Raw genomic sequence first — 144,179 nt, 5'->3', positions numbered from 1 at the left:
TTTCAAAGGAAAACAAGGTGATGGAGTCATGTGGCCAACAGCCAATTGTTCAAGTTGTGGTTTTTTGCGAAGTTGAACATATTTTGCTGTCATAGCTTACATTATAATGGTGTGGGAAAAAACATGAGAAAAATGCAACATTTGTGTTGATCAGCAATAGCTTTTGTCTTAATGTGTGTGACTTAAATTTTGAGGTTTTATAATTCAGTGCCTTTTTTCCATGGTGTCTTTAATACTTGCTGAATTCTCTAGAGAGTTAAGCTAGAGGAAAAGGGATGAGTGAAACAAGGCTTTAAGTGAGTAAATGTTTCAGAAGGGAAAACAGAAAACATTTCTGTCTGGGCTAGGAGACAAAGTGAAAAGCTGGAGCTGTGTCAGGGAGAAGATACTGGAACACACTTGTAACTGAAACTGGAGGAGTCAGATGAGTGGATTTGCACTGAGCAGTGGCAATCTTTCTCTGGTTCAAAATCTAGCAGACAGTGGAAAATGTGTAAATTTAGTAGTGGACAGAAAGGTATTGCAGGTTATAAAGGGAAAGGCCAAATTTCTGCTTTCTGGGATGACGTTATGACTAGGCAAAAAAAATTGATTGGATTTGTAAGATTATGAAGGTTTAAGATGATATAATGGATTTTTTTTTGTCCTAAAGACATGAGGAAGATTCAGCAGAATCTTGGGTAAAGGAAATAACATATGGATGTTAATTCAGTGAGAGTGGGAAGCAAAGTTATAGACAAGGGAAGAACAAGATTTGGGATAAATAAAAGTAAAATTTGGACCTGAGAAGAATGCCGTTGGAACTACAGAAATGCAACACAGGGCATTTTACCCAGAGGAAGATCTTTTTTGTTGAAGCATTCCAAAATATTCTAAAACATCAGTGAAAGCTGTGATGTATCCCGCAGCTGACAAGGCAGACAAATAAAACAAAGCCAGTAAGTGAGCTGAGGGAGACAAATCTGTGCAATATCCAAATGATAGTTGCATTCAAAGTCAAAGCTAGCAACAAGAAGCCCTTGAAGGGAGAGATATGAAGAGGGGAAGTATGGTTAGTCATTGAGCTTTGAGATGCTTCTGAGAAAATGTGGGAAAGTTATAAAGAAAAAATGGGACACTTAGAGAAACAGGCTTAAAACTGAAGAAAAGGGTCTAGATAGACTGCTTACAGGGAAGGACTAATAGATTAATAGCAGGCCAATAGCAGAAGAGCTAAGAAAAGGATCCAAACCTAGAGTCTGCAGAAGAAGAATCCAAATGCTGTATTTACTTAAGTAAAAACAAAGAGAAAAAACAATAACTTGTTCTGCAGAACTTCCACATTCCCCTACAATTTCCATCACATGCAAAGTCAAGGGAAATACTCTTTTTTTTAAAGTTTGGAAATCAGCTGTACTTAATGTGGGGGAGGAGTTCATCTGGTCAGATCATGGAAAAGTCTTGGCAGACCTCTCATGGGATTGCTTCTGCTTCTTGCAAAGGAACATATTTAGGGAATTTTCAGTTTTGTATGTGGTGAGGTGAGCTTTTAAAGTCAAAAGTATTTTACCTTTTCCTTGGTTGTTACAGCCAGCCTTCCTGCAGAAGTCTGAGCTCTTTATTTTGAGGAGCTTTGATTTTTATAGAAACTACTCAGGAAGGCTTTAAAAGAATTCTGAGCTACTGTGGATGAATTATATTATGTGTCTTTTTTTGTTGTTGTTCATTTACATCTTCTGGAGACTTATTAGTGTCTTATAAAGGGCTGAGGATAATCTGTATTTCTTGTAAAATAATTTTTATTTCTTACCTCTCTTTGTAGTAAGCTTAATTTGTCAGACCAAGTTGCGATTTTTAGCTGATGTTCTTTCTCTGGTGGTGTCTGTATTGAGAACTTTGCACTGACAGTCAGAAGGTGAAAACAACTTATAGACTCAATTTCAGGATGTTTGAAAGAAATAGGCTATATGAATTAATATATTTAATCAGTGATGTCAGAAGACTTTGACAAAGATTTACTTAATTCAGGACTTTTTGATGTATCTAAATTTGAACGGAAATTTTTATCAAACTGGAAGTAATTACAGAGCAGCAATAATTCTGCTAATGTTGATAGCAACTCATTTGGTGGTAAATCATGAAGATCTCTCTAAATCTTTAAAGCTGTAAAGCTTTCACTAATAAACAGCAGTTGTCCAAAACAAATGCTCTTTTTATTTGTTATGCTGTTTTTATTTGTTGTATCTAGAGTAAGGCAAACTTACTGGGGTATAAACTTGTAGGAATTGCCCTACTGAGGAGGAGCTAGACTGATACATTTCATCTGTTTGATTGAGAGGAAAGTGGGTCTAGGGGCCAAATTCTCTCCTGTTTTATCTAGTGTGAAAGAAATACTTATTTGAAGTTCGGACACTGAATGTTGACCTGGGATTCCAACAACATTTGTGGATCAATTACAGACTTCCTGTGCTGTTGTAGCAAGTCATTTAAGCGATACTTTCCTTCAGTTTCTCCTGTATGTAATGCTTTGCTGAAGCATTGTGAAGGTGGAATCCACTACTACTTTGTCAGCTGCATTGATTCTGCAGTGGGGGCCATATTATCACATAAATGAGTTGTCAGAAATATAATTATATAAAATTATATAAATGTAATTATATGTTATCTAATTATATTTTCCTGAAGAACTTCACAAAGGCGAACTCCTAGTTTCAGAAATTAAACTTGTATCATTTAACTGGCATACATGAGATTGACAGCCAGTAGGGAACTGAGTTGGGATGAAACCAGTTTGTGCATTCCTTAGAGAAATGTACATTTCTTCTAATTCAAAAGAAATGTGAATCATAGTGTCTGTGAATTCAGCATGTGTCAAATGTAGAAATTTATTTTAGAGTATATGCTCTTAATTAAAAATGCTTTAATGAAGGATGCCTTAGGATATTTCTTGGCTTTTATTTTCTCAAGCAGGAGTATTGATTGAGTATTGATTGACTGACTATTCTCCACCATCAAAGTAAATCCTGTCTTAGAGTTACGTCACAGTGACTGGGCATCTAGAAAAGGTGGAGACAGCAGGCACGTTTCTATAGATAAGGACACATTACTTAGGCCTTCCTAACATATTGCTGACATTAATTTGTAATTTCCAAGGGTGAAGCTGTATGAATTTTATTAGCCAAATGATTGTAGTAACACATAGGAAAACTTACTCCATTTTCCTTATTACTGTTTGTATGTGAAAAATATTCTTTGCTCTTGTACTTTATTTCTTCATTTTCTGTAATGATGTGTGGTCATACTTTTGAAGACTGAATATTTTTTTTTGTTTCAGAGCTCTATAGTTAAATATTTAACCAAACTTTAAATCAAATTGTGATTTGTATCAGTAAGAATCACTGATAGTGTTAAGTTGCAAAGAAAATGTGTTGTAGGCTTGTAAGGTAAGTTTGTGATGAAATAACATCCTAGTGGCTTATTAAGATGTTACAGAATAATTTGCTAATTCCCTGTTCATAGAATCACAGAATTATAGAATGGTTTGGGTTGGATTGATGAGGTATCCTGAATTACTTCCAGCTCCAGTGTTGTATTCTTTTACCAATTATTGCAATTGTGAATCAGCTATCAGATGTATAGCTATGTGCTATAAATGTTTAAAATAATACTTCATCCAGGGATTCATTTAAAGAGTACACTTACTTCTCATAATGCTTAAGAGTGGACTTAAACTTCAGTATTAGTCATTAGATGGAATTTTGTTTCATTGCAAATAGTGGCATTGGACTGACGTCTTTAAGCCTAAGAAAGTTTCGTGCTGGGACTCACAGAAATAGGTCCCAGGGTTGCTATATCCACTGCATGGAAGCATTTCTATAAAAGGAGGACTCTTTTTCTAGCATGTAAAATGTTATGGAATTGCAGAGAAGAGATTTTGAGGTCTGCTGTTCTATTCTTCTGCCATAAGGTAGAATAAATTATGTCTTAGTCATTTCTGACACTCTTGTCTAATGTATTCTTTCCTTCTTCTGCTCCTTTTAGTAATTAGCAATGTGGCAATCACTCCAGTAAATCACAGGTACTGTCTCTTGCTAGGTACTGGATGGATGTAGAATTTAAACCAAAAACTTTCTTTAGGCATTTGCAGCCCAAATGTCAAAAATAGTTTTGGAGAAGTAGCAAAAGAGAAAGGGTCATTTAGGAAGGTTCAGCAACAAGGAAAGGTGCTGAGCTCTGTGCACATCTCAAATTTCTGTTACCTCTTTTCATGGCCATTTTTTAGTATTTTATAATAAGGTATGTGGATGAGATAAGCCTAAATAGAGATATTAGGCATAGAATCTGTATTTCTTATTCATACCTGAGAACTTGGCTTTAGGGGAAATACCATCTTCAGTGGCAAAGCAGGACAAAGACAATTGACAGGTGGCCTAATGAACATCTCTCCCTATCAGTGTTGGAAGAACTGGATTATAACTTGTCCAGCTGTGGATTGGAAGGACACAGTTTTACTTAATTCTCAGTATAGAAACAGGCAGGTGCCTGGATGGAATCAGATGACTGTTTAAGTCCACCAGACTCTGCTAGCTTCCAAATGTTTTTGTGGAAAGCGTGGGTGTAGTTCAGTATTTGGTACCTTAAAAGCGCTGGCTTCAGTGAAATAGGTACCATATAGTCTTTAGGAGGCAGACCTGTCAAAATATTTAATCAGATTGCAGGGGATGGGGGAAATGCGGTCTGAAGGTTACAGGAGCGGGTGGGATTCCAGGATTTCAGATGTATCCGGACATGTATTATTGCGACAGGATACTAAGATAGCAAAAGTGTTTGGTTATAAGCCAAGTTTAAATCAGCATCATAGAGCTGAAAACCTTTGTTATAAAGCTAAATTTACTACTAATAAGCATATTTAGAAGAACATATTGAAAGATTGAAAATTCAGTTATATTAGCAACAGCGTGTCTCTAAAAATGTCTCTAACACAGGTCTGCCCAAAAATGTTTAGATTCAATGAATGGCCATATTATGGTTATTATAGATTTGAGGAATACTTTTTTTGTTGTACTTTCTTGCTGGTATATGTAGTTCATATGTGCCTTCTGCGGATTTAGGATTGCTTGCATTCTTAAAATCCTAACCTTAAGAAATAAAAGTATGAACTACTTGTACCCTTATATTATGTAGAAAAGTTACGAAAAGTTCATTGTTAGGCAAGGCCTTGTGGTTAACTGAGCATTATATATGACTCTTGAACAGTTTTGTTGCTTTCAACGCTACATGAGCTATCTGCCTGGCTGACTTGCCAGTTGCTATCAGCTGTCTTTGTCCTTATCTGAACACACAGGATGAGAATTTGAGCAGTGTTTGACAAGCAGAAACACTCTTCTGGTGTTTCTGGTTAGGATAACTTTTTTTTCCTAATGAGATTAATGTTCTCAACTACTTTCAAAGGAAATGCCTTTTTTTTTCAGTAGAAATAGAAGCCTAATACTATATGAAGAACAGTGACAGGAGAGATCTCATGGAGTTAAAAATGAAGTGATGGAAAATCTTATAATTTTTTTGACTGGTTGGAAAGTGATTACTTAGTTACTGGAATTAAGGAAAAAAGTTGTAGTGAAAGAACTCTGGTTCCACTTCAGAAAGTTGTGGGGAGGTGGAAGGGCAGAGTGTGGCAGCACCTTAACGTACTTCCTAGGGTACTGAAGCAAAGTGCTGTTACAGGAATAAGAGCAGAACTGGAAGTGTGTTAGGATGGATTAACTGTGCTTATTGTATTGCTGTCCATGAGCTCAGGCAGGAGTAGATTGCTAGATACTTGGTTAAAACCAGCTCTGCTGCCATTTTGCAGTCAAGGGAATCACCACAGCAATCTAAACTGTCTCGTGTTCTCTTGAGTTCTAAAACCTGCAACTACTAATTCAGGGAAACATATGAAATCCTGTTTACTGAACTTGAGGTATGTAACTGGCTCTTTTCCAAGACATTTCCTAGGTATCCTACAGACTGGATATGTTAATTGCTTTCTTCTGTTGCTGCTGTGTTGTGTTCTGTGCTTCCTGTAACCACATTCAGGCCTGGGGGATGGTCTGCTATATTTCTCTGTTGTTTGGGTTTTCTTTCTGTATCACCTCTGTACTCTTTTTCTCTCTGTTATTTCTAGATGTAAAGACTGACCAAAGAGCATTGAATTAAGGACTTTAACAAGAAAAAGCAGAGCTGTCTAACTGGAGAGCAAAAGGCCTAGTTTGGAACTACAGAAATTTCCCAAGCTATTTCCCAAGCAGCATAAAAAGAAACTTGTTTGATGACAGGGTTTTTTTGTACACTAGAAAGATGGTGTTTAATTTGGAAATATGTAAAGAATGCCCAATGAAGGATAAATCAGTATTCTGTAGAATAGGTTTTAATGAATTCATACAGATTCAGCAGGATTTACTTTCCAAACAGAAACTGCAATATAAGCTTTTAGTTTTCCTTTTGCAGAGGTTGTTTGGCTGGAATCTCATTTCTAACAAATCTTATGTTGTTTATACCTACAGATTTTTATCTTCTGTCCATATACCAGCTGTCAGGAGAACACCAAGCCCACAAATTACTGATTAGATATACAGGTCAAAGGACACAAGCTGCTACCATTTGGAAAGCTCAGCTCCCTTTCCAAAGAGTTTGCACCATTTGAACTGTACCAGTTTTACTTTCACTAATGATATATTATATAGCTTGTTTGGCAGTGTGGAGTTTATCATAAATACCTCTTTTGTTCAGTTCTGAAGTCAGGTTAACAAATGTAATTAGAGTTACTTGTCACCAGAGGTCATGTTTTTCAATAAAGAAAGAGATGCAATGCCTTACAAATTTTCATCAAGAAACTATTTAAATCAGCTGCCCATAAGAAGCAACAGTGTGATCATGCTGTCTCAAAAAAGCTTTTCATCAAAGGTTAGAGATAATTTTTGGCATTCAAGAAGAGAGTGGTTTTTGCAAAGAAGCTGAGCAGGCCACATTGTCTTTACAATCTGTCTGCCAATTTGCTTGGGTGTTGTTTTTGGTTTGTGGTGGGTTTTGGGGGTTTTACATTTACTTATTTATTTTCTATCTCACCATTAATAGCTTCGGCTTTCAGGCAGCAGCATCTGTGCACAGAGCACTGTGTCAGGAAATCCTTTGTAGATATTGTGATAGATAATGCATTTTTCATACTATGCAAACACAGTTTAGTCTCCGTCAGCCAAAGCTTCAAAATGGGGAGCCTGTAGCTTGCCTCTCAAATCTTTTGGCACCTGTATAAGGATGGTGTGTTTTTTGGGGACTTTGAACACTCCACACTTACAAGTCTGGGCATGTGATCATGAAGATCTTCAAAAATCATTATCTTTTTTGAAGAACATCACAAGTTGTGTGATTTTTTTTTTTTTTATTTTTAAAAATTTTTAAATTATCCTCTTGATCCATTATTTTGGATGTGCTATTTAGATCCAGCTCCAAACCCCAGACAAGTCGATGTTGGTGCAAATCAGTCTGTCCACTTCAGAAGGTCAGAACTCAAGCGCACATCAGGAAGAAAGACTTGTGCTGCCATACAGTGTACAACTGCACAAATAGGTCCCAAATCTGCAAAGCTTATGAACTGGCTCATTTTGAGAGCTCCATTTAGGGCAGATGTGTGACTCATCACTCAGATAAGCGCCATGTTTAACAAGGCTTCATTGCATCTGAATTCTGCAGAGATAATGCAGATATTTTTCACCGTCAGGTATTCCATTCTTCTGCACAGTCATAACCTAACCTCGGTGGCGGTATTTAACATGCAGGGTTGAGCGATTGTCAAAGCTGCCACAAGATCACTCTGTTTATGGTTTCACATAGTTCTTTTTCAATCTCCAAGCCATCAGTCTTTATCCAAGACACTTCATTTCTAAATAAACCATAGGCTTCAATGGCATTTAGTAGCAGCAACTTCTAGGCAAATTTGTCAAGGGCTGCTCGTTTTATAATTTAAAGTCTTTGTGCATTTCTTTCATTCCTTACACTAGGCTTTTTGTTCTCTGAATCAGTTGATGTAGAATTGAAACTAACGTTCAAAAACTAGTACAAATAATTTGGAACAATGTGCTTTGCAGTCAGTGCAACTCATTTTTGAGGTGGAGATAAATTCTGAATCATTCAAAGTTAAATGACTTATGATGTGTTTTATGAGCTCAAATCTACAAACGCTCGATAGGGTTCATTGTTTGAGAGATGCAGTCCATACAGAGGATGTGATCACAGAGGCTTTAATGAAGAACCTCTTAGTCCTTGAGGAAACTTGTAAGTGGGCCAGACTAGGCACTTTCTGTTTGCGAAGTGAAGAGGCAATATTTTCCAACCAGTAATAGTGCAAAAATGCTATTTAAAAAATGAAATCATTGTAGAGAAGGAAACTGGACAAGGTAAGATAGTCCTGGTCTAACTGGACCTGTTTTTGGAAAAGATAACCGAGCACATCATTCTTTGCATCTCCCACCTTGCTTTCCATGTGTCATCTCTTTTCTTCAGATAATAAAATATATCAATGAACTGTTCTTTATGGGACACTTCATTACTGAAACTAGGGCTAGAGTAGAAAAGCAATTTTGGTGACCACTGTGGGGTCAGAAGGTTTAGTGGGACAATAAAACCCAAAAGTCAGAAAACTTATTTCTTCCAAAATATGTTTTATGGGTTCTTAAAATATACTCTATTTTTAATGACCTTTTCACAAGACCTGTTCAGGGTCAAATCCCTACACTACCTAATTTAACTAAAAATTTTCTGTTTATTGCACATATCCAGTCATCCTCTAAGAGCCAAGCTGTAAAGTAAAGCTGTCTTTCATTTTTTAGCCTGTATGTGTAAGAAATTCCCAAATTGAAAAATCAGCTTGATCAAATCATGGTACTCTTCCACCTTTTCTTGGGGTGGAAGAAAGTTTGAAAGGCTTTGTTCAGGCTACCATTTGCAAGATTAGATCATGGTTAGTTACACTTTGAATGACTGTTATGTTTAATTGTTTACAGATAGCTGAAAACCTGGGGAGGCAAGGAAGGCTAATGTGTTTGTGCAATCCTAAATCTTTTTTTTTTTTTATTTCTCTCAATAAAATTAAAGAAATGGAGAACAGAGAGGGTTTGGATATGTGGGTAACTAGCAATCGCCATGTTACAGATAACTTCCCTTGTTATGGAAGATGGGTACTTTGAGATCTGGTGCATTTTTCATAATGAACGCAACAATTTAATTATACGGGCAAAAATCACACAATCATAGAATGGTTTGGGTCGGAAGGGACCTTTAGAGGCCATCTAGTCCAACCCCCCTGCAGTGAGCAGGGACATCTTCAACTAGATCGGGTTGCTCAGAGCCCCGTCCAGCCTGACCTTGAATGTTTCCATGGATGGGGCATTGACCACCTCTCTGGGTAACCTGCTCCAGTATGTCAGCACCTTCATTGTAAACTTTTTTTTCCTTATATCCAGTCTAAATCTACCCTCCTTTAGTTTAAAACCATCACCCCTTGTCCTGTCACAACAGGCCTTGGTAAAGAAGTTGCCCCCATCCTTCCTATAGTCACCCCTTAAGTACTGAAAGGCCGCAGTAAGGTCTCCCCGCAGCCTTCCCTTCTCCAGGCTGAACAATCCCAACTCTCTCAGCCTGTCCTCAGAGGAGAGGGGCTCCAGCCCTCAGAGCAGCTCTGTGGAAAGGGACCTGGGGGTCCTGGTGGGGGGAAGCTCAACAGGAGCAAAGAGTGTGCTGCTGCGGCCAAGAAGGCCAACAGGATGATGGGGTGCATCGCCAGCAGAGATAAAGAGGTCATTATCCCACTCTACTCAGCGCTTGTCAGGCCACACCTGGAGCACTGTGTGCAGTTCTGGTCCCTGCTATACAAAAAGGATGTGGACAGGCTGGAAGGGGTCCAGAGAAGGGCCACCAAGATGATCAGAGGACTGGGAAGCTGCCATACGAGGACAGGCTGGGAGAGCTGGGTTTGTTCAGCCTTGAGAAAAAGAGGCTCAGAGGGGATCTCATCCCCAGGTACCAGTACTTGAGGGGCAGCTACAAAGGAGATGGAGACTCCCATTTTACAGGGAGTCACATGGAGAGGACAAGGGGGAATGGACACAAGTTGCTCCTGGGGAGATTCCGACTGGACATGAGAGGGAAATTTTTCACAGTGAGGACAGTCACCATTGGAATAATCTCCCCAGGGCAGGGGTTGACTCGGCCACGTTGGACACTTTCAAGAGTTGTCTGGACAGGGTGCTGGGCCATCTTTTTCTAGACTGTGCTCTGCCTAGAGAGGTTGATCCCTGAGGTCCCTTCCAACCTGTGGTTCTGTGAAATGTCGACTTTTTATAAAATAAATATTTTTCCTTAGTGTTAGCAAATTTTGTTTTTTCTGATTGAACAAGAAATGCTTTCCTGCATTGTATCTAATGGTAAAAGTATATCTGTAATTTATTTGTATCTCAAATTTTGCCATTCAACTTAATTTAAGCCTACACATAAAATATGTTGTTTTGTCTAATTTGCAGTACTTTTAAAATTTAAAGGTCTCTTCCTGCTCTTAAAATTATTTATTACCATTGATAAAGCACTTAGTGCTAGCATTTAGATTAAAAGTCTTTTTTGAGGTATGTTTGCCTTGGCATTCTTTTTTTTTTTTTTAAATGAGCATTGAACACAGGTTTTCAAGGGAAATTATATGGGTATGTAGGGGCAGGAATTGAAAGGGAAAAATAGATATTCTAGAAAATCTCTGCTGATGCTTTTTTTTTCTCCTCTGTCTGCAGTGGCAGTATATACCACATGAATAGTACTAGTGTAGCATATAGTTGGATACCAGTGCTTTGACTAATGGATCTTGATATGTATGAAGTCAATGAAATATATACAGTATGGTCTGCATATACTGGTTTGAAATTCAGTTCAGATTTTGATCATATCTTTGCTGACACTGGGTAGCTACTTTTCATCAAGATGGTTGCATAAGGAAGGAAAACACCAAAACTTTTGTGCCCTCCTCCCCCTCCTTCCCTGCTGTTACTGCTTTAACATAAAAAACAAGAAGTAGATGGTAATTGTCTTTCCAAATATGGAAATGCAACATACTTTGAAGCACTTGCTTGAGAGCTGAAGAGGAAAAATCAATCAGGAAATGAGAAAGTTGCAATTTCTAGTACTCCATTAGCTTCTGTGTAACTAGATCTCATCAAATAAATCTTACCAGCAGAACAAGCACATTAAAAAACAGAAAATCTCACAAATTACTGAAGTTAAGTTGCAGTTTCCCAGTATCTCATGTATCAACAGTTTAACCATAGCTGAATGAAACAGTCAATATGTTAAGTTCCAGTGCATGTGACTGGACAGGTTTCTATTGATTTCAGTGGAGTTTAGGTCAGGCTTTAGTAACCAAAAAGATCAGAATTGGTCAGCTGAAAAGGAATGATGTTGTAGACCATATTTTCTCACTCATTTTCCTATTGGAGAGAGGGGGAGAGAACAGAGGATGGATTAAAAAAACAGGGGATGCATTGTGCTTTGGAATTTCTGGTATGCTGCTTTAATTCGGTGTAACATTCAATTAAGGATGATGTCTTGTATTGCTGTAGGATAAACAGAAGGATTGATTTTTTTTAAATTTCACTCATTAATAGCATCCACGCGTATTAGAAGAATATAAGATAAATACAGTAAAAGCATTAACAGAGAAGTTGAGGAGAATCACAAATCCATACCTTTGGTATTATTTTTGTGGTGTTAAGCTTTATTGCAGGGATGGAGTTTAGAAAATAGTTACCACCTCAGTTCCTGCTTCTTTTCCTTACACAGAGAATTGTTTACTGGTGTCCTGGTTTCAGCTGGGATAGAGTTAAATTTCTTCACAGTAGCTAGTACGGCGCTGTGTTTTGGAGTTTTGCTGGAAACAGCAGTGATAATGCGGAGATGTTTTAGTTGTTGCTAAGTAGCACTTACACTGGTCAAGGACTTCTTCAGCTCCACGTGCTCTGCCGGGTGCACAAGGAGCTGGGAGGGGACACAGCCGGGACAGCTGACCCCAACTGACCCACGGGATATTCCACACCACATGGCGCCATGCTCAGCATATAGAGCTGGGGGAAGAAGAAGGAAGGGGGGGATATCGGGAGTGATGGCATTTGTCTTCCCAAGTCACAGTTACACGTGATGGAGCCCTGCTTTCCTGGGGATGGCTGAGCACCCGCCTGCCCATGGGAAGGAGTAAATGAATTCCTTGTTTTGCTTTGCTTCCGCGCGCAGCTTTTGCTTTCCCCATTAAACTGTCTTTATCTCAACCCATGGGTTACCTCACTTTTACTCTTCCGATTCTCTCCCCCGTCCCACCAGGGGAGAGTGAGCGAGTGGCTGCGTGGGGCTTGGTTGCTGCCTGGGGCTAAACCAGGACAACTGGTCAGCTGGAAGAAATGATGGTTAAATGTTGTTAATATCTCCCAGACAGTCATCATCTTTCCTCTTAATTTTTTTTTCTCCTGGTGGTACAGAGGAATCCTTATTTTCTTGGCTTAAATTTGTTCTAAATATCTGTCTAGAAAGCTGATGTAAAATTACTCCCACCTCCGTACTGCATTTTTATTGCAGGATGCATATTGCTTGTCGTAAAGATTATATAGTGAGCTAAGTTTACTCTTGTTTCCACTGATCTCAGCGGGATTATTCTATTAATACATGTGGAATTGCTTTTGAGTTAAGGAACAATCTTCTTCCTATGTTCACAAATAATTTATTTAGGTGGTCAATCTAAATCATGCTACTCGGAAGACTGACATCTGCTATGTTATATCATTAATAATATAATGGATGTTAAATAAAATATTGTTTCTGTCAGGCAGAAACAATTTGTTTAGTGTTTAGTGTTGTTTGTTTTCTGTTGAAGTACTTCATAATTTTGTTTCTACTCATTTTCTATTCATAGCATTTTAATGATATGGACTTCCCTCCTGGCATGCATTAGTGTGGTAGCACCTACAAATCTAATAAAATATCCATTCTGATAATAAATTTCAGTCTGACACAAAGCTGCTGGAATAAAAATAATCTAGATCAGTCAAAATATCACTCAAATTTATGTTTTCTATGAGATGGCAGTCTCGGGCTTTTAGATTTAGTGTGAAATCTAATGCAGTTTAAGCTGGAGGAACAGCCCTGGGAGAACAAATGCTAATTTAAGACTCATTCCTCTGAACTTCTCACAGCCAGCATTCAGGCTTACAGGGCCTGCTCTTGGCTCCAGTGGAAAGACGGAGAATATTTCCACCCGGTTGCTGGGCAATAGATGGTTGGCACTGCTCTGAGGGGTAGTCAGTGAAGATTTGGAAAAGTTTCAGGTAGGGGAAGATGCTGCACGTAGGTCTTTTTCATTGTGATCAGTAGGCTCTTCCATGACCCACTTCTAAGCACACAGTGGCTAAGCTTTCATTTCCTTTGGTGACTGTGCTCAGGGTGAGCCTTTCTGCAGCTGCGTGGCCTTAACCACAGGCATCAACGCTGTCCCTGGCTGCGCTAGTCCACTCTGCTTCAGAGATTTCCTGCCTGCTGAGGCCAGCTGGCTAATGCCGGGGTGAAACCAGAGGACGTGCGAGCACCTGGCCCGCTGGGGTGTTGCACGAGCTCAGTGTCGGCACCAGCAGGTAGCACAGCAGCAGCCCATGGGTCGGCTTGGGCCTCTCGGTACTGCTCTGAGAGAGTTTAGTTCTGCCTCTCTGAAAGACTGCAGTTCGAGTGAGGTGTGCCAACGTGCAAATTGTAAACACAGCTCACTTCAGATTATCTGGATCTGGTTATATGTGTGCTGTAGGCAGCTGACTCTGAAGTGGCTTTCTGTCCCATCTTGCTGGCTGGGCTGAATTCACGTACTGCAGATGCTTTCCAGGACTGCATGCAAGCACGGGGCCCAGGGCTCGCCTTCCCTTTTGGGTGCTGAGGGACTAAAATAATAAGTATTAAAGAACTTAACTTCTAAGGCCCTAAATCCTTTATTGAATCTCACTTTTGCATTTGCTGTAAGAAGGTAAACAAGTGCAACAGAGAAAGGAGGAAAGGTGTTGGTGAGGGTGACAGGGAGCAGCTGGGCATTTTTACCCATGAGGTGCTGTCAAGAAAAGCCTGTTAGGTATCTTGCTTGAGGCTAGCACAGTCAGATTTTTTTCTGTTGTATTGACAGATTCCTTTTAATATTTTGATACATAATTAAAAGCTGACATTTTCTTTGAAGAAAGAATGTAGAGGAAAGTTGGATCTATAAATTTACTTTGACTCCTTCTTGTTTTTGTCAGGGCATGACTTGACATTCAGCTGAATGTTAATGTGTATTTCTAGATGACTGCCTGAGAAAAAGTATTTCACTTGCATTTGATTTGAAAATGGTGATGCTTCTTTTCAAATTATATTGTTTGATTACTTTCATTCTCCTTGCTGAGAAGAGAAAGGGAAACTATACTCCCGCGCCACCTCATTGTGTATGTATGTACATGTATTTCTTAACGTGTGTGTGTGCATATATATACGCACACACACAAAGAGAGAGTTATTGTTAGCCACTACTGTTCCAGTACTGTAGAAAAATGAGTCTTTTAGCACTCTTTTCATGGTGGTTGTGATCCAGTACCACCATGTAAATGTGTCCTTGGGCTTGAATTCTCTGCGTTTTTACATCCCCTCTGAATGTCACCTTTATTTTATCTTCAGAAATGTACATGGAAATGTGAATATAGGAAGACTGTATGTCAAAAGCTCTGTGAACAGCAGCACATTTATTTTGAATTCCAGAATTAATATGGTTTGACTTTTAATTAGTTAAATAGAAACTATTGAGTAAAAAGTAGGATATAGTGTAATTTTTAAAACAATTCCAACCTCTAGAGTTATGAGGTGTACTTCCAACTTTATATTCATTAAAACCATTGCTATATGTCAGGAACCAGTTATCTTAAACAAAACACCAGCAGTACACCATGAGCTGAACATGCTTTAGAAGTACATAATATATGGTTATTCTGATTTTTCTAAATGGAAATATTTTTACAGGTGTGAAAGTATCTATACCTGCTTTAAAGTCAGTCTGATTCTTGTGAACGCTGGAGAGATAGTGGACCTGAGTTCTTTGAGGTTGCTGATGACTTTATTTAAATTCTGTAAGTTTGTACCTATGTACAAACCTGAACAATGATGGTGAGGTTGTAGGCGGCTTTCTCCCCGCTATTCTCAGTGACCTATTTCTTTTAGGCCTTCCGGTTACTGGAACAACTTGTCATGTGTTCATATGTGTGTTTGATTAAAATTAATAGAAAATTACTGTCAATGCAAAATCAAGCTGGTATATCAAGAACAGTTGGAAACATTTTTCCTGTCTCAGTCAAACTAAAGTTATGTGAATTGTATTCTACCTTTACACCTCTTCTGAGAATTTATTTATTTGGGGAATACAGTTTACTGAGAAACAGAAGAATAAAGTTTTAATTTGTTTCTTCTTACAAGCAAAACTGCAGTTTGCTGTGCTAATTAGAGCAGCTGGATTACACAGCCTGCCTTAAATCCCAGGAGAAATCAGGAAAAGAGGTTGGCTTTAAGTATTTCTTACTGTCTCTAAGGTTTTGAATTAAAACCTCATTTGGTTAATGAGAAAAGCTTACAGATTCAGTTTTTATTTGGGAGGAGGAGTGACAGGGAATTCTTCCATATTCATATTTCACTCAGAGCATGGTCTTTTGATTTAGAAAAACTATCACAATCTAATAAACTGTGGCCAACAGTACTTTTAAATTCATTGGAGAAGTCTGAGGTCTCTGATAGATGCCTGAATACTGAGGGGAATAGAGTATAGAGAAGCTGTAGGAACAGTAAAAGACGTGTTGTTTCTCTCTCAGGTCTTTTAAGAGATACGATTTTTACCCAAGGTAACTGCATTAAAAGACTTCACTTTGGAAGATGTATTTGAGTGTCCTGTTTGATGCTAGATGTACTAGGCCTTCTCTTTTTCTGCATTATTTTGCAGCCTAAGCTCAAATCGTAACTGCTCTGATCTTTTTTTCTCTTTTTAAATCTGTTTTAGATATTTGATAGAGGTCTGCTGGGTCTGAGTGGGACCTTAGTTACACTAGGCCTTGAAAACTAATTGTGTAAGTCTGGCTTGGTGATAAAAATTACACTGTTATTGCTTCTGAGTTTTTACCTGAAACTTTTAATTATGAATAGCTGATTGCAATGTAAACGTCTGGACACTAATACTTGTCAACCTCAAACACTAGAAAACCTTTAATGTGCTGACAAAAACGGGCTAAAAACAGCCTTTGAAATACTGTGAAAAGAATTTACTTAACTAGTGAAGAGAAAAATGTCAGTTTGTCTTGAATCATGAAAAATGAAAATTAATGAGAGTGGCTACATATGTAAATGTATTGCTTCAGAGAATTGTGGCAGAGATCTGCTCTCTTCATCTGTAGTAAGGAGAAAAAATGAAAGAATTTTTTTTCAGTGAGCCATTAGGGAAGCATATCTAATGGCAATTAATGGATAGAATAGGAAGAGTACTTTTATGCCTGGGGAAAATTTACCTTCATCAGCCAGGTTGTTCTAGCTTGTAACCTCCTATTCCAAACTACAAGGCTTAACTATATGAGCAAAATAAATTTACCTAGCAGCAGTGTTATCTATAATAAAACTAGACACGTGCCTTAAGAAGAAGTGACTGTACAACCTAACCCCCTGTATTCCACTGTAAGCATTTGGATATCAATTTCATTCGTCATAAAGGGCATGGTAATAACATGTCTGAATCTTGTGTGAATGATAATTTTTTATTGTAACTCACCTAATTTCTAATTGCTTTTAATCTTGTGGCTATGATTACTGAAGTTGAGGTTGCATTTCATTTGCAACTAAATACCAAGTTAATGATAGAAAGATCATATTTAGTTTAAATATAGCTACAGAGTTTTGAAAAATCAAAATGTGCTAATCTCTTTAATCACCTACAAATTTTTTTAGAAGTGATGAAGGCTAAAGTGAGAAATTATTCCAAAGTAGTGCAAGGAAATCAAAGGCCAGAAGCCACAGCATGTGAACTGGACTAAAAGAAACCTATGATACTGTCACTTTGGGGTGCAGTAATAAAACTGCTTCTAGTTGTGGGTTGATCAGGTTGCAGAGATACTCTTACTGGTACCAAGCAAGGTTGCACAGAACATAAAAGAAGCTACAAAGAAGATGGAGGTTCTCTTTTTACAGGGAGTTACATGGAGAGGACAAGGGGGAATGGACACAAGTTGCTCCTGGGGAGATTCCGATTGGACACGAGAGGGAAATTTTTCACAGTGAGGACAGTCACCATTGGAATAATCTCCCCAGGGCAGGGGTTGACTCGGCCACGTTGGACACTTTTAAGAGTCTCCTGGACAGGGTGCTGGGCCATCTTGTCTAGACTGTGCTCTGCCTAGAGAGGTTGGACTAGATGATCCCTGAGGTCCCTTCCAACCTGTGATTCTGTGATAAAAGCAGGAGTGCTGCTGCCTGAGTGTGCCACTCTGCCTGTCAGAAACAGGGAGTGTTACCAGTGCTGCATTATATTAGAACTATATTGTTTCCACAGACAAGTAGTATTCTGTTCTCTGCTGTAATGAGATTCCTATTGCTGGCCTAAATCTGCACAGTGGGAAGCCTTCCAAGAAATAAAATAACTGACATCTCAGAAATGAACTTGTAAGACCTTTCAGGGATCCATGAAGGATATTGGCTTATTTGGGTGGAAGGAGAACCTCACCCTTGTGCTCTCCATACAGGTCTGACTATTGGCTCTTTGCAAAATGATATTTCTTTGTCTGAAATACTTGCGTTCTGTTGAAGGCTAGGGAAGGCACAGTACACTTGGTTTGACATGCCAGAAAAGCCAAAAGTACAGAAGAATCCTGTCTGGGATCTTTTTATGCATGTCCTGGTTTCAGCTGGGATAGAGTTAAATTTCTTCGTAGTAACTAGTACGGGGCTGTGTTTTGGATTTGTGCTGGAAACAGCGGTGATAACGTGGAGATGTTTTAGTTGTTGCTAAGTAGCGCTTACACTGGTCAAGGACTTCTTCAGCTCCCCGTGCTCTGCCGGGTGCACAAGGAGCTGGGAGGGGACACAGCCCGGACAGCTGACCCCAACTGACCAACGGGATATTCCACACCATATGGCATCATGCTCAGTATATAGAGCTGGGGTAGGAGAGTGAAGGGGGGGACATTTGGAGTGATGGCATTTGTCTTCCCAAGTCACAGTTACACGTGATGGAGCCCTGCTTTCCTGGGGATGGCTGAGCACCTGCCTGCCCATGGGAAGGAGTGAGTGAATTCCTTGTTTTGCTTTGCTTCTGCGCGCAGCTTTTGCTTTCCCCATTAAACTGTCTTTATCTCAGCCCAAGAGTTTCCTCAGTTTTCCAGTTCTCTCCCCCGTCCCACCAGGGGGGAGTGAGTGAGTGGCTGCGTGGGGCTTGGTTGCTGCCTGGGGCTAAACCACGACAATGCAGTATTCCTGGAAGTACATATGGAAGCTTTTACTTTTAAATATTAAAGTATTTGAAATGTGAATAAAGGATGCTACAGTAAATTTTAGATATTGACTCCTTACTATAACTACTGTAATTTACTGTAACTACTTATATTTAATATGTGGTTTCATGTTCTTAAAATGGTGTTTTTTTGCCAAATGTGATGATTTTCTGTACATAAGTTATTGTACACAAGGACCATAAAACAGATACAGTGTAACCAGTATCAATCCTTTCCAGATGGTGAGGATTGTTTCTCAAAAATTTTCTCAAAGCTATCTGTATTTTATACTATAATCATACTTTCAATATTCAGGCAGAAAGCATGTTTAAGATTTGTTCCCATCTGTCAGTGGAATATTAGTTTTGAAATCTGTTTGTGACAATTTGGCTGTTAGGGATGGCTATTTTACTGCTAATGTGTCTATTTTGGGCTTGTGGACAAAGCTTGCATAGGTTTTTAACTGTTTTGCAGTCCTCTGACAGTTGACCAAACAAGTGCAAGCACATTAGGATCCAGGTGCCCCGGGTACCCTTTGCATCCTCCTATAAATGGCTGAACTATAATGCTATTTGCTATTAAATGTCCTATACCCTACATATCCAGTAAACGTGGCACTGTGTTTAGGCTTAGTCTTTAATTTTAATAAACTATTTCTTAATCTCTCTCACTTACAGTTCCTGAATTAGTGTTTTGGAGAGGTTTTAGCAATTTTAATTTTTTTTTTAATCCCAATGAATGATACCTATCGTGTTGTCGTTATCTACTTTCCTCCAGAATACTGAATTCCACCACACTTTTTTAGACAATGTTTTATAACTAGTACCTGCTTCAGCCCAAATGTACCTGAAGGGTTTTCTGCTCGAAAAACATCTAGCTTTGCACATGTGCCCTTTACGTTCAGATACACAGTACCTGAGCTTAAAGTAGCTTGCACAGAACGGATGAAAAGTCATTATTTCTTCAGTGAGTATTCTCTAATTAAGCAATTGCTGCTGTGTGCACCTGTTCTTACTGAGTCCCCTCAGATTACAAAGTTTTTTGTTAGTTTATTACTTCTGCTCTGGGTTTAAGCTTCTGCTTTTTTTTTTTCTTTCTCTTTTCTTAGGAAGAGCTTTCCTAAAATTAGAACTAATTCCTACCTGTGAGTTTCAACACCCTTTCCTAAATTTTCTTTTGTAAATGAGAAGAAATAAAATATAGATCGGAACCATGATGAATATTATAGAGGTCTGAGCATCTGGAATTTAAATTTGAAGTGGGAATTAATAGCCTTAATAAAAAGTCATAGTGACCAACAGTTATAAACTAATGAATGGACAGAAAGACTTTTTTGCCTAATATGTAAAGAAAGTGTCTGAAATTAAAAACCACCACCTGGATCACTTCACAAGCAACCCAGTGTTAAATGAAGCATATATTCAAAATTTTAGTGCAAAATCAAATTTTGCAATTCATTGACACCCAATACCGTTAATATTAAAAATTATTTAAGAAGGAAAGGATAATATAGATATATATGAATAAAATAATGTTCACAGTTACACTTATGTATAGAGTTGAATGAATTATTGGGTATTATGCTTCAGGTTATAATCTATGAGCCAGCTGTGGCCCAGAAAATTTTTCTCCATGTTACATTGTGATTTTCATAGCCTCCTTATATTTCAAATATTCAGTATAATTCTGTGTTAATGACAGAATTGTAACTAGATAAGTAATTGGGATAATGTGCAATTAAAGTTCTTCATGTTTTGAAGATCCACACACGCATAGAGAAGATAAAAGAAACACTAACTGTATTTTGTCACAAATGTGAAATTAAGGAACGTTATTGCCCTGAACACGCAGAACTGTAGAGTTCAACAACCATTATGCCTAAATGCAAGCAAGTATGTAACGTGCAGGCGTAAGGGATGAGCCCTAAGTGGCTGTACTGTGTACCTGGAAAACTGCCTCAGCGTCAGAGACGAAGTGCTGGGTGATTAATGTCTCAACCACTCCAAGAAGTAAAAGCAGTGGGAGGTGCTAGAAGTACCTGGATGGTGGCCATAAATAGGGGCCACCCTATAACTCCTAACTAGGGGCGCTGGCTCGCTCTCGTGGGCTCTCTGTACACTGAGTACGCCCGTTGGCAGCTCTGACACTGGATCCAGGACTGGTGAGCGCGCTCGCTCTCCCCCTCTCACCCCAAAGCTCTTAAGTAACGCAAAGCCTACCTTCATTTCCCGTAAAGCTGCATAGCTTAGGTAGATACAGTTGTGAGAGAGCCAGCGTGTACAGAATACTTGTTCTATAGAAACCTCCCATTAATGTTGATGTTCATGTACAGACCTTGAGTGATAATTCACCTTAATCCACACCAAGGGGGTTTGCGAATCTTAGTCATTCCCCGCAACTTTTCCGGTGGGGTGTGGCAGCAGGCCAGGGGTGAATCAAATTGAAATGCATTTATGACTTTTACAGTCTCTGAGATGAGCCTGGTGTAAGGTTAATGCTAATCATTCACATCATTGGCTTAAGGGCTGCAAGGAACCAAAAACAAAGCTTTAAACAAATTAGCACTAAGTTGGCCTAGTTTAGAAACTTTTTTTCATGGTTTTGTTAGTCGTAAAAGCAAACAGAGTTTTACCAGGAGTTGTAAAGAAACGTTTTATTGGATTCCTGCCAGAGAGAGGCTGGTGATCAAATATAGCAGCAGCTTTGCATTTCTGTCAAACAAAGCTAGAAGACTTTTAAATCATTAGAAAGTGATTACAGAAGAGTGATGAAAGTAGGTAAAAATAACCTCTATTCCACCCGATGAGGTCCTGAAATTTGATAGTTCTTGTTCCCAGAATATTGTGCATGCAGTGAAACCACTGCTAGTAAAACATGAGCTTCTAAAGTGGAAGATACTATGGAAGTGCTTTGATTTATAATTAATACAGTGCAAATGCACTAGCATGCAAATTCTTTCAGACTACTTTTAAAGAGCTAGAGAACTACAGAAGGTAGTGAATTTGATCTTGGAAAAGCTGAACACTTTCCATCTTTCCATTGCCCTTGCAGGTTAATGGATGCAGATATCACAATATTTTCTTTTTTTTTTTTTTCTTTTTTTTACTTCGCCCTGTAATATAGAATTATGCTTATATCAGCTGATAGAAGGATTCTCACATTGACAAGCAGTTCTTCTAAAGGCTTGATATAGAAAGTGTTGTTATTTTCTAGCTGCAGAAGTAGACATACAGGAAATATCAGTTTGTTCCAGGAGGGTTTCTGATATGAAGTATTTGGAAATTTCTGCTGGTGCAACATTACTGTGCATCTATTTTTAGGTAGGCAGTGACAAAATGGAAAACTTGCAACTTTAAATATTGGCACTTTCATTTTAAAATCAGAAGTTACCAAGAAAGTTTAGTTACCAAGAAAGTTTTACCAAAAATTCAAAAGGCTTAGAACTTCAATTCCAGAATTTGTCACCATGTAGAAGTGTCACTGAAGCTGGTGCAAAATGCAGTATTGTAATATGCATTCTGTGAAATGGAGCACCCTAAATTATTGAATTTACTAACATTTATCAGAGCAGAATAACTTAAAAATCAGGAGCAAAACCTTAAAGATAATGTGAAACTTTGCTTGCTTTTGTACTATTATAATGTCTTGAGTCAGTCATGGATTATGAATTATGATGCTGGAGACGGGCGGTGCAGATGAATACTGGTTCTAAGCTTTGGCTAGTAAGAGCTAATTGAGATACTGAAAATTCAGAGAAAGTAAGGCTGAAGACTCTATTGGAAGAAATCTTAATGTTCCTATTCATTGTGGTGTTGCTTAGGGTTTAAGAATTCCACCAAAATTTCCTGTGTGGTTTAATCACTAGAGCCGTATGAAAAAGGCTACCGATGTCCAGGAAACTTGTGCATCATTCAGTGTGTTTGTAAATACTGGCCTTCAACACTTAGAAAAACTACACCTGGCATGCCACCCACTTTTCCTATTTTGTGATGCTGGTCTGTTTACAACAATTCCACTCCCAACTGTGGACATCACGTCTTAATTGGTTCAGTTTGCATACTTAGTCCTGCTAAGTCCCTATTCATTTGTAAGGCAGAGGCCATCATATGGACAATAATCATATCCAGGGGCCTTTTGATATACTCAAGCTGAATTTATTCTTAAATGGCTAGAGTACGAAATACCCGTAACTTGTGCACGGAGACATGAATGGCTACTTGGTATGCATTCTCTATTTGCATTCTTCTCATGCTATTTGAACTGCTTCCAGGCCACATAAAATGTTGTGCAGAGGCCTATATTAATATTGTCTAGTTGAAAGTGGTTCACGTTTCTGGCCTACTGTAATTTGTACAAAAGGTAAGAAACCTGCTGGAAAAACTGGGAAAGGAAATATTAAAAAAGTTGCATGAAGAAATCTCATAGAACATACTTTGGAACTGCATTTTACTGATTAAGATGTTGTGTGTTTATTTTTTATTACCCACTAGTCATGTACTTACTGTGCATCTGATCTAGTGGCATGCTGTGTTCCACTAGTCTTTGCAGGTGCTTGTCGTATCTCAAGCTCAGGTTCTAAATTAGTCTTTCTTCTAAAGCAGTATTTGGAAGTGCTGAAATGAGCACTTGGGGGGAGGGTGGTGGGGTGGATTTGGTAGTAAAAAGCATCAAGTGATTGATTTTTCTGGTGTATAAATGGAGTCATTTCTCAAAGGGAGCCTGTAACTGGGTAGTTGATGTGTAAGGACTCCATGCAGTCATCAGTTAAAGAAATTAACTAAGCCTTTGTCTTTAGGATGCTGGTATGACTGAAAACACCACATTTAAATTTACAGTATCTGTAAAAGTTGCATACATTTTAAGCACCTGAAATATTTTATAACAAGTTTGCAACCCAAGGGTCTGGTTAGTGGGTTTTTAATAGGTCCTGTGTCATCTCTTCAAGAATCCTTGTCATGAAAGCAGTGTTCAAGTGGCACTTGTTGGCAGCCTATGCTAGCTGCAGCTTTTCTTGGTTGAAACCTATCAAGTTTTCTAATTGTCTGGTAAGAAGCAGGAGGCATCTAACTACTTGTTCGGTGGTTTTGTTACACGTATGTACACATGCGCACACACCACACCCCCACACCCCCAGTAATCTGCTGTGCTCTCTTGCTTGATTTTTTTGCCTTTTTCATATTGTATACCCATGTAAAACTTTGTCTGTATAAATAGCATTTGTGTAGTTAGCAAATATGGTACAGTGGCAAACTGATCACAGTTTATTTACTTGGTCATTGTGTGGATTACTGTGCAGTAATTCAGTATCTGGTTCTGAAAGCCTTAGGTCACTAGAAGTCTGTTACTAAGGAAAAGCTTCATGTATCAGAAAGGTACTGTGTACATGTTATTGGAATACGTGTTTGTTTTTTTTTTCATGGAGCTGTTTCAGTTTTTAATGGAATTAATTACAAAAGTGCATGTGCTTTAGTATTGTTAGGACATCTGCTTTTGGCTGATCAACCAAAATTTTTAAATTTCGTTTTAACATTTAAGTTCAACAAGACATGTCAGGTCTTTAATTGCTTTTAACCAGGCAGCAATATGTTTAATACACGTCTAGGAGAATTTGTTCCTTTCTAGTATTTTATTGCACAGGTACATAGTTTTACTTGTGCTTGATAGGAGTACAAAGGCAGAATGACTTACTGACGGTGTTTTATAATCAGTATTTCCATGTTGTGCTGGTATTTAGCTGTTTTATGCTATACTGATTTTTTTTTTTAATGTAACCACAATGTGATTTTGCCCAGTTGTAAATATTCTGCTTAGAATTTCCTATGATGTATCATTTACCCCTATAAAGAAGTCATTGAAGGGGCTCAAAAGAGTAGAATCGTAGAATCATTAAGTTTGGAGAAAAACCTCTAAGATCATCAAGTCCAAGACCACCCTGGCCTTCTAAACCATGTCGCCAAGTGCCATGTCTACACGTTTCTTGAACACCTCCAGGGATGGTGATTCCACCACCTCTCTGGGCAGCCTGTCCCAATGCCTGACCACTCTGTCAGTGAAGAATTTTTTTCTAATATCCAATCTAAACCTCCCCTGGTGCAATTTCCCCTGGCCATTTCCTCTCATCCTATCACTCGTTACTTGGGAGAAGAGACCAACACCCACCTCACTACAACCTCCTTTCAGGTAGTTGTAGAGAGTGATAAGGTCTCCCCTCAGCCTCCTCTTCTCCAGGCTAAACAACCCCAGCTCCCTCAGCCGCTCCTCATAAGACTTGTTCTCTAGACCCTTCACCAGCTTCGTTGCCCTTCTCTGGACACTGCTCTGCTGGGGGTAGAGAAACTTGGGAGTGTAGTTGAGCTTGGGAAGAAGGGAGGGGTGGGGCGAAGGTGTTTTAAGTTTTGGTTTTATTTCTTATTTGATTTGCAATAAATTAAATTATTTTCCCCAGGTCAAATCTGTTTTGCCTGTGACAGTAATTGGTGAGTGATCTCTCCCTGTCCTTATCTTGACCTGCAGGCCATACTTTCTCCCCCTGTCCAGTCGAGGAGGGGGAGTGATAGAACAACTTTGGTGGGCACCTGGCATCCAGCCAGCGTCATTCCACAAAATAAGGTAAAGTATATGATCTTTATATTTAATCTAGCAAGTTCTATCCACATAGGTGAATTATAATTGTCTTGAATGTCATATAATTAAGAGAAAAAATATATATTCCATCCCTTACACCACATCTTTCACTATTAGATCATTGCTGTGCAACAAGAGATTAACCAGATGAAGTTCCCTAACAATATTTACAGCTTTTAGTTATCTTAGAAAGTATTTGCCTATACACTAAGTAATTAGTGACAAGAAAATTTTGAAGTATTTTCTGTTATATATATCACCAGGTAGCAGAAGAGAAAAACAAAATACTGAACTCCTCAGATAGAATGTTGCATTAGGAAAGTGCAAATTTTAATACCCATAAATTTAACATATTTCAAGGGATTTGCTTGTTCACTTAATATGCACAGAAGAATGTTAATTTAGCATTTATCAGACTTCAAGGTCGTTATTCTAATGAGAAACTCAGATGTGTGACAGAGTCTACTGAGCAGGGAAACAAGTAGACTTAAATAATTACATGTTGTTGGGGAGATCAATGGAAATAGAAGCTTTACACCAAACTTTGGTATGGAGTAAGGTACATGAAGGTAAACCTGATGTAATTAAATGATCAGTAGATTTATTTGTCATTTTTATGTAAGGATAGTTCTGAGGTCACTGGTTTTCAAGAGTATACTACTTTTGAAAACAACTGCTAACTTTTCTCTCTTCTGTTAATGTTGAAGTTTTATGGTGTTTAATGGCTCACGTTAAAGATATGTAATCATGAAATAAGATCTGTTAAGCGTGTAATATGCAAGAGCTACATTAAGGATGAGAGAATGCAAATCTTTCAGAAATTCTCTTTATTATGTGATCTCCTCCACTCAGTCTTTGGCTTATGTGTCCTTTTCTCACTGGTGAGTCTTTACTAAAATGGAATTGTTTGCTTTTATAAGTGGGCAGAGATCCTGAGATGCTCTGCAGTGGTGGAAATTGTTGGGTGCCTAGCAAAAGTGTAGTGCACACTCCTTCTCTATACTTATCAAATCTGAGAATTCTATTAAAACCTAAATTTCAGCTGGGATTGCACATGATTTTCATTCAGACCCACTGTGACACTTTTAAACTTTTAAAAAAATTGCTTCTTCCAAGGCAAAAAGGTTCCCTTCGGAGAAATTTTGGTGTTATGTGTTAATTCAGTATTACACGCACACACAAATACAAACCATGAGGAAGTGTATTCACAAGAATTACTCCTCACAAAAGTGCAATGGAGACTAGATACATTACTTGGAAGTCGGTTTGGGCATTCCATTTTCATTGCATTGTAAATCAGGTGTTTTTCAAAATGTTAGCTATAAAATACAAACTTACAATGTGTAAATAACACTTGCTGGATACTGATTAGGCTTTCAACTTTTGTATTCTGTACAGAAACTCTTAATATATGTGATAATTACATGTATGTGTAAATTGTGTATACACTGATATCTGATTACACTCATTGGGTTTTAAAATATGTAACTAAAAGACAGTAAATCAGTAAATATTTAAAAATATAATGCTGGATTTTAAAACATGGCATCATTAATCTTACAGTGTCTCATGTAAATCTCATACAGTATTTGTTAAACATGCAGTGTCATCCTCACACCCAAAAATGTGGAATTTCTCCCTGCCTCCCCATCAACGGTGTGTAAAACCAGTTGTCCACTGTGGGAAGATCTGAGAAGTGAACTAGGGACAGGCATAGAGACACTTTTAGCCAGTTATTATGAGACTTCATGGAACATTAGCTGCCTAGCTTGCTCAAGACCTTTGTATAAAATCCCAGTAGGCAGCTACAAGCATTACCGGGTGCCCAAATACCTTTGTTAATCCTGTCATTAGGCAGTGGCCAGATGCACACGCTGTGCAGGCTCTACAACTGGATTTCGTTGCTTTAACTATAACTTAATTCTGGTTAAATCACAAATTATGTAGATTTGTTAGGTGTAACAGTAGAATTAGTAGCATTGGAGTCAGTGTAAAATAGTACGGTGCTTGTCTGCCATGGATAAATAAGTCGGATATTGATTGAGGAGCAAGAGTCTAATAATTATAAATTTTTGCACCTGAAGCCTGGTCATGGATCATCCTGGTCATTATTAGCCAATGTTACCTGGTCATTACTAGCCAATAAGAGGTGGATAAAGTTTACTTTCAGTGCCAAATCTCAGAGAAAGTTCGATTTTGGAGGTGGCGTTGGTATATGTAGATGTTTGAAAGTTGGGTGGAAGTGGTCCTCAGGTAAACAGCAAGGAGGTGAGGAAGAATTTCATTTGTGCCTATTGGCTGATCTGAACGTGCGTTATTAGTACATACTTTGGCATTAAGAAGTCCTTAGAACTTAGAGCGGTACTAGATCATGTAGTCTAGAAGCACTAGTGGTATCGAATGAGGGAAGACAGGGAAGACTGAGTCAGGTGCTCTTCTTCTAGGGAATTTTGTTCACCAAGTTGTTTTTGAAAGTTTTGCTGGTGGCTGTAGGGAGTGGTGCTTCTGCAACACTGGACTACCATAGTTCTTGATGCAGTCTTTCACAGTTCATCTTTTATGCACAAAGGTAAAGCAGCTATGGGAAACCGTAGGTCTTTTTCAGATATATAAAGTGTATATGTATCTCTAATAAGGACTCTTTTGTAAAATATTGAGCAAAAGAAAGGAGAATGGATAGTCTGAAAACCAGTATTATCATATGCAACCTCTGGTTTATAGCTGTTGTCAAGTTTTAACCCCAACAGTATTATTCTAGAATGATATATTCGTAAAGAAATATATTCCAGTACATTTTATGTAGGGAAATGTTGTGTTAATAGGTGAAGAAATTTGGCAGAAAATAAGCCCCCTTGTGATCCAGCTGGTCCTCAGATGTCAGTGGGGCTGGGGGTGGCTGGGCTTTCAGTGCTGTTAGTCCGCGAGGGATTCGCCAATAGGACGATTGCTATTAGTCTAGTCGTGCCCAATAGCGCTTCACGGCCAGGTTCACTAATAGTGTGGTTTATTGAAGCAACAGAAATGCAGGTTCTTGTTGGATTGCCAGTGATAAACACACTGTCTGCAGAGCACATGCATGTATAAAGTGCTAAAACACAAAACACAAAATAACAAGCTTGTTCTCTAAATTTCCCGGGGAATCACTCTGTGTAACCAAGTGTTCGAGTCCTACCCAATAGGCGTCCCAATGGGGGAGAAGAGGTGGTCAGCCTGTCGACTGATCCGAGTAGTCCGTGGTAGTATCTTCCCTAATGTCCCTCTCTCAGGGTCATTTTTATACTATTTGATGTTTTAGGTGGAGCTTGGGTGACTCTAGTCATACATACTTTCATTATTGATTAGTGTAGAAATTCCTTGCTTCGATTTAATATTATAGACTAAGGAAATTCAGAGTGCATGCTCAGTGAACGGTGGTCGTACCTTGGAGGTGGGTAACTTTGGGATAGAGGTGTGTATTTTAGTACTATAATGAGGTTATAATGAGCAATGTTCACCCACAGGGCATCATGTCCAGGCATGGTTCCATGGTTCCATCCAGCCCCCATATCTGCAGTGATTTATGGATGAGTTTGGCCATGAAGCTTCACTCCCTCCTCCAGTTACCTGCCTTAGATTAGGACACTGAGCTCCCCCAGTGTTCCGAACATATCAGATTGCAGGTGGTTTTGCTTAGGGGACAATCACTGAACCAATTTCCGGCATGCCAACTGCATTCCGCTCTGGAAGTTAACTTTTATGAAATGTGGGTATAACTTTAGTCTGAATAATTTCAACCTCAGTAATCTCACCCCCAGTAATCATTCCACAGGAAATTAAATCACTTTGAAGTTGTAAAAGATCTTTCTGATGTGCAGCAAATATAGTGCATTGTCTATGCAGCCTGCTATACAATCCCACAAATTTGCATCCTTTTACTTTCTCAATACCAGTTAATGTTTTTTCTTTGGAGTATGCAAACGTTGCATGATGAAGGACTTGGGAGATGTATGCAGAAGTGGAATAAATAACCTCTAGGTAACAGAGCACACTACATAACCCATTGGTTTAAAAGCGGTTTACAAATTTTAAAAGCAGAGTTATGGAGTGTTCAATGCAATGTAAGTAGTAAAAATGTAAAAGTGCATGTAACACCTTAGGTACCGAGAGCTGAATATCATAAATATCACCTAGGAAAAAAATTAAGTTCAAATAGTCACTGATGATGGTAGGAAATGTCTTAGATGAACAGTTATGTCTGAAATGGACAAAGTACATGAGATACCTGATTGCAGGATGGTAATAAAGAGGTCAGAGGCTGAGGAGAGAAGTTAATTGCATTTGAATCCTTATATTGCTGCGTTAGTAGGTCATTAGGAACAACTGAGAATAGCAGCTTAAGAAAGGAGTATTTTATGGGACAGGTAGGGATATTTCCTTCTTAATTAATTAATTTGTTTGTAAAATTATACTGGAAACACAGCAAAACATAATATCTATATCTAAGCTGCAGAAGCCTTTGCCTGATTCTGCTTGTGTTATGCCAGTGTAAAACAGGATTGAGCTTGCCACAGTGGTCAGGTGAGAAACCCGACCTGGGAAATGTTCCTTGAACGGCTCAACTGTGCCTAACTATTGCATTACAAAGTGGCTTATTCTGAACTTCAGAGGAAAAGAGGCTGAATGCAGGACTATAACACCAAAGCTTCCAGTATGAGATTCCTCAGTAAAGAACACTTCTGTTTTTAAGAAACTGAAGAAAGGCAGGTTGTGTAGTTAGGCCTTGATCTTGCCTCACTATTTTTCTGTCTTCCTCATCTGGCTTGCACCCCGTGTCACAGGCAATGTTCTTAATGTACAAAAGTAATTATAAAGGAAAGTCAAAAGCAAGTGTTTGACATTTTCTTTTATTTATTGCTGAGGTGGTTTAGCTTTCTGATTTGTAAATCAATCTTTATGTATGAGTGAAAGAATAAAATACAGTAGAACCTTTCATGGAAACACATGATAGGTGGCCTCAAAGACTTTTAGAGAGCAAGCTAGTTTCTAAACATTTTTTTTAATGGATCACAACAGCTTCTTTGAATATTTTTTCAGTTTTGTTACCTTGCTAAAAATGGATTTTTTTTCTTTTTTTTTTCTCTCTCCCTTGATGCTGGTGTCACTTGGTGGTGATGTCTTAAAAACCCATGGGCTGCACCAAAGCAAAACTACTGAGAGTGGGTGGAGAATCAGAGTTTGAGATTCTATAATATTTAAATAAACTATGCTCCTGGGTGGAGGGCTTACATTTGGTTGCCCATTAAGTGTAGCAACACATTACTTTGGGCTCCTTCAATTTTAAAGATTCCTGCTTCATTGAGAGTAATAAGCCACAGGCTATAACTTACAAAGCAGAGTGATTTAACTCTTTCATCTTTATGTAATTCTGAGTCTTATCATTCATGGGCAAAGCATCTCTGATTAAAGCATTTTATAGCACCATGTGACAGTAGAGTTAGGCCTGAGATCTTGCTCTTGAGTTTCATTGATTAGGAATCAAGAGTGTTTCAATAGTGAAAATAGTTGAGATCAGCTAAAAGCATACATGACTAGCTCTGTTGCCCTAAAAAAAGGAAATAATTAAACACTCAGTGGGCTAGACTGCTACAATAAGTGATAGAGCATTCACATATTCAGAATGTATTAGAACCGCTGTGTTTGTCATTAAGCCAGCATATTCTGTAGCTTTGCTTTGCTTTGAAATTTAAAGCACTGATGGGTGACAGCAATGATTACTTTTCCTCTTTGGCCAGCAGTTCTTTGTGAATCTCCAGTTATTGGATTGTGTTACAGAACAGTGAAACCTTCCCACCCTACTAGTAAATTGGTGTAATTTTCAAAGAACACAGATGGGAAGTTAAAGTAATTAGCAACCTGCCTGCTTTGGCCTTGTGATCAAAATTTTCTGAGGTAATAAGAGAAAAAGTAACCACAGCTACTGTAGTCCATCCAATTAACATAGTTTTAATTAAAGCACAATTATTTGTAAACCTTTTTTTTCACATGTTATGCATCCTGGTTCTATTCATGCCTGATAATCAACACTGGACAAATCTTGCTAAGTAATGCATGCCACTTACGGACCATTAAGAAAGTAACTTTAAACTGTACCATAGAAGATTTTAGACACTGTTGTATTTGACAGGTAACTCGAGTGCCCTTTCGTACTGCTGTACTTGGTTTCTCTCCCCACAGATCTACATGTCTACCTTGTCTCAGTTCTATCAGTATTTTGTGTCAGTAGGAAAACCTTATTCACCTCAAAAAGTGAAATGATACTACTTCTGTTTCTAGAGACAGAATGGAGAAACCTCACAAAACAAACCATCTTTTTTTATGTCCTTGAGGTCTGAATCCTGTACTAACCTGGAAATTAATATTTATGATTTCTGGGAAATTCTGTATGACTCAAGCTCTAAGGCAGAAATAAAATAGAAAAACCAGGTGTACTCAAATTATTACAGCATTGATTGAATATCAATAAAAATCTAATAGAATAACATGTAGCTTTTAAGGAGAAAATGGAGAAAAATGTGAATTACTGTAATAGTCCAAGGCAACAGCTAATTTTTAACAATGATTTTGTTCAACTTGAATAATGTCTGATTTTAATTTCTCTCATTTTGATGCATGTGATATTCTAACTACACAGCATCAATGAAAGCGGATCTACTTGTGTGACTTCTCCTTAAGGTGCTGTCAGTAAAGCTGGCTATTGTGGAGCTGCTAAATGTGTCGGGTAGTTGTTACCACACCACAAGTTTTAGTGAAATGAGTGAACTAGAAAGTCAAATTATATTGTGAAGTTCCTCATTAAAAGGGTAGCAAAGCTAATGGTCCCCATTGATTCAGTTTTATTTCAGATGCTTCAATGAGTACTTGGATAATAAATAGTTTCTGAAACTTAAGAAAATTCTTATATTTTAAAAAATTTAATGTTAGATACCCTTTTGTGTGTGTATAGACTTTGAGTGGCATTACAAGTATATTAGGTGAAGACAATTCATTGGAGTCTTATCTATGATATTTGGAACTCTTCTCATACTGGAATATTCAGAGATTAAATATGAGGGAAAAACCCCCAATTTTTCTATTTGACTATGCTAGGAAGTTGCTCATCTCTCAAACTACATAGTGTGTTATTCTACCTTTAGTAACAGAAGGGAGAAAGCTAAAGTTTTTCAAGAAAGCCCTGTGGTAATTTATTTGGATCACCATTTTTTAATCAACCCATTGCAAGGTTTTTGAAATTATCTTGTCCCCTGCCCTGATGTTTCATTGGAAGTTGTAGGAGGCTTACCTAATTGAAGGTGAGGATAAGAAACTTGGAAAACTAGAGGAAAAGAAGACAGCTAACAGTACACATTCTCCCCCCGAAGGGCTTTTCCTCCAAAGTCAGTAGAGAGGAACTCCGAATAGATGGGATGAGAACTTACTATAGCTAACCCTTAGCATTGGTAAGTGCATCAGCTGTACTGGGCTGTCTGTTTGTTTGCCCTTGTAATCCTGAGTAGGTGATGGAGGCTTTTCTGCCTTTTAAAAAAATTTTTTATATATTTCTGTGAAAAACACTCTCTGCCACAGCAGTGGTGTTGGAAATAGGCAGCGAACATGGTAAATATGCTGCATATTGCTTATATGGGGATAAAATTAAAGTCTTATGGAAACCAATTAATTTAAACCACATGTAGATCCCTATCACTGTTTTTATTGACAAAGTGTTCCAAATCCTGGGCTCAGTCAGGATATTTAGCTATTTACAGCTTCCTTGCTGCTTTCGTAGCTATGTAATTCACAGAATGGATGTTATTTTGGGAATGGGAGACCTGATTTCTATTCCTGTCTCTGTTACTGCTCTGGTATGTGAACCTACTCAAGTTGGCTTACTTCTCCAGATGCACTGGTACGTCTACATTGCACATGCAGGAAGAAACACCAACTCTGAATCAAACCCCTTAAGGACCAGAAGCAATAGAGCTATGCCAGTGCAACTCTGCATGGGTGAAGTCTTTTAAGGATGAAGTAGACTCAGTGCCAAACATAGGTGAAATTTATAAGCTTTTGTTGATTATAAAAGAATAAGCATGATGAGATTAACTTGTTACAAGAATTGACAGCTTTTCAGTCCAGTAATTATTTTTTGAAGCTGCACGTGTATACATGTATTGTCTGTTTAGGCCTGTTGTAGTTTAAGTGCAGCCGACAACCAAGCCCCACGCAGCCGCTCACTCACTCTCCCCCGGTGGGACGGGGGAGAGAATCAGAAGAGGAAAAGTGAGGAAACTCATGAGTTGAGATAAAGGCAGTTTAATGGGGAAAGCAAAAGCCACGCACACAAGCAAAGCAAAGCAAAACAAGGAATTCACTCACTCCTTCCCATGGGCAGGCAGGTGCTCAGCCATCCCCAGGAAAGTGGGGCTTCATCACACGTAATGGTGACTTGGGGAAACAAATGGCATCGCTCTGAACATCCGCCCATTTCCTTCTTCCCCCAGCTCTATATGCTGAGCATGACGTGGTATGGCGTGCAATATCCCTCAGATCAGTTGGGTTCAGCTGTCCTGGCCGTGTCCCCTCCCAGCTCCTTGTGCACCCCCAGCCCCTCGCTGTTGGGGTGGGGTGAGGGGCAGAAAAGGCCTTGGCTCTGTGCAAGCCCCGCTCAGCAGGAATGAAAATGTGTCTGTATTATCAACACTGTTTTCAGCAGAAATCCAAAACACAGCCCATACTAGCTACTATGAAGAAAATTAATTCTATCCCAGCCAAAACCAGCACACCTCTGATCAATGAATAAAATGTTTTGGATATACTAGAAATTAAGTCTTGGAAGCCCTTTGCCCCTTTTCTGCTGTGTGACACTGAGCAAGTTGCTTTTCCTTTGTTTTCCCTGACAAGTCTGCTTGTCCTGTCTATTTGTGTTGCAAATGTTTGGCCTGGATTGTCTCACAGAATATGATTTTGCAGAACCCAAAGCAATAAATTCCTGATCCTAAATATAAACTAATTTGTGTAACTTTTATTTGTCTGTAGCTTCTATTTTGTGGTTCACAGTCTATTTTAGTTACAATTGATTTTTTTCTCAACAATTTTGCACGGTGGGGCTTTCAAATACCAATATTAATAAATAATGTCTTCTGATAAAAATCCTGAGAAAGACTAACGCAATATCTTCAGTAATCCTTGTTACATTCAAGTCAGATAGGCATCTTTTCTGTGGAGTAAGAAAGAATCTACTTCCCTTCTTTAAGAGGTAAGAATGTGGGTGAAAAGCCCAAGCATCTTTGATCATATTTCTCTTCTACATCTGTCTTATGTGACTTCAGGACAAAATGATCTCACATAGTCTTACTAGTTTCAATATATAAAAAAAAAACCTGTCAGATTATACTACTCTCTCACTCAACATGCAGAACAGAAAAGTCAGTATTAGCCGTAACACATCAGTCCTCTTAAAAGGCAGTGGTTGTGTTTAACTCATTGGTCTTACACGGTCCTGCAATGAATAACCTTGTATTATTTTTAACTATGTCCTTAAGAAGAGCCCACTTTTTATGTCTTTAAAGGGCTTTGGATCTATCAATTAGCTAAATATGGCCTTTTTATTGTTATAAATCAATAAATCTGTTGCTCTGGCACATTTTCAAATGTTATCCTTGAAATGGTTGCTTATTCACTGAACAGCCTGTTCATAGCAGATCAGAATGTTGCCAAATTGCTTTAGGTTTACTTTGCATTGATAGGTCCCAATTTCATAAACATAATAGATCTTCAGAATTAAACATGACTTCCTCAAACTATTCTCCCTGATTTCCTAATACCTTAGCTGAATCTCTGCAGAGAGTGATGTGCCTTATGTTTCAGTAAAAATGAATGGGGATTTAATTAGAAGGAAATAGGCAATACTACAGTAAAGCCAGGGATATTTATTGTTGTTAAGTAAATGATATAGGTATTCATCATGTATGTGTAGATAAAATAAATCTAATTAAAGGAAGAATGTAATTTCCTACATCAGTTTCTAGGAAATCTGTCTGTGAAAGTAAACGTTACCTTGCTTTGGTATACCATGTGGTAGCGCTTGCTTCAATGTAAGGTTCTGTGTGGTAGTATTTTTGTTTCTGTAGTTCTGTAACACAGAAGTAAGCTTCTTGAAATAGCTCTTTTCATATTTCTTGGACACCAAAAAAACTCAGAGCTGTGAAAATGATGAAGACAATTACCTGCTTCTTCCTGCTTCAGTTCTCAAAAGTAATTGAAGAACAGTGGTACTTTTGAGTTGTCATTGAGCTTTGCAAATTATCTTCTGAATTTTTAACGCATCATGTGTGTTAAAATTATGATTTTGATTATGATGCATTATACACATCAAAAAATAAAATAGCAACTTTTCCACTAGGCAGCTTGGGAATTGTTCAGATAACTACAGTTCTTTCTGGATTTTGACATAGGCAAAAGGACACAACTTTAACATGCTTTGTGAGGAGTATTTGTTCTTGGTAGCAATAGTATCTTGCTAGCTATGTTTAAATTGAGTATTTAACGGTGAATTTCTTTTCCCAAAACTCTGAACTAGAACATCAGCTTAACTGAAAAAAATGGTGCCTCCATGAGCAAGTAACAGGAAACTCAATAATGCATGTGACTGGCTAGCCAGGGCTTTCAACTTCCAGGAACGTGTCTGTAAGTATTTCTAGATCTGTATTAGTTTGTAGCTGGATGGAAGGCTGCTTCCTGAAAAATGTGTAATGCAGACACTGATGGCAGCCCTTTGTGTTTAGCAACAACGTGTTCTGGTAGGTTCTGATGTGTTCAGCTTATTAAAGTAGATAGCCTTATACCCATATTTAGTATGTTATTTGTTTACTGCATTCTGATTTGTGATAGCCTAAAGCTTTCATGATAGTATTTTATTCCATAAATAATAAATGAATATATATGAATATAAATAAATAAAATTGAGAAAAGCTTCCTGTTCAGACAGTGAATGCCTTTTCTGAACTGTGATAAGGTAAACAGTGAAACCCTCTATTTAGTGAAACTCTGCAAAACAGACCGAAATTATGGACTTCAACAGAATGAACCAAAAAAATTAGCACTTGGGTTATAATTTCTGTTGTACCAAATCTTGCAACAGTACCACAGTCCAGTCTTGGGCTAGATTTTCAAGCTAGAGCTTCTCAGGCAGTCTGTTTCTAAAGCAATGCCTCTTTGTAAATAAAAGTTCAATGTAATTTTATTAGTGATTATTCTGAAGTGTGCTCGTTTACCTCTGGATGTTTATGAATGTTGCACTTCATTCAGGGTTAGATATTTTTTTTTTCTCCTTTTGTTTTTCTAATTGCACAGATCATTAAGAGTAGAAAAGGTGTTCTCATGGAAAAACTGGGTTGGAGTTGGATGTATGTGTGGAGCTCTACTCTTTCCAAGTTTTTTGTGATTGCCCTCAAATGTAAACTTAACTAGGGAAGTGCAAACCAGAGGTGACTGTCGTGAGCCATGTAACTGCTTACTGCTGGAACTACTGCTACTTAGTACTACTTTACTGTCTTAGAACCTGTCCATGTTTTTACATTAAAAGCGATGACATATTAAGCTCTAGTCATACAGCAGGTGTTCTTCTGTCTTCCATGCCAGACAGATTTGTGGTGTAAAAAAGCATAGTATGCTTATTCTTTTTTTCTGTCCATGAAGCTGAGCTGATTTTATGATTTTTTTTTGTGCGAACACCAAATATAAGAAGTTGAGCTGCAGGTGGGAATATTATATAAATTGCTCCTGCTTCTGTGTAATTAATGTACCTATGATTTTACAGAAATAAAATGGGACTTCTGCCCAGTGCTGCAAGCAGAATACTACACACTTGGATTTTAAAGTAAATGACAATTGCTGGGTGTTGTAGTGTAAATTTCAATTTGTGTTTTTGTGACTTCATCTAAACTGCCAATTTCTACATTCAATGCAGGATGACAGAAGTTACATGAATGTCCAGTCCTTGGTTTGAAAATGGAGGTAACTTCATTTGGACTACTTAACTGAGAGAAGAGCATAGGATTTCCAAACACTGATGGATGGGCTTATGAGCAAATTTAGCAGGATTATCTGAAAGTGTATTTTGGCATTTGTAGTTGCTGCAATGTTATAGTTCCTTGTCACTAGTAATTTCACTGAAGGTGAGAAGGAATATTTGTGGTTAGAAAATTAAATCTTTTCCTTATTTTCTTTCTGAATTACTTTGTCACTCAAAGTGGTGGGGAGCGGGAGGAGAAGAGTTAGTAAATGTTAATTTATGGATATATGCTTTTTATAGAATGGCGAAATCATACCTGATATGACTCAGTGAATAGTATTAAGTCTGGGGTTTGCCCCTATTGTTTCGAGTTCATTGATATTAATTATTGGGGTTACATAAGCAATGGCATAGTACAAAGGGTTGCCATTACCATGAAGAGAGCAGCTCTTCGTTCATACTGTGGCTTGTTAAAGCTAATCCAACCTGACACCACCTTGTGTCAGGTTTAATTACTCTCTATTTTAGCAGCAATTGTGAGCAAAGCCCCTAGGTTAAAATCCAGAACAACTTAATGTTTTATGTTGCAAATAAATGCTGAGAGATTCTATAACATTTCAGAATCTGTTTGTAATTGAGCAAAACACAAGATTGTTTACATTAAAGTACTTACATGTTGGTTGTGCCTTAGACATGGATGTGGTTTGGGCTGGAAGAAGCAGGGGGTGCATCCAAAGCAACAACAGCTGACAGCCTGCACAATGTCAGACCTGGGAGTCCAGCAGAACACAGCTCCAACTTATTCCTGTGTCACTGAAACATACCCAAGGGGAAATGTTACCTCCAAAGCACTTTTCTCCCATCTTTTTAATGGGGATTGGCAGATAAGGAAGATTTTCTTCAAGAGTAGAGGTGGGCAGTCTCGGAATGAATTTCATTAAGTATAACTTCAGTGGAAGTTTTAGTTGATAGAGCTTTGCTAGCTTTGATTGTGGTGATTTTAATAAAGACAGCGATTAGGTTCTCTCCGTGTCTGTTTCGCTTTAAAAAGCTAACCTGAAAAGTGTGGCTATGTAAGATGTTGGTTTTGGGCAATCAAGAGGTTTACTTTCCATTACTTAGAAGTATTTAGTTCAGATTCTGACTTTCAGTGTTTTTACTTATGAGAAGATAAGCGATATATGCAAACCCCAGCCCCTTCTGGGTCTGCTGCTTTAGCAGTGTATGCGGAGGCCAAAATTTCTCTTGCTTACATAGGAAATTTGCTTTGACATCTATTAGATAATATAATGGAGAAGAAAATTGGGCAGCTGTTACAGATGAAATTAAGATAGATCCAAATTAACTGCAGGGTTAGAAATTCAAGTTTGGTTTTTTTTTTGTGGGAGATTTCTGTCTCTTGAATGGAAAGAAAAACTAAAATCTTCTTAAGAAACAAGGTCAATGGGGAAAAAATAGTTTTCAATTGCTCCAGGAAGATACCAAGGAATTTCCTAGTAATTTTCTACTGATTCCTACTTCAGTTTTTCAGTTACACAGTTTTGTTTTTTACATTAGTGACAGACTCTCTACAGAAATTACTAGTATTAATGACAGGATGTTAAGTTTCCAGCAACTAGCAAGACATAACAGTGGTCTTTCAGAGAGCAGCATCCCCAAGACAGGAACTCTCTTGTTGTCAACCAAATTAAATTAAGCTTGAATTTTTACGTGTTACTTGAGGCATCTCAGCAGGTTGGTTCAGCACCTTACTCTAAACTAACCCAGAGAGAACAATTAGACATCTCTCATAAGAGAAAATGTGCAATTTAGGAGGCATGTCTTATTTGCTTCACTCAATAATTCAATCATTTGTACACTATTGTCCAACAATTTCAGATTTCTAGGCCTCTGCTACAGTTCAGTGTAATAATATTATTAGCTGTTTTGTTGTCAATACACAGAACTAATTTTGTGAACTTACACTTAAAATGTTTTATTCTATATTTCACTCTACTGGGTTTCTTGGTTCAGTATTTTTATCTTGTAGTTTACCATAGAAATAACTTTAAGTGGTAGAACATCTGCTATAATAAATACATGAGGGTAATCTTCAGTGAAGAAATGTACAACAGAAAAAGGAAGATAATGGAAGTCACATCTGGACATGAAAAGGAGACACAAATCTAGAACACACTGTGAACAGTTTTTAAATCTTGTAATAGATAGCAGTACGATGTATTTAACTTGCTGTTGAGCAACTATTCATCTATTCCATAATATCTCCCAGAAGCTGAAATGTGAAGTATGCTTTGGGAAAATGTAAAGGAATAATATGACAAAGGAGGCAATACTTCAGAACAGTCTTGCAGCTGTGGGGTATGTGAGAACTAGTAGTAGTGTGAAGTTAGGTGCAAGATTCAGACGTTCCTGATTCTTTTGTATGCATGCCTCTGTGCCTAGTTACCTAGGAAGCTAACCCTAGAAAACATTTGATTTTACTCTGTTGAAGTTATTTTGTTCTTTTATTGCTGCTCAGCTTAAAACGTAATAGTTTAACCAAATCAGGATACAATTTTGGCCTTTTTTCTTTCTTTAACTTATTTGGAAAATAATGAACTAAAAATGTCTTCCGCCTTGTAGGAAATATTTATTACTAAGAAAACCTGTTTCTGAAATACACTCAAATGTACACAACAAATAATTTCTGTAATGGGCCCAACTAGCTTTGCTTTGATGTAGTATTTTTCCCTTAAGGAAAATAATGAAAAGACTACTGTATACATATTCATTGAAGCTATCTGAATATGTAGTTCCTCTGTGAATTGCCTGTACTTTAAGATTTCTAAGCTCACAGCTTTGTGTCAGAAAAAGCAGAGATTTCTCTCTGTCTTAACCCACATGTTTTCTTAAACCGCAGGTGAATATGTCCTGAGAGGTACTTTGCTGGACTGATGTTTCTGTGTTAAACTATTTACAAAAAGAAAAAAAAAAAAAAAGAACATCTCAAGGGTGACTGCTGGCGTTGAACAGGGATGGTAGGCATAAACCGTTACAAGAAGTTGGTGCTGCAGAGCAAGTAAAGCGTTCCATTTTATTTAATTTTACATCTTTGGATTGTACAATGAAAGTGAATGATTAAAGCGTGAAGATGATTCAGTTCGTTGTTTCGGGTTTGTGTATGTTAGAGTATTCAGGATTTTATGCAAGGTTAGGCAGAAGTGACTTGATATATAGTTTTGAGTAGTTTGATGTCTGTAACAAGGAGATACTGTAGTCACCATATTTCAATTAGGTATGAAAGAAGGATGTTTGAAATGGATTTTTTTTTTTTTTTAATTAGACCTCATCAAAGACAAAAAGCAGTCAGGCAGCAGTAGTAGTTCTATACAGTTCATGACTTTAAAGCCTCCAGATTTAGATCACTTGTGTCACAGATTTATTTTTCTCGGTGGCTTAGTCTAAAACAAGTATACCCAGATTTTTAAGACTTATTAGGCACTCAGTGCTTACAGGAACTGAATAGTTAATATATTTTTAAATATTATTTCTTCTTTATAAGGATATTGTGAGATAAATGTATTAAATACAGCAATGTACTTGGAACTTATGCTATTTTTAAGTATCTAACGTATTGTCATGGGTTAGCCCCAGTCCACAACTAAGCCCCATGCAGCCACTCGCTCACTCACCCCCATGAAATGTCTGTAAGATGTCCACAAAATGTCCACTAAGTTCATTCAGTCCATGACTTTGGGCTCCGTCTCTTATGGTGGTCACTCAGGACAGGAGAGGTGGTGTGTTGTGTGGAGTTACTGGGCACCAAAGCCAGCTCAGATTGGGTCGCTGCTGCACTTGCACTGCTTCTTGTAAGGCTTGTCCTACGTGTGTTGATGTCGTTCTTCCCACAGTAATTCCCATAACATGCAACTCAAATCATGGGTTACAACAATTTAAAGGTAGAACCATTACAATCTCTACCTCTGGTCCCTTTGGGCCAGGTTATAGGTTTTAACATCGCAATGAACTCCTCCCCTTGCTCCCAGCCTGGCTAGCAACAAGGGGTTTCTGCTATAGTAATTCTTATAACATGCAACACAAATCCTGGGTTACAACAATTAAAAGGTATTTCCAATCTCCACCCCTGGTCCCTTTAGACCAGACCATAGGGTTTAATATTGTAATGACGATCTCCCCTTGCCCCTGCTCTGGCTGGGAGTTATCCACAGACTGCAGTCCCTTAGGGGTGTACCTGCTCCAAGTGGAGCCTTTTCTAGGAGCCACAGTCTCTCCAGGAGTGTACCTGCTCCAGCAGAGACTTATCCATGGCCACAGTCACTTCAGAAGTAAATCTGCTCCAACATGACCTTGTCTGTCCAGGGGTGTACCTGCTCTGTCGTGGGCTTATCCATGGCCACATGCTTTGAGGTGCTCCAGCATGACCTCATGCACAGCCACAGATACTCCAAGGTGTATCTGCTGCAGCATGGGCTTATCCACAGCCACAGATGCTTCCAAGTGTACCTTCTCCAGTGTGGACTTATCCTTGGGTCACAATCCCTTCAGAGGCATACCTGCTGGGGCACACACATAACCACGGCCACAGATGATTTGAGATACACCTGCTTTGGCATGGCCTTATCTACGGCCACAGATGCTTCGGGGTGTCCTGCTCCCTCGTGGCCTCATGCACAGGTCACAGTCCCTTCGACTCACGTTCACACTAGCATAGAATAGAATCATAGAATCATTAAGGTTGGAAAGGACCTCTAGGATTGTCAAGTTCAACTGTGAATCCAACAATACCGTCTCCTGGACTCCAGCCTGTCCAGTGCAGCAGCACAGAAACGGCAGCGATGCCCTTGGCCATCTGCCAGCGCAGGCACATCGCCACTGCTGTTATCAGAGTGTTTCCAGGCACAGCAGGGTAGGATGATAAGCAGTACAGCAGGACGGACAGCGAGCAGCGAAAGCAAAAAGCAGCCGCTAATGAGCACTAGACTCTAATATACAGTAAGAAAAGCAAGGCCCACGGCAAGCACAGAAGCTGCCCAATTAATAGCTAAACAGCAATAACAGCGATAAATTTGATCTAGCACATTCCAATCAAACCTGTCATTATCTCAAACCCTTCAAGCCCTACATTGGGTGCCAAAAAAGGACTGTCATGGTTTAACCCCAGCTGGCAACTAAGCCCCACCCAGCCACTTGCTCATTCCCCCACAGTGGGATGGGTGAGAGAATTGGAAGTGTAAAAGTAAGAAAACTCTTGGGTTGAGATAAAGACAGTTAATAGGGAAAGCAAAAGCCACGCACACAAGCAAAGCAAAACAAGGAATTCACTCACTCCTTCCCATGGGCAGGCAGGTGCTCAGCCACCCCCAGGAAAGCAGGGCTCCATCACGTGTAACTGTGACTTGGGAAGACAAACACCATTGCTCTGAACACACCCCCTTCCTCCTTCTTCCCCCAGCTCTATATGCTGAGCATGGCGCCACATGGTATGGAATATCCCTTGGGTCAGTTGGGGTCAGCTGTCCCAGCTGTGACCCCTCCCAGCTCCTTGTGCACCCAGCAGAGCACGGGGAGCTGAAGTCCATGACTCTGTGTAAGCACTACTCAGCAACAACTAAAACATCTCCACATTATCAAGACTGTTTTCAGCACAAATCCAAAACACAGCCCCGTACTAGCTACTATGAAGAAAATTAACTCCATCCCAGCTGAAATTAGGACAGTATCTAACATAGTCTAGTAAGCTAAATACCGATCATATGTAGATGTTCTCATCTTGCAGAAATTACTTGGGTAAAACTTACTATAACGTGAATTATCTTTGTAAATAAGATGAGGTTTTACGTGATGATGCAAATACCAATAGCAGAGAGTCCAATTGACTTGAGTGAACTTTGATGCAGGTCCATTAAAATTTGTCAGGAACAAGTTTCATAGTACAGGTTCTGCAAGTTAATTTTCGTTCTCGTGTTTCTTGTTTTGAGTGATGTTGTTACTTTAATTATGATTGTTCAGGTGCTAAAGAAGTTCCACAGCATCTGAACTGAAGTATTTGACTGTCATATGTATGCAACTATACTGATTGTGACCATTTCTATTCAGGTCAAAGGAGTTTTAATTTCGGAAGCGGTAAATATTGCTAGTATTAAAGGCAGCCCCCGTCTCTTTACAAGCTCTGGAGTGGCGTGACAGCTAACTTGCTATTACTTTTTCTATGTTAGCAGAGTCAGCAAGTGTTTATTCCCTTCAATGCTGCTTTATTAAATCCTCTTGCCTATTCCCTCTATCAGTTGCACCTACCAAAGAAAGAATAAAGTATGTTTAGATTACAGTCGTACTCCAGGATATTGCTGTGCTGTCCTGTACACTGTGTTCCTGGTCGAGTTGGTGTGGCGCTCTGCAAATGCTGTGCAGTTCCACTGAAACAGGCTATTTTGTACCACCACCAGATTTATCCACTAGAGTTCTCCATTTTGTGGTTTGTAGCACTTCTGATGGCTCTACAGAGACTGTCTTGACCATGTTATAGAGATTGTATTTTGGAAATGGTATCTGTGTGAGAAAATAATTGTAATTGAATTAAAAAAGCTTGCAGGAATTGGAAAGAAATATTGCAAAAGTTCATTGTGAAGTTGAAATTGAAGTTGAGAGGCACTGATCTCTTCTCTCTGCTGACTGATAACAGGACCCGAGGGGATGGCAGGGAGATGTGCCAGGGGAGGGTCAGGCTGGGTATTAGGAGAAGGTTCTTCACCCAGAGGGTGGTGGAGCGCTGGAACAGGCTCCCCAGGGAGGTGTCACGGCATCAAGCCTGGTGATATTCAAGAAGCACATGGACATCGCCCTCAGACACATGGTGTGAGTTTGGGGCTGTCCTGTGCAGGGACAGGAGTTGGACTCGATGATCCTCGTAGGTCCCTTCCACCTCAGGACATTCTATAATTCTATGACATATATTTCAATAAATACTATGCATGATGTTTCAAGGCATAAGTACTGAGAATTTGTGACAAATTATATATTTCTGAACATTTTTTTTGTAATTGAGCGTCCATGATGATTGCTATAGCTCTGTATGCCATGGCTATGAACATAAATTGAGGCAGGATCTCATTTATGCAAAACTAAGAATCCAACTCCTCCCAATGAGTTCAAATGATTTTTAACTATAGACACAGAAAAACGCATTCAATGGTTTCATTATCAGTGTTTCAGTAAGTACTAGAAATAATTTTATTTCCAAATTAAATCTATGGAAATGAACAAAGCTTATAAAATGAAGAAATATAATTCATTACATTTAAAGTGAATTTCTTTAACTCTTGTAAGGGCAAGCAAGATAAAATGTCTGAGTAAGTTTAATCTTAGATTTATCAAGGCCAATAGAATTAGGATTCTTTACATTATAATGTTAATACAGCCAAAATTTAAATAGTTATCTTAAACATTTATTAGGACTGCTGTATCTATTAATTAAAATCCACTAATTTTAAGCGCCAACAAGGTAATATAAGAAAATGTGGAAATTTCTAGCTAAGAAAAAGATGATTCTAAAATTCCCTTAATCATTCCCTTAATGTGTAGAGGAAAGTGCAAATTAAATTTTGATCTAAAACAATAGTAATTACAACAACCTCCATTTTCATTCACCAATACCAGCTACAGAGTATTAATTCCTCTTGAAACCTGAGGAAATAGAGAATTATCGCTCATAAACGTAAACCCACTCATTTTAACAGAGTCATAACAATTTGCAGTTTATCCTGTTTACTGGATTCCAGTGAAAATGCATGTTTAGTAAGCGTACTTTGTTTTGTTGTGATGTTCAGCAATACAGTTCCTTTCTCTAGAAGTTTTGGGAATCGGGTATGTCTGTTTTCAATGACAAACCTTGTCATACTGAGAGGATTGGAATAAAACTGGATTCCCAAGTAGTCCAAAATTGCAAAATGCACCCTCCATGGACACACCTTAGGTGTTTCTTTTATACACTTTATTCCTTAACAGGACGGATCACATCTGTAGTGAAGTCACCTAGGAAGTCCTCTTGACAGGAGAGCTGTCCTTTTATTTTGAATGTTCATTCAGACATATTTTGACCACAGACCGAGAACCTGAAAAAAGAACGTGCCTGAACTGCCTGAGCTTTAAAAGCAATCTGGACGTGAATACGCATCGCTGTGTGGAGGCTCATGATCCTGCCTAACGAGCAGCCAATACACAAGAATGACGTGGCACACTTTCTCTGTGGCACCTCTGATCTGATAATTTCCTATCACATTGCCTCCTCGTTTACTGGTGTCTGATGATGCAAACCCCATGTAAGTGGCAAAGGTAGAATAAAATAAGAAAATGTCTTCCATAGCCTCACCTTCTTTTTGCTGTCCCAGGTTAAATCAATGAAAACCTTATATTTTTAAGCTATTTAAAAATAGCTTTCTGTTTGGGTTACTATCTCAAAGAGTTTATAAGCTCTGTTCTGTTCCATTTGTTACCTAGCACAGTGTCCTGTTTGGACGGCTGTGGCTCCTAAACAGTACAGCAATGGAAATACATCATGTTAATCTTATTCTACCACTACCAATAAGCATTAATTAAAGCTGTATTTTGCTTAATATCTGCTTGGATTACTTAGTAATAGCGAGCTATGCTCAATGGTAGCCGTTTGTAGTACCCATCTTTCAATCCACTCTGAGGCGGAACACTATTAGAGTAAGATTCGTAATAGTTCAAGAGTACATTTGATTTCTTAGCAGGAAAAATAATCTCTCATTTCAATAAAAAGTTTTTTTTCTCCAGAATGGATTTAGTTGTCCACACTTACTGAAAGGAAATAATAGTTTTTAATTGTGGTTAATGAGTGGAATGCATTTTTTAAACTGATGGCTTTGTTTGTGATAGCAGTGTTCTATGTTTTGTATTTTTACAATAATTTTATGATGAAAATAGCATATTATCTATAAAATGTAATGGATGAGATAATAGCTAAATATGAATTCTGCTTTGTCAAATTTTACTTTAGGGTTCTTTTTGACACTTTTCATTAGCACCTTTTCTGTGTTTTCTCTCCGCTTAATAAAAAGAGTAAAACTTAATAACCTGACCCTTTCTAACTAATGCTATATTATTAATACGTTATCATTTATGTGCACGGCATCTCAGGTGTTGGAGAGATACCCTAGTAGTCTAGGAATTGGTCAAGTGTTTCTGGCCAAGCAGACCCTTGGAATTACATATGTTTAGCTTTTATTTTTAATGACCAATATTATTTGAGTATCAAAAAAATTATTGAGTAGTAAAGCTCCCAAATTGTCCATTGGGATCCACATTTTACATATATGACATTATTTTCGTGCTTTACTGAGGAAAGTGGCTGAGCTGCGAAAGTGTGCTAGTATAACTTGTCTTGTTGAATCAGTCCTTTGGGATCTAGAAGTAAAATTATTCGAGCATCAGGACAGGACACTCCTTATCTTGCAGATTTGTAAAATAGTCCTGATTAGGACTGCCTCGCACTAATGTAATGCAAATAAAATAATTAACATTATTTTTTTAAGGATGAGGCCAAATAACTATAGCATTGAAGACAGATGTTCTCTTTCTGGTGTCTAATATAATTTTTCTTGTCACAGAAAAAAATAGTTATTTACACACCTCTTTTCCTCAGCCAATAGGTTCCACTTAAAAAGTAGCCTATATTTTGATTAGTATTATTTAAAACTTCACTTGCTAATTAAGTAAATCTTTTAGCTCATTCCTTCTGACTTAAAACCAAGGTTATGGTACCATTGATTTGTAACCATGTTAATTTTTTTAAGTGTATGGAAATGGCTTATATTGGTCATTTTTCTGTTAGAAGACCCAAATTTGAAAGATTCCAAAACCTGTGCTTAATTGGAACATAGAGAAAATCGGCTACATTTTGTGATTCATAGGCAGTAAGTCTAGGCAGACCCTAGAGTCTAAGTAATGAAATAGTTATAACATTTTTATATAGTGCACCAATTCCAATATTCAACTATAATAAAAATTTGCATTCTCAAGTTTGAAATACGTTCCTCCTTCAGGTGTTACATACAAAGTGCTCCTCTGCAGTTCATGCATATGTTCTAAAACTTCCCTCCCCCATTTTTTCCCATGTCTTTCATAGTCCCGACTTTGCCAGTGTTAAAGTACTTCAGCACCTTTAGACATTCCAGATAGAGCTTGATTGTTTTCTTTAAAATGCTTTCCCAGTAATAAAGAACTTGACAAGGTGACAAGGTCTGATAAAGATAACTCATTTGGGAACATGTGGGTGTTGATTGTCTGTCAGTACAGTGGTTTCTATACCTAGTGTGAAGGTACCTGCAGTACCAGTTGTATTATTATCACTCATTTGTATGTAGCTTGACTGTTACTGCTGTTACTGTCACAGTCCCAAGATTTATGATATTGCTGAGACAATTTAGCAGGAGGTGAAGGCCTTATTTACCAAGAGCTTAGTAATGTTTAACAAAGCGGCCTAGTCAACATAGGAAGAAAATTAAGATATCTTTAATTTTGTAATGCTGTTTTCCAGTTGCTGTATTACAGAATATGCTCACTACAGTATATAGTACATTTGCAGTGGATTTGGAAAAAAAAAAAAAAAAAGGAGGGCAGTTTTTATCTACCGAGGCACTGAGACTTTGGGGAGCAGAGTGCAAAAACCACCAGCTCAGTGTTTTATGTCAGTGTTGTTATGAGCGTTCCAGAGCTCGGTTCCTTGTTTCGGAAGGAAATAATTGTTTGGAAATGAGGAACATAATCCGGGATCATCACTGCAGATAATCTCTCAGTACGTGCAGTTTTCTTTCCTTGCGTTCAGCAGCTAGTGCTGGTAAACTTCCTGAAAAGGCTTAAAGAAAAGTTGATCTTCATTAGCCAGGGGGCCGGTGCAGTGCAGTCACATGAGCACAATAAAGAAATAGAAATCAGAGAATACTGCAATAACTTTCAGCAATAATAATTTTGTAGTTGTGTTGGTTGGTATTAGGTGAAATACTCAACCCAAAGTTGCTTTCAATTTGATGGTATCCTTTAAACTGAAGTTAAGATTTTATTCATGAATCTCTAATGCTACTGTAAATGTCAACGAAACTGAAAGTTTCTAAGTTTGGAGTGATAATTTTCAGGGGACTAAAAGTATTTTTTTTTTCTCATGTTACATGGTGCATGTCCTTATTGCATTGAGTCTTTTGTTTCAAGTTTGAGGAGGATTTACAGTGGATATTTAGCACATACCTCCCTGTGTATTTTTGTTGCAGTCTTTCAACAGCCGTTTGGAAGGGAAAATCCTTTCAGTTTTGGGGAAAGGGTTAAAGAGCAACTCCCTGCTGGTGTTCCAGGACAAATGTTCTTAAGGGCATGGACAGTTATAAGAATTTCAAATGATAGGTTTTACTATTCAGCATCATACCTTTGTCTGTCCTGAAGCTGCAGCCAATGTCTGAACTGTGAGAAGGAAGGTGTAAATGGTTATGATGACTTTGGGGAAGAACAAAGGAGAAGACTTTAAAATATATGCAATAGTGCATGAAGATTTACAGTGGACTGTTACACGTCGTTGTTTCCAAGACATTAATTTAATTGGTTCTTTTCAGGTGTAAATAAAAGTGTGGCCTTCTATTAAATGTAGGATAGCCTCATATCACCTACTCGTGCATAAAACCACTCCAACTTCTCGTGTAGATGGCGTACCTTCATGTCAGCTTGTTAATTCTTTAGGAAGTTTGTCTTGCATCTAGACACTTTTATATGTGGTGCAAGTTACCCAAAATGTATCATCCTCAGCCTGTTGTTTGTGTATCTTCTCACAGGCATTCTTTTGAAATGTATATAAAGGGATGCAGGAAAAATTCATTTTGGTGGAATTGTTAAGCAGTGGTTACCACCAGAGCTGCATGTTTGTATCAAGCAGTGTATCAAACAGAATGCTACCACAGTCTCTTTTCTCCCCACAGTAATTTGTTTTAAGGGCATGATCATGTTTTCATGGAAATGTTCGCATTTTTACTACTGACATAAAGAAAAAGCCCTTGGTTTTTTTCTTTTCTTAAGACAAATCTGAGTGTATCAACTTATGAATGATTCTTTTGGATAATTGACTGCTGAGAGTCTCACAGGCAATGGATCCAGAGAGTGGTAGGTATTGGTTCTGTGCTCTGTAAGATCAGTCGTAATGCCACCATGGTGGTGCTGGATCAAGAAAGAAGGTCTGTGTTCAGCAAAATGCTTAATTCCCTTAACGTTAAATGTCCTTAAACTTAATCGGAATCTAAGTGAGAAGTCAGATCTCTTATCCGTGAACTAAATTTTTGTGTCTGTTGGCATTAATATAAGGTTTTCTTTAACTAAACAGCTTATTGATGTTTAAGTAGAATTTTAAATAATCCTTAAAATGATCATATTAACAAGTTTACCGAAATTATACAGTTTTTTTTTTCTGTGCACATCTGTGTCAGTTGCAAATGTAATAGACTCAGGGCTTTAATGATGCAAATTAAATTTTCCGGTGAGAGAAATGCCGATATAGGCCAAGAATTAATTCTGGATCCAAAGGGAGAAGAGCAAACTATTAATTCATTGTATCTGGCAGAGGCAATTCAGTAGTTTCCTTTTAGTTACTTGGTCTTAAATAACAAAGGAAACTGGCCCTTCCCATGTATGTTGAGCGTGAACTACAATTGCTGGAATCCTCATGTCCCAAACTGAACTGGTTGTGTATTGTTTGCTTTATTCTTCCTTCTATTCTGTCATCCTGTTTGCATAAACCTCTAAGGTCAGCTGCTTAAAGGAGCACTGAAATCCTCATTTAGTTAGCTGCCTAAGTTTAGGCCTGAGTATACAAGTGGTGTCTTGAAAATCAGGTGCTTAACATTGGTTCGGGATTACTACAATAGGAACTGTATGGCACATTGATAGTGCAGAGAATAACTAGGAGGTAGAAACCTTTTAAGCCCCGGCCAAGTATTTTCTTGCATGCTAAGACGTCTGGTAAACAATTTTTTTCATAGTTATATGGCACTGTGTTCAAAAAATGGAATACCTGCAGCATACTTTTACTGGAATAGAATCGGTGATGCAAGGCAGGGGTCCAAAGCTGCCAGGCCTTCACCCCCGCACCGTCCTGAGGCCCCGGCAGCTGGGGATGCCACCAGGCTCTCGAGGTTGGCTGCTGAAGGCACGTGGGCAGAGTGCGGGGGCCGATGTTGCTGCAGCCAGGCACAGCCCACGGAAATGGTGACTTTGTCAGATGTGGTTCAGGAAAAGTAGTTGTGTGTCTTCATTGCAGAGTTCATCTAAATGTAGCTAAGAAGAATTGAATACCTTAACTATCAGTTGTGTTTTGCTTGCTGGTTCTGTACGTGCAAGTGGAAGAAGTGTGGGTAGCTAAGGAATTGTACTGATGCAAAGCTTTTTAACAAATGTAGGTATTTTAGGATTATCTGTCAGGCTAGCTTTGTGAATGTAACTTTGGAAACAGTTCACACTCTGAAATTAACTTCAACCTAAAATATCATCAAAGTGAATGTTCTTTTTTTTTATTAAGCTTCTATTTTATTATTTGAATTTCTGCATCAGAAAACTAACTTTGAAGTTTATTGATTCCCCTGATAATACATTTTTTATATAGTATTGAAAATATTTTCTAGCCATACCAGAATTAGGTATTGATTTTTAGTATTTCTGATTTCTTTTCACAGTGACTTTACAACACATTTGTCCTGGTTTTCTAATACAGAAGAATTATCACACAATATTGCCATGAGGAGTCATATGCTGGCTGGCAATTTCCTGGAATAATTATCAATGTCTGAAGGAATTGCAAAACATGATTTATTTGTATAAAATGTATCTGGAGATAAAAACTTCAAATTATCTCTTAAATCCAACCTCTCACATGGGAATTTTTTGTTCCTGAAGCGCAAGGTCTTATATGCAAGTCCTGATGTAGAATTACAGTGCAAGGTCTGAATTCTCCTTGGAGAATTTCTGTTCTCCTCTGTAGTTACGCATCGTGAGAGAGCTGGAGTTCCTGATATTGATGTGGAAATGTTAACATCCTGGTGATGACAACTCTGCCAAAGCAGTCCGTGATATTTTGGCTGAATCTGGCAAGAACTGGGAAATTTCAAACCAAATTGCTAACCTTTGTGAGGGCAACCCTTTTTTTTAGTGACCCAAAGGTGAGCCTTTGGTCAGAATTAGGGACAGAATGAATTGAAAGCCTTACTTTTCCATGTTCTCCTACACTGTTGGGACTTTGATATTGTGGGTCTCTAGTCATATTTTAAGACCTCTCAAATTAGTTTTCCACAACAATTTTAAGTTCACTGAATTAACACTTGCTTCTTTAAAAACAAGAAAAAAAGAAAAGAAAAATGTTTAAATTTTTCAAGCAGTTCTTACAGAAACTTACACTGATATTTGTCTTGGTTAGTCATATAGAAGTGATAAGAATGGTAAAGTCTTTTTTTCATTTCCCTAATACTTTGAGTATGAAAACAGTACTTTGAATAAGTACATAGTATGGATATCTTGTGTGAAACTAGTATCGGTATCGTAAGAATGTTGCATAGAAACCAAATGAGAATAGACTGCTTCTGTGAAGTAGCCACAGGTATCAACAACTACTTGGAGAGCATTTTCTTCAAAGTAGCAGGTTTTTTTTAGAGATTTTAATTAAAAAGAAATAATTGGAGCAGTATCTCCAAATCTAGTTGTCTTTGGTATAAAAGGGGTTAAGTTTTAAAATTTCATGCTTTTGTTTACTTTCCATTTTCTCAAGGAAAAGTAACTTAGGCTTTTTGGGTCTTTTTGGTCCTCTCCCATGTGCTGGACAAAGTACCTGGCTGCTTGGGTAGTAATGCTTTTAGGTTTAGGTTGTATACAAAGTCTGAGAAATCCTGCCTTATCTATCATGAAATGCTTTTGTGTAAGAGTCAACCTATGGGAGGAGATAAATGCACTATATAACCAACAGTACACAAAATGCTAGTTTAGGTAAAACACGTGCTGATAACTGACTAAGCCTTCCTGTGTGTGCTAATCCTAATTTATGTTAAATCGTAATTAAGACGGTTTTGTTTATTGCTTGTAGCCATGAGCACCTGGAAGGCTGACTAATCTCATCCATGTGTTGGGGACAATGCAGCTGCTCTCGTTAACTCACAATGCAGAAATTTTGTATTTGTGAGTTGTTTTCATTGGTATTTTTTCAGGCATTTATAGAGGGCCTTTTCTTCTATTGTATCAGGAACTGGAACAGAAGCAGCATCCTAAATAAAACAGATGAAGAGATTTTGGAGCAGGAGGCCAAAATCTAAATAGGCTAGCTGCATTTCCATCCAAACTATAAAGTGGAGAGCATTTCTGATTTACCCACGCAAAAATAGATTCACAGTTTTTATTGTAGCTGCACTTCTTTTTTGTGTTACACGTATAATTAGGCTTAACTGCCATTTTCAGGATTCTGAAGTGTGTTAGTCAGAAGGCCATAGGTGGTACCATAGCAGAGAGATCATAGAGGATGAGGAGAAAAAAAGGGGCAGCATATGTTGAGTCTCAGGAGAATAAATCCATGAACAGCTATTCCCAATTTATGTAAAATTTCAAGTTTCCAATTGCATCGTCTTCCTCATTACAGGCTAAGACTAGGTTCTCACATAAATGTTGCTGTACGTGTAAATGTTTTGGACCTGTACTTAATATTCACATAACTAGATATATCGTGGATTGTGCCATCAATTGGCAAGAGTTGTTTTCCATTTCTTGTATAGCATGTCTTCTTAAAACATAAGTAGGAGCGCTCAGGTCAGTATAAAGTCTTACTGTGAAAGATTTCTCCCTTTAGGAAAATTATTTCCCTGCAAGAGTATTCATTCTAATGACTTCAAATGATCCCTTTCAAAAATCACACAAGAACAGTAGTGTTTTACATTTTCTATTGTTAAATCTTTGAGCTGTCTAGGCATTTCCTACTTTTAAAAGTTTTCTACCCACATAACCAAGTCTACTGTTTCTCCAAGAGAAATGTCTTCTAATATTACGTTGTCTGTCTTGTCATGATGGAAAATATGCAAACTACTGTTAAGTGACAATTATTTTCTCTGAACTTTCTTGAAGTCAGCCCACGTAGAGATCATTTGCAGGATCTGATGTGGAAATTTGGACCTACTTCTGCATTCATTACATACTGAAAAGCATTGTTGGTTGAATTTGTTAGGAGGTTGTGGTACAACAGGAATAAAGAATTAGGGACTAAAAGTGGAACCACACAAGTCCACACACAATTCAAATGTCAGTATATCTGCTTTGCAAACATTCTGACTCTTCTCATGTTTGTTACCTTGTGGTATTTGCAATTGCATGGATTTTTTTTGCCAGATAAAATTAGAATTGATTCTTGTAAGAAGGCAAAATTAGAAATTAAAAAATTCAAAGTGAACATATCCTTGTTACAGACTCTAAAATAAATGCCCGTTCTGTAATAACGTCATGTGAATGCTTCTTACAGACAGCAGAGAGCAGCAGTGTGATGACCTGAATCAGAAGGAATGATGTTAAGGAATACTGAAAGTAACTAAAAAGTTAAATACTTCAAAAAATCAATTATTGCTTTTATACTGGTACATTTTTTTTGAGAGACTTTTGCAAAAGAAGTTAAAAGATTGGGAAAAAAAGTTACATTAACAATAAAATAACCCTCATGGAAAAACATTGTCAAGAAAGATGTTTACATACAGTAAAAAAAGTGAAAGCAGAGGGTGGGTAACTGAGTGCCTAAGGAAAATGAAGGGTGGATTAGTGTCTGAGCTGTGTATGGAGCTGTCAGAAACGGTGATGTAGTGTAATTAAGAGCAGAAGACAAACATTAGCTCACAGACTATATTTTAAAGAAGAATTTTACTTGAATGATACTGAATAGTCTTGAAAATTGATGAATTCAATGAAATTAATTTTCAGAAATTATTAACTATGTCTACTAGCAATTTACAAATCAGTATTTTTGTTCTTAGGAGTTCATAGGTACAGATCAAACTGCATTAAAATATTCAGGGTATAAGTCATCATGTAAAATATGAAATATTGTTTCTGAGGACTTGAAAAGACCTTCTTTCATGTATTTCACTTCCTCATTTGATATTTTATTAAAGCAAAACCAAAATTTGCAATTTTGTTTTTCATCAGTGACTGTGTTTTACCCGCCATTATCTTCCCTAGTAAAAGCACGATTTAGACTTTAGTGGGTAATGAGCAGATATAAATACCTATGAGTCAGATAAATTATGCTGTATCCTTTCATTCCAGAGAAACTGCTACAGTGAAGGATGTAAGCAGATGCTGTTGCCCTGGCGATTGCTCATCTGAGTCTGGATTGCACCGGGTCTGCATTCCTTACTTCTCCTTAGATGTTTGTGTTTATGTATATAACTCATGTAGACAAAGGCTACAAATTACATGCAGCCAAATAATTAGTACACATACAGTATATATGTGATGTGTTGATAATGGCATACGGTTTATAAGGAATATGAGTAAGAGATTGCACCAGAATAGTATCTTATAGCTGTTAAAGGAAATCCTAGAAATATAACCATGACATAGGATACTGGTTTGGTCATCTCTCTGTAGTGTTAAATCAGCTTGAAATTTCATGCCTCTGTGTTTAGTTCTGTATTAAGTCTGCCAAGCGATTCTGAGTGCCTGAGTTTGTGTGCCCCATCTGAAATACAAGAGCCAGCAACTGGCATTTTCTGATAATTGAATTACTGAGGTGTCTATGGGGAAGTTTTTATCTTTTTTTTTCCTTTGCTACTGTAGGCTACAAGACCTGATCTGAAGTGCACTGAATTAAAAATAAAAGCTGATACGTTCCACAAATTATCCTCAGAGCTCTGAAAAAATACTGTTAATCTCACAACTTTTATTCTTTGAATAAATTAAAAATCCTACATTTTAGAAGTAGGTGGTCCCTTAGCTATTGTAAGTTATTTGTATTTCTGAATTGGTGTTTTACAGAGGTTTTGATAATACAGATTATTCGTAATGTGTTTGACTCTCACTTTTGAGTTTCACGTACTTCTCAATGTACTGCATGTTTCTAAGATTCTCCCTTTCTTTGCAGAGCCTTAACATCTCTCGAGCCTGAGAAGGCATTCTAGAATAAGCTGTTATGCAGCAAGTTGCTTTTCAAAAAGATGGAATCTTGAAACTTTTTACTTTAATATTATGTAATTTCATGCTTTTACGCCAATTGTTTGAACTTGTATTTTCCACACATTAGTTGGTAATACAGAAATCTTAAACTATGTGTGGAAAATCTATATTTAAATAATTTTGGCTCTGCCCTCTACACTCTCAAATCCTGCAATCACTGCATCAGCAGAGTATATTGAACATAATCCTTTTAATGCATTCACTGCACACATATGTCAACACCTCCATCTACCAGCTGGCTGAAGTCAGTATGACTTCTCTGATATGGGTTTTCATAAAATAAGAATTATTTACTAATTTTGTCTATTCGTAGACCTGATTTGACTGATAGGCTTAAGTGATTTAAGGTTCGTAACAGTGCACTTTCTGAGCAGTTTGTTGTATGACACCTTTTCTGTTCAAATGTTTGTGACTGCATTAAGGGGAAAACAACTTGCTAGTTGGTGCACGGTTAGTAATAGAAATGTTTCAATGTTCCTAACACCGCAATAGCTTTTTATTGCAAGGAGTGATTTTGGTGATGTTGAACCTTAAGGTAACATTAAGTTCTTTTACAGTGTTTTGAAAGGCAAAGTAAAAATACCTAAAAGTGAAAACGCAAAATCAAATTTGGTAAGTGGAAAACAAAATCTACACCAAAGCAAAAGCCTCTTTTCCAGAGTATTTGTCAGGTTTCCCATGATATAGGAGAATTGAAGGATACTGTGAATGCTTGGGTAACTTTGGGAAAGACCATGTTACTTTGGCTGTTAAGAAATATGCACGGAGTTGAGTTGTGCCTCAATATATCCGAAAGCAGGGGAGAGAGAATGTATAATTAGTTATACCTAATTTGTCACAGCCATTGTTTAAAGTGATTTTGCTATAGTAAATATTGCCTAATATCAGCATTCCTTCTCTAATACAAATCTTCTGTAATTTAACTCAGTTTACAGGATAATTATTCCAATAGAAGCATCTGTGGTGCAGACTTGGTAGAGCATTATAATCATAAAGAAATCAAGATAGACTTTTTAAGTGTTCTTAGTTCCATTTGAATCAAAGAAAATGCTTAAAGCAGTCTGTAGATAGATTTTTTTTTTGGTCTGTATTTCTAGCTGTAACATCTCTTTCTAAAGCAGAAGCAGAGAAAGAAACTAAGAAGTGAGGGGGAAAATGCCTAACAAAATGATATGACAGTATCTTTCCTATTTTGTCAGTAGCAGTTTCTTTCTGGTTGATGGCATGTTCCTGATCATCAAGTTCTCAAATTTTATTTTATGTTTGAATGTGTTGACTGATTTTTCTCCAAAATCATCTCTGTGGTAGGTGTTAGCTGATTGGTTTTTAATTTCGAAAAGAGTTAAGCTGCTTTTCAGGAGACAGCTACTGAAGCTGCTTTTATCTTGCACTACAAAGGAGTATGACAATACCCAAAGTGTGGCAGGTAGCTGAGAATGGCTCTGGTGTGACAATGACCTGATTCTGATGCTGAATAATTTGTGTTCTGCAATGGGGAACTCAAGATAATGAGTGAATCCCAAAACAAGAATTAGACCCTGGTTTATAACTTAATGCCACGAGAGTGTCTCTACAAACAGTAGGAAGTTAATGCCAGCCATATATAACTTGATTTTTTTTTCTATTCATTCCTTACTCAAAATCTTCATTGTTCACCTAGGAATCTTGTGTTCGGTTGCAAAATTAAAACTTACTTCAGTTGCAATGAATATGTGAATGGTAATTTACATCTTTAGTTTGTAAATCATTTAAGGATGGGAAAGAAAAAAGAGAGATTGAATCATACTGTGGTGGGTTGACCTTGACTAGCTGTCAGGTGCCCACCAAAGTGCTCTGTCAACTCAACAGGACAGGGGGAGAGAAAATATGGTAACAGACTCGTGGATCAAGATAAGCACAGGGAGAGATCCCTCACCACTGTCACAGGCAAAACAGACTCAATTTGGGGAAATTAATTTAATCTATTAATCTATTGCCAATGAACACCACAGTAGGATAATGAGAAATAAGAACAAGTCTAAAACCACACCCCCACCCCCACCTTCTTCCCGGGCTCAACTTCACCGATGATTTCTCTAACCTCCTCCCCCTGGAGCAGCGCAGGGGGACGGGGAATGGGGGTTGTGGTCAGGTCATCACACACTGTCTCTGACACTCCTTCCTCCTCACACCCTTCCCCTGCTTCTCCAGCGTGGGTCCTTCCCACAGGCTGCAGCTCTTCAAGAACTGACCCAGCGTGGGTCCCTTCCCTGGGGTGCTCCTGCGTGGATCCCTTCCATGGAGTCACAGGTCCTGGCAGAAGGTCTCCTCCAGCGTGGGATCCTCTCTCCACAGGTCCTGCCAGGAGCTCACTCCATTGTGGGTTGTCCATGGGGTCACAGCCTCCTTTGGGGCACATCCACCTGTTCTACCATGGACCTCCCTGGGCTGCAGGGTCACAGCCTGCCTCACCATGGTCTTCACCAAGGGCTGCAGGGGAATCTCTGCTCTGGCACCTGGAGCACCTTTTCCCCCTCCTAATTCACCAACCTTGGTGTCTGCAGGGCTGTTCCTCTCACATAGTCTCACCCCTCTCTCCCAGCTGCTGTTGCACAGCAGTTTTTCCCCTTCTTAAATGTTACCCTAGAGGTGCTACCAGTATCACTCATGGGCTCAGCCTTATCCAGCAGTGGGTCTGCCTTGGAGCCGGCTGGTGTTGGCTCTGTCAGACATGGGGGAAGTTTCTGGCATCTTCTTACAGAAGCCACCCCTGCAGCCCTCTGCTGCCAAAACCTTGCCATGCAATCCCAATACACATACCCCAAAATTTTTCTCAAACCTACAGTTAAGTAGGTGTGCTCAGAACTTTAGATTGAATGAACAAACACTTTCTGGCACAAATACTTTTTCTTTGCAAAACTGGTAAACCGGACTTTAGGATAAATTTTGGTATCAGGTTTTTGACACAGCGCTGTAAGTGCCCCAAAATCACTTTGATATTGCCCAATGATCAAATAGTCTAGTTTGTGAACAAATAATGCTGCTTTTCTTTGTGAATGTCTCAAACATTGCATACAAATGGTATAATAATTTCATCAGTTAAAGACTGAAGTATTAGAAAAAGCCTGTGTACTTTCCCTGGAATGCAAGGGCTTCCTCATTTCTGTTGAGACCTCACAGTGAAACTGTAATGTAGTGAGTAACCCAGACAATGAAAGAACAATGGCTTGTTAAGGTAGGCCTTGTGAAAATGACACTGGCAACAGAAGCCAAGTCAAGCTAATGAGTTTTTTTTATTAAGTAAAGCTTATTGGCTTTTCCTACCTGTTGGCTTTTAGATGATTATATAAATTATCATATTTTGGCCACTACAGTACTGGTTTCTGCTGTGGACCCAGAAGTAGCTTTGATGCATCAGAACTAATACTTTCCATTAAGTATTCTGTTTTTACCTTCTTCCTGCCTGCATGAGACAGCACTTGCTTCGTAAATGGAAAAGCTTATTAAAGACAATGGGAGCTTTGGCACCAGCATGATTATCGGTGTAGTGCATTATGAAGAGTAAGGCACACAGAATTTGTAGAGCTAATTTAAGACCTATTCTGCCTTTTCTAATTATGTGTCTGTGTGTGCTCTTCTTGAAATCATTGAGAGATTTTAATACAAATGCATTGTGGTGTGAAGCCTTATTCTTAACTGTGCTAAAGCACTCAGGTCTTATCATCAATTTATGATGTTTGTCTACTTTACTGCTAATGATGCTGCTGAACTGTAGGCAATGATAAACAAGGTTATCAGGCAGAATACATTAACATAAACATTGTAATATCATGCTCTTTCTACTTCTTCAAATGGACTTACTATTTAAATGAAATTTTAACTCTTGCAAGTAATATGGAAGTTTTATTGTGTTCTTTTAGTAATATTATGCCACTATTAGACTTTCAAAAGTTTCAAAGAATCATCAAAAGTTTTTGTGTTAAACTGAAAAATTAAAAGGCAAGTAAAAAAGTTTGACTCGACCAATATGAGTAGAAAAGTAGAGCATCTTGATTAAATGAGAAGACAACTTTGATCCTGTTGGGAGAGGGGCAGAAATCAGTGTGCAACTTGAGATTTTTTGAAATGTATGAGAAAAGGATCTGAGTTCCATTCTAGTTCACAGCAAATCACATTAAGATGAAAAATAGTAATTAAGATTAGAATTGGAATAAGCAAACTATGGGTTAGGAAGAGATTAATGTTTGCACCTCAAAATAGGCCCTGCTCTTCATTTTTGTTTAGCAAGTAACCTTCGCTTTATGGATGAGAGAGACCTAGATGCAAATACATGAATGTTTGGGAGTGGTATCTTCAACCTCTACTGTTTCTCCTTTCCCAGAGAATACTTCAATCTGCTTTGTTTAGTTTCCTTTCTATTTCTATTCTATTTAACTTTCTATGACAATGGAAATGTGTGCCACAGTAGTGGCTGTATTACCGCTCTTTTGCCCTTACTTGATCTTATGGTATGTACCTTGTCTCAAGTTACTGAAGACTTTTCTTCCTACAAGTAAATTAACAGAACTGTCCATTGGAAAGGAAATCTGTTCCCTGGCACCAGTGACAGTTCCTTGATAGCAGTAGAATGTTGAGCTTGTTGAGTCATCAGATTGGCTTAATCTGCATAGTAGCTTTTAATTTGTAACTTTTTATTACAACTTTGAAATGGGGATTTCTTAGGATATTTTGGCCAGATATGTCAAGCCTTAACCACTAATGAGTAATTTCACTAGGTAGCAGTTTGTCAGTTTGGCTTTTACTCTAGCAGCTCTGTCAAATTAACTTCAGATACAAGATCGGATGTAAGTCTTGATGAGCTTGTTCATGCTCAACAGATCTGGAAAACTTGGTGCTTTTTCAGACGTAGGAGCTACATTGTTGTAACCCACTAAATAGAATACATGACTTCAGAAAAAAACTCTGTTTTATATGGAACTGTGTTAGATTCCAGGAATACAGTTGCCTGGAAGGGAAGGGATCTTTTCAGTTGGATCTTCTCCTGCTGTATGATGTATGTGAGGATGTCTGCTTTTTTGCGAGTCATTCCAGATTTACTTCACATTGCTTTATACCTCCTGAACTTAGGACCTAAGTAAATGCACAAGCTTAGTTTTACAAATTATTACAGGCTTCTGAAGATTAAGTATGGACTGTTGGCTTGCAAAGTGGTTATTCAGAAAGTGAACACCAGTGTGATGACAAGTTTACAGATAAACCAGAACGCAGTAACAGCTGGGTGGACTATATGCTTCTGTGTCTACTTCTCTGTCTTCCTGTGATAACTGGGGTGTCTTAGGTCAGCTCTGATGAAAAGTTTCCTTTTTTACAGGTGGGGAAAGGTGCACATAAGGAAACCTGTCCGTGAGGAGTTAACATAACCATAGCAGAATTAACATGGGAGCATATGGACAATTTTCAAAAGCTGAACCCTTGGCCATAGAGAGATATAGAAAACCCAAGCACAGACAAAGCAGATTAAAAGCTAGGAAAAGTGAAGAGTCTTTTGACTAGTTTTTGAAATAGATACCTAGAGGCAAAAAATATGTATCCTGAGATAATATTATGATTGTCTTTTTTTTTAACTCATGAATTTTTCATTGGAGAAATGGTTCACTATTTTCCCCCTAGATTTTTAGTGATATAGATGAGATGATCAGACATGACTATGGTAGGGTGCTTTTGAATGAGAGTAGGGGGACTAATCCTATAAAAACAACCTCCTAGGATCCAATTTTCTGAACAACCCTGAAAATTAAATATCAGGACCATAATTACATATTCAGAACTTCTCCATAAGTATCCAAAAAGGCATTTCATTGTCCTTCTAGTTTCTACCTGAAACATTTCTCATGTAGGCGAAGTGTAGTAGAAACATGGAAGCAGAAAATGTAGTTAAATCAACTGTTCTTACTTAAAAAGTGGTGACAGACCTAGTTAATTGCTAGGCCCATGATATGGGTGTTTAAACCAAGAGGTGCTTCCTGCTGATCAAGGGCTAAGAGGAAGAGATTGGAATACAAGAAAGGGTGTCACAAGCTGCTGGGAATCAGTGAAGCTGCCTGGAATCTGCACATACATGTGAAGTGTAGAGAAGTAGGATCAGAACTAAATAAGCCCACGGGATGCAGGCCAGCTTCCATTGTGGGCTGTAAGGTGGGGAAGGGTACTAATGAGGAGAGTATCTCCCTGCCCATGTCACTCATGTGATTTTTTTCAGGAACTGTAGAGTCATGCTTACTTGGTACATAGCTGTCTGATTTTCTTGTTGGATACATGCTCATTTGTGTAGTGGATTCTTCTGTAATATATGTTAGAAAGGGCTGAAACATTTTAATTGTCTCCTGGATTTTTTTTGTCAGAAATTATGTTGATTAATATTGTTCATAAAAGGGCAAGATCATAGGCAGAGCTGTCTCTGAAAATCACTGAAGAATTTCTCAGTGGTATCATTAAAAGAAAAATATTTTATGCAAACATATTTACCTTTGCAGATAATTATTCAGATTGTGGGAGTTACATTACTGCCTTTTTAAGGACACTTGCCCTCTCTGTCATACTGGCCATTTCCATTTCACTCTATCAGAGTTGGTAGACATGCTCCATGCTAAAAAGCAGTATCTAGCTTTAAATTCTAGTTCCCTTAGTTGATTATATGACAGAACTTGATCAGCAACTAGATTCTAAACTGACATTAAGATAAAATGAGCACAATACTGGTCACATTTATGTTCAGCTCACAAAGCTGTTCTCTATTCAGTTAAAGATAGAAAATAGATGGCAAAAAACCAACGTTGTGAGCAGGACTATTGTCTTTTGCTATTCATGGACTGCCTAAGTAACCAGTAAACAGTTTAACATATGTCTTACCTTTACATAACTCAAAGACAGTAGAGTTCTGTGTGCTAAAGTTACAAACTCAGTGATGCAGCATTTCAAATTGGTAAACTGATTCACTACAAGCATGTTATCCGAATTTGGTAAAACCAGTAAAACTGACAAGTAAAATTAATCCCTTCTGTGATTCTCTTTGACACAATGAACTGTATTGTGAACCACATTTGGCACAGTATCTGGAAACAGAGCCTGGTAGGCCCTATTGAATTAATGGATACCAATTAAAGCCTTTAGAGATTAAGAATATCTTCCTGTTCAATAGTGTTTGTTTTCTTCATTTTCAAAGCTCATGATATTGTTTTCTGTCCTGAAAATAATAAGGATGTTCCTAGTGGAACACACACTCACATAGCTTCAAACCCAAATAATTTTACCAATCTGTCTTTGCTTTTTTTTAACATGTTCTTAGTCATATATTTGGCATATTTCATGGCAGTACATCTTTTTCTTTCTTTTTGTGTCATCTGTGCACTCTTTGTCTTGTAAGAATTAAAAGAGCCCTCTGGCTAGAATCTTAGGTGATCTTTATTTCTATTTCATTATATCAGTTAAAGAAAACAAAAATTATTCTGAAAATGTAACTGAACTTAAGCAAAAAGAAATCTGATTATGCTAGGCAGTAAATGAGCATGGACCACTTAAATTTTATTTTAAATGAGTTAAATTTTTTAATATAAGACTGTTTCAGGTACAGTAGGCTACAAAAGAGATCAAGTTTTGCAAGGCATAATTTGTTATCTATTATAATACCTTTCACTGTGTAGCAGGTCAAAATGAGTTCTGTAGTTTAAAATTAGTTTTTTTGATATTAACAGCTTAATGGCTGTGGAATTTCTATCAGGATCATGATAATTTTTTAAGCTTTAAGCAAGCTATAAAAAGAGTTCCATGGCAATACAAAAAGCTGCTCAAATTATTAAAAATTATTTTTTGCCACTAGCAGAGAAGCAACGAAGAATTCACGAGCTATCAGAAAAGCAGAACATTTGTACAAGGTACAAGGTATTCTAAAAAGCAGGTTGCGTTCATTATGTATTTCATCAGTAAGCACTGTTGGTACACTTCTGCATTTCAGCGCCAAGTGAAGTTCAATGCCAGTAGAAGGTCATCGGAGAATGAGTGGATTCCAGCACTACTATTACTTTATGAGCTATTGCTCATTTTACTGCTTCCACATTGGGAGAGATAAATTTTATAATCCTGAAGTTATTTGGATTAGCTGCTTAGAACCTTTTTGTAAATTATAATACTCTAAAGCACCTCATTTTTACGTATTTCAGCTAAGAAGAACTTATCGAACAAAAACACTGCATACTGTACAAGTGCCAAAGTCGCTCATGGGAGGTTTGAATACCTCTGAATGGCGTGGTGCCAGCGACATCTTGAGCTGACTGTGCTGTCTTAAAGTAACAATCTAGAAACACTTTTTAAGCTTAAAAAAAAATAAAATCTCGACTATATAAAGCTCTTGCTATTTATAAGCAAAATACCGAGAAGATAGTTTAAGTGCAGTGGGCCAACAGGCATAAGATGATGAAATTGCCTGCATAACTCTTTTCTGAGTTAATGTAAGGATTAAATGAGTGATAAAGACCCAACTGCGTACACTTAGAACATGTCTTCTCTGGGTCTAGTTGCATCTTTAGCTGACTTTGTTTTTAAACAGGAGTAATAATCCTGCCTGGTAGGCAAGGTGCATGGGGATTGTTGGTTATGAGGTATTATGTCGATGAGAGTTATAGAAACAATTTATGTACTGAGAGTAAAATTGGTACCATTCTAACTACATTATTTTGTATCCGGTGTTTATAGGGTATCAGTTAGGCCCAGTGGCACTGGCGATGAGTCGGTAGATCCTAACAGTTGTAAGTGCAGGATAAACATTTATTAGCAAAGGAAGAGAAACTTTTTAAACTAGAAGCATATAGGCCCCAAATGGAAAGTTATGGACTGCACAAAATTTTCTGAATAATTTCTGTGGAAAATGAATAAGGCTTGGAGTTCTGTTGACCTCCAGTTGCCAACCAGTGCAGCAAAATTAAAGGAGATTTGCTAAGGCTTTTTTTTCTTCTTACAAATTCAAACCAGATCATGTGAATTTCTGGTTTGTTTTTTTTTTTTACTATAAAGCTGTAGAACAGTCCCAAAGAGATACAGCCCTGCTTTCCTTTTCAAGCTTGGAATTACATAGGCTTCATTTACATTATCATAGACTTATTCTCATAGAAATCTCATCCTGTATACATGACAAGATCTCCATTCAATGGCAGAGGTGCAGTTTTTGACAGATAACAGATTAGGTATTAATTAGCTGGGCACCAGAACTGCTATTGATCTCAGCTAAAGCTATTTCTGGCAGCTGGATTCAACTAAAGGAGCCATCTCCTAGGTCCCTGTGATGGGCACCTGTCCAAGAGTATACATTGGCCTCTTAATACATTTCACAGAGAGAAAAGCCCTCATTGAGAAGCTCAATAATTTATCTTAGGGAATATATGTGTATGCTAAAAATAAGTTACCATGTTGTAAAGAAAGAGTGTAGTCTCTATGAAGGATTATGCTGCTGATGGTAAGTGCTAAACAGAGGGTTTTTTTTATATACTTCTTTTGATACTTTTTTTTGGCAATGCCAAATTCAGGCATTCAGAAGGTATCAGATTTTAAAAAAAATAAATTTAAGACATTACATTGGTAGAACTTTATCCTTGATTTTTTATGCTGGATGATTTGTCTCTTTCAAGTGTAGAGATGGGAATTTTTTTCTTAATGAAAGCTTAAATCCAAAGGAGATAACCTCATTCCAGCTGCTAGGATTTTCAAACATGTGCAGGTAATAATTAAACTCCTTATGGTAAAGTGGCACAGTCAGTTGCCACCAGACAACTAATAGAAATTCTAGTGTGGTCAAGGACAACAAAAGTGTTACAAATAATTATGCCTGAGGACATTTAGTATTAGAAGGCCTGATTAAACACCCACTCAAGCTCACAGGAGTCATAAGATGGGACTAAAAGACTATGACTGTTGTTGGACAACTGCTAATCATTTTTCTTTCAACAACTTCAGTGGAGTTGTTCTGAAACAAAACTCATGAAAGGGACTCTGTTCTCTAGTATTATTAGCAAAGGAGAATTACATGAAAAATAGATTAAGAAACATGTTAAATAGTTCTCAGCAAAGGATTTATCCAGTGCTTAGAATGACATTACTTCCACTTACGACCTCTAGATAGTATAATAATGGAAACGACATCATGACTTTGAGGAGACAAATGACTGAAAAATAGGAAAACCAAGTTACTTCTGGCCCTACACTATCAGATTTTTGACTTGAGATCACATGAAAAGGAAGAAAACAAACAGATGGAAGCGAAGGAGCATTTGCAGTTATACCTTAGTCTAACTAAGTAACATTTGTTTCTTTATTCCCTGTAATTCCAAAGTAAGATTATTCTTCAGGTGGCAAGGGTTGTCCATAGCTTTCTATAGAATTATCATTGCTAGATTTTTCTTTAAAGTAAATTCAATGGAATCATTAAATTTGTGCATTTGAATTTGATGTTCTCAAACTTAAAAAGCTGAGGAACAGCAGTACATCTTCTTGAAACCAACAGTTCAGTCCCTCATCTCAGCGTACCCTTTTGGCTAGTTTAGGAACTTTCCACTCCGTATTGTGCTTTTTGTGAACTACTTCTTTTTGTTTTAAAGTGTCTCATGGTTCATGCATTTATCAGGCTTTTGGCCACGCCACTGTAAATATCAATTGGTAGCACAATACCTAAATACATGCTATGTTTTCTGACTCTAGTCTTAAATGTCTTACTGTTGCACCTCCCAACAGAGATCTTGCGTACTTTTCTTGGTCCTTTCTAAGACAAAAGCCCTCGTTAATGTCAAATTAAAATGGGCTGCAGAGTTTTGCTTTTTATTATTTGTCAGATATTTCTTGACAGCCTGGAACTTGCACTAAATTCTGACCTTTCATGCTCTGACGGCCTCAAACTGGAAGTTTGTTAAAGGGTGTTAGCACAGCTTGCATATTAACATCTACGTTAAACTGACTTTTAAAAAAACATTTCAATAGCATTTGGCACAAAATGACTTTTTAATGGTGACAATTGTGTGCTCTTATCATTGTGTTGCTGTACGCTTCTATGGGAGAACTTATCTTGGTCCGCATGTCTCTGGGACACAGGGCTCTACCCACCCTGGGGACAGTGATGCACAGACATCAATATGATGGATACAAAATGTCCGTCTATTTGGCTGCGTCACACGCTTATATAGCTCTTGCGCTTCCTGTTCCTGCCACTCCTATGGGGAGGAGTCTATCTTTCCGTCACAGCCTGTGATCTGTCGGTCGCCGATCCCTGTCTATTCCCCTACATCATTGGAATTATTGTTCCTAGTCGTATCATTTGGCATATCATCTGACAATGTTTCTTGAATTCTCTCTGGAAAAAGCTATGGGTTCAATTATACCTGCACATTATTTTTCAGGAATATTTAGTGAAGTCAAACACTTCGCTGAAGTAATCTTTTAGTGTATTCAGGTTACATATACCTTTCACGGGGCTATAGCTGCACACAGGAAAATGTGATGGACAGAATTGTACAATTTCTACAATATGTATTTCAGTGTTAGAAAGGAAGCTCATCCTTCTTGACTAACACCTGTCTACTGTGAACTGTCATGTACTACAACAGGAAAGAAATATTTCCTCTTTCTGTTTATGAACTAGCTTGATCTTGGTCAGCACAGGTTGAGTACAAAGGGCTACTGCTCTGCCTGTTTCTTCTCTGGGATGTGGCTATGGCAAACAGTAAGAAGTAATTCGTGGATACGTGGACAGTACAGAAAAATAAATGCAAAGATTAGTTTTCTTGGAACACGGTATCACCTACTTCAACCCTTGCAGCAGCATATAGCAACAGCACCATCTTTGCACGATTCTTGACTTGGCAAAATGCTCATAGTCTATCTGGGAGTATATTACCGTGTTTAGAATGCCAACAGTTTAACTGTGATGAATTTTAAAGTTTAAGAATCAGTTCAGATAAAATACCTCTACATCCTGTGCGGCTGTTTTCTCTTGAGGCAGTCATCATAGTTCTCAGATTCTTGCAAAATTTGAACTTCCTGTCTTTTTCTCGGACAAATTAGCAGTGATTACAACTGAGGAAAGGCTGCAAACCATGACACGGTAATTATTCTAAGAGATAAATAAGAAGCAGAACAGAAAAATATTACTGAAGAAAGAAGACAGGAAGCTACATTACAACTAAAAGCAAAAATGCTGAAACTTGCATCCATACGTGGCTCTATTTTTGTGTGTTGTGTTACGCTATAGAAAATGTAGTCATCTCACCAAATATCCATCATCTTTTTTTTACCCCACAAGGTCACAGTCATAAGAATTTGAGCCAGGAGGGATTCTGAGAGCTTGTCTTATTCCAACTGTTCCATCATCTTTTCCTGAATCAGAATTGACTGTGTCTAAAGCATTGTCTCAAAGATTTTCTAACCTGTTCCTGGAAACTTGCAATGATGAGTATTGCATAGTGTCCCTAGGCGATTTGTATCAATGTTCACTGCCCCAAATGTTAGAAAATGTGGCAAAATCAAATATAAATCCCCCTTGTTGTACTTTAATCCCCTTATGTCTACTCTGTACTTAATGGACACAAAGAACAGCTTATTGACTTTTTATTTGCAGTAGCAAATATGGAAAATTATTCTGGTGTTTTCCTCAAGTCTTCTTTATGAAGTTAGTCCTTAAAAGAAGTGACCAATCCAAAGAGAAGTTAATTCAAAGTGATTGAGGATGTTCAGCCAGTTAACTTCAGGGCTTTGTCTGATGCTGAATGAAGGGAATAGGAAAGTGATCTTGAGTCACAGAAACCGTATTTTTACCACATAAAGTGCCAATGCCCTCATTCCTGCTGCAGCCAGACATGCAGATCGCTGGGCAGCACTGAGCTGGCTGAGCTTCTCAAATACATTAACAGCGTTAGCTGTACCACGTCCCAGCCCCTGGCCAGCTGGACGGAGGGGATAGAACATTCACGCCATCCAGGATACCCAGATGGTGTTCTTTACTTTTTATTCCCTGTGCTTTTGCTATCTGCTTATCTAGTTTCATGGCCATGTTTGCCATCTATTTATTTGTGTATATAAAATTAAATTTCCTTGTTTTCTCCTCCCCTTTTTATTTCATCTAGTTTTTCACATAGTGGCATCTGTGGAACGCTGTGACTTTCATTACATGTTTAACATGCAAATTGAGCAGAAGGCAGCAAAAAGCCAAGACAAACTTAAAAAAAGAAGTCCTACAGTTTTTGTTAAAAATTCCTACAGTTTACTTTGCAGTTTGACAGCATGGGTTAGTGTTCTTAGTAGCGTTTCACATTCTAGGAAAGCACATACCTATGCTCGCACATAAAAATAAGAAAACAATTTAAATATGTAGGAGAATACAAGCAAGTTAGAATTCGCTCCTTTGTTCATTCATGCAGTACCTAAATCTCTCTTAGAAACTTAATATTGCAATATTAAGAATAATCCTTCAAGATCAAAGGAGAGAAGTTGAAGTTATTTTGAAAATATTCAAGATTTATTTTTAATTTTCAGTGAAAAGCTTATTTTCAGTAAGTTTTATGTGTTCTCTAATGCACTTTATCAGGGAGACAGCAGGAGTGGGTTTTTTGAAATGTCTGATCCAGCCTGATGATCTAATTCTATCTGTAATGACAAGCTGAATATGTGCTTGAAGCTTCTTGAGATACATGTTACAGTTATTGAAATTATTACTTCATTTCTGTTGTCTCAGAGCACTCTGGGCAGCTACTGGCAATCAAAGGGAAGGCTCTGTTCCTCTTCAGTGCCATGTTTAAACCCAGATAGGCCTTTACTGCTTTATGTTCACCTGTCTATGATAAAACAGCAGCATCAGCCATATTTGATCAAGATTGTTTTAGGCTATCAATTTATATATATGTGTATATATATATATATATATAATATGCATATTCACACACATGCATGCACATTTATATTGCACCAGAGCAAAATGTATATTTATATATATATACTGCACTTGATAACCTAACCACATGACTTGAGGTGCTCCTGAATATGATAGCCTGTGTGAGTGGAGGTGGTTACTGTGCATCTTATTATTTCTGCTTGAGTGTCGTCTCAGTGCTGTACCCCACGTTATGCTGTGCAGGCACTCTGAACTTGGCTGAAAGTCTGTTGACATTAATGGGCCAAATGGAGTGACTTTTTACTGCATTCCCTTCCTTACCCTTTAATACACTCAATTTCAGTACCTTATTTTAGCATTCCTTTGTCATGGTCTGCAAAGCTCAGAGTTTAGTTTTATGTGCACCATTGGAAGCAGAAAGACAAAACACTCGAAAGTTATCAGAAAGAAATTGCATCTTGTAAATGTGTTTTGGGGTAATTCTGCTGGCCTTTCTCTCCAGATAATCTTGGGTGTTCATGAAACATGCGTATCTATAAATACTCCTTTTCATTTTTAAATTTCAGTTCTTTATACTTGCATTTGCAATTACTGGGCAACTCCAGATCCTCCATGCTGGCACAGCCTAGATTGACTAGGGCACCTCTATCCAACAGGAACAGAAACCCTCTCTGTTGGCACACAGAGAATGAAGTGGTGTGTTAGAAACATTACTTGCATAATTATGCTTCAGTTTATGCTGGAGAAAAAGCAGGCATTTCCAGCTTAATTGCTGCCCTTGTCTTTGAGAGGTCTGTTTCTTCCAAATTCTTTTTCTCTTAAGAAAGTCAGCTACAACGTAATTAGGAGCACAAAAAACCCTAGCAATGAAAATGTAAGTGTTGGAGGATTTGCAGGCAGCAAAAGTACTTCATGAAGGTACGCAGCACAAAAACATTATACTTTCCCCTCCTGTGATCCAAATTCAGTAATTTGCTAGGACAACCCAGTGGTGTAAGTAACTGTTTCTTGTCCTTTCAGATTAGAAAATGAAATTCAGAGTTTAAGTGAGTAACTGGTTTACAGGTCATGAATGATGCTTCGCAGACATGGACGCTATCCACAGTTTGTTTCAGTACCAATAGAAAACTCTGATTTTACTCCTTTTTCAGTCACGGGACTTTGTCTAAGCCTATGGCATTCAACAGAAGAACAAATCCTGTGTAAGGCTAGAGATATAATACAGTAAATATGGCTTGATTTTTATTAAAACATTGGTAGACTGTTTATAAAGTGCATTGCTTTATTCAGGCTGCTAGAATCGTGCTGAAATCCTTAAAGCATTCAGATAGTGCAGTAATTGCACAAATCTGATGCCAAGATTACAAAACTTTGATAAAAGCTGTAGCTTTGTTTTTGCTGTAGATATATCATGTTCATTGCTGCAGTGAATCAAAACAAAGACTTCTGTAATACTTTTCCATGTTATATTTAAATCTTGTGCTCAAAGTCCAATGAGTCACATCAGCAGCAGAGATAGTAAGAAAATTTGTATTTGTATCTGGATAATCATCCCTTTAGGTTTATAAATGGTTCTCCTTTTTAAGAGCTGCTAAGTATGCAGCAGTTTCCTGAGCTGTATGGACTTCCTCATTAGGCTGATGAACTTCAAAGCTTTTGGGGTGCTTTCCAAGTATGAAGGGAGGATGCACAATGCATTTCAACTGAACTTAAGGGTAAAAAGAACAATTTTTGGAACATAATGTTCCAAATCATTCACTTCTTTTTCAACTGAAAAAATATGTGATTTTTCCTCTAGCAAGCCATTCCTTCTTCCTGCCACTTGTCCTCTGTAAAATTAAGTTTTACTTGAGTGAAGGCCTTTACTGACCTCATGTGTACCAGCTTTTCCTCTGTGAGGTCAGAGTAGGTACATAGCTCATGAATGAATTCTGGCCACATTTTACTGCAGTGAGGTATTAGGCAGTATTTCCTCAATTCTTTAATTTTCATGTCTCTAAGTTCTGTTTTACGATGGTTTAACCATAGTCTGTCCAAGTCTTACTGGGTATGTTTAACTTAGACTGGATATATGTTTGGTTTTATTAGAGATAACTTGCAAAATGTGTTCCTTAGAAAGCCTCTTATTTTCTGTTTTAATAAATCTCAGCCTGAAGGCAGATTATTTTATTGATTTTAGTACTAAGCAAATAAACTGTGAATTCTACTTGGAATCTTGAGTCTGGGAATAAGGCTTAGCTCTCTGGCAAAAAGGTCTACTGAATGAGTTGTAATGCAGCCATCTTAAAGTCATTTCAGGTTTGAGTCCAAATACAACATAGGACCTTGCACAGTATATTTCCACGTGGTAAAATTCTGTGCTGTGGTGAAGACAACTTAATTTTTTTTTTTAATGACTTATAAGAAACTGTGAGAGTAATATTTTAAGATAAGGATTGAAACTGATCACCTTCTGAAGCTTGATGTTTCTTTTCTTATGTATTAGATCATAGAAAAGGTTGCATAACCAGAAGTGGAAGGACCCACATTATACTTGGGTGCTGTTGGGGACTCTTATAGAAGGTTTGTAAAAGGGCAGAGTCCCCTAGTGTACCTGTGTGGTTTTTTTCTTCCATTTCTATATGTTTAGTAAGAGATTTGTATAAATAAAGATTAAAGGGTTGGATACTAACCTGCTTTGTGGAGGTAACAGATGCGTTCTGCTTTGAAACAAGGAGTACTTGCCAGCGAGGCTAGATTCCCGGAGGTCAGCTCCGCATAACGTGCTGCTGCTGCACTTGGTACTTGTCCATACCTGTAGGCTGGTCCCTGAGGGTGCCTGTCCCTTATAATCTAAACCATGGGACAACCTATTTACCAGATCTCCCTTCTAATCCTTTAACATTAGCTGTGGCATATGTATGGAGGGAGAAGAGGAGGAGGGCTGCAAACAAGAGTCACTGCATAGTGCTTGTTATGCATTAGAATGAAGACTAGGACTATTTCCTTAGAGGGACTGTATTCTTATGAGATTTTCAGGTGCTAAAGGTATTAAGAATGCCCCTGATTTTATGAATCAGGCTGTTAAATTTTTAGTCTAGACTTCCCATCTGAAAGAAACTACAGCTTTTGAAGTCAGTGGTATGATGTGACACTGCATTTCTTGACTTTGGGTTACATACTCCCATGCAATGTGATGTACTTGGGCAGTCCTTAACCCTGCACGATAGGGAATCCTGACTTCAAGAACTGAAAAGCTAACATGAATTGAAGTTTGAAAATTAAATTTTTGCAGGCTGTAGAAGCTGGCATTTTTTATTAATTTACTTTTTTACCCCCGAGAAGGGAGAAACAGGAAAAATGTATTTCATAAATGTGCATGACTGCTTACAGTTCTGGCAGTGGAGCAGAGAGCCTACTGTCCCTCAGGTAAAATAATTTGCTTTCTTTGTGCCTATGGACATATTAAAAATGTACCATTTTGCAAGACGACAGTGCAGTGCATTACAGATGATATCCCATGTAGTTTGGTGAAAACATTTTACGTGATATGACATGACTTTATAGAGCTCAACGGAGTATCAGGACTGCATAATAATATGTCAGTGGCTTTAAGCTGCAGGAGAAATCATCCTCTATTGAAGCTGTAGCTATTTTAATCAAAGCACTATGATTTTTAGGGAAGCCAAGTTTTAGGTGTGCTTGCCTGAGACACAGAAAGGCCAAGATGACAGAGAAGTGGTGGTCAGATGAAGTTGTGCATGGGAAAGCCACTGATGTATGAGGAACTAATTTTATTACTTATTCTTCTGCTCAGTGTTACTTTTCCTTTTCAACTGCTTGTGCTGCAGTTTTTCTGAACTGTTCCAGACTGAACTTGATGCTTATCACAAATCTAGTAGCTGTAACCATGAATAGCATGACTGTTATGCTTTTCGTGGATACAGAACCAAGAAGTAATAATTTCATAAACTTTACTGAGAAGAAGTGGATCATGAAGAAAAGCTGTGGATTGTCCAAATGGTGTGATGTGGGCATTAGCGGAGCAGTTACTATCAGGTTTTCTGTAGGACAGGTGTTTATGCTGAATAAGTGATTCATTATCAGCTGAACAATCAGTGCTGCTGGTATTACTCGTGCTGTATAGCACATAGGAAATCACTGATGATTTGCCTCTTGTGCGGATCAAATTAATTGGCATTCCAAAGGGAAGATAAAGATTTTCCACATTTCCATACTATGTGTTCTGCTTAAAAAGAAAGTTGAGCTGAGATATTCTGATCATCATCTTCAGTTATTCCTAATTTTCTCAAATCAAGGAAATTCTTTTGGGACATTTTAATCTAGCACATAGAAGCAATAAAAGATTTAATGGCTGGACAAATTCAAGTAGGAAGTAGGGCCCAAATCTTTAAGAGTGACTGTATGAACAATTTACAAAGTTCTGTATCACCTGAAATCATTAAATGGGTCATCTTTTAAAGCAAAGCCTATAATTTATCTATAAATCCCTATCTTTTTTTTTCATGCAGTTCATTTAATAAACACAATTACAGTGCTTGTTTTATCGGACCATTTTTTCTTGTACTTCTTCCATTTTAAAGCAGGAAGTAAAAGTTGTTCTTAATTTATGCAAAGTTGGTTTGGCATGTTACATGTGACATCTTGTGGCAGTGCTTTTTGGGATTTGTGGTTCCAGTGAGTGATTTATGGAATAAAATAATAGATGTATTTTTATTACTACTTTCATTCGTGATTTTGACTAATTCACAGTGACTGGAATTCCCTTTAATCCTCCCGTATTGAGAAGTCTGATTTGCTGATTTCAGTCCTTCCTGCCCACTTTCTCCTACCCCATCCCCAATGAAGTAGCTTTAGAGAACATAGGAGAGCTTACCTATATAGGGTTTTTTTATGACATTGACACAGGTTACACTGAAATAATTTCCATGTAGCAACAAGTTTTGCCCTACTAAGAATGGTTTTGAGTTACTGCTGTTGGAGATATCTCCTCCTGAAGGGTATGCAAAATTCTATGTTCACATTAACTAAAGAGAAACAGCAGGAGTATCTTTGTAATCACACAGCTCTGCTAGTCCTGATAACAAGAAGTAGGATTTTTCACAGAGGAAACAAAGCTGAGTGAATGGCATACATGTTTCCTCTGTGAATTCCTTTCAGTTTAAGTTGCAGGAAAATGTGTAAGTAAGCACAGACGGTCTGTGTTTGAAACCCTCACAAGAATGTATTACCATTTTGAAAATTCCTTCCTTCCATCTACTCGTGACTGTGCTGTGCCCGTCGGTGGGAATCTTGTGTGTGTCTGTAGATACTAGATACAAAACTGGTGTAACACTCTGAGAGAGGGAAATTGGAATTAAATACCTGGATCAGTACAGTGTCCTATTTGATTCATGAAACTCTACAGTCTACAATTTTTACTTCCTTACTTTTGTTAGGAGCTGATTTTAATTAACAAATTTAGCAATTATATAAACTGAAATGATGCATACGGAGAAGAGAACACCAGTGTTCTCAGTTCATGGGAGCGCTCTCTGTATTACTTGCAGAACTGGAGCTCATTATGTTGTTTACCTCTGGAAATCATCCTTTCTGTATTCCTTTTTCTCAAGCGGCAGCTTCTCTATGACTGTGTTGCCTGGAGTATTAAGATATGAAAAGGTAATCCTGTAACAGTTGGGATTCAGTAGCTCTGCAGAAAAAGGAGGAAAAATACCCCCAACCTACAATGCTCAGAGAAAAGCCCAACCCTATAATTAAGATAACACTTCATTTGACAACTGAACAGGAGCCAAACCTTCAGTCATTTTGGAGCTGGTATATTTCCACCAATTATTTTAAATCTCTTCAGTTGCCAGATATTGTTGCTCTTCTGCTGTCTGGCAGGACACCAGTGATGCTGATCTGTGATCCAACCAAATGGGAAGAATAAATTACAGCAGTGTAACTGGTACATTCTCAATCCACCAGAATTAACCACAAATGGAAATCAGACCATCATGAGACCATGACTCTGTCTGCAGAGGAGACCATGTTTAAGGTGTACTCTTCAATGAATGAGAATGTGGAAGGGCTCCATGATGATAATTCTGCTTCTCATATTTTAAAGAGAATTATCTTTAAAAAGTTATAAAATCTGTGTTGTATTCATTCTGTAAGTGCGTACCTTGAGTTCTCCAACTCAGAGAGCAAGGTCTTCTGACCAAATTCCCAGTTTGTGCTGAATTTTTACATATTGCTGCCATTTGTTGTTGAACATACAAGACCAGGTGTATCAAATTGTTTTGAGTTGAAAGCGCACAGATTTTTCTGCAGCTGAATTAGTATCCTTGTAACCTGGATATATGCTTGCCAACTGTTGGTGGTTCTTAAGTAAGCTTGTGTCCCAGGATATGAATTTCCTTGAAACAGCTCTTGGATTTGCTGATGTTAATCTCAGCCCTCTTAAAAACACCAACCAAGCAACCAACCAACCAACAAAAAAAAACTAAACCACAAACCCCCTAAATTCCTCCCTCTTAATAGCAAGGAAATCTCCCAGGAAATAAACCTCTGCTTGTCTCCCAGGGTGATGCTCGTGAGAGAAAGAGAATAGAAGGGAGGCTGAGAACCCTTCAAGTGCTGTGGTGAAGCTCCATTGTATATGACAAACTTTCACTTCTCAATACTGTCATGCTGTTTGTTTTTGTTGTTTGATACATAGTTTCATTAGAAATTGTTCAGATACACTTTTGAAATTGATGTGATAAAGCTTCTTAAAAATAATCAGTGTCAGATGTTTTCTGTAATGGATTGCAAACTGATTTCCTTGTCCATTGTTCTCCTTCCTTTGCTAGTAACGAAAGTGCCACAGACGCAGTGAGCTAGTTGGCTGTTTTCCTTACTGCGAATCATAAATATGAAGTCCTTAACATAAGCACATCCTGTTCTAATTTGTGAAGTTGTTTTCTAGAGAAAAATGAAGTGCATGTTTTTAAGCAACATAACAATAAAAGCAGATGGAAATCTTATTATCTGCAGATTTGTAAAGGGAGTCCTATGTAGGAGCCTAATACAATTTCATGTAAAAGCACAATATTTTGGTTTTTTTATTTAAATTAAAGTGTTTGGTATGCCCAGAAGAAAACATTTCATTATAGCTTTGTCCTTTGCAGTCAAATAACTCCTCTCATCTAAGTTTGTGCATTTAGGTAGTGTACTCTGATTTTTTTAAATTTTTTTTTTTTATTTTTGGAGACATTGAGTCAATCTTTTGATAATAAATGTTCTTACAAAGAAAAATTGAAAGTATCTTATTTTAAAACTTGATTTTTAGATATATGAATCATAATTTTCTTACAGATGGATGCTGAGAAAGTTGAGGTTGGTGTAATTGGGAATAAATACAGTGCTAAATCATGTATGGAAAGGCTTGTTGCTTAAATGTACGATCTTGCTGTCCTTTCCTGCGTCCTTATTTAGAGTGGCATTGCCTTTCAAACTAAATACATAAAGTAGCACTCACTATAAAAACAAGTTTTCACAGCTCTGCTTTAGGGTACTGGAAGTTTTATTTATGTTATATCTCAAAATCTTACATCTGAGGCTGGAGCCCTGCCATCTGTGGTTAACTGTGCATTAAGGAGACGGCTGCCAATACAAGTGTGCACGAGGGCAAGTAAGATAAGTTGGAAATCATCTGCTAGAAATAAGGTAGAAGAGGTAGAAGCACATCTCTGATATAACTAGAGCTTGTTCTTTAATATTTCCCTGCTTTAAGCCTTCTGTAGCTCTCAAAGGACTTTTTCCCACATTCCCTTCCTCCAGCCAAGTAATTGCCTAATAGATTTCCATTTTAGCTTTGCATTATTTTGGAGTTAGTTCACAGACTGAGGAGTGAAAAAAATACCTTCTAGCATTGGATATATCCTGATATGCAGAGAAGATAAATAGTATGGTTTTACATCTCTCTGAAGGTCAGGCGCAACTGCACTCAAGTCAAGGCGATCGTGGCTGAAAGACACGGTAAGGACTGCCGCTCTGCAGACAGGCCAACGCGTGCAAGTCTGTTAGTTTTAACTCTACAAGAACTTCCAGGCCTCTCATTTCAGTGAGACATGCAGAGTGTGGTGTCATCCTATTATCTGGCTGAAACGTGAATCATGATTTGTTGCACGACCGAGCACTGTTTGTCATGAGATTCTGGTGAGAAATTGATGGCTAATGAAGTTTGAAAAACCACCGGGGTTAGATGTTTTTGAGTGCCGGGTCATGGTGTTTCACTGAGGAGAGGATTTGCATTACCTTAATGTGTACGTATATAGATTAGGATGGCATGTGCTTGTTTTAGATCCCTGTTCAAAATATGAAGTGCAGAAATGCTTTGAGATGTTTAAATCCATTCTGCATATTCTCTACCACATGGTAACTATTTTTATGACTTGTTTCTATTTTATTAGTATTTTCAGCAAAACCTCTGGCTGCTGGTAGAAACATTCTAAGTTCATAAAACTGATACAGGTAACAGGAGACAAAAAGGCCACCAGCGTGAACTGACAGAAGTTGTTTAAACACAATACGTAGTTACCCATCATAGTCATATGATATTTGTGCTCAAATAAAATTTTAGTACACACACAGTTAATTCCATGCATTCACGAAACAGGGTGAGCTGAGAAATCAAACAAAACATGGCTATGATTTCCAACGGTGTTGGTATTTTTGTATACATACATTGTTTCTTGATTTCTTCCTCACAGGTGTTAGAAATTGGCTGGTAGAAACCAATAAGGAAGAAATACTCTGAGAGCTTAAAGAAAAATAAATCACTGATAAGCAGTGGAACCTGTAGCATAGGAGAATGCTTAAAGAAGTTCTGCACATTGATGGGTTTGAAATTAACGATAACAACATATCAAACAGCTAGATAGTGGTATTGACGGAGAACTGTAAATGTAGGCGTTGGGAAAAGAGGAAACGCTTTGAGCTTAAAATGATCCATTTGTTTTCCAACCAAAATTATTAACATTTTCTGGGCGGGAGGGAGATGGGAAAGGACTTTTTAGTTTTACCTGCAGATTCATTTTTCAAATGAGAAAGGGTAGGTTTCATTAGAAACAATCTCCTTGTGTTTCTGAAGATGAGGAAAAGGCAAATTCTGGTTGACATTCATTTAGGTTTGCTTTTCTTATATGTGCAGCAGTCACCTGAACAGAGTTCTGGGAACGTGTATGGAAAATACATAAGTTTGTGACTCCCATGCATTGAATTACTGCATGACCTCTCCTTTACTTTTCCTGCTCTGCTGCAAAATATATTGAACATCTGAGGATTTCTTTTTTGCACCCAAATTTACATGTCAATAAAACAGTATTATACACAGAGGAGTAACTAAGGAACACAGAAGTTAATTAATCTTAAGATTACACAGGACTGAAATGTAATTTTAGAAACCGCTCTGAGTTTCCTGGGTAATTCTGTTATCCTGGGAAGAACAAAGAAGTCCTGGTACTTTTCTGCTTTAGCATCTGATATCAATGAGGAGTAAGTTGTTTACTCTTGTTGAGCAGCTAATTCCCAGCCATACAGGCAAGCTCGCTCTTGGCAAAGTGCTGCCACTATTCCGTGCTGCCTGCTCTTAGTGAAAAGGAACAGGGTAGCTGTACGTATTCTCCTTCCTGTGATGATCAGGGCAGCAGCCGTGGCATCTCAGGGGCAACCGTTTCTGTGCTGGGAAGCAGAAGTGGGGTTTTCGTGTCATGCTGAACCCCTGCTGTGTTCCTGAGGCACCATGGGGGATGTGTGGTGTGTCCCCAAAGGCCAGGACTGTGGGAACACTTTAAACACCTCCTCTTCCATGTTACAGGCAGTGGGATCTTCATTCCTCTGTGAATGAATAATGACTGTGATACCTGCTTAGACAAGGTGTATTCTACCATCGGTGCGTACAGAGAACCTGCTCTAGTGGGTGATTCAGAAGAGGTTCTTAATTTGTGCCTCCCAGTTGCCCGCAGGACAACTAGATTTGGTTCCTTAAACTTATGTGGTAGAAAACAAAAAGTTGCATTGTTCCTCCCTGAGAATAGAATGTGAGAGCCAGCAATTATAATTGCTTGCTCTAAAAGGGACAATCCTATCAAGTCCATCGCATTAGTTTAATTGGTAGTGAATTTCAGGTGTACAACTTATGTAAAAGGAATGCGAGGAACACAAAGGCACAGCACGCTTTTTTGAAAAAAAACCTTTACTACTTCTGTGTAGAATAAATGGTGCCCCCTATTAAAAATAGCTGAAGAGTGAACAGGAATGAGATGAAGACTTTTTGCCAACTTGTTGGAAGCAAGCACACTAATTATAAACTATGATAACTTCTGTTTTTTAAAACTGCATCTTTTTAAGGAACAAATGTAACCAAAAGCACAGGCTTGTCATGTGGGAGGAGTTGTTTTCTTTTAGCTGAGAACTCTTATTTCCAAGGCTGTACATCAAGGGAGTTTTTGCTTCAAAGCTGTCTATGCTGCAGAATAGTAACATCTAATGAAACTGATAGTTAAAACCTCAACTCTCACACCATAAGTGAGTTGATATAATAGCACCTGCAACTATTGCACATCTCCTTTGATTTATTTCACTTTTGATCTTTACCACCTGCTGGACCAGCATAGCTTTGTTCATCCTGTTTCTTGCTGAGATGTTTTTAAATTAACCAATAAACCAAACAAAAATACATTAACAGTCTATGCTTATCTTTACATGAGCATTATTTGGGCTCAATAAGAAAGGACAAGAATAATAACTGATCAGCTATCCAGGAAAAAACAAGCCTCACACAGAAGAAAGAGATCAAGGCTACATTTTAAAATAAAACAAATTCCTGTCATTTAAAGATTGCAATTTATTATGCAGCATTATGTGCTACAAATTTCCCTGTACTTAAAGACCTGACAATGTTCTTACTTTAACGCAGTTGCTGCTCTCGGGCAAGTAGTATTTTAAAATCTTGTTGTTTTCTAGGTTTGAAAGTAGATGATGATATGAAAAATCCACAGGTTTATGTCCTAGTTATTCATTTGGAAATGAAGTGAATGGTGGAATGTTTACTGTTTTGTATGCTGCAAAACAATTTCTCTAACCAATTCTTATAGAATATTCTTCTAAATAGTATTTTTATTAAATTTTCTTCCACTGGGAAGCAGAGGTGCTCTGACAATCAGTTTTGCTCCTGTTGCGGTAAATCTGGAGGAACACCCTCTTCCACAGTGCGCACGTGTGTGTGCGTGTGTGTGTGTGAATGGTGGAAGGAAGGCTTATCTCCACAGTGATAATAGGCCTTTGCTCCTAACAAACACAGCTGTTTTTTACCACAAGAAGGTATTTGTCCTGTTGAGGAAAACAAGGCTTAAATTAGTTTCTGGAATACTGACTTCCAAAGAGAGAAACTTATGCATTTGGAGTATTAGTTTGACAGGAGTCAGTTAATATTCTTTTAAAGAGAAGCCATGTGAGTCAGTAGTAGAACAGAAGCCAGAGTGTTTTTTAATTATAATTATTTTCACTAATCTTCCAAGCCCTGAACTTACTGTATTCCCAGAGAGTTTGTGACACTTCTGTTTTCTTTCTTTCATTCCCATGTTCTCATCCCTAGTAAGATGCATTTATTTGAGTTTTCATAAATAAAAGAAAAAGGAAAAAAATACCCAGACCCAAAATCCAAAACAATCAAACCCTTGAGAATGAAAGCTGGTTTTGCAGAGCTTTTAGAATTACATTGGTAGTATTTATGTAAATCACATATGTTATCCATTTACTGGATTAACATAACAATACAGAAAATCCTCCAGGGTGCTAGTGTATTATGAACACATCTGCTATCTGAGACAGTCACTAGATACAGAAGTGAGTTTGGTTTGTGGAGTCGTACACTGAAGATTAGCAGAGTCCTACCAGTTGAATGCAATGCAACATGTTTCACTCTGTTTCCCTTTATAAATCTTCAGGTAATTACGGAAGAGTTTCTCACAGTCAGAAGACACCAGCTGCTTCTCGGCTGGGCCGCCTGGTCAGGAAGGTAGCAGCTGGAACACTTCAGCAGCAGATCTCAGCCCAGGCGGGTGCTCAGCCTACCCCCAGCTAGGGGGAAGATTTTTATTTTCTTAGGGTATTAGGCAAAGGGCTGCTAAGATGATTAAGGGACAGGAGCACCTCATATACGAGGAAAGGCTGAGAGAGCTGGGGCTGTTTATCCTGGAGAAGTAAAGGCTCAGGGAGATCTCATGAATATGTGGAAATATCTGAAGGGAGGGTGTAAAGAAAACGGAGCAGACTCTTTTCAGCAGTGTCCAGTGACAGGGCAAGAGGCAATGGGCACAAACTGGAAAACAGGAACATGAAAAATTATTTTTATTAATGGGCATGACTGAGCACTGAAGGGTACTTGAAATTATGTGTTTAAAATGTCACTGTGAGAATAAAGTACCTTATTATTAAGGCAATGAGGCAATGGTCCACTAGCAACATTGTTGATACTCTTCAGTTTCCCTTATCCAGGGAACCCCACTTCTATGCTGTGCAGCAGTATGGTGTGTAGGCAAGATGAGATTATCCAGCCTGACTCGGGAACCCTGTGGTCAGCTTATCACAGGAGGCATCTGACCGCTGATTAAGCAGGCCTCTTAGCAGGGCTGAGTAGACTGTGAAGAGAACTTAGGTCACGTATCTACCCTGCAAGATTTATTCAAGATTCTCCTAATTTAAATGAACAGGAGCAGGTGCTTAAATGTTGCAGGTTGTGATAACATTCACTGTTACTCAAAGTAGGTCCGGTCCAGTCCAGTGAAAATGGATTTAAAAAAAAACTTCTTAGCAACCTGAGAATTTGATATGGCAATAATTGTTGTTTATACAACAATCTGAGAAATGAGTTAGAAATTTGATATCTAACCATTAAGTAGTCATAACAGGAATTGTTTCAATTATGTAGGGATATGTTTAGTCAAGTAAAAGCATTTCTTTAGAAATACCAGCTGCTTGATCTGTTCCACTATCAAATTATTTTTCAGTTTGGAAAATCGTATGCTATTTTTCCATAAGTATGTATTGTTTCAGAAACAGATTAAAGGGAGTCGGTTCATTGACTATAAACACCTCATTTATTTGAAGTAATTATGTGAAAAATTTCTTCCAGGAAGAATATTTGATATAAAATGAGTCAGTAGTATGTCCTAATGTGTCTGCATAAATGAGTCTTTGTCTCAGTAATTTAGAGCCTGTAAAGCCATAATCTTAATAAACTTCACAAATTACTTTGCTAGTGACTGTTAAACTGGAAGCGTTATCCACTCTAGAGGGAAATAATTGTTTTCATACTTGTTTATTTCTGACTATCACAGTAACTGTAAGGTATTGTTTTTGATGTGATCCATTATACAGTTGTATTTAATAAGAGAGATGAGCCATTTTGTGTTATAATTTCATAACTTTGGAAACCAGATATTCAGTCATCAAACATTATTAAATGAATTCACTCAGAAACATTCAAATAATTACCAGAAAGAAATGAAGAATATAGTTGGTTCATTCTTGGTTTTTGAAAGTTATTCCCTGCTAAGCGAGGTTCTCTACCATTCCCAAATAGGACCTTACTATGTGCATAGCCTATTGAACAAATGAGCTCCCATGCTCATTCAGCAGATCACTTATGCATTGGTCTAATATTAAGTTTATTAACAGGCCTTTTTAAATCACTGTGATAAAAGTGCAACTTTCATTCTTTCTACTTGTGGGGGCAGTGTACTGAAAAGCAGATCTGAATCATGAGTTGGTGGCTTTTGCCTTTCCTTCCTACCCAGAGCTTTCTACTTCTGTATTGCCCTAAATTATTGCCTAGTTTGCAAAACCAACTAGAAACTCTGTTTCCCCTGTATATCCATCTGCAACTTTCAGTTTTGTAGGCTTGTTTTCCAGCTGACTGACTCTGGAAAGCTTTATGAACATAAGTCATGTTTAAAAAATGGGCTTAATTTTTTAAAATTATGAATATGGTTAACATATAAGTTTGTAAATGCAATTAATTGTTTTCATAAATATGACTAAGAATTCTGTAATATAGACAAGAGTCAATGAAGCATTTCCTAAGACAATTTCAAAATGTGTATATCAACTGTTTTGGCATAAAGAGTGGTTTAAGGAAAAACGGTAATTGGGTACGTTTCTGATGAGTTTCTGAAGGTGTTCATGTGAAGCCCTGTGTTTTTATTTTCATCAGTGATTTTTGCAGTGTGTACAAAGACTGCATATTAAATTTGACATTTAGAGATGGTGAGAATTGAAATTATGTTGGTTTCAGTACAGTGATAGCATTTTCTGAACTGTATGCAGAGTAAAGCCCATTGAGAAAGTCTTTTAGATCTGTGTCTGGGATCTAAAAATGCAGGAATACACCATGGTATGGAATAGATTATTCTGAAAACTGATGAATCTGAAAAGTATTTCATGGTCATAGTAGGTAAGGAATTCATTGTGAGTTGAACTCTAGGATCAAGTGCTAGAATGAAGTTTATGTAATTCTTGTATAGGTAAATAGGGGAAGGGGAAGTAAACCCAAAGTTTTTTTGAGAGAAAATTTCAGCATTTTTTCCTCTGATGTTCCCACTTGTTAAGGATTTGATAGTAAGTAAAGAGACAAAAAAAAAATACCTGAAAAAGAAGAACTTGCAGAAAGATTTTAAGTTCTCAATTTCTAAAGCTTATCAGAAAGTGGATTAAAATTAAGATTTATTACGGTGCATAAGAAACTTGATGAAAAAAATGCTTAGCTCTAAAGGGCTCTTTAATTCTGCAAGAAAAGATGCATTCAAATGGGAAATTTGACTTTTGAAATAGCTTTGAGGGTGATAAACATTTGGAAGAAACTAACAAAGGACAAAATGGATTCTTCATTCCTTGTGGTATGTAAGACAAAACTGAATGCCTTTCCAGATGATAACCTTAAACAAAGTTAAGCAATTAGGCTGAATGCAGAGGTAGCTAAGCTTGTCATATTCTGGAACTCATTCTAAGTGTTTTAGGGATTCCTGTGGATTTGAATTTGACAAGGCTATAAATTTGGCTGTAGTTCATGAAGCCTAAACTCCTTCACAAGTGCTTTAATTAGCTGGAACAAAGGGAAGAGAGATCAGAAAGACAAGCAAGGATGGGACAGTGGAACAAAGGATGATCTTGATGAGAGCTGTATCAGCACATGGAGATTCTAAAAAAGCAATTTTGGAATTACATTGCACTGTTTAGAGTTTAACTGTATGAGCTTCATGAAGAGAAAAACAATTCCATCTAACCCAGCCTTTTGCCAGTGTAGTCTTGTTCTCCAAATTACTGCATGTTTTCTAGTCCTTTGTCTTGTTTTGTAATGGATCGTAAAAATGAAGGATGTCCAGATAATCATTGGTACCTCATCTATTACAGTATCATTGGGCTGAAAATTACCCTTCAGTGGTGTGTGATTGTACTATTAAATGGAGAGGCTTTGTATTATAGTGAAAGTTAATTATTAGTAAGGCTGTGAGAGAATTGCCACAGTAAATTTCTAAAATACCCTGTGCTGCAATTGAACATTTTCAAATATCTCAGTATTTCTGTGCGAAAGGGATCATTAATTCTCCATCTATAGAATAAGTGGACTGCTTGGGACTGAAAAATCCAGAAGCTATCTGTGATGAGAAGTGATTTCAGGTTTTACCTCCAAGTTTACCTTTCAGGGCCAAGGATTTGGTGTGTAGGGTCACTGAGGATTCTTTAAGCCAGTGGTCTATATCCGGAATGTGACATTGAAGACTTGGAACAGGTAAGTTTGCATTTAATTCTCTGGGTATGTGAAATAAAATAACGCTTTTGATCAGAATGACTCATGGGAAGGGCTGCAGCCACAATCTGTGAAGGGAAGATCAGCCTTTTCCTTCCCAAGAGTTCTTAATGTAATTCAGGCTCTTGGACATTAGGGCTCTTAGACTGTATGCCATGGAAATGTTACTGGCTTGGACCAGAATCTGGGATTAATGGTAGAACTGATGAGAACTGGTGCATGTAATATTTTGTTCCTGAGTTTTTCACTGGCTTGCCTGTCACCACAGTGGTTTGCCAAAACGTTGTTTCTCTTGTTCTGCATATCATTAGAGGTAAAGAGTATTTTTTGAAAGCTAGCTTGGTTAGAAGATGCAAACAGCTACAATTAGATCAAATCCTGTGTCTGCATTTAATTCAGTAAACCTCCCCCCATTTAAAGTTTCTCAAACATTTTGTGGCAAATTATGTTTTATGGCAAAATCCCCCCCCTTTTTTTTTACATTGAAAATGTCTTTAAGATGGTTTATTTTTACTTTTTCTGTACAAAGCTTTTTTCATCTTTCTCTGAATATGACTTGAGTATTTGTAACATCCTTATGAAAGTGAGGTTATTTATAAAATATTATGCATATGAGATGATAATCGTTTCAAATGTTAAATAGGTAGTATTTTAAGTCCATATTAGAACACTTTGCAAAGCTGTTAAGGCCAGCTGATTCAGGTGTTGTACTGAACTTGTCTTCTTTTTCTGATTCTTTTAATCTGCAGCTACAGGTAGAATATACCAGGAGCTGTTGGAAATCGATATTCTTTTATTATAATAAAAAATACATCAGACAAAATTGTAACCCCCAAAATTGATAAGTGAAAAAATCGTAATTTGAAAACATTTTTTTTCAAAATTCCTCTTTAATAATATCTCCAGAAACCAGCCCAGAAATATATAAAACACATAATCCTAGCTTTTAGAAGCATTGCCTAACTGAGATTGCAGCTAACGAATTGTGAGGCCATTTCAGGGGAGATTATTTTGTGAATATAGACTAGCACTAAACTTGAAAAAAAAGAAAAGCAGATATAATAAAATGTTGCATGAACTTATTATTCAGTTTCCAAGTGTCATAAAGAAGTCATAGTCCTGCTGGTTAAAACCGCTGGGTGACTATGGGTTTGATGTAAAAGTTGTTTCTCTTCTGTTGGTTTCTCCAGCATCATTTTTTTTGCTGAGATCTTTTACTGACTTGGATCAACTTTATCTACTGAAGTTTTCTTTACTCCAGCTATCTTTTAAAGTAAACAGATGGGTTTTTTTGACACCTTAATCTATTAGCTTCCTTATCTTGTTAATTTTTACAGATTGTGGTCATGGCTGGTTTATAAGTCTGAGAGTTGTCTTAAAAGCAAAACCTTCTGTATAAGGGTATTGTGAATGCGAAACTTAGCAGGCACGGTCTCTGAATAGGATCGGAAATGTGGGATTGTGTGCAAGGTAGTTACTTTTCAAACCCCTTTTGTCATCATTTGAGGGCCAAAAAAGATGAAGGTGGGGAATTCCATTATTGCTGTATTTTATTCTTAAATAGTGTTTATCTTTACTATGAAGACTCAAGGGAAAGGTTGAAACCATGCTATTTATTTATCAAATTAATTTTATATAGAAGTAACAAAAAACACCCCCAGTATTTTATCATAATGGATATAAAGAATCTTAAGACCATGCTGCATGTGTGTGATGTCTTTTTTGGTAAAGACTAAAGCACCAGAAACTAAGGCGATATGGAAGCCTAAACAGATTGTGGTTTTCATTTTTTAAGCACATGAACAGGTAGAATCCTTTAAATACTTGTAAAGTCAGTGATCAGAGTTGCAGCTGTGAGGAGCAGCTGTGGTATTTTAACAGCTTATTACCATCTCATGGAGGCATGATACCTGTCTGAGTGCTCCTCATCTGTTACATTTCCAAGCCAGGCAGGTCAGCTGCCTTCGCTGCTGCCAATTTGTGTGTACTGTCTAAGGTCAGAATCCCAAACAGGCCTTAAACTGCATCATTCTGTTACTAGTTATTAGGGGGTGTGATTTCTGTATGGGATTATTCATATACTGTGAGAACAAGTTTCCCCTGAGAAGTGGACACGAAATATTTATGCTAGGGCTTCTGAACTGTATTCTCGTGAACAGATACTCAAGAGAGCATATCCTAATGTAAAGTGGGATTCCCAAACTGTCAAGTATCCAGCCACAAGGCAGGCTGGAATAAGATTTCTCTGGAGCTCCCAAACCTGGGATAGGTGACACCACAGTTATGGACTCGAGAGCACAGACCAGGCTAATGGCATTACCAGTAAATTATTGGTCAAGATTAATTTTTTCTCCATTTACTTTGTTTTGGGGTAATTAAAAAAGAAAAAAAAATCCAGTAAACTGTTTATTTTCACACAGCTCCTGGCATCTCGGAGCCTGAGAAAGGATTTTTTTTTTTACACCTTTTTTTGACATTTAGATTTTTATTATTTTTCCACATCAGCCATATTGATAATAACCTGTATTTTGGTTTTCACTGTGAAATTCTAATTCGAAGTCCTCAAAGAGCTACAGCAAACCTACTAGCAGGTGAAAGAGTAGTTTTCAATGTTGAAGAGTGCAGTTGGCACCCACTTTGCATTTAGAGCCAATGACAAAAGACACACAGTTCTCACTTAAATCACAGTTTTTGGAGGAGAATTTTTATGAGGTGAAGTGAGGCATAAGCTTCCATATTCTTCTGTCAAATTTTGAAAATAAGACTTAAACTTCCCATTTAATTAGGTGTAATCTTGTCCTTTACGTTTATGACAGGTACAGATATATTTGTGGCATTTATAGGCAGACTATTTCCTGCCATAGTCTAATGTCACAGAATAGTTGATGTGTAAATTAATTACAATGACAGATACTTTGTTTCTTGTTACTTTATTAGTAAAGGAATATATGATTCCAAAGGTTGTTCTACACTTGAGAAATATGCAGTACAAAATGCTGAAGCAGTCCTGACATCTAAGTGAGAATGTGAATATTTAGCCTGGCATATGGTGATAGGAAGATGGTGATATGTTTTGACAGATATTGTAATTTAACTGTTAAAGTAAACACACTGTCAGACAAAAATGGTATGGTTGATGAAAAGTATGTACTGTATTCTATTCCTATAGTTTCTCCATTTGAAGAACATATAAACATTTATGACATTGGTTATCTGGAACATCTGTAGACTCTGAGTGAGAACCAATGACACTATCTCACATTGCAGTGATGCATTTTCCAAAATTAATTATTTTATTCCCAGAAAGAATACTGCAGCATTCCACGGTGGATACTTACCAATCTGAGTATTACTCATAAGTGAATTCTGAAGATTACCACAAAAGAATAAAAAAGACACAATCACAGAAAGATCTTCCAGGTCCAAGAGCAAGCAAAAATGTTTGGTCCCTTCTTTTCTCTCCCTTTGGTTATAGGCAAAGGAGGTTATGGGCAGTCCACAGGAGGGCCAAAAGCACTCAAACCTTCAAAAGAAGTTAATTATATATGTAACTGCAAAAGTCCTGGAAAATGTCTCATAAGAGTCAAACCACCCAGGTGCTCAAGTCTTTTCAATACCACACAACACTGTGGAATAAATCCTGGGTCTACCTCCAGGAGAAGTGCTGTATGGGTCTGCTGCAAGTGCACCCTTTCAAAGGTAGAGCCAGGGGTCTCAGAAGCCGTGCCATGGGACGTGCATGTGCAGGGCAGAGGCTATGCTGCCTTGAAGTGCTGTGGTTGGTTCTTGCTTGGATGTCTCTGCTTAGCCCTCTGTGTTTGTTGTTGGACTTCGGGAGCTTCATGGATAAATACCTTTCATATGCAGACATGTTATTAAATGGTACAAATTACTTCTTGGCTTTATTAAGTGTGTTGATTTATTCAAACTGAGGATCTGACTCATAACATCTGTTCTGTTGATCTCTGTTATTCCCTGCATTACAATATTCCTATTTATTTTGTAAAAAAATTTGGAATAGTTTGTAAGGAAACACAGGAAGCCAAACTTGTGTTAGATGCAACATTTTTCCTTAGAGAAGCTAGATATTGGCATGTACAATGGCCAGATGCTACTGTACTTTCACAGATACTTTGCTTTTCTGCCAGGAAAAAGATCTGAATACATTAAACGATATATTAAATGTAGCATAATACAGCTTCCTTTTATTTGGTTCCTTTTTGCTGTACAGTTAAATGTGCGTTATTGTAGAAATGAGATAATTAGAACTCTGCTGGTCTCAAATTTAGATTTGACCCAAGGCTTATCTCATTTTCTGTTACCAAATGTAACTAGACTGCAATATATTTTGAAAGTTTCAGAGGACCTCTCTGTCAGTAGCTGCACCTCTCTGCCCAGTATATCTCAGTATGTTTTTTCATTACATCAGAGAATTATCTGGAAGCTTAAATAATTGTGGCTCCACCATTTTCCAGACCTGAGTTTGATCTATTTAGTTTCTTTTTGTGTAGGAGCTTTTTCATAACTTTGAGCATCCTTTCCTGTTCTCTGTAGGTTTTTTTCTTTTCTGATGTTTCACTTCACTAAAGGAAAGAAGAGGGATAGAACCACCCACAGTATTTAGGTTGTGAGCTTATTGTGGATTTATTGAGTAGTCAGTAATGGTTTCATTACTGACTTCAATGGTGTAACTGTTTCTGAGAACCCTTTAAAATGAAATTTCTAGGAGTTTTTAAAATAAATCTGGTGGGTTTCCCCCTCCCTAAACTTCATGTCTGATCTGTCCCTCTAAAAAAATCGGAAGATTTTTCATTTTCCATGGAAAGGAAGGTGTTAAAAGTCTCTGGAAAGGTAAATATGGCAAGGTTACCAGAGTTCAGCAGTGCTTACTGCAAATGAGTATCAGCACTTCAAGATCTCAGGTTGCCTATTTCTTCCTTAATTACTAGTTAATGAAGGCCATGTTCTTGAACTAAAATGTAGGAGGAAAACATCAAATATGACTCAGAAAGTCTCTGGCTTTTCCAAGCTTTTAAATTTCTCTAACTAGAATAGATGAAGTGACTGCAACAATAAGGATTGCTCCTTTGGAAACCATCTAATGTCATGTTTTTGCCAAAGAGTCTTCAAGAAATCCGGAAAGATCAGCACTGGTAAAGCACAGGTTTGCAATTGTGCAGAATATTTGTATGAAATTCATGTAAGTTTTAATCTTTAAAAGTGCATGATATCATTATTGCACACTATGCTTCTGCGCTGTGTTATATAGAAAAGGTTCTCTGCATCACTGCACTGTTTGCAGCATGCGAATACAGAGGGCTCATTTTAATAAGAGACTGACACAATATTTGGCTAGGTTCATTGCAGTTATTTCTATTTTAAAAAATATATTTATTTATAACTATATTTTAAAAACCCAAAACCAAAACAGAACAGAGCCAGGATCAGCCAGCCTAAACTCCAGGCCCCTGAGCCTAGCGTCTGCTATTGGGTAGTTACCTGTGAGCGCCCAGGGCCAAACAATAGAAACGTGTATTTGCGGGAATGCAGGGCAAACAAATACTTGTCCCTTTGCATCTACCCACAATTTATAAATGAATTCAAGTTTTCGTGACTCAGGTGTTACTAGCATGGAAGATGTCTCAAATCATTTGCTGAAATACAGGAAGGTATAGTTGGCTTGTGTTTACTGGGTGGTGCAATCCTTTTATTTTAGTTAGATGCATTATTTTGCTTTGGAAAAATTATAATGATTCTGGTTCTTAGCTTCCAAAGAAGCTAAATCACTTACAGAAAGCAAAATCTTAATCCTGGCTATTTTTTAATTAACATATAATTCTCAACATCTTAGAAACTTCTTTTCACTATTACTGTATGCAGGGTAAAGCAATAGGAAATCCTGACTGACAGGCTAAAGGTTAAGGTGTATGTGTAATCCCTGAAATGCAGAACTATTTGGCAATACTGAAAAAGGCTGCTTGATACAAGGCATTAACAAAATGCATTGTGAAAGCTTGGCACCCAAATTAACGTGACTGCCAATGTCAAACCAAAAACTTTGCTAGCAAAACAGTTTGTCCAGTACTAAGCAGGCACCATCATGGCAGATTGAATGAACATTCATACAGGGGTACCATCTGTTCATAATGGCTTTTGAAGAATAGCAGATGAAAATGCACTGAAGACATGAAAGTGCAAGAGTGAACATCAATGGGAACAGGACACAGTGCTTACAAAGCAGTGATGGGATAGGCCAGCTAATACAGGGAATAAAACTGAAGTCACTGGTGCAGAGGAGAATGTATAAGCGTACTCATGAAAAACAAAATAGTCTTGGGGCAGCGAGAGAGAACCATCATGAATAATTATGACTACCAGTTATTGCATAGCTGTTTTCCTTGACTGAGAAATATTAGAATGCTAGAATATGGAGGGAGCATCCTCTCTTCCACTCTAGAGAGGTGGTCTCATAGAGGATGGGTCTGTCATGGTCTTAGATACTTGGCCAAATTTATTTGAATCGTTTTCTGCAAAACTCACACTTCTTGCTCTGGTGGTCTCTGTTTCAGTCCTGGGAGTGTCAGCCAAATTTGCCATCATACAAAGTGAATTATTTTTCATTTTAAGTCACGTAGCCTCTGGTCTTTCTGATCATGCTAATCAAAGGAATGATGTATGAATATAGAATTCTCTAGATTCTACAGAATTCTCTATTCCATATGAATATTGAATAATATTCCATAGTCCCTGGTGGGAATGTGTTACAGGTCAATTTTTATGCCTTAGCACAGAGATGAGCCAACATCAGCACTGCAATACCCAATTTTCAAGTTATCTTTCTGTGGGAATAAATTCCAAAGTTGAAAGTCAAGTAATTTGTATGTTGCAAGGATGGACTCCTATGAAAGGGTGGCTTCTGGGTGGTGGGGCCAGCTTGGAGGAAGTACTAAGCAAAGGCTATAGCTGAACTTCTTTCCTCTCTGGAACACAGGTGCCTAGGCCATTTGACATTTCGGTTGCTGGGTATGGCACCATCTGGGTGATCACTTGCGGGGCTCCCCCCACCTTGGCCGTTATCCGTGATTTCTGTCTAAATCAATGGCCTCGTCACCAATTCCTTATTCTTGGGGTCATGGGACCCTTGCTCTCCCTTCTTTAATTTGGACCGTAAAATTTTTTCTTGGTCCAATGCACCTGACAGAGCCGTGTGGAGTTGCTGAGTGATATTACGTTCAGCTGTTAGGTGGGTCAGTAAAATTTTTATTTGTTCTTGCAAGGCTTTGACCGTTTGCCATCAGTTAGTTTAGTCGGGTGCTTCTCCTCTGGAGCTGCCACAGGAGCTCTTTCCAACACAACATGCACCATGGCCTTTCCGTTTCCTGGCTGCACCTTTTGTTCCTTAGTAAGTGTGGTAATTCATTCTGCCACCGTTTCTGGATTATGCCAGTTCCTATGAGCCCAGGTCATTCCTGGTGGAGAGGGGCATGCATTACACACTTTCAGTTTTTCAGTAACAGGGGAGCACTACTCAGATCTCTCCCGGCTTATTGCTGAGAGATCACTTCCCGGCTCTCCCTGCCTGCTCTTGCTAGGTGGAGGGCCAGTCGCCCCTTACGGACCTTCCAACACAACAGCTTTCAACTTCTCAACAATAGGAAAGCAGCTAAGCTCTTGCTTTCCTGGGCAGCCAGAGCTTATCACTGCTCCAACCTCTGCAGCTTATTGCTGAGACGTTACTTCCCAACTCCCCCTGTCTGTATTTACTGGGTAGAGAGTCAGTATCCCTTACCAGCTTCCCTGGACAGGGAGCCGGTATCCTCAAGGACCTTTCAACACCAAGGGTATCCTGTCCACGATGCCAGTTTAAATGTTATGTCCCACCAGAGAAGAAGGGAGAAATGACTCAGGTTTGCTGATCCTCATGGTGTGAATTAAGGTGAAACAACACTCAAGGTCCATGCACACACATTGCCATTAAGGTGAAATGACACTCAAGGTCCATACGCAGTCTTTACTTTCACTGTGTAAAATTGTAATTGCATCGACAGGGACCCAAGAATATTTTAAATTTTACTTCTTAGCTTAAGTCTTGTGTTACCCAATTAGTTCAAGTCTTGTGTTACTTATTAAGAAAGGGAGAAACGATGAACAGAAGAAGGAAAGGGGCAAGGGGGAGAAAGGGAGAGAGAGAGAGATCACCGATCTGGGTTCCAGCGTTGGTCCAGCCAATGGAGGGGTGTCTGGTTGGTGGGCGTGCTAGTTCAAAAAAGTCCCCCCAGTGGCACTTGCTTTCCCCCTTTTATGTCTGCTGGTCGCTACAGACTACCTCCCGAGGCCTTTGCGACTTGCAAGTGTTTGAGACATTCATCGGAAGGGCTCAAGGAATCTCCACCCCCGTCCCCTTATCGAGTTCTGTCTGGTGCCGATTGGTTAGCGTCCTCCCTAGCTATGTACATTAGCACGCATTCTCCTTACAAGAGTGGGGGCAAGTTTTCTTAGTCCTGAATCGAGACGATGGTCATGACTGTCAAATTATGTTTTGCAAAGTTCACATGGTTCAAACAGTTCTTTGTTCCAGGGCTTACAAGTCAGCCTTGGTGTTAAATTGTTAGCTCTTTCCGTTGGTCTCCTACACCGGTCATCATAATGGCAGCCTTGTGCCCAGCAGCTCTGCTTTGAGGGAGTCTGAGTGTGCTTCTGCCCCCCCAGCTGCAGCTAGATGTGCTTTATAGGAGAAACAGCTATGGATACATCTGAGGGGCAGGCAGGGGTGCAAGTCCTGTTGGTGGCTGTAGGGGTAGGTGCTTTGAGTATGCGTACAGTAGTGGGTTTTTGAAAGATTTAGTTGCAGTTTTACCACACTTGATATTCCAGTAGAGTCTAGGCAAATGTTGATAGCCTGATTATTCCAGCTGGGGAGGGGTTAGGCAGTTACTTAAGAAGGAGCTCTTTTATCAGGAGTGGGCAATAGGACATCAATTTTAAGTGTATTAATGTATTTACTTCTGTTTTGTGTATCTGAATATCAAATCTGTATGTCTCTCATACTTCCAGTTTATTTGTATCCTTTACCTAAGACAGTGATTTAGATACATTTTTTTCCAGAAAAAAAAACCAAACAATTGAGGGTTTTTATTATTCAAAGCTATTAATAGTTTATGAAGAATATAAATAACATCATCTAACCCACTTTTCATATAAATCTTTTTTTCTTGTAATTTTTTTAAGTGGTTCTTTATTTGTGACCTAATATTTCTGTAAATCTGGACAGTAGCTTCAGCTAAGGAACTGAAATTAGCTTATTTTAATTACAAAGCCTATGAGAAATAAAAATTGTAGAAGTAACATTAAATGAGCTTAGTTTATATCTTTTATGTTTCTGTTGTAGAAGGAAGTGCACACAATGAAACCAGATTTTGTATCACTCATTTTAGTCATGTGTGGAAATGCCCTTTGTTTCTGAGTGACAAATGTTGCTGAAATTCTTCTGTAGAAAGGTATGAGCACATAGCAATGAATCTTTCTGCTATGCACACCGGTGCACTTTTTGACGTGCAACTGTCAATTCAAGGATATACATTCCTGATGCTGTGTGATATGTATTACACCTCTTTGATCCAGGAGAGTGCTGTGGCCACGAGGAACTTTATAGTATGTACTCATTAAATGCACATAATATGATAATATTGCAATTGTCAAATCCGTTGCCATTTATGTGGTGTTGCAAGTTTTTGAGAACTACAGTACTAGACTCAGATGAGTCTGATGCAGCATTTATTTAGTCTGATGCTCTGAAGATTCTTTTCTATCCCGTTATGAACTGCAAATGATGATTTAAAATGTCACAATATATCACAGATATATACAGTATCAATGCCCTTTATAACAGTTAAGATACTTTCAATTGCAAGGTGGGGCAGGACCCCCATATTCCTTACCGTTCTTGTAAAAAGTAGTTGCTAAGATCAAACCAGGTAGGCTGCTTTGTTTTGTACAAGTTCTGGATATTTTCTTCACAGAAATTTCCCATGATTCCCAGAGGTTCCTGAATATCCTTAGAGCTTTTTAGAATAATCTCCTATTGATGACATGTCTAACTTAATGACTTTGTGATGTTCTTGACCTGTCCAGTTCTTCTAATACGTGCTTTGTCCTTAACTAATTTCTTTTACTTAGGCATGTGTTTCAAAATTGTTTATACAGTGTTCCTTCACTGCAGAACTTAAACCAAAAGAAAACTAACAAAAAATACTAATCTCCTCAGATTTCCTTCAAGTAAGCATAATGCACTGCAATTAAAATTACAGTATTTGTTGTCACTTGCAACTGTTTTACTCTGCAATAAACACTGAAGACAGGATACTGCTTTTTTGGGCACTATCGCCATTTAGGTTTCTTTTTTTGCACAGCTGTGAATCACTGAACTCCCAATTTAGAAGAGTTTAATTAAAGTCTCTTTTTTTCCCTAAAGGAATATCTTGTATAATTCAAAAAACTTCTATCAACAACATTTCATGGTTCATCTGAATGTTCTTATTTTGCTGTTCCTGGTGTAATCTGGTGGTAGTTTATTGTTTGGAGAAGAAAAGATATCAGGGACTCAGCAGCCATTTGCTTGATGCTTCTGCAGGTGACATATTTCATTGTCAACACTTGCTTTACTACACTGGCAGTAATTTAATTGGCACCATGCTTAGCCTGATGTTATTCACTTTAAGGATGGTTAGATAAATCAAGGCTGTTAGATGCTGATTCAAAGCGATTTTTACTAGCAAATGAGCATTGCTTTCTGCACCAAGACAAGATACCAGAGAGTCATGTTTGCTCTTTATTCTTCAGTATCAGGATTCAGAGATGTTCACTACCAAAAACGTTCTTGCTTATGCTGAAGAAATAGTACCATCAGACACTGAAGTAGTTCCCGCCATTTATAAAGTGTTCCCCATGTATTTCACAAACTGAGTTGCAATCTGGGGTTTTTTGGGTTTTTTTGTATGATGGCTGTTGGCACTGGGGAACGGGATCTGGAGTTGCCCAGAGAATGGTTTCTGGGCAGGTGAAAAAATTTTCTTAAAAGGAGAACATTTGGCATTTGATTTTTTTCAAATATTCAAGATTATTATTAAAAAAAAAAAAAAAAGAAAAAAAAAGAGAGACAACTGAAAAATGTAAGTAGAGAAATTTGGTACCAATCTTCATAGATTTATATCCTGCAAGACATTTATACGGTGTTCAGTGAAGACACAGAAATTAAAAATAAACAAATTTGTTTGCATTTAAATTAACTTTCATCAGAAATTATATTTGCAAGAACTTTTGATGAGATTTAGTCAGTTTGAGTCCTGGTGGGGTTACTCCCATTTGCAGATGAAAAATTTTTAAAAACAAGATAAAACCAGAATCCAGTAATGAGTAGCTTATTATTATTGTGGGGAAAAATGTTTCCTTTAGTTCTTCAAAGAAGTAAAGCCAACACAATTAGAAGTTCTTTGCATATGTTCCTTTCTTTTTCTCATGATGTTAGTACATGACATGCTGGTAGAATTAAGTTCTTAGTACAGATGACTAGAAGAAGTAAAATTGCTTCTGTTTCTTATCTCAGAATTGCATTATAATACAGATACTACCTCATTGTGTCTGTTGCAGCCACACTAAAATGATTAATGAAATTATAGGAGAGCAAACGTCTTGTTACAGCTGTCTTGTAGATGTAGAGGAAAAACCAACAAACCTAATCTTTATCATTATGACATTTCTATTTTTTATTCACATTTCATTATTAAATCAGAATTGGAATATATAAAACAGCAGTGTATTTTCCCTAAATTTATAAGGGGAAAGTATCTTTCTAGAACGCAAGCTTAGTTCTTCTATAAGGAGAGTCAGTTCTTTTTTTCTGTTTGTTCTTCAGGATGTTTGTATAACCCAAGCTTTCAGGATTAAGACAAATTATCCCATCATTTTTGCTGTAGAAATAGACTTCTAGCATGTGACTTTCATGTAAAGAAATATTTATCATGAACTCCTATCTCAAGGCATATAACGACTATCTACTGAGAGTTTCTCTAATTGTACTTATTACTGACCTGTAAATCAAGAATCAGGTACTCAAAGACTGTGAATAATAGTTGCACTGAAGAGATATTCATTAGAACCATAGAATCATGAAGGTTGGAAAAGACCTTTCCTAATGTGCAGTCTGAACTTGCCCTGACGCAGCCTCATTCCATTACGAACGTCAATCTGAACCTGAAAAAATTAGCACAAAGTTGTCAATGATCCAAAGTTTTAATATCTTGTCATTTCTTTGCTGCATAATTTTTATGATATTTTATGTTCCACCAGAAGACATTTTACCTAAAACAAAGGTGTGACTATTGGAAAGAGCTACTGTTTTTTATACTGATGCACTTTGCAGAGAGGGGAAGGGATTTGGGATTTAAAGAAAACCACAGAACTACTCACGTGTAAGAACAGCATTAATTCAGGGCGGGGTTGGTTGAGACATGGGACACCAAGAAAAAGAGAAGACTCAAAGCATGTAATTACATGAGCGATCTGCAGTTTTGCAGTCTGTCTTTTGGTAACCTGTAAGTACTACAGTCCTCACAGAGTTGCTGCATGATGAACACAGTGGAGCTTTCAGAATTGATGAGGGAGGTTGCACATCTGTATCCCTGTGACTGAAAATTTGGATGGCTTCTTGCATAGAATTATATTCAATTAAGTGCATAAATTATTTTTTAATTGGGGCAGAGAAATGCAATTTTAATTAATGGCAGATAAAGTACAACCTGTGTCCTCATTTGCAATACCTTGTTCTGTTCTAAACAACTTTCCACGAAATTTACTTGAGGCAACTTTTTTTTTTTTTACTATCACTGTTCTCTAGCTTAAAGAACATAAATGATAATGCCTTGTTTATCAGTGAATAACATTTGAATTAATTTAGGCTATCAGATAACTTTCTGATGAACTTTACCTGCCACTGGAGCTGCACGTAAAGGCACATGCATGAATTTTAATGAGCTCAGGCTGGTGGAAAGTTTGCAGAAGCCCAAAGAGACAAAATTCTCTTGACCAGGACAGGGAAAAAAATAATGTATTGTAATGCTCTTCATTTTAATCTCATTTGCTAAATATGAAAATAAGACAGACAGTAACACACAATTGCAATTACTCCTTCATAGCACACCTTCTTAGCAAACACATTTAATAAATTGCCCATCAGAGGTTAATGTCAAGGTATGTTATCCAAACACATCTCTTCATTGCAGAACTGAAAGAGTGCAGGAAAGGAAATGTCAGATATTACATTGTCTGAGAAGGTATCTCAAGTATTATTTGGGAAGTATTCTCCAACAAAGAGGAGAAATAAATGAAATTTTATCCACAGAAATTACTTGGATCTTCTATGTTTTTAAAAATACGTGAGGAAACAGTTTTATCAATGCTGATGGATAATAATGCCTTTGAAAATGAGGGGTGTCAATCATATATTTTTGTTCTTTCAAAATATATTTGCAAAGGAAAAAGAAATAACGAACCTAAACACATACTAGAATATCAATAAGAAAAACAAGCCAATCAGCTTTACACAGTTCCTATACTGAGCTGTTAAAATGAGAAAAGAAATGTGACCTTGGATCAGTGAAAGGCATTTTAACAGTGGGGATCCTTTGGTAATTCCGTCTTTTAGCACCTTTGCACATCCCAAATGATATTAGGCAAAGGCCATGCCAAGTGCAGATACTCCTGCAACTTCTTAGCGTGCTTTTTTCACTAGATATTTTCTACTGAAACTTAGGCTTTTTTTTTTTTGAGATGTACAACAGGAGATGTTTAATACCAAATAGCAGCACAACAGATCACGAGGAAGGGGGAATAATGCTGTAGTTTCTGCAGGATAATGTATACTAAGATGGAGAATTAAATAAGTAGAATATAATTTCCCATTAAAATTTGACTGGGACACCTAATTTCTCTTGCTTCCAGCTGAGAAAGTCTTACTGAATTACACCTGTCTGGAGAAATAACTTCTTAAAATGACTTACAAAGCAGCATGAACAAGATGGATGCAAATGGTTCCAAACTGAAAAGAGTTGGTCGCTTTGCCTAAGACTCTAATCCCTGAAAACTGAAAATTCAAAGTCTTAAACCAGTTATTGAACCACACACACTTCTAATTAAATGGTGCTTGTCATAACACGTGACTGACAGAAGGAGCAGAAGGAACACAGAAAATCTTTGCAGAATCCCTGCTCAACACATCTTACTGCTGAGGAGGGGAGATATCTTAGCAGAGCTACCAAAGAAAGTCTGCCTAATCCAGGCAGCTGCTCACAATTGAGGATGATTAAAAACAAAAAACCCAAATCAAACAACAACACCCCCAACCCCCAACCCACCACACCTTGGAGAAACATGTCATTGCTGATTTCAAAGTTTACCAAGTACAGGTTAGTTTCTGTGTACGTAAATCTACCAAACGCGTGCTCAGAGCCATCTCAAGGATAAAGCCTGTTCAATTAGCGTCCTCCAATATTTGTGGTTTCTAACACTTATTGCAGTGCTGTCGCACAAGAATGCAGCATACGTGTACTACAGACACTGTAGGTGTTGAACCACCTCTGGACTGGGCAAATAATCTGTCTAGGGATACATTCAGTTGGGTCTAGAAAGGCTGTTTGGATTAAAGAAAGCCTGTGAACAGCTTCTTGCACTGCTGTTGGTGTTCCCCACTATTCAAAGACTTCTGCTAAGTCAGTACTTTTGTGCACTTCTGTGGAGTTACTTTTTCCAGGAATGCAATGTTCTGGAAATGCTTTACAAATTCTGGAGGAGTTGCTATGGGTTCTGGTAGAAATGTTATGCTTTTATTTGTGTTACGTTATGCTTTTTCTTTTTTTTTAAGAAGAAAATCAAACAGTCTGTATCAGTAAATTATTAAATCCTTTGCATTTTAGTCAATGTATGGAAATTGCATGGCACCCTGATAGCAAAAGATGTGCTTGATAAGCGATTAAATGATTGGACGCCTTTTAGAAGTATCCATAAAGCAGTTGCGTGTAAAAGTTGAGATTTATCAACAAACAGCGAGTGCAGTAAGTGCAACTGTGGCCATTCAGACGCGTACAAGTAGCATTCCCAGAACACATTTATTTCTAAGGGTGTTTAATCATCAGCTTCCCAAACTTTATTACTTTTTTGTACCTTTAACTTACAACATTTGCATTTTTTCAAATACAGTCATGCAACTACACATTAACAGTTTTATTTACTGGCTATATTCACACTGATTCTGCTGCTATCAAAACAGTACATTTTCCCCTGGAAAATAATTTATTTCTTGTTGATAATAGTGAAATAGAAGAAAGATTACGGCATTGGCAAAAGCTGTAAAACATATAAATGAAACTCAAATTTCTTCTCCCATCACCTCTCTGGGGACAACAAATAACAAAAGGGGTTTGAGGAATAGCATTTTACCTCAGATTGAACAGTAAACCAGAGAGAATTTAGATACTCTGAAAGAACTAAATATTTTTATTTTCAGCTGTAGTAGAAAATCTCAGTCCCACACTAATTTTTCAATTTAGGTAATTCCATTCTGCCTTCTCTCCCTAAGGTGCCCTTGGTTTTCAGCTATTCTTTCAAGGTCTTCTTATGTTATTTTTATGGGTATGTATATATACACACACACATATGTATAATGACCTTTTCTCTGGGAGCTTTATTTTCCTAGTAATTGAAATGACTCAGGTTTATCTACAGAAAATGTGAGTAATAGATAAAGGTACAGAATTACAGGTTCAATCTGAAAACAGTATCTCCATAGCTGGCCAAAAGTTGTTTGGTTGGGCCTGGAATAATGCCACAAATGCTTTATGATGCTTTTTTCATGAAGATACTTTAATTGAGTGATTTTTTACGTTGAGTGAATACTTTTCTTTAAAATATACTTCTTTTAAGTACAGAAGAAACTTCACCCACAACTTTAGAAAAGTCACTGTTTCATATTTTGTTTGTGGTACTCAGGGATACACAGATGTGTTAACAATTCTGCTTCTGGAAGTCCTGGGAGATACTCACACTTGGAAATATACTTAATTTCCTACTTCCATTTGCTTAACAGCAAAACAGCTAAAATGTTAAGCAGAGAGGATATATAATAAAACCTAAAGGAACTGCAACCCTCCCACCAGTTACTACTGCCGTATTTATAAAATAATTTACCAGAGTTAAGTTTCCGATTCCAGCTCCATTGAGAAAATGAGGTTTATCATAGGAAAACAGATGGTTTCCTGAAATTAATATCTTTTTCTCTATTCAAAAGACCACAGTAATAGGATTCAGCAGTCCCTAGTGTGGTAAGTCTGTGACCATGAAGTTTATACACAGGAAATTCACAGCCTTTGCTCATCTTTACTGAACAAGATATTTCATCTCTACACTAGAAAAATGAGTAAAGAATTGTAGGGGGGTAAAGAAATTGTTTCAGGCCTCTGGTTTTGGTTTGAGGTTGGAAGGTAGTAATTCAGTTTAAAAATAAGATCCTGTTTTGTATTGTAATTTTCAGAGAATGTTCATCCGAAATTGAGCTTCTTGGAAGAAGCAAACTGTAAAATGTGGAATTAGTTTCCCACCTGTAAATTAAATCATTGAACTTTTATGCTACTTTTTATTATAGTAAATTTTGTAATGCTGATATACCTCCAATGATTATTTATACACATTGTGGGAGTGAAGATAACGCATTACAAAGTGCAGGGTGTGATTGTACTAATGAGCCTTATTTACACTTGTGGAATCGGAAAGATGCTAATGGAGTTTTAACAAAAAAATCTAGTGCATAATCTGATTTAAATCCCCATTTGGCTGCTTTTGAAGCAGTTATTCCATTTCTTCATTCAGCATACTTTTAAAAACTAAACTTTCTCTCTAAAAATGTAGACTAATGACTGGGGAATGAAAACAACCATCAAAATTAATGAAGTAAGTCTATATATTTGAGCTGTCATGTAGCTATGATTCTTTCTCCCAGATGAACCTATGACAGGGACAAGAGTCATGGGATTCACCATGCCCGACTTCAGATGAATTTAGCTATAGTTGCAGCTACACCTGAGATAGTTCTGTGGACTTCCTTTATTTTCAGTGGAGGCACATTTTGACTTCCAATTCATTTGGTCTGTTGCACTTCAGAATACTCTGAATCATACTTAGAAGTTCCTGTCATTTTATTAACCATAAAGAGGTCTATGCTGCTAGCTCAGGAGTTTTTTTGCAAACACTGAGCAGAGTAAATGGTGCCCGCCAGGTGCCCACCAAGCTGCTCTGTCACTCCCCTCCTCAACTGGGCAGGGGAGAGAAAACATAACAAAAGGATTGTGGGTCGAGATAAGGAGAGGGAGATATCACTCAGCAGTTACCGGCATGAGCAAAACAGACTCGACTTGGGGAAATTAGTTTAATTTAGTACCAATCCAAATCAGAGTAGGGTAATGAGAAAATATAAAACTGAATCTTAAAATACCTTCACCCCACCCTTCCCTTCTTCCTAGGCTTAACTTTACTCCCAGTTTTCTCTGCCTTCTCCCCCCAGCAGCGCAGGGAAGTGGGGAATGGGGGTTGCAGTCAGTCCATCACATTGCCTCTGCCACTCCTTCCTCCCCAAGGGTAGGGCTCCTCACACTCTTCCCCAGCTCCAGTGTGGGGTCCCTCCCATGGGATAGAGTTCTTCATGAACTGCCCCAGTGTGGGTCCCTTCCACAGGGTGCAGCCCTTTAGGAACAGACTGCTCCAGCACAGGTTCCTCTCTCCACACATCCACAGGTCCTGCCAGGAGCCAGCTCCAGCCTGGGCTTCCCACAGGGTCACAGCCTCCTTCGAGCATCCACCTGCTCTGGTGTGGGGTCTTCCATGGGCTGCAGGGGGGTATCTGCTCCACCACTAACCTCCATGGGCTGCAGGTGGATATCTGCTCCACCACTAACCTCCATGGGCTGCAATGGGACAGCCTGCCTCACCATGGGCTTCAGGGGAATCTCTGCTCCTCTCCCTCCTTCTCCACTGACCTCAGTGTCTGCAGAGTTCTTCCTCTCACATATTCTCACCCCTCTCTCCCAGCTGCTGTTGCACAGCAGTTTTTCCCCTCCTTAAATATGTTACCCCAGAGGTGCTACCACCATGGTGGTTTTTTACTAGCTAAGCATAGCCTCTTTGCCAGCATAGGTGCAAGCTGTGCATTAGCTAACTCACAGATCACGCGGTGCAGAGCCACTGAACCTATCTAATACTCCACAAAATATGAACGAAGGATGAGCTATCATTCCATTTTATTTGGATTAAAGTGTTCCTTGGTTATGGAACCATGGGTAGAGGTAGAAATGAATGTAGAGGAAATGTTCTGCAGTGGGAGTCTTTAAATCCCTCTTTTTGAAGCCTTTATCTTTCTTGGGATAACTAATTGCTGACATTGAGTGAGAAAGTGCCTTTAGTTTATCGATTAGAGGCTCTTCCTAAGAGAGGGAATAACTCAGTTTCTTTCAAAGTATTTAAACATTTTTACAAATTTTTACAAATATGTGACTACAGCCTGGAACTGATGTCTCTTTTGTAAGGACTCTAACCACTAGGGTATTCAGTAATTCTCACTGGTATCATAAATAGTATGTATCCCACAGAGTATCAGTTACAAGCAGAGGGATTGACAGATTACTACCTGAGTATTCCCAGCTGGCTGATACAGATGATTCTTTGATCAATAAGTTAACCTTTGTGAATCTCAATGCTCACACGAATTGAATGTTTGCACCCCAATTTAGTGCTATTATGGCAGGGTGCCTAAAATTTATTTCCTAACTAAAGAAAATTCATTCCCTAGGCTTGAATTTAATTTTGTTTTGGTTGTTTTATACTGGGCATTTAAGGTGATTAAATTTGTAGCTGATTATCTACTGATGCTGTTTCTATGAGCCACATCTGAAGTAAAAATACTCTCAACAGAAAGTATCTGACTGGAGGGTGAAAGGCCTTAACTTCTTACAGGTGTTGTAGCATTTTGGTTATATTTCAGGAAAATTCTGCAGGGGAACATTGCTGCGGTTTCTGTGCCCAGTTCTGCCATTATCCAAAGCAGCCCTTTCTTGAAGTATTTTCCCATGTGTTTGGGGACAGTGGTTGCTTGCAAAAACTAGGAGTATTTCTCTTTGTGTTCTAACAGAAAGGTTTTAATATTAGAGATGTTAGGCAGCCTGAACTTTTACGCTCAGTACTCCAGATACTTGAGTCGTTAGTGAGCAATATATGAAGATAATATATGATTATTTAAAAAGCTGGAGAATTCAATCAGCATGAATAGTTTTAATATTTGTCTTTATTTGAAATTCATAATCTTGTTGGGGCAAAAATTTGTTTGATATTTCCACAGCTTTTATTAATTAGAGCCTTCCGCACTTTACTGTGCTGTGAATCTCTCAGCTATGGCTCTGTAATAAGCATACATTTCCTTATCCAGCTTGACGCTGCTGATAGCTCTTGTAATTCATTCTCTTGATTATGTTTGGCAACTCATAATTTGCTGGTAGCTGGCATATCAGAATGAGTGTTCCTGATGAGCATTCACACCATTAAACTCTCATGACATGACTTTATTAGAGAGAATTATTGAACGCTGCTTGCTTTGCCTTTAAGGAGAGTGTAAGACAAACTGAATGTCCATTCTATCAAAATAAGAAAACAAACAGACAACCTAAGGCTTGATGGATAGGGAACTTGCAAAAAGAAGCAAGTTAGTCCTTTGGGTCTCATGCTGATCTGTCTCTTAATGAGGCAGGATATAAGCGAGGCTTACTGAGACATGACAGGAGAATATATTTTTTACAATCTTACCTCTAATTTGATGAATACTTTATTTCTACTTGTAATCAGAGGTTATTTGCTTGCACTTGTTCACATGCAGTTTTGTGTCTTCATAAAAACCTTCATTATACCTTTTATTCATATACAAGGTTTGACCTCTGCATGGTACAATTCTGTAACATAAATAAGCATGTGATGAATTACAAAAGATGAGAATTTGATCTCTGCAATCTAAACCAGTGACTGAATGGTGCTACTTCTTCTGCCAGGTGGCAATCTAATGGAAGAAGCTCTTCACATCAAAAAAACCAAAACCAAAATCAAAACCCCCAGTACTATATGTAGGGTGGGGAGATCTGGAGAGGTGAAGTTAGGTAGGATTCTTAACAGAGCAGTTAAGAAATGTGGTAATTTGAACATGTGCTGTAGATGCTATGTGCAGTAGAAAAGAAGAATGAGCTAAGTAGTGAACTAAATAAAGCTGTCACTAGCTTTCATTTGTATGAAAATATTTTTGATAGACAATTTTTGCCACATAGAATCTGCCTATTGTCAGCTTGCAAAGCATTATGGGATTCTCTCCAAGACAATTCAATGTTAATTGACTTTCTGTAATTGCAACACTACATTATTATTGACAGAATTTTGGGAACTGGAAGTACAATTATGAGGACTTGTCTTATGCAGAGAAGTTTTAATATTAAAAAAGGTTAGAATTGTTCAGATTCTGGGTAACTTGTGTGAAATATTTTTCTGAAGGGGTAGATACATCTGTGTTTTATTTAAGATTACATGTTTATGTTCATATGATTATAGAGTGCTTTATAGTCTTCTCAGCTCTGAAATGTCTGAAATGAATGGGTAACATTGCTCCGGTATAGTGTAGAAATGTCTAGCAAAGAATTGCCCTCCGCTGTGAGAGATGCGTGTATGAGACAAAAGGCAACCCTTGTCTTTGCTTCCTCATTTAGGGTATCTTTAGGGTTATAACCTATCTTTTGGGTTATCAGAAGCTAAAGTGGCATATACAACGTGGTATAGCCTCGCTGACATCCTCCTGTTACGGAAGTGCAGGACTCCTGCCGCTGAGTCATCTGTGTTGGCATTGCTCAGTCTTATCCAACCCACATGACTGACAGCAGTGAATCTGATAATCTCTTAACCCTTGCTCTGTTTTTCCTCTTGATGCTTTCAAACAAGTTTTCATTTATAGTTCACCAGTCCCTTATGATTGAATTGAACACATTGTTGACTTACAGCTGACCCTCCAGAGACACAGGTGATTGCTGCCATTTCGGTTTCTCAACATTCCTGCTATTTGCCTAGGGCACGTTGGCCTAACCAATGCCATATGGCTGTCAGAAGGCTCTTCTCCTTTGTCATCCCAATGTCGGCTGTAGGTCTTCCTGGCTGCCCCTGGGGATGGGGGCAACCGCTAGATGTCTTTGCAAGATGCTATGTGGGCTTCACTGACCTGTCATACCTCTTTGGCTCTGAAGAGGATGTTTCACAGGTACCAGGTAGATGCTAATGGCTGGGATTTTTTTGCTTGGTTGTTTTGGTTTTGATTGGATTGGTTTGGTTATGTGAGTGCATGTTTTGGTGGGGCTAGTACTTAGGAATGGTGAGGAGGGAGTTCTGAATATTGGGAAATCTCAATTTTATTCCTTATTCTTGCACCTTCTGATCTTTCCTAAACCATTTCATACTTTTTAGATCTGTAGAAATGAGAGTAGCACTGCCTAGCGTGTTCATTCTAAGTCAGGAGATAAAATGAATGCTGCAAAGATTTTCTGGGTGGGTAGCTTAAACTAAGTTAAATATGAGAATCAAAAATGTCCCCATGAATAAAGATGCTTTTCTGAAAACAGCATCATTTCCCCCTTTCTTGTTGTATCACATCCCTTTTAAAAATTTTATTGTTTTGGTTTTAGAAACAGTGTTCAGGTGTTCCTGGGACAGTAATGCTAGTGGCCCATGGCATGTGTTACCATGAAGACAGGCTGTTTTAAAGGTTATTTTTTTAATCACAGTGCTTTCAAGTCCAATATATTTTTCTGAGATCACCTTGCAATGATATAGCCTAAACAGATTGTTTTCAGTCTTGAAAATGTTGAGAAAGGGATGTAATTTTGTTTTAAGCCATAGATATTTGTAACAGGCAAAATGATTGCAGCACATGTTGTGGAAAAGGTAATTTGCTTTTGACTAGACATTGAAATGAGCAGAGACTGTAATTGTGAGCTTAAGTACTAGAGGTGGGGTAATATTTAGTTATTTGGCTCAGTGATTAAAATGCAAAACCAGAAAGGGGAAGAACTTCTCTGAGCAGAAGCAGAGCTGAGGAAACATGGTTTTCTGTCTCTTTGTATTGTATGGTACAAGCTTCAGGACCTCCAACTTTATGACTGTCAGCTGAAGTCTTTCCTGAAATGATGACATACTTCTCATGTGGATTCCTTTCAGTCAGCAAAGCTGGATAATTTTTTTTAACATCACCAAAATATGATTGTTGTATCTTTTATTTTTTTTAACATTAAATAATGTGCCATGCATTTGGTGAGGTATTTAGAGATAAAAATAGAATTTTGATATTTCTAGTTTGCAGCAGTTCTGTTTTTGAAATAAAATCAGCATTTCAATGTCAGAATTATTTGCAAAATTAAATTTTATTTTTCTGGTCAACAACTTTAAATGGGCTGAAGAAGGACTTTCAGGATCAGGTGGTGATGCCTGGCTATGTTTTCTTTATGGTGTGTAAAAATCTCTTGATTTCACTTTCATTTTCTGAAGTATCTATTTTCAGTCTTTGATTGTACCACCCTGATCCCATTATACGTGACTCCTCCTCCTTTTGAACATTCCTGTTTGTATATAACTCCTAATCAGAACGCTTTCTTCTTTCCTTTTGTTCCAAATATCTTCGGTTGCTGACTCTGACTTTTCTAGACAGGGAATTACATGTCTGCAATACTTGATGAGCATACTTCAAACTCCGTAGTTTGTCGCTATTGTTTGGTTTCGGGAGACAGCTCCGGAAATTCAGTTCACTGCCTTACTATTTTTTTACTGCCTTTAACTAAAAAGATAACTTTTGCAGTTCATATAGACTGTGCAGTGTTAATGAGAAACCACATTCTGCCTAGAAGGCGGGGCATTTCTCACATAGAAAGTTGTATGTGAGAAATATAAACCACTGTGCTCTGACCTTTCTTACATTTTCAAAATCAGAGGGAATCATTGAATGCTAGTAGAAGAAAACTTTGGCTGACATTCTAGCCAGTGCTCTAGGATGAAAGGTGCTGTGTCTGTTACCCAGCTGTAAATGATCTTTCCTGGGATCACGAGTAGAATTTATCAGGAACTTTTGGATAAAATAGGGGGCTTCTTGTTAGATGTCAGAGATGTCATTTGACTGAGACCATGAAGTTTTTGATGAGAAGAGTTTTTCTGGGCAGGGATAAAAACCTGACAAATGCGAACAGCGGAGCTCGATGCCGAAGTCAGTAATCCTGGTACAGAGGGTGTTTGCAGAGAAATTCCTTAAGCCTGACAAGAAATAGTGTTAGAAGAATCAATAGTTAAATACTGGGCTTCCTTTCAGAAATGTCTGAAAAACAATGTGACAGTTTAAAACAAAGCAAAACAACTAACAAGATACAAACAAATATTTGCAGTGTTGCTTCACTAGATTATTCAACCATGTAATGGCCTCAATTATCTCCTTGGCTTTTATATTATTTGAAAGCCACAGTCATAGAAGAAAAAACAGATCTCCCACAAAGCTTCTATGAAGGGGGTTAGGGTTTAGGGATTGCCTTTTTGGGATTTTTTTTTAATTTCTGCATGTATGTGGTTTTGCATAACATAAGCTTCCACAAATAATAAGATCTCTGTGTGTATAAAAAGTAAATCCACTAAATGACTGTAATATTTGTAACAAATGAAAGCATTTAAGTAGACTAAAATTGGAGAATAATTGGGCTGGAAGATCCCTTGGGATGCAGTTGGTCTCACCCCTTGCTTAAAGCAGAGCCAACTTTGAAGTTAGATCAGACCTAAAATTTAGATTAGGTTGCTTAGGGTCATGCAGAGCTTTGTTTTTAGTATCTCCAGGGGTGGAGATTGCATGACATCTCTGGGAGACCTGTTTCACCATTGAAAGTTTTTTCCTAATATCTAATCAGAATATCATTGGCTTAGCTTGTGTCTATTCTCACTTCTAAAATAAATCTTCATCTAAAATAAATCTTCATCTCTACAACTTGCCTTTAGATAGCTGAAAATATTTTCTGAACACTGCAGGACCCAGCACTCTCCGTCTGTATTTGTGTCCTGTACTCCAGGCACCTGAATATTGTGGTGACCCTGTGCTAAACTCACTCCAGTTTGTCCATCTTGTGCTGGGGAGCTCAAAATGGGAACAAGTGCTCCAGATGTGGTCTTACATCTGATGAATAGGAGAAGAATGTCAATCCATGAAACAAAGATGCATTAGTCTATTTCATGGAATCTGCATCCCTGTTTACTGGATACACTGTAAGTTTTAGTTAGCAAACTAAATAACTATCTAGGGAAAACAAAATCTGCTTATAAAGCTTGGAGAGGTGTAACAATTGAAGTACTGCAGAAATCTGCCTGAGTTGTCGTAAGGTGAAAGCAGATTCTGACTTTGAGAAGAAACTTAAATTTTGTCCAAGATAACATCTTTATAAGATAACATTCTGGACATTAAGATGGTTCCAGAAGCAGTGAAGGAATGTTTTTTCCCAAAATTAACAATTTTTTCACTCCATTCTTAGTGATATTATTTGGGGACCTTGGCTTTGATCTAATTATTTCCTATGATTTGGAAATTCGACACTTATCATAGAATCATAGAATCATTAAGGTTGGAAAAGACCTTTGAGATCATCAACTCCAACCGTCAACCTAACACTGCCAAGTCCACAAATAAGCCATGTCCCTAAGCACAACATCTACATGTCTTTTAAATCAAGAACCAGGTGCTCAAAGACTGTGAATAAGAGTTGCACTGAAGAGATATTCATAGAATCATAGAATCATTAAGGTTGGAAAAGACCTCTAAGATCATCAAATGCACCCATCAACCCAACACCACCAGGCCTCCTAAACCATGTCCCCAAGTGCCATGTCTACACGTTTTTTGAACACCTCCTGGGATGATGAGTCCACACCTCTCTGGGCAGCCTGTCCCAATGCCTGACCACTCTTTCAGTGAAGGTTTTCTTCCTATATCTAGCCAATATCTAAACCTCCCCTGATGCAACTTGAGAGCATTTCCTCTTGTCCTATCACTTCTTACTTGGGAGAAGAGACCAACACCCACCTCACTACAACGTCATTTCAGGTGGTTGTAGAGAGCAATAAGGTCTCCCCTCAGCCTCCTCTTCTCCAGGCTAAATAACCCCAGCTCCCTCAGCTGCTTCTCATCAGACTTGTTCTCCAGACCTTTCACCAGCTTCATTGCCCTTCTCTGGACACACTCGAGCACCTTGAGGTCCTTCTTGTCCTGAGGAGCCCAAAACTGAACACAATATTCGAGGTGCGGCCTCACCAGTGCCGAGCACAGGGGCACCATCCCTGCCCTGCTCCTGCTGGCCACACCATTGCTGACACAAGCCCGGGTGCTGGTGGCCTCCTTGGCCACCTGGGCACACTGCTGGCTCATGCTCAGCCGGCTGTCAGCCAACACCCCCAGGGCCTTCTCCTCCAGGCAGCTTTCCAGCCACTCTGCCCCAGGCCTGTAGCGTTGCCTGGGGTTGTTGTGACCCAAGTGCAGGACCCTTCACTTGGCCTTGTTAAACCTCATACAATTGGCCTCGGCCCATCGATCCAGCCTGTGCAGATCCCTCTGCAGAGCCTTCCTACCCTCGAGCAGATCAACACTCCCGCCCAACTTGGTGTCATCTGCAAACTTACTGAGGGTGCACTCGATCCCCTCATCCAGATCATTGATAAAGATATTAAACAAGACTGGCACCAGCACTGAGCCCTGGGGAATCCCACCTGTGACTGGCCACCAACTGGTTTTAGCTCCGTTCACCGCAACTCTCTGGGCTCAGCCATCCAGCCAGTTTTTTACCCAGTGACGAGTACACCTGTCCAAGCCATGAGCTGCCAGCTTCTCCAGGAGAATGGTGTGGGAAATGGTGTCAAAGGCTTTACTAAGTCAGCAGGTCACCTTGTCATAGAAGGTCAGGTTAGTCATATAGGACATGCCTATAAACCCATGCTGGCTGGGCCTGATCCCCTGCTTGTCCTGTACATGCTACATGATGGAACTACAGGTCAGGCTGACAGGCCTATAGTTCCCCACATCCTCCTTCTGGCCCTTCTTGTTGGTGGGTGCCACATTCTCTAATCTCCTGTCATCTGGGACCTCCCTGTTAGCCAGGACTGCTGATAAATGATGGAGAGTGGCTTAGTAAGCACTTCCACGAGCTCCCTCAGTACCCTTTTCTGTCTTTCTGGATTTTTTGCAGGTAACAATAATAATAATAATTACAAAAGAAATTATTTTGAAATAGCCACATGTAAGACACATACATTCGCATTTTGTATATTTCCTCTGCAAATGAAATTAGTAAAGCTTGTGTGTGTGTATATGTGTATGTATAAAATATAAAAATTATTTTTTGGGGTTAGAGTGTTTCATTTAAGGTTTGAAAAGTCTATATGTTACCATTTAGCCTTGCATCTGGATTTATTCACAAGTTAGAAGGTGATACCTGTTTTCATATGATTATGTGCTGTATTTTATTGCCATATTTGTCACATTTAAAAATAAACATGTGGTTTACTATTTCATCTAAATTTCCACTATGGTTTCCTTACAGTTTTTTTAGTTTTCTGACCACCTATTATTTCTATTGCATATTACTATTATTGGAAACTTGTTGTTCTGGGATCTGCTGAAACACAAAGTGCACATCTGGTGGAATTTATGGCCTATGCAAACAGGACCTGCAAAATATAGAGGTTATTCCCTTTTAACAGATATTGAGGTATTTTCTAATAGAAAGGAGTTCTGTGTTAATGCGTTTGCTCTTTGCTTTGGACTAATAACCTGCAGATTCTGTGTATTTCCTTTGCTTTTTCCTATTCCGTTGATTTCATTTGTCACCTCTGCTGAGATTAGTTGTTTTATTTTTATCATGTCTTTGATAAATAAGTACATAGAAACACATTGGATGTAGGTGCATGGGTAGTACTTCACTGACTACTTTCTGTTACTTGGATTAAAGTACAATGCCTTTATGAAGTTCACACTCTATTTAAAGGTATATGATAATCTTTGTCTTGCACTTTATCACATTTTACAGTTAAGCTAACAAATATTTTAGGTAACAAATGCTTAAATAAAAAAAAAAATCTCTTCTTAGACAGGATTAAATGTGGTTTTTATTAATTTATTTAGATAATTTCTATAGAGGTATAAAGGGACTACACAGCTGCATTACTGATATATAGCTCCATAACTTGAGTCCTATTTCTGCTTGATTGCTCCAAGCAAAAACATATAAGCAGTTCTCAGTGCAAAACACCATGAATCAAAACAATCCCAAAGAGAAGCCCTATCAAGTATAATGTTAGGACAAGATGGGGCAATACAAGAAAGTAGGAAGGGGTTAGGATGTTCCTGTAGAAGGAGAAGAGTCAGAATAATTCTTTCCTTTTTTTCTGCTGTGTTAGAGCAGTCTACCCTGCCTACTGCAGCTGTTTAAATTGATAAAGCATTTGAGCAAGTTAATGCTCATCTGAACTGTAATTAGCAGTTAATTGACAGTGGTAACGTGAGTTTGCCTTTTGCATCAGGCACGTTTGTATGAATGGATCATGTGCTGGAACACTGCAAGTATCACCAGTTTCTTTTTAGCTGCTGGAGTGTAGCTTACCTTCTAATGAGGTTTATTTTGAGATCAGGTGTGATATATTGCAATCATAGAGTCTAAAATTTTTCTCAAAGCTCTTAATTTTTAATAGGTAGTTTTCTAATAAAATCTGTGTTCTGCATCTCAGAAGAGTGCAGGTGGCCAACATAAAGAGGTGTTTCCAGTCCCTGACAACAGCAGAACTAACAGTTCAAGAACCTTGCAAAACCGAACCTCTGCATCTGATGATCGTTGTGCAGGGTTTGGATTCTGTCAGGCAATGTGTATGACTGCATCAGATTAGTAGAGGACACTCGGTGCAATGCAGGCAGCATATCATGAGAACATGGATTGACCAATGATAGCACAACTGTCCTTAATTCCTTCCAAAAGGGAGAAAACATGATTATGTATTTGAATTATATCCAACGACACTAACTGCCGGTCTCTACAGTGATGTACAAAGAACTTTTCTACCTGTTCCTAAGCATGACGTTTAACTTCACTAAGTGACGGATTTAGAGTCAAATATTTTAAATAAAATATTCACAGGGCAATCTTTGACAGTTTAGAAAGGATATGTAGCTGTAAAAGCATTTTTTTTTGTAGTGGAGACAGTCATGACTGACACAAGACTGTCGGAGCCTTGGCATGCTGTTTTTGTCACCATTCCATAGGGTTTCTAGGGGTGTATTGCCTATGGATACAAGGCGTGTAGCTTGCATCACTAAACATTGGAGATGAAATAATTTTGATTACTTTTCAGCAGATCTGATTGTTGAAACAAACCCCTTTGGATCCATATATTGGACCATAAACCTCATTCTGTCTCTGGATTATTAATAGTGACACTCTGAGGCCTGAAAGCTAGACTAAATGAGGAGACTAGGTTAATTTCGGTAATGATTTTTAAAAACAGAACAGAAATTTACAAGATTACATAGTAATTTAGTCAAAACACAGTTTTTACAATCGTCTTAATGGTTTCTGTAATTCCCTTGACCAAATTGTCTCAGTTATTTTTATTCAGCACCACAGCTAGGCGAAGACACTGATCTTTCGTGTAATGAGTAAGAATTCAGTCTGGTTCTTGGTTTGCTTATTCCTATTATGGAACTAGTCATCAACTACATATTTAAATTTACCTTTATACAAAAAATCATAGGTAATTCTAAGAATTTCCAGATATTTTATTCTAGAGATACATAGGAATATTTTTTCTCAACAGCTGTATTACTGTGATTGTTCTCAAATATCAATATGTACTTCTCTGTAGTACAAAGTAGTTATAGGTGTCCCCATGACATTTTTAATTCTCAAAAGACAGGTTAGCAAAAAAATTCCAGTTCTGCTCCTGCTTCACTGAAAACTCTCTTCTGGATCCTGTGCTGCTCTGCAGAGAAATGTAACACTATAAATAAAACTGCCTTCTGAACAGTGTGCATGGGTATGGAGAGAACAGGATCTCGTGTTGATTTGTGATGATCTAATGTCCTAATTTCCACATCAACTAGTAATTAGGATCAAACCATAATGTTCTGACACCGCATTAAAAAATCCCCAACAAGCCGACCACCAAGTCCAGCGCAGCTTGCTTCTGCGTGTGACTAGGGTAAGCGCAACTTCTGACGCAGCACATCTATGCTAAGGGCTTGCACTTGTATAGTTACTTCACTGAATCTAATCCTGCTCCCAAAGCTCAACAAAATGTAGCCAGAAAGACCACTTGGTGTGTTAATGATTACTTTGTCCTGTAAATAGTCAGGGGCTTCTGTGGGTTTTGGGGGTTTCCGTGTTGTTGTGGGGGTTTTTCTAAACTTTATTTAGGCATAAAAAATAGGCTATGGAGAAGAATGGACCTTTTTGAAATTTAAATGAACTTCAGTGGGGTGAGAAGGGGACAAAATTGAATCATGACACTTACGTGAGTTCAGGTTTGCTCAACCATAATTAAAATATGCTAATTGGTTTGCATTAGTTTTGGATGTAAGGCAGAAACTGCACATCTTTTCCACACTATTTGTAATGTAGTGATGCCAATAATGTATGTATTTAATTCAGCTTTCAGTTGGATCTAACCCAAGGCCGTGCTGGAGAACAATTAGAGGAAGGACTTGTATGAATAAACTAGATTGCTGTTAACGTTTCTATTATTACTTTCTGAAAGGTTTGCAATTACTTCATCTCCTTCATTCAAGCTACCTCTGTAAAGGTCAGGAAAAGTGTTTCTGGAGGGGAGGGAGGTTGTCTTTTGGGTTTTTTTTGGACAGGAATTTCATCTTGATGACAAATGGTCTTTGCTGATAGGAGAGGGGAAAAAAAGAATTAATGGTTCAGTTGGGGATGAACAAATACTACTAGGAAGAAAATCAGAACTTGTACAGTTTAGGTGCCATGTATTATCTGAATAGAACTTCAATGATTGCTTTGGTGCAGTTAATGCTAAATTCCATGCTTAAGTTTCTGAAGCCTTCAGTGGGAAATTTTGGGTACACCGGCCTTCATTCAGCACTTACTACTGCATTCTCTCTGAGCCTGTAGATTTTTTGATTTGTTAGGCAATGTTTTTTACGTCCATTAATACAGTTCTAGAATCCTATGGATTTGATCCCATTTGTCTTGTGTCATTTTTTTTTGTAAGGCAAGGTATATTCACCATTGTTCTTCCACTGGCTGGTGTCCTTGTCAATAAAATACGACAAATGCCAACTAGATCTGGGACACTTGCCTTTAAGTTCCACACTGAATTATGCTGCCCCTGTTCATTTACTTAAAGTAACAGCAGTTTCATAATGGTAGCTTTTTATATATATTTGACGTTGACAGACTAGATGAGGTGCCAGACTGAGATTACTCTCTTAAGCATTTTTGTGGGGTTTTGTGTTTTTTGTTTTGTTTTGGTGGGGGGTGGGTGGGCAGGGAATGGTGGCGTTTTTGTCGTGGTTTTTTGTTGGTTGTTGTTTGATGTTGGGGTTTTTTGTTTTTTGTGTTTTTTTTGGGTGGGGGTGGGGGCAGGGAAATCAATTTTCCTGATACTATGGAAGGGTTTATGCTCTTGTCCCCTGTTGACAATATAGAATGGAAATTGAAATTAAGGCAATTTCTCACACTCAAAGTCACATATCCAGTCACAGTTCCTAAGGCCAAAGGGCCAGTCCCAGCAAACTTACATTTCAAAGAGTAGTTTTGAATGTTTACCCAAGTGTGGAGCTGGGTTTGAATTGGCCAATTGATGGAGCTATGGAGCTACTTTGTGAAGCTGTGTAGTCCCTGAGAAGATATTTTTTAGACCAGGGTTTTCAAACAACCTGAGGTTTTCCATGTTCTGCTCTAAACAGTGTGAATGTTACTTCCCTGCTATTGCTATAAAAATGTCTAATCTAAGCAAATTGCTTAGGCTTCCTTTTAGTCAGTAAAATCTTCTAGGAAGTGATCAGTCCCTTTTCAAGATATGTGAAACACGTTACCTTTAGAAATGGCCATTTGTCTTCATAGACTACAGAAGAGAAACTAGGTGACCATCTTTGACTAAACTTTAAGGTAAGTAGAGTGGGTGCTCTCCTATGTGACATGGGCATCTACCTTAAGTGTGTCTGTGATATTGAATGTTGGTTTAAATGTTTATCTTTTGTTTCATTGTTAGAATGACTCCAACATTTTGACAAGTTCCATGGTAGTAAAGCACTGTATCATAGATTTTAGGGAGATAATGTTATATAGTTTCAGACTTTGCTTGCGGGTTTTTGTGCTCTTTCAACTCAAATTGCAGTTTAGGACAAACCTGCTAAAGAATAATAAGTAGACTTACCTTATATTTGGATGATCCTTAAAGGCTGAAAAAGTGCTTTTCATGTTAAGTATAAGGTTATTACTTGACTTGAGGCTTTAAAATACCTTCCTGTTAGATGAAGTTCAAGGGTGTAATATGTTTTGCAAAATTGCTATTTTATTGAATTTCACATAAAGATAGAATGGAAGAATTCTGTTGTTGAGTAATGCTAAAATATGGATTTTTGTTTTCTTCCAGCTGTGAGTGCTTGTAAAATACTATACACTATATATACACTCTAAGTGTCACATCTGCTGAAAGATGGTCTAAGGTGCTAGGATTGTTACTTTTGGTCTTCCAAACAGGCATGACCTGAGAATAAAACATTCAGAATTTGTTGTGTAAATGACCTTGTTTTATTAAATAACTTCCATTTATCATTATTTATTATTTTATTTAACCATAAAAGCATGAGCTACTTACCCAAATAACTTACAAACTCAATATTATTGCAGATCTTTGCAGCATCCCATAGCTCTAGATTAAAAGAACACAAAGATGAAGTATGGAATTAAAACCATAGAGTATGTATCACTCCCATGCCTTGTGTGGCTTTCAGAAGTTATGTATTATCTCCAAGAATTTTCGTGAATATGTAGGCTTCTAAGGCAGAGAACTGAGCATTCACAAGTGGGAAAAAACCAACATGGTGTAGATGTCCCTGTGCTACTGGATTCCACCAAAAGTTACCAGACAAGATCATCTGTTGGTCTGATGTACTTGGTGTGTGTCGATTTATGCTGACAGCCTGACTTCTGAAGTAAAGTATTAGCTCAAAATCCAGTGTTGTGACCTACATGCTCACACTTTAGAGTGGTGTAAAACTAAATCATATAAGAATATGCCTTTAGCACTCTTGCATTATGATATGATCCCATCCATCTTCTGAGCTCCACTCCTGTGTTTACTGCAGGGAGTACACACTGACTCAGAAGATGTCCTGAGTACCTCCTTATCTTTTTTGTGGTGTCATGAGAAACAAGAGAAATAACAAAACAGGAAACCAAAGTCTTTCACACAGCTTAAACTGCGTACTTTTCTCTCCTTTGCATCCTTCAGAAAACGAAATATCAATTCCAATTTTTGATGTATAAATTTCAAGTCATTCCCAGGAAGGGTAAAGGCCTTCCTGACATCATTTCTGTGTTGCTAGAGGCCCACATCATCACGTATATTTAACTTCATTTAGTAATTTAGATAGACTTGAGAGTTTACCTAACAGGATTAACCGGCTGGTGAGACTGATAGAGGCACCTGAGGCAGCTTGCTGTGTTCCTACAGCATAACTTTTGCAACCTCATTTTTCTGTGTAAGAGACACAATTCTGAGAATTTTACATCTGTGCATGTTTTTTTCAGGACAAGTATTATGGATATATTGTGAATACAGACCCTAACGTAGCATCCTCTTTGAGTTCTCATGAAGATAAACTTATCTTGTCAGTTATCTGCAGACAGATGTAGGGATTAACCACTTTATCTAATCAGACGACTTGGTTAGGTTCTTAAATTAAGCTTTGCAGTTGTACCTGTCTCTTCATGCTGAAGTCTGTGTTGTTGCAACTTTATTAATGGCATCAAAGTTAGCCAGATTGAATCTAGTCTGGATGTCTGTACACATTGCAAACAGATCCATTTGCAAAGTGATTGCCCTAAATTACAGCAGTCTCTTAGAGTTCTTTGTGTCCTATTCTGCAGTTGCACACCATGTGAATTTTTCAAGGCTCTCACTCGTTCATTGTCTCTCTTTCTAGCTCATTAGTGTAAGAGCAATTCAAAGCTGGTGGCTGACTTTCGATGTTCTAAATTATCCTTGGGAGAATCTAGAGAGTTAGATTTCCCTTGGATAAAGTTGACCTTTGTGAACTTACTCTCTTTGCATAAAATTTGGCAAAATATATTCAGTATCAATTTAAACTGCACTTAACTTCCACAGAAGTAGCTGACTTATTTAACGTTCATCTATGAAGCTGTACTTGCAAGGAGTTTATTTCAGTTTAAAAGACACAATCTTTCCAAGAATTCCGATGTCCTTCGTTTCAACTAGACGACTTCTAGTAATTTTTAACAATTGAATCAACCTTAACTAGAATCAGCCCACATTGTTGTACATTTGGCAGCAAAATCTCTCTATTGTTTTTCTGGAGCTTTTCAAATAAGGACAGTTCACCTTTAGTCTTGCACAGAAAAAGGAATGTATTAGGAAAGGTTATTTATTAAAATAAACAATTGTCATGTATCATTTAAGAGCTGGGGTGAAGTCACTTTGGACATGTATAGTACCTATGACTTTAGAGACTGTTCACTTTTACCTTCTTTTGATCAATTTATTGCCTGAAGGACCAAAGTCACTTTGTGACTCAGTTACACAAGGAAGAGACCACCTCAGCTGCTCACTGCTGAGCTTTTCTCTCAGACTTGCTATGTTAAATTCCTTTATAGCCTCTCCTGAACAAGGATATCATAAAATGATTAAATGGTTGTAATTCTACCCCCCAACCTAAATCACTTTTTGAACCATATTGGAGAGCAATTCCATGTAAATGCTGGTACAGGCAGTGGGTGGTAACCTCTACTGAGGGCAGCACTATATCAAGATGAAGGTAGAAACCTCCCTACCCTTGCTGTTTTCTAGGTAGGATAGCCCACAGATTTAATTTATAAGCACTTGAATTTGAATGACTGTATAATAGATATTTATAAACACATTTATTGTGCTTACATATTTGGGAGCAGTATTGGTTGTATTATATTCTCCTGTTTTATTCATGCCGGTATGCATAAAATGGGTTAGAAAACATTGAATTATTCCCTTTAAAATTTAATTTTCAAAGCATTTTTTTAAAGAAGGTGGTGTACAGGTATGTTTTGACAATTGCTGGGGAGGGAAAGAGTTGAATTTATGAATACTGGAAATCATTGTAAAGTCAAAGGAAAACTATCGTTATTCCTTAACTGAGAGACTGAGTGCTTGGCAAAAGAGCAGGTGTCTAGGGCAAGCATCAGATGATCAATATAGATGCACTGAGCTCAGTTGGCTGCTATAAACATAAGCAAATAAAATAGAAAAGCATTTATTGTTCATCTAAAATGGGAGCTTCTAATTTCAAGCAGTTCATGTTTGCTTAACTTGGAAATACAGAAACAATGTTTAATAACCTGAAACTTTACAAAGACAGAGATGGACAGTCTATGGATCCAGCAGATAATCCAAGGGAATCTATGAATCCTTGAAAATTTGGAGCTATGGGAACTGTGAAATGTCCCAAGTTAATTTTCCTTTTCTCATTTGGAAGATTCTTTGGGACCACCTTTTGTATCTGGGCAGCGCATCGTTTAGTTCTGGATGTTTTTGTCTGTGCATCCTCCTTGATGTTGCTGAAACCATGTGTAACTTGCGGGTACAAACTAAACAAAATTATCCCTTTTCTTATTTCTAATGTTAGTTTGAATTCATAATGGATAAGTGTTCTTTGTGGAACTTAAATTGTGGAAAAAAAAGTACATGATTTATTCAGCCATCAGAATAGTCTGGCTCCTCAAAATAAAACAAAAGTCCTTTGTTTATACAGAAAGACTTGAGTAGCTGTTTAAATGAAAGCTTGTGATTAGAGGTAGTGCTGTACTTCAGTAAAATAAACGTAATCTCTGACGCTCTTCTTGTACATGACAGCCAATAAACTCAAAGGACTTCCTGAAAATTATGGAACTAAGCTTTGCAGAACTCTGCTGAAATAGTGTATGTACCTGCATAAAAGGCTGTGTAGTCTCTGGCAGGTCTCTTATTCTTATCCCTGGAGCTTTGTAGTTTCACACCAAAATTTAGAGTAGCCTATTTCAAACTCAGGATAGAGGAATAACCTTTCCCAGAAACTTTTCCCTTAATATGTAGGGATTGATCAAGAAAACTGCAGGGTAATGCTCTGCATATTGTAGTACATCTTAACAACACAAAATACTTAAAGGAATACAATCAGACTTAGATGAACAAAACCTGCTATTGAAAAGGAGTGAAGGCTAGCTGAAGAAATGTCTGTAAATATTTGGATTCTCTCACCTCTTCTACCTTAAAATTATGACTAGTCTTCTGTTCTCCAGTTATTTGTTATTTGCTCTTATATTGATTTATTTAGTCTCCCATCTCTATCTAGTGCTAGAAAGAGGGGTTTTTTAACCTTTTGTATTTGGTGTGGAGGGCCTCGAAGACGATGGATGAAACAGATAAGAAATAAGTATTGATTTATCATTGTGTTTTCTGGCACTCCCTGAAAACATATTACATTATTCTGAGGTAATAATAAATTAGTAATAAGATTTTAATAATCCATTAATACATGCAATAAATGACAATTTAATGAGCTGAATATTGTTGCCTATAATAGCACATGCAGCATTGCTTTTGGCCAACATTGAATACTCCCTGGAATTCATCTTGTTGGTAGAGTAGTGAAAATGGTATTGACTATACTGAGTAAATCTTACTGCATAACAATCGGCAACCATCCTACCTAAAAATAAACCAGAAAAAAAAAATGAACACAATTAATTTTCTTCTTTCCTCTTGTTATTAGAATCTTCAGTAAAATATGATAGTAGGTAGGTTGGAAAATAGACCTTGGAAAGCTTTTGAGAAGCTGGGACACTTGTGCTTGTGCAAATAGGGTAGAAAATACTGCACTCTGGTGAGGTAGAGTTTTCTGATGTCAAGAAATAGAAGGCAAAGGAAAATCAAGTTCTGTTCATTTTCAAGACTTTACAAGTAAATTCCTCTCACTCAAGATGATTTAGACATTCAGCTCTCAGGCAAACACCCTAACATTCAGGCTTTCAGTTACTTCTTCTCCATTCCTTTTGAAATGTCCAGCATTCAGAAGACAATTTAAAATGTATTGGATATAAAAGTAGAACTGTTCATTTGAGGCAGTTTCTACATTTCACAAAATCTATTTGCTTTCTTCTGTAAGACTGCTTCTTCTTCTGTAAAACTGCTTCTTTCTTATTTAGAAAAAATACTGATGTCTATTGTTCTAAAACTGATGTTTTATCACTCACTAAGCATCTGTAGATTGTGATTTAATTATTAGAAATAACAGATACTTTGAAGAATCTCAGATTTTTAATTAAGTTGTTATGATTCCTTTTTGACGTGCAGCATTTCACTAATTTGAAATTATAATTTTATGTATCTTAACTTTTGACACTCTTATTAGAGGAACTCCAAACTTTGTGATACTATCATGTGGTAAGCATCTATAAAACTGAATGCTGCCAATCTGAATTTCAGTAAAAGATCCTTATGCTTCTCTATACTGTTCTGTTAAATTGTAACTTCAGATGTTGTAACCAGAAATCTTTTCCTCCTGTTCTTTGTCTGTTTAAAAGAATTACTAGATCTACATCTTGAACATTTCCTGTTCGGCCCCAGTGAGTTCTGTCATTATTCCAGCACTGAATGAGGTCTTGGAACTAAAGCATTCTGACACTTTGCCCTGCTCTTTTGCATAGCTATTTCATGTCGTCACAGAACGTGTTTCGAACTATCGCACTGCAGTACGCTTAATGCTTTTTTCCCCCCAAAACCACATATGTTTTTGTTGAGGTGACACTTTAGTATACGATCAATTAAATGTGTGAAAGCTGTTTATAACTTCACAGGGATTTATTAGGAGATGGAATACCAGTGAGACATGCTTGATTTTCCTTATTTAGTGCAAGATCTTTGTCAAGCACATTTTACAAGTATTTGATGTTTCAACTTGGCTGGAAGCAAATCAGAAACATATTCGTGTAGTTAAGGACCATGTTTTATTCCACCCATTATTTATTCCTGTGGAAATCTGAGTAGACTGATAGCTAAGTACAATTCTTTTGTTCAAGGTGATAGTTACTGAAGTCCTCCTTCCTCTAGTAATATACAGATTATGAAGTTACTGTCCCTCTGGTGTTGTTTCCTGAGCTGAGGTGCTGCAATTACACTAGACTTGACCTTAGCCAAAAGTAAAATGTGCTTACTTATGAGCATCTTCACTGGACATTCATCCTGCTGTAGGTGCTGTTGTGCTTTTCTAGATGGCTTAGAAAAGGATATACCTTCCGTGTTCTGCGAACAGTGTTCTTCCTTCTCATCTTCCAGAAACCTTTTGTTTCACAGAGTTTAATGACCTCCCCCCAAGTGGAGGTGCAGACATTATTTTTGATAGGTCATTTTGGTGACTGGTTTACAGAATGTATTCACAAGTATCATCAGAAGTGAAGGTGGACTGTAGTGTGGTGGTGGGAAATGGTGACTAGGGACTGGATGTTAAGACAGTCTTGTTGTCAAAGCAGTGACCCTATAGCTCAGTGCTAAAAAGTTGAGTCCTGAAATCTTTCATAGTAGGATTATTAACACTGTAATGTGTTTTAAATGGCTGCAAAGCTAACATATTTATTCTACCATTTCAGTGTTGGTAAATTTAAGTCAGGGGCATGAGGGATTTACTGAAATGTCATAAAATCCATTCTCTTTAGGAAATAAAATTTTTCCAAGTAAAGTGATAAAAAACACTTTCCAAGTAATTGGTGTCATTCTGATTTTTAATAGTTATCTAATTTCAAAAAAATAGTTGCTTAGAAATCCTAGTTGTGTATATGGTGGTGGACCTGAACACACTCGTATTTGCTGGACATTAGCGCAGTTGTCAGCTCAGTCTGTAGTCCCGGTGGGGGTCATACTTCCTTTCCTGAGGGTGCTTTTGATGTTGATGAATGCACATGTAAGTGCTGTCCATTAACAGGGTTATTAGTGTAGCCAACACGCTTCCAACAGAATACCACCAGCAGTTGTTAAAGGACATCGCAGAGGTTTATGCATCCTCTCCTTGCTCCAAATGAGCTTTTTGCAACTGTCAGATGGCCATTACACCTTTCTGAACTCAGCTGTGTATGTGTGCATACGTGTATACCTTTGTGAGAAACAGAGATTGATCAGTTAAGGAAGAACTGCACAGGACAGAGAGACATCCACTCCTACAGCACCACCTGCCCTGCCAAATTAGTAATTTGGCTGACTAAGCAAAGTGTTACAATTTTAAGGAAGCAAGGACAAACATTAGCCTGGATACAAATGAAATAACTCTATGCTCTGAAAATATTTATTGCCAATAATACCTGATTATGCTAACTGACTCTTTGATATCTGCTAAAACAAAACATCATAGACTAAGTTAGGAATAAAATATACTTTCTAAGGTCTTCTTGGATTTTGCTTTGAGGGCAAGGTGAGACCAAAATAAGAATACAACAACTCAGTGGCTGCCTTGGCACATCTGTGATGTGATTGAATTCAGAATCTGGGATAAAGTATAGAAAGGGGGCAGAATGCATGGGAAAGCCATTTTACTAACAGCTCTGCTTGGAGGGAGATGTTTTACCCTGACTTTCCCCTGCCCCAGATAACAGCATTTTAATATTACATTGTTTTCATATGGGTGCATTTCTGTTTCCGAGTGGTGTCTGGCGAAACGATTTACAGTGTAAATACAAGAGAACCTGAATTAAAACCTTTTGACACAAACCAGCAAGAGATAAAAGACTAAATGCAGGGATGTGACTGAAACTCAAGGGACGCTTTTTTTTTTCAGAGAGTCAGACTTAATTTCCTGGGTTTTGTTGGCCTTCCTAAAAACCCAAAATATTTAGGATTTGGGAATTATCCAGTAGAATTCAAGTCTGTAGAGTGCCTGCGCTGCCAGTGATGAGCTCTGTGAGCTACTCCACCACCACTGAAGTCAAGAGCAAGGAATACATTACACCTGATACACCACTTGCAAAAAATTGCTTTGGGTTTAGGTATTGGCTTTTTGTTCCCAGATTAAGTAACAGATCAGGCCTTCCTTTTCCTCTTGCTGCCCTTTTTCTCTTGCCGTCCTTTCCCTGTCTTCTGATTTGACACAATGGGTGGCTGGGGCCTTTAGCAATGTTGGCCTGTTTCAGAAAATTAATTTACCTTAAGGTCTTTTGAATCTGCTTGAGATAAAGAACTAATTGATCTGAACATGGCAGGCAAGTATAATGTTAAGGAAAATGGTAAATTTGTGTTTAGGAGTATTGGCTTTTCTGTCTCTTATTGCAACGCATTCCTAATTTACATTTTTAAAAATTGTGAGTTAGTGCTTTGGATTGATAGCCTATACATATGCAAATCTATTTCAATTGCTTCATGACAATTTACACTTGGAATTCATATGGGATTTGCTGTAGGTGAAATTCAATAGAACTAATTGATATTTTTTCTTCATAAGATTAACTCCCCTCTTTTCAAGAGTGTTAAATACTATGACTGCTCTCCTATTAACACCAGGCTGTGGACTTTACCTTGATAGTAAATAAAAGCAGCATAATGTATTTAAAAATACAAAGGGTATGATTTCTAAGTTGACTACATTAAAATGGTAGATGTTTTGTTTATCCAGGCACCTTCTGGGTTTCTGAAGAACTTTAAAGAATAATCAAAAGGCTATTATCAGTTTATACAACTGAAATAACAGAAATTAATTTTTATAATAGTCTTTAGTCCAGCTATGTTCCCTTAAATAAAATCTATTGGATGAGACACTGGAAGCTTTCAAAGCCTTTCCTATTCAGCAGACCATTGTAGCCCAGACTCAGCAAAGTATATCAATCTGTGAACAAAAATAGGCCTCTGTTTAAGTCTTTTACTAGATGAGAAAATACTTCAACATATGTAGTAGTTTAAAGTGCTGGCAAACTGAAAAATTGTAAAGCATCTGGTTTGAAAGAGCCTGAATGAAAACTCTCTATCTATGCAATGGCAGAGCTGTGAGGAATTAAGAATCTGTACCCTTATGAATTTCTTATCTGATTTTTAGCTGCATAAGTGGAACATGCAAACATTTTCTGCCCACTGGGATGTTTGTAATCCGATTTCTAATAATCAGAAAAAAATGTAAGCTGCCTATTTTGAATGTCCTGTTGATAAGCATTTCCAGAGGATGATTCAACACATACACTGCGCTTATGAGAAGTTTCTCTGTGCTATGCCATTGAAATTGTTTTAAAATGTTTTTGTGTCTGCCAATGTACTCCTGCAAATGCCATAACATACATCATGTAAGAAATTATTACTTTTTTCCATTTTCTCTGCCTAACTTATAATGTGTTCAAAGCTGCGTACAGTTATAATACAATAGGAGAAGAATTACTTTAGTACAAATGGTCTTTTCTGTACCTTTACTGCAGTCAGCTGTCCACCATTTCCCTAAGTTCTTTAGTTTATTGAACGGTTGACAAAAATGATGTGCTTTATGTTTGAGAGAAACAGGAAAAAAAAGACTTACCTGATCTTTGCCAATAATTCTCCCTTTTACAAAAACTCTTCAGAGACTCAGGATTTATGATTATTTAAAATTGCCTTTTCTTTATGGCTCATTCAATAACATATTTCCATGTTTATGCAAAACACATGAAATGCAAAATTGTGATGGATGCAGCCTTATAACTGAGTCAAATAACCGGCATTTAGAGCTATCTCCTGTGTGTTGGTAAAACTTTATCATCAAGTTTTGATATAAAATTCAAAACATTGAAAATCATTTCCTTGAGGGGGAAAAAAAAGTGTCTGTATTATTCTTGTCAGTTCAGTTTGTTAGGGACATAATTATCACAACTGCTCATCTCTTGAAATGGTAAGGCCTGATTTGAAAGGAACTTTTCTAAATAACTGCAAATACAAACCTGATCCATAATACCTAAATTTTATCAGGAAGAAAACTAAAGGATGAAGTGTCTTCTAAATTGTCACACTGAAATTTTGGATTTACTACTTTGCTCTTTGGAAAGAGCAGGACACTTGGCTGTATTATCAGAGGTGGCTGAGCAGGTGCCTACTGATCCGGAATTACTGTTCCAGCTGAGGAGCTGTGCCGTGCACTCGGCTGGAAGGCCATGGGGAAGGAGCTGGCAGACAGAATAAAGGCAAAGATGGATAAACTTTTCAGAATCTTAGCAGGGAGACTGTGACGTAGGAGATGGGGGGAAGTACAGAATGGATTTGAAGGGACACAGCAATAGAAGAATGTCATTAATCTAAGATGACAGAGGAGAGGAGAGCTGTATGGGGCAAGCTGAAAAACAGCCTGAACAGATGATGATTTTTCTAGCTGTTTGAGGAGGAGGCAGATTTTTCCAGAAAATGCATGAATTTCTGGAAAGGACCTGGAAGGTCTGGAACCACTTACCTGTCCAAGTTTCCCAATTAATACAGAATAAACTATGTGTAGTTGTCCATCTCCTTTACCTCTCTTCCCATGTTACTAAGTTAAGAATTCTTTGTCAACAGCTTGGAAATCTCCTTGTATGAGAAGGGAGAAAATCCCTCTGAATCCTCTGTTATCTCAGCATTTTGATTACGAAGTCTTATGTTTAAGAAGCACTGGTTTTTAAAAGGTTCATCTTATATGTATAATAATACAGTAATGCTATTTACTACTTAAAATGAGTGACTTGGAAGGATGCCACAACACATTTGTCTGTAAGTTGTTTTAAATATATTCCAATACTCTGACTTACTATATAAAAAACTAATACAAATTAAAAGTAAAAAAAAAAAAGGATTGTTGCTTTGAAAATTCAAATTACACCCTTATTTAGAAAAAACAACAGCAACAGAACAGTATTCTTAAGCCTGTAATTATCAATATAGATGTTCCTATTCAATTTTAAATCTACTTTAAAATATTTTTGAGTAATTTATGACTTTACAATTGAAACAGTCATGCCTAACTAGCTTATATGCAACAGAACACTTAAGCAGCAAATCTGGATACATCAGTCATTATTATCAGTTTGTGTCCTAATAATAGTACCTTAATAAGTAGCTCTATGCTAATAAAAAGAATTTACAGAAAAGAGATACAGCACTTCTTTTAGCAGTTATATATTCATTATCAAGTCAAAGTTTTTCAGCCTCACTGAATAAGGGTAAGAAAGTCGCCAAGGAAAATATGGCAAATTAGCTGAAATTGCAGCATCAGGTAAAACAATAGTAAAAAGTACACTAAGGTCAATAAAATATCTGTGATGAGGTAGGTCTCAGTTCTTTTGTCTTCTTCAGGTTTTCTACAGTCATGACTTTTTCTTCCTTTTGGCTATTCTTTTTTTTTTCATGGCAATCCTACAAGGATGAAATGAAACCAAGTAAAATTCCCTTCTTTGTCCTCAATATCAGGAGGATAAGAGGCTTCCTCCAAACACTGCACAATACAGTTTTCGGTAGATGATAAAGTGCTGTACTCTATAGCAGTAAGAATTCATGGGACGCTGCAATCAAAAGACAGTATGAACTTGATCAGAAATGAAGGAAAAGGGACTGTGATTCAGTGGTGAGTTTTTTTCTTTTTTTTTGGTTGGAAGAGTTAAGGAGCAAGTCACACTGTTAGCATCAAGAGCTGCAGTGGTCTCCCTGAATAAGTGTCTTGGATAAAAAAGTGTTCAGTACTCCATTTCCAACAAAGAATAGAGCTGGATAGCAAAAGAGACAGAGAGCCCCTTACCCTGCCTCGTATTTTAACAGTGCTGATAAATGCAGCTCACAAAGTTCACTGCTTCTATTTCTCTTGGTGCCCAAAGAACTAAGAATTTGATCTTTGATTCAGTTGCTGCCATCAGCAGCTTTTGTGTTTTTGGTACCATGAGAAGGACCATTTAGGGCATGAAAGTCTGAGAGACTTGGGACAATCAACACCAAGGCCAGCAGCCTGCAGTATGATGCAGCCTTTGTCACTTACGTAGACTAAAAGTCTAATATTAATCTGATCTAAATTGCAGTCTGCTTATGCCTTCTGCTTGTTTTTCCTGTCGTGTTTTGAATTATTACATTCAGATACTGGAAAAATTAGGCTAAATAGCAGGCTGTTCACAGAAGTGAAATATATAGAAAGAGCACAGGATAGTACAAGGTTGAGGAGATAACAGAACTAAGGAAAATCTTTAGCTTTCTAGCTGGCAAATTTAAATTCTTTCATCCTGAGTTGGACCAGGCATGAAAATACCTTTTCCAAGGATATCACCTGATTGTGCATCTTAGTAATAAACTGAAAGTAGACATCAGATTGATTTCATAATTTGTTTTTCTTTAGTATGTTTTTAAAGGTGTGCATTGATTTCTAACTTCAGTTTGCTTTGTCTTGAACAACACACTTGTAGAAATGATGCAGTTACTCTTTTCCTGTATCTGCCTCAAATGATGCTGGAAACTATCTCTATCCTAAACCGAATCGTCGGGACAGGTATAAAACTTAAACATGCAACTTCAAATATAGGACAGTTCGATCTAATGAAGTGTAATCCTATGGCTAAAGAGTTTAGGACTGTGCTTCTATGGAATAAACTTGGTTTCTATCTGCTGAGACCCTCTGGACGCACTGCGTGTCCTCATCTATCCTTGAGAATCATGTTCCCTTTTGTTTTCTCTTAGGACTTCTGACTTCATAGAATTATAGAATGTCCTGAGTTGAAAGGGACCCACAAAGATCCTGTCCCTGCGTAAGACAACCCTGAAATTTACACCATGTGTCTGAGGGCGATGTCCAAATGCTTCTTGAATATCGCCAGGCTGGTGCCGTGATGCCTCCCTGGGGAGCCTGTTCCAGGGCTCCACCACCCTTGGGGTCAGGAACCTTCTCCTAATACCCAACCTGAACCTCCCCTGGCACATCTCCCTGCCATTCCCTCGGGTCCTGTCATTGGTCACCAGAGAGAAGAGATCAGTGCCTGCCCCTCCTCCTCCCCTTGTGAGGAAGCCGCAGACCGCGATGAGGGCTGCCCTCGGCCTCCTCTGCTCCAGGCTGAACAAACCAAGTGACTTTAGCCACTCCTCGTACTATTTCCCCTCTAAACCCTTCATCAACTTCATGGCCCTCCTCTGGACACTCTCCAGTAGCTTTATACCCTCAATGTCCTGTGGCACCCAACACTGCCCACAGCACTCGAGGTGAGGCCGCCCCAGCGCGGGGCAGAGCGGGACAATCCCCTCCCTCACCCGGCCGCGATGCAGGGCTCGATGCCCCCCAGGGCATGGCTGGCCCTCTGGGCTGCCAGGGCACGCTGTTGGCTCGTGTTCACCTTGCCGTCGACCAGAACCCCCAGGTCCCTCCCTGCAGAGCTGCTCTCCAGCCCCTCGTTCCCCAGCCTGTCTGTGCATCCAGGCTTGCCGTGCCCCAGGTGCAAAATCTGGCACTTGCCCTTGTTAAACTTCATATCGTTGGTGATTGCCCAGATTGTCTAGATTGCAGGGCTTCTCTGCCCTCGAGAGTGTCAACAGCAGCTCCTGGTTTTGTGCCATCAGCAAACTTAATTAGCATTCCTTCAAGTCCTGCATCCAAGTCATTTATGAAGACATTAAAGAGTGCCGGCCCCAAGATGGATCCCTGTGAAACCCTTCTAGTGACTGTCCGCCAGCCTGACGTAACCCCATTTACTATGACCCTTTGAGCCCAACCCATCAGCCAATTGCTCACCCGTTGCATTGTGTGTTTATCCAGCCGTGTGCTGGACATTTTGTCCAGGAGGATACTGTGAGAGACAGTATGGAAAGCTTTACTGAAATCCAAAAAGATTACATTGACTGGCTTGGGTTGGTACACCTAGTTGGTAAACGGAAATGGTACACCATATCCTTCTGCTAGAGGATCATACCTTACTGCTAAAGGCATATTACTGGGAAGTGGGAGATAGGGACTAGAATTCTTGGACCTGCAGAAAGAAATTTAAGACAAGTTTTTTGGGGTAAATGTTACTGGAAGGTTATCGTAACGGCACTTATGTTTGTCAATGGAAGTGATTATGAATCATAACCAAGTTCTATATCATTCTGCTACTTTACATGTATCACAGAAATAATGATGAATTTCATGACATATCAAATACTTTGTCTTTATCAAAGCCATGCCAAAAAATAACGCAACTCTTTGTAAGTTATGAAAACTTTTTATTTGATGTCAATATACATCTACATCTTAAATCTTTGCCATGACCACCATTCTCTCTGCTTGTCTAAGTTGATATTTTCAGGACTGAAGGAAACAGATATATGTAATAAACCAAATTTTATAATGTTCTATGTATTGTTCTGTGCTGGCTGTACTTCAGGGTATGAGAGATGACAGTCCTGAAATCTGTATATGCTTGTCTTATCTCTTTCAGAAAGTGCCAGATAACCTTACTTTTGACAAAACCAAGATCAGAGCTAGTTAATCTTTGCTTATTTTTTTTAAACTTTTTTTGGATATCATCCATCTGCATATAGATGCTGTTGATTTATCTCTCTGACTGTTCTTGAATGTAAATAAAAATGCCCTCATTAATGTAACTGCAACTGGCAATATCTGTGGAGCCGAGCTTTTCAGAATGTGAAGGACTTTTAGTGTAAACATTCCAAGTATATATATACACACACACATAAATAGAAACATCAGATTTGTATGTGACAATTTCTTAAGTTCTCTCAATGTTATGACATAACACAAGGAATTTGATTTTACATACACAAAAATGTAGGAGGACATTGACAAAAGACTTCTTATTTTTTGCCAGGGGCAAAGCAGTATCAACAATAAGCTACTTAGTGTATGCAGGAGAGCAAAAATAACATCAGGATTATTGTTGAGCATTATTCATGTTTATGAATCATATTGTGCAAAAAGGTTCCTATACAGAATTTTACACAACCTACATTTTAAACAAGTTGTAAAGCACAGAAACATGCCTAGTCTGGAAATATTCTTCTTAGAGGAAGATTCCTCATTTTTTCAATTTCTGATATAACAGCTCATCAGAGCAGAACATCAGGTAATTAAAATACATTAAATTTGACTCTCCAAGCACTTGGTTTTGCTAAACAGTGGCGTGAATGTAAAGCTGAATAATGGAGCAATCTGTGAACCTTGCACAGTATTACACGGTTTTGCATAGTTGGGCTTGTACATCTCAGCTATGACATAGCATCATCTCATTATGAACCGATAAAGGTGATTTGACATCTTGACTTTTGCAAGAACTGTAAAATAAAGTCATGTATGAGGACTGGTGATTGAAATATTATTTATTATAATAATCCTTTTAGAAAGCTGGGTGTGTAATGCAAGTACTGACTAGCAAAAGCTAAGGTTTGCGACTTGTACGTATCCAGTACCTCCAGTTGGCTCCGCCTTCCTTGGAAGGGGAGGAAAGGGTGTGAGAATCCTTTTCAATGCAAATTTCTCTCTCTCTCTCTCTCTCTCTCATTTTCTCTCTTTTTCTTTCTTTCTCTCTCTTTCTTTTTAAGGATTCACATAGGCCATGGAAAAACTGAGATTTCAAAATGGTCTCTTTTTTTGTTGTGATGAATAGGCCTCCTTGCTTTTGTGTAAAGGGAAGGTCTACCTGTATGGTTAATGTATCATTGCACTTTAGACGTGAGAGGCCCTGGGCCAAGATTATTCATTAGTGGTTTTAGACTAAAGGTGAAACTCAGTTTGCTTCCTTCCTCCAAGTTGGTCTGAGGCATGTGTAAAAACAGGGATAGCTTGGTTTGATTCGGGGAGAGCTGTTCTGAGCAGCAGTAGTTTTAGATAAATTGATGAAAGTATTGTGTACAAAGTCTGAATATTTTTTTGGTCTGTACATATGAACTGGATTCCATTATTTCATTACAAAACATATTTCAAAATTACCCATCTTCACTATTGCTGTTTTCTCATATTGGTGCAAAATCAAACAGCTCTAAGAGGTGTGGGAGAAAGCATTACCACAGCTTTATGGTCATAACTTTATCTAGTCTCAGGGACTATTCCATTGCAGCCAACTGCTATTTTTGTTTTTTTTTGGTGGGGTGGGCGGGTGTGTGTCTCCTTTATAAAAAAAATACCATCCTTCTTGCCTTGTTATTTTGAAAATATTAAAAGTAATTTGTGTGTAGACACTGAAATTTACTTTGTGTTCTCTATGCAGAAAACAGTGGAAAAATACTTTTGTAAGTAAATTAAAAGCTACAAGTTATATTATGACAGGTATACCTATTCCCCAATGGAGCTGTGCCTATGAACAGGTCACTCCATAACCTCGTGTTACATCTGGATGCTTTTGATCTTGCCACCTAACCTTGTAATATCTTTCACCTCTCTTGACAATGGTAACTGGAAGTATTTCACAAGCTGGGCTTCTTTTCTGTTCAGTGTTCAGTTTCTGTGTGTATGCTCTAATGAATACTGCTCCACAGCATGTCAAAGTAAACATTTTCAATGTGTGATCACTCCATTCGCTTGAATTCTTCTGTACCACTTGACAAGAACATGAGCACAGTACATATGATTAAGCCTTAATATCTTTCTGAATACGTAACTATTTCAGGCAAGTACACAACTTGCTTTTCAATGAGGAGTTCTTTCTCGTTGCACTTTCTTTCCTGTCTTCTGTGGAGTCCTAGACTAACCTTTCTTCCTTCCTTTTTAAGATGTTTTTCCATATCAGTAAGAATCTGTTTTCTCTGTTAAGACTAGCTTGCCTGCCCTATTTTTGAAAGCTTCAGCAATAAAATATGAATCAGTTTTTGTAGGTAAAAAGCAGAAGGTATATCTGCATAAGTAAAAACTGTCGGGCTTTTTTCACAAAATATGTCTCAGTATATGTGTGCCCTTGCCATTGCGCGTTTTTTGAGCAGGTTTCTTCTCAGTAGAAGCTGTGATTTCTGTGTGTGACCTGTAATGTATTTGAATGCTTTTCTGTGTTTGCATTTCAACTTTATTTAATTTTAGTGGTGGTTTCACATGCTGAGTCCTAAGTTAGCAAATGTCATATGGCCTTATCCTACTGTGACAGCCCTCACTGCTCACATGGTCTTTAATGTGGTTTGGAACAATATAAGCTTTCCAGAAGTAAATATATATGAGGGACTTAGAGTGGTCAAGAGCAGTGGAAAAGTGGTAGATGCTTATAAATAAGGATATGAAAAGTAGTAGTAAGGTGAAAGAATGATGGGGGAGGGAGGAAGGAAGAAAGGGGAGACTTAGGAAGTCATGAAAAAAAATCACATCACGTGATCATTTTCTCCTTGCCAAGGGTTCTAAACCTAGAGTGTTAAAATCCTTCTAGCCATACCAAGTGCCTGATAATTGTCGTTGATAAAAAATGAATGGCTGAATTGTATGCTGCCACGACTAAACCGTACCATTTAAATTTGAATTCTTTTCCTTGCGTGTGCTACAGAAACAAAAGGATCACCTCCCTAACCAACTTCGATAAAGCACTAGCAGTTCAGAGTACAAAGGCTCTGTTCAGACCACAGAGATGGGAATCATTTGTTGCAGAGTGTAACGGTATGTACGTCTTAGTGAGGAAGAACAACCGCAGCTACCTGCTGGGTTTCATGTTTCAGTGTAGATTTGAACTCTGGTTCATATTCAGCAGATGGCTTGCTGCTTCCAGGGGGATTGTTGCTTGCTGAATAGTTTTGCATTAAATTCTCCCACTTTCAGAGATTAAATCCAAAATTAAAAGCAAACTTTTGAGTCCCAGCCATACTCTGCAGTCCTAAGTGTTGTTTTTAGCTATATGCTGGCAAACAATAGGGCTGACAGACCACATATGTCAAATCCTGACTTTATAATCTGTATCAGTGTTGTGTAAAATTTATCAAGCCTGCAGGAAATAAAAATGCAGGTTTTTAGTTTGTATGCTTGCCATGCTTTCATATCTGGGGTGAGCAGTCAGGCACCTGAGCTGTGTACTTGCTCCTAGAGGCTTACATGTATGGCAGGTCAAAAAGCCACTCTGTCACAGTTAATGCTGTAGGTGATTTCCGTAAATGTAAAAGATTCGTTTTGGTAGACATACTAAGTCGAAGTAATGAAAACTAATTTCATGTTTATTACAGGTTTTTATGCTAAAATGCACCTTTGACACTTGCAGCAAAATTATGACAGGTGGTTTAAATGGTTGAGTAATTATGTACAAATATTTTTGACAACTGCCATTTAATTTCACTGCAAAAAGTGTTCAGATACATCAAGAAGTATAATCCTTCAAAAGAAGCTTGTTGCAGTTGCAAGAAAGGATAGGATACCCTTTGTAATTGAGGTGTCGCCTGGGATCACAAAAGGTCTGTTTGGTCTTTTTTCCTGGCTCTGCATCTGCCTTGAGAGTGACCTTTTGGGAATGTTCTGTAGTCCTTGAGCCACAGTACCTCACTTAAGGCTGCATGCAGTAAGTATCCTGTATGCAGCTGTGGAATTTTTATAGCATCCAAAATGCAGCTCATGTGGTCATAGGGTGCAGGTCCAAGATTTCACAACTGAAAATTAGGCTCGGAGTGCAGAGCAGCAAGAGGAATCGCAGGGAGCTGAGAGCAATGATTCATCGCTCCTGCCTTTCTCTCTTCCTTTCCTCAACTGCTGCAATTCCATTAATTTTGTTCTTGTGCTCTGCTCTGTCAGGCCATGGATGTCACTATTTTACCATGCTCCGTATTCAGGGGCATATCGACATTCAGTCTCCAGTAGCGTTGAACCTAAATGAAGAGTCCAGAAATTCATGCCAAGTCTTCATGATACTCGCTGTAGTTCTGTCTGTAGAAGAGTTGTGTAACCAATGTAACTGCTGCTGCTTGCTGAGAAACTAGTTTCTCATCCTTAGCAACTTTTTTGCAATATATAGTTGAGAAGCTGATTACATGAAGCTAATTACTGTTTTAAAACAGGCATAGTGGGATGTTTTCCAAGGTAAGCAACAATTTGCATATATGAAGATTATCTAATTATTTAGTGATTTTTGAATTGCAAGTGTTAAAAGCTGATACAGAAATAGTAACAATTCTTTGTGTGCACAGTAATTTACAACAGCTTTTTTACTTACTGTGCTAACTTATGATGTGCTGTAGTACTTCTACAGTATTTTGGATTCAGGATTGCACTACTAATATGGAGCTTCTTTTGCAATATCCCATATGGTTTCTGCCCTCACATGAGTTCACCTGCATTTCTTTTAAGATCTGAGAATTGGTGTGTTACTTCCCAAAAGGATGTGAGACCTATCTTCCTTCAGATGTTGGGGTTTTTTACAGCAATGCATGTATTAAAAGGTTGGACTGGACTGATTTGCCTTTCCCACAGCAGTTAAAATCCAGCATCCCCTACCATTTAAAACACCTGTGAACAGGGCTGAGACACTGATATCTGTTAATGTATTCAGCACTGTATTAAAGAACGTGTTAAGGTAAAGCAGGCTCTAATATGTGTAGCAGTGTAACAGGTGGCATCATTTCTGTGCTGCTGGGAACAACTGCTGCCAGTGTGATGCTCCCTCACTTTGCCCTAGAACAGATCTGTGTGGAGTTCAGGACAAAAATAGAGGCAACTCCTGTCTGCTGGACCCAAGCACAGATACTATTTAGAGGTGTATAGGCCATATGTTATTCCTGCCAGAAAGTATTATCCTTTCTGTGAGTATTCTTCCTTCCAAACCTCATTTTGTTAGTTTTCCCTGACCCTCAAAATAGTAGGAAGGAAGGAAATGTTTTTTTTCTGCAAAACAAAAACGTGTGTTTTTCTTTTAGGGCCTTTTCAGCAAGCATTGAAGAACACTGTTTGAGGCTGGGGGAGATAAGCTTGCTGAATGTTAGATCTGCAAACTGACTCTTTTCTTCAAAGGTCCAAGCCAATGTTGTGCTGTTTTCCTTTGAGGGCAGTGAATGGGGAGGAGGAAAAGAGGAGGGGTTAAAAATATTGTAAAATCATGCTTGACTGATTCCAAAATGGGGAAAAATGTTACTGTTTTGCGATTGGATGCATATTTATGCTGTGTCTGTGATTAAACTATTTCTTAATGCCACACTAATAACTACAAGTAAGTACTTTGTGTATATTTTTCAAACACTAACATACATTTATTCAGGACCAAAATTAGGAATATACAGATGCAAAATAGTAATGAGGAAGACAATGAATGTTGATATATTTTACTATAATTTCTTATTGGATTTATGTATATTTATTACTTTGGGTTATGATTTTTTACCTTCAAAAGACTTCTGCTTTGGCCTGCGTTAAGACAAATCATACAAGTTTGAAGCTTATTAAATCTAATAATAATGTAGCATGCAGTACTTGCAGAAGTTTTTCTAGTGTGTTATCATTGTTTAGCTCTTTTTAATGATCAGAATGATGAATCTTCCTCATTATAGAGAAAACCTATTTGTCTCTACATCAAATAATAAAGAAATGCACGGCTTTCCCATCTGGTTCTGCCACCAGCCATCACCACCACCACCCTATGTTTCAAATGTAAGAAAAAGTTCCCTCGGTACCTTAAAATGTGTTGCATGAGGAGGAATGGCCCCCTGGTTCTTGTGGTTTTAGCTGGGATAGAGTTAATTTTCTTCACTGTAGCTGGTACTGTGCTGTGCTTTGAATTTAGTATGAGAATAACGTTGATACCACAGTGATGTTTTAGTTGTTGCTGAGCAGAGCTGACACTAGTCAAGGACTTTTCCAGCTTCCCATGCTCTGCCAGGGGCACAAGAAGCCGGGAGAGGAGGGGGCACAGCCAAGAGAGCTGATCCAAACTGGCCAAAGGGACAATCCATATCATGTAATGTCATGCTTGGTATATTAACTGGGGGGAGTTGGCTGGGGGAAGCAGTGATTGCAGCTCAGGGACTGGTGGTGTTGATTGGTGGGTGGTGAGCAGTTTCATGACTTTTGGTTTTTTTCCTGGGTTTCACCTCCATATCTCTCTCTCTCATTATCTTCATATTATTATTATATTTTTATTTTATTTTATTTTATTTTATTTATTTTATTTTATTTTAGTTATTAAACTGTTCTTATCTCAACCCACAAGTTTTTTTACTTTGGCCCATCTGATTCTCTCCCCCATCCTACTGGGGTGGGGCAGTGAGCGAGCAGCTGTGTTACGCTCAGTTGCTGACTGGGGCTAAGCCACGACACTAGCTCATCTACTCACAGCTAATAATTCGATTGCTTTTCTTGGATTTGGGAGGCACAACTTTGAATTTGACTCCTCAGTCAGAAGAGGGACATATAGCAGTGTTTGCATTGAAGAGAACCCTCTTCAGTGAGGGGCAGGCTTTGGCAGAGGGGTAGACCTTGTGCTGTTTTCAGTGTGGAACGAAACTGTGTTCCCAAAACTCAAATCCTATCATGAAAAGAACCTCCTCATCCAGAAGGCCTTACTGCGTTAAAAAATGGAGAAGAAGATGTAGTTTTCTGTTGTAGCACAACCTTAACTGTGCTCTAGTACCAACAGCCAGTGTAGGCAGATTGCCGTATTATCTGGCAATGTCTCAATAATGACATTTTCTGGTCTTCCAGTATGAAGCCTCAGGACAAAAACCTGGAAATGAGCTTCATTCATACTATGTTTTTTAAACACTTTAAGGACCTATATACTGAGGCTGAAGAGCAACTAGCTGTAAAGATGGGGAAATAAATCAATATAATTGTTTTCTCTTATTGAATTTTTCCTTAGGAGCTTAACAGAAGGATGTAAGCCAAACTACATGTCTACTATTATTAAAGTAATTTACTATCTTAAGAGCTAAAAGGTCTTTCACTGTAACTTTCTCATAGCTTGGTCACTGACAAAGCAAATTAGCCATCTTTTCCTTAATGTTGCTAAGGTAAGTTGTCTTGCTTTCCTTTGTTCTTTTTTTTTTTTTATTCCTCCTTTCCCCAGGTGAGGCTCCTTGCATAGTTGCATATCTTAAGTTTCAACTTCTGCTGTTTCTACTGCTACGCTGGGAAACTTGCCAGTGCACATAAATCAAGGTTATGTCTTTGCTTGTTTCCTCATGCTGAACTCCCACAAAAGTTTTGCAATGCAAAAGCTATAAAATGTTCTAATTTCATGCTTTGTTTTTAATAAGTTGGAAAACAGAAGCTTTAGCCTGGGTCTTCTCTATTTAATATTAAAGGTGCTACTGCTGGCGTTGATAAAATTGTGGAGAATCCAGTCAGTTGAATGTGAAAGGAGGAGAGAGATATCTTTGTCTTACTGTGTGTCCCATAAAATCATGAGTCATATTGGCTGTAGTGCCGTCCTTCTGTAGAGGTATGGGGACAGAGGAATCCATGCAGTGGAAGATTGCCCTGATACTGCCTCTGCTTTCCTTCAGTTCATCTCTTTTGGGACGGAATCCTTGCAGAATGCTAGTGGCAGTTTCAGGCGTGATTCTTCCATGTCTTCCCTCATTTGCCCTGTTCATCTTGCCGCTAAAGAAAAGGGCTGGAGCAGCATTGGAATGGAGATAGGTGTTTATATTACTCCCTTGCTATCATGAGTCATTTATTCTAGTACACATTTGTTTCCTATTCTACCCTGAGGGGGAAGGAAAGATAAATGCTCTACTTGCCTCAGAAAACTAAAATGGAAAAAGTCTCACTTACATTTCCTCATTCTTTTCTGCCAGTGTGCCACCAGCTTGTGGCAGAGAGGATGAGCAGAAACATTTAGTTTTCTCACTAGTCTAATGGAAAGAGACATGAAATAGCCACTTGACTAATAATTTATGGCCAAAAGCAAATTCATTGACCTTGCTAGGTGAGGCTTAAAGAGCCTGAACTGCTACATATACATGGTTTGGTGTATCTGCCTCTTCCTGGAGCTTGTTTTCCTATGGCATTTTGAAACAGTATATAGCAATGTACTATTAATTTCTATCTTTATCGGCATTGCCTAAATTAAAAAAAAAAACACCTGACTTGCACATTACCCATAGTTGTAAGAAGTTAACAATTACTGGAATTGGTTCTGGCTCATTTAATAGATTGTTCATCTCAAAAGTTGAGACATCCTTTCTATTCCAAAAGATTTTTTCTTAAGAAAAAGAATTCTCTAAGCAGTGTTTGGCTGTTGGCAAAGATATTGCTTTGCTATTACTACCTTTACCCACTGAGGTTTGCTGCATCTGTTTTAGCTAAAATCACATTTATATTAGTGGTCTATCAGTCATGCTTCTCCCCTGCACCCTCAGAAATGGAAATATGATTTCAAATAGTTTTGAAATAGTCTACACTAACTGCAGTTATTTAATCAAATTATATAAAATCCAAGGATTACCACACTGTCAGGATATACCATAAATAGGGTAGGTCCAAAGTTTTTTAGGTGTTTCAACAATTTGCAGTGAGTGGGCCGAGAGCTGTTTTCAGACACAACACACCAGCAATATTCTAACTGAGTTAATACATAGTACCATGAAGCAACTGATGGCAGTTTTGTCTCATCTTTGTTGGTGTAAGAGGCAGCAACAAAGGAGAACTGTGTCTTGCCTATACAGGAAAGTAAAATGGCCTTATAGTTTGAAGAACAGGAAATATTCCTGCTATAGAATAGCTCTCCTTAGGTGAGCTGTGTGTGTGGCAAGACAGGCTTAGCCAACAAACCCAGAACTAAGGATCCCTGGAGTCTGTCCTGCAATAAAGGAGACCACAGAAGACAGCTTCCACAAGGGCTATGTTTATGGCTGTGCACATTCAACATGGTTCCGTATGAGAAAGGTGGGAAGGTCTGAAAGAAGGAAACTCCATTACTTAAAAAGGATGTACTTTTAGAATAATCTTAGGATTAAAACAATGGGAATGCTGTCAGTGAAGACAGAGTTGGTTCAGTGACAACTTGCAAAGACGGTACACAGAAAGAGACTAATGGCTTTTGACAAGGATATTTAAGTAAATAAGTTCTTACACTGATTTTATTCACCTTTTAGATGTGTGCCTGATGTGCTTGGAATCCAGACAGCAGGAAAGCAGGCCTGTAGCCTTCTGATGCTTATCCTTTTGAATAGGTGAGAGGGAAAACTAATGGTCTGACTTCTCTTAAGCAGGAGTCAATATTGCTTTTGTCTGGATTATGCATGAAAACCTCTATTTTATGAGTTACTAATGTTATAAGCAGTATGTTATCCATATTTGCTTCAGATATTTACATCCTTCTAATAATTATGTTAATTTCATGTGTTGTATACAGTGTAGCTGATACCTGTCTACCTATGCTTCATCTATTTAATGAATGAAATGGCCCTTACCTTGAATTGTGAGCTGATCACAGAGCTGAATTTGAAATGCTCATGGATACTTCATCGTAGCTAATCTTTATACATGGAAAGCTATTAGCACTGCTGAATAATAGTTCAGAAGTGAGGTCTTTCATTTTATCAATATCCGTAACAGACTTTGCTGCTGCAGTAAAGCATTCTAATTTTACTATAGGAATCTTTTACAAGTTAATTTTATGAAAATGCTATTAACTGGGAGTGCTTGAAAGAATTTAGAGATGTTCTATTTTTCTTGTTAAACTCTGGAAACTACCTTTTTAATGCTGCATTAAAAGCAATTTGTGCTACTTAGTATCTGCAGTTTGCTCTATTTTTGTAGAAGTTTCATAGTCCCAGAACATTTTCACAATTTTAAGTGCTTTCAAAGCTATTAATGAAGAGCACTTTATTACATCTAGGCATTATTAAAGCTAGATTAGAGCTAGAGTTGTAGACTAAACAAAAATTACAAAGTTTATATTGTGAAATAAACCCCAAAGGATAAAAATAATTATCCTACTGTATGAATTGCATATTTTCAAAGGTAAAAATAGATATCTTAAATTGTCAATATTACGTGTTCCCTGAAATGACATATGTACTTACTATATAAGCAAGTGTTAAACAGAAATGGTTGTTTTAAACTGTTGGAAGCAGTACCTTGATATGCTGTCTTTAATCTGCACAATTCTCATCTCAAAGTATTTAGAAATATTTAATCTAGTGCTTATTAATGATCCTCTCTTTTGAGGATTTGGTCTCTTTGTTACCATTATTTGAGGCTTTTGGAGGGTATATATGTCTGTTGTCTTCATCTTACTCACTATTTTGATTAACTCTAGTGTCTTCTTTCTCATCTTTTCATCTTTAAATGAAATATCCTTCTTGTTGCATTAAGAAGGGCTGGAGAAATGATGCAACTTCTTTATGTCAAATATTGTAAAAAATAAGATATACCCTTTTTCAGACTAGCTACAGTATTTTAAATTATTTATCCCATGGGTTTATTTTTCTCACAGCTTCCTTGCAGGGGAAAGGGGAAACAATAACAAGAATAAAAAAACTGTTAAGGATGCAACACTCATATTATTATCAGTTTTAGAAAGCCTACCTTGGTAGAAAGGAAACATTATTTTCCTCGCATAAACCTTTCCTGATTGTTAGTAACTAGAACATAATACATTTGATATGCTTTATATAAGGAAATTTCAGATTATGTTCTCAATATTTTCACTTCCTTCTACCTCCCAGTGACATACAGGCACTCTGATTTGCCTGTCTTTGAAGGATCTTCTGCTACTCTCTTGGAATAGTAAATCCAATACAGCTGTTCAAAAACCCACAGAAAATTTAATGAGAAGCAGAGTGCAAAATATTTTGATTAACACTCCAATTCTCTGCCTCAGTGCCACAGTGCCACCAGACCTGATTTAGCACAAGCCGAGAAATCCACTGTCAACCATTGACTTGAAAGATATGGATTTAACCCTAAATGCTTCTGGTGATTCACCTTCTCAAATTTGAAATGCACTTGGCTGTCAGTGCTGTGTGTAACAAAAATACTCAGATTTGACTGCAAAAGATCCCATTTATTTCCTGCAAATATTCTTTCCTTTCCTTTCCTTACTATTCCCCAGGTGTAATAAAGGATCTGAGATCAGTATTTGTATTTTCATTATGGAAGAAATAGTTATGCTGGAGGGAAAACATTGTACTCCCCTTCTCTCTCCCCCGTCAGTCCACAAACACCTGAATACGAGCCTCAGAGGAATTACCTAGAGACGTGATGTATCTAACTCTCATAGCTGAGGCTTCTTCCTCTCACTGTGTTTCATTTCTCTCTAAAGGCAGTTGGTGTCTGTAGCAAACCTGTATGGAATTCAATGATGAGATTCAGTGAGATACGTCTGGAGTTTCCCATGGCTCCAGCCATGGGAAATGTGAAGAAATGGGTTTAGTAAGAAAGGAAGAAAAGTGCCAGCCTTGAGTTGTTCTGTAGATACTCTGAGTATCTGGTCAGTTTTTAAACTTTATACTCGGAATGTTTCAAAGGGACAGAAGCTCCGCAGTATGTGTAGAAACAAAAGCCTCTCTCCCTGGTGCTTCGGAAGAGGGCATCTCTGGAGTATGTCCTCTTTTTTCCCTCAGTTTGGTGTGGAGCAATACCCAGCTCTATCAAGAATATATTCAGGTCACTTAGTAAAGAGTCGAATCCTTTCCCAGGTTCTACATGATTAAAGTACAAGGTAATGGGAATCTTTTCCCATTATTCCCTCTCTCTTTAATGGGAGTAGTGTTTTTCAATTTTCTTTTTATAAATATTAAGGGTCTTTAACAACCATGGTGGGAATATAGACTTGTAGGATTTGACACTGGTGTTTGATTCAGTTTGACCAAAATAGACCATGTATCTGTTCCTGAAATAGTGGAATTCTTTCCCTTGGTTGCTGTCAGCTACAAATCAAACATCCCCTCTCTCTTGTATTTTGTTTCAGTAAGCATTTAAAAAATCTTATTGTTTTCATTAATAAGGATTTGTATCATTGAAATTCCATGCTTGCTAAGGAAGGATTAAAGAGATTATTAAACTTGATAATCTATATGAAATGGAATAAATAAAAACCACAATCTTTTATCAGAGCTAGAAAAATAGAGTATCGTTTACATGTTTTTTAAAAGCAAGATACCATGTTCACTGTTAAAATAAAATGAAAACACATTTTCATGAGATTGTTGTAAGACAGGTATCATTTAAACAATGAGCAACTTCACTGAACCCCATGATAGTCAGGGATCTCTGAAACTGCCAGATGACATGTCTTCCAAGTCCATCTATGAATGACACCTACCAGCTTATATTTTAATGTTTGCTTTGTAGATCATTGCATGGAACAGTTGCTATGTTAGGTTAAGCTATTTCGAGTTCTAGAAATCAGTTTTTGTCAAATGGTGAAGGTAAATCCTGAGGCCATAGCAAATATCTTCTTCACAGTGACACTTGTCATATTAGGTCTTTGTCTAAGAGTAGTATGGAGAACTTGTGTGTAAGTATGTAAGACTACAGCTTTGGCTATTGGTGTGGGTCCAAGTCTGCATCTGTTCAAATTGGGGAGGGTTCTTCTGCTGTTCAATGGAGTTTGAAGTGAATTTTAAAGCTCTCTAATCACTGCCTAGTTTAAAGTATATTTTGGAAGATATAAATATAAGATAAAAAGTGTGTTTTATAAAATATATAGATACGCCAACTACTTAATCTGTTACATATCATATAACATATGTCAATGTAACTACTAGGTACAAGAGGAACAGTCTTCAATTATAGTATGA

At 37.9% G+C, this 144,179-nt stretch overlaps 1 long non-coding RNA gene across 1 annotated transcript; it reads left to right on the top strand.

Annotated features, from left to right (window-relative positions):
* Nucleotides 1–25,093: 25,093 nt before the first annotated feature.
* Nucleotides 25,094–140,603, top strand: LOC135315369 (uncharacterized). Its single transcript, XR_010374820.1, has 3 exons — nucleotides 25,094–25,169; nucleotides 85,078–85,163; nucleotides 140,526–140,603. It is a non-coding gene; the product is annotated as an uncharacterized LOC135315369 (long non-coding RNA).
* The last annotated feature ends 3,576 nt before the right edge of the window (nucleotides 140,604–144,179 follow it).

This window comes from Phalacrocorax carbo, chromosome 11 (assembly GCF_963921805.1).
Source record: "Phalacrocorax carbo chromosome 11, bPhaCar2.1, whole genome shotgun sequence".
Taxonomy (NCBI): Eukaryota; Metazoa; Chordata; class Aves; order Suliformes; family Phalacrocoracidae; genus Phalacrocorax; species Phalacrocorax carbo.
This window is presented reverse-complemented; position numbering and strand designations above follow the sequence as displayed.